This window comes from Rhinolophus hipposideros, assembly GCF_964194185.1.
Source record: "Rhinolophus hipposideros genome assembly, chromosome: X".
Lineage (NCBI taxonomy): Eukaryota > Metazoa > Chordata > Mammalia > Chiroptera > Rhinolophidae > Rhinolophus > Rhinolophus hipposideros.
In genome coordinates this window covers 110,498,267-110,642,445 of record NC_138046.1, presented here as the reverse complement: position 1 = coordinate 110,642,445, position 144,179 = coordinate 110,498,267, and the positions used below count along the sequence as shown (strand labels likewise).

Here is a 144,179-nt window from a genome sequence, read left to right as displayed (position 1 = left end):
AAGTAAAAAGTAAATAGAAAGATGGCAGATTTAAGCCTAAATATATCATACATTATATCAAATACAGAAAATTAAAAGACAAAAACAATGACTACATGCTGCTAACTGACACACCTTAAATATAAGGATACAGAAAGGCTGAAAGTAAAAGGATAAAAAGATAAATGATACAAACCAAAAGTGGCTTCTATACCTATATTAATACCAGACAAAAACAACCAATGCTAAAAGGAGTAATAGAGCTAAAGAGAGATATTTCATAAGTGATTCAATTTATTAAGAAGATATAACAATTCTAAATTGTCATACATCTCATAACATAGCCTCAAAAATGTATCAAGCAAAACTTGATTATAACTAAAGGATAAACAGATCCACAATCTTAGTGGGATGTTTAAACACACTTTTCTTAGTAACTCATAAAGAAAGCAGATCAAAAAATCAGTAAGGAGCTTTGAAAAGCATGGCTAACAAACTTGACCTAATTTACACACGTAGAATCCCAAAATTGCAAATATACGTCCTTCTCGAGCACACTTAGAACATTTAGAAAGCTCGCCATATATCAATGTATGTTCTCTGATCACAATAGACTTAAGCTAGAAATATAAAAATAACTAGAAAATCTTTCATATATTTGGAAATTAAGCAGTACTTAATTAAATGACCCATAGTTCAAAGAAGCAATCATGACAAAAATCAGAAAGTATTTTCTACTGAATGCTAATTTTAAAAAATAAACAATGTACCAAAACCTATGGATGTAACTAAAGCTATGCTTAAGGGGAGAGCCATAGAATTAAATGCATCTATTAGAAAGAAAGCCTGAAAAAGCAATGATCTAAGCATCTTTCTCAAGAAATTAGAAAAAAATAGCAAATGAAAACAAAAAAATAGAGTTAAGAGGAAAAATAAGGGCAGAAATTAGTAATATAGCAATTAAACAACCAACATACTCTTGAAAAACAAGGTGGGAGAACTCACTCTATTGGACATCAAGTTACTCCATAGCTACAGAAATTAAGACATCATGCTATTGGCACAAAGACAAATAGAACAATGAAACAGAACTGAGAGTTCATAAACAAATTTCCACATGTATACAGATACTTAATTCATGACAAAGGTGGTAATGCAGAGCAGAGGAGAAAGGGTGGCATTTTCAATAAATGGTGCTGAGTCAAATTAATATCTACATGGAAAATAAAAGAAACTTGACTCCTATCTCACATAATATACGCAAGTAAATTTAGGAATCTAGGGGACCTAAACATGAAATTTTAAAAAACAAGATAATTTAGGGGATTTTCTTCATGATCTAGGAATAAGGCAACAATAGTTTTAAACCAGACATAAAAATAATAACTGTTAATAAGTTAAATTACATTCAAATTAAAAACAAGTTTTCATCAAAAGATACCAGTAAGAGTGAAAAAGCAAACCTCAGACTGTGAAAAGATATTTGTAACACATAGAACAAACAAAGGGCTCATAGCTAGACTACAAAAAGGATTCCTATGAAGGAATAAGTGAAAGACAGATATGTTAGTTCCAGTCCTCTCAGAAGCAGATGCCAAGATGGGATTAAATGTGCAACACTTTATTAAGGGAAATTCCTTCGAGAGAAATTTACTTTAATCCACGAGAAAGAGTTTCAACACTTTAAATCCCATAAAGGACATAGAAATTTTGTAAAAACCATTTATTTTTGTATACTTTTGCAGAGAATAGACTTCTAACATTATATTAGCATAAAATTCTGTAATGAAGTGGAATGGAATTAGGAGATCATGGAGAAAAGTGAATGTTGTAAAACTCACAGATATTTAATTTTAAATGACATGGAGAAAGAAACTGGAAGGGATAGTTTACTTGGAAGTGACTAGATTACATTTTCTGCTATAAAGAGAGCTCAAGATAGAGACAAATTTCAGTCCCCAGTTTGTGGCCACTGAAAATTTATACTATCTACATGTGTAATTTAGCATTTTTATACTTATATAACATTTAATCAAGATAGAAAAAATCAGTGTATTAGACTATATATTTAAATATATGCTTTGCCTTTTGTAATTAAATTCCTTCAGGAATTACTTTAAAAATTAAATCTTTTATAAATATTATAAATATAATGTAAATAAATATTTTTAATGTTTTTAAGTTATCAATTTATATTCAGGCAGGAGTTTGTACTCCCACAGAATATATTTCATCTTTGTAGCAATTGATACTGAATAAAGGAAAGAATAAGTGAGAAGAGAAATGCAGTATGAGCCCATTTAGGGCTGAGCACGAATGTGAAATGCGAGAGAATAAATAAACGGGTTGTAGAGACAGAATGAAGGGACTCTTCCTTAAGTGGAAATGTAATCATCTCAAGTACTTATAATGCAGTGCACAGATGTTTATTTATACAAGAACATGTAAATATATACATCTGGTTAATTAAAAGCAGATTATAAATCCAGTGCTTTGGAATTGAAATGTACTAAGTACTATTCTAGCTAAGAGTCTCTTAACCACACAAAATGCACTACATAAAATACAGATTTTGGGAGATTTTGTTCTGCTTTGTTTTGTTTTATAGAAACATAAAAGTCGTCTGGAACCATCTTAGTGTATGTGGAATCATGCTACATCCTTCATAATGTTAATCTAGTATATTTGAGGGATGTAGTTTGATGTTATAAAAAAAAAGCAAGGACTTTGGATTCAAAAACAACTGAATTCAGATCATAGCTCTCCAACTTAACAGTTGTGGGGTCTCGGACAAGCCCCTTCCATGGGCCTCAGTTTTTTTCTTCCGTAAAACAGGAGAAGCTAATATCCAATAGGATGTTGCAATAAGACTCTTGCCTAAGGTGTCAGAATAATAGATGTCAGAGCACATGTGAAACCAGCTCCCTTCACCAGCACACTCCTACAGAGTTAAAGAGGAAAGAGGCCATGACTATCAATTAGATTTTTCTGCATAACAGACCACCCCACAACTTTGTGCTTCAAACTACAAGCCTGTCTGTATTATTTCTCACACTTCTGTGAACTATCTTGGCAGTTCTGGTTTGGGCCAGCTTGGGTGGGCTAGATGATCTAGAATAGCCTCACTCACATATCTGATGGGGTAACAGGAAAAGCTGAGCCACACGACCCTCACCCAGCAGGCTAGCCGAAGCTTATCCACACAGCGGTAACCACAAAGTTCCCAAGAGCAGCAAGAGCGGTGGAGCCCTATTGCGCAAGCACTTTTTAAGTCTCCATTTGCATCGTATTTACTATTGTCCCATTGGCCAAACAAGTCACATGGTCAAGCAACTACAACTCTTGAATCCCTCAGAAAGTTAAGAGATGTAAAAAGGGGGTTGAGAACACAGTACCTAGCTTCTAGTCAGAGCTCAGTAAATACATGCTGAAGAAATGAATAAATGAATAAAAGAAAAAAAACTGAGGGCCACCACTCAAACCAAAATACGAGGTTTAGAAAAAGAAGCAGGCTTAGGATTAATAAGAAAAAATGAACTCCATTTAAAACACAGAGAACTTGGAAGTACTCATGAGATGGTCAAATAAAATATCCAATAGACAATTGGACATATATTTCTGGAAAGTTATGAAAGGATTTCCTGGAGCTCTTTTAGAGATTACAAATAAACTTTTTATGTTGGTCTATTATTATCCTTTATTTACAATTGTCGCTTACATGGTGGCAGTAGGTTTGAAATATTAAATTCCCTCAAATTTAAGAAGTATTTTCCACAATTTAACAGTTCAGTTGAGATACCTGTTACATCCATGTGTACATTTAACATGATAGTATCCCTTTCTTTATGAAAAGCTGGTGTTAAATTAATGTCGCATCCTAAAATTGATGGCGTTTTAAAATAGAGGAATTATGATTAACTGTAAACCCTTGACCTTCTGTGTCCAGGAGTAGATTTTAATCCATTAGGTAAGGTTATTTTCAGTCCAGACCCAATCAAGAAGTTTCTCCTGCTCTTTCTGTAAAACCTGTTCCACTTCCATTCTTACCCATCTCCGAAAAAGTCACCACCATCCAACCCCTTGATAAACTTAAAAACCTGACAGACATTCTTGATCCCTTCCTTCTTCCTTAACAACATTTAGTCCATTGTCATATCCCACTGAATCTACCTTCAAAATATGATTCAAGCACATTTCTACTACCACCCACCCCAGATCAAGCAACCGTCATCATGTACCAGGACTATTTTGATAGCCTCTGAGCTGGTCTCCGTGCTTCCACTCAGGCCTTCCTGCTATCCACTTGCAGCCAAAGGATGTTTTTTCCCCTCTTCCATACCCCACCCCACCACCACCACCGGTTCAAGACGTTGTTTCTCAGTCTAGTTGTGTAGGACACAGCTCCCTGACCCTTGCTGGTATTATGAGCCTTGCGCTTCCCCCCCCCCCCCCCCCCCCGGCTGAGGCAGCTGGTCGCCGGTCATTGGTCAGCCGCTCACAGCAGCTCACAGCAGCTCTCACTGGCTGCCGGCTGCTCACGCTGGCCATTGTCCACTCATGACAGCACACGGTAGCCAGCGGCAGCTCACGCCAACCTCCGGCTGCTCACGGCAGCCGAGCTCCAGGGAGAGCTGCTGTTCACAATCTTAGCTGTAGAGGGCGAAGCTCACTAGCCCATGTGGGAATCGAACCGGCGACCTCAGCGTTAGGTGCACGACACTCCATCCACCTGAGCCACTGGGCCGGCCCCAAAAGACATTTTTAATGTAAGCTACATCATATTATTCTTACTTAAAATTTTTCAAGTTCTCATTGCACTTGGAATAAAATCCAAAATGGCATCCACATCCTTCCATGAATTTCATGCCTCTGTCAACATCTTTAACCTCATTTTGCATCCCTCCCCATTAAACTTTTAAAACTCAACTACTTTAAGTTTTCCTAAGATCTCTCCCTCTTCAGACCCTAATCCATGCCATTCTCTCTACCTAGCCTACTCTTCTCCCCTCTCTTCCCCCAGTTCATTCAGACTTATCTCTTAGGTCTCAGCTGAAGTGTCGTGCCTTCAAAGAAATCTTCCTTGGCCTTCCCACCCAAACTAATTTATATTTATCTCCATTATTTCCTCTGACTTCATCCTCTCTTTTTATTTAAAGCAATTATCGACATTTCTAATATATATCTATATATTCACGTATATACCAGGGGCGCCAAAAAAATTTACACAAGTGGACACTGTGGTCAGCATTGCTCAAGCAGTAGTTCTCCATCATCAGAAGTGTCTAGACGCTGATGGTAACCACTTTGAGCACCTCTTGTAATTGCAGAAGTCAAACGTGACTTGTATTCAGCTTTTGTGATCAGTATATATTGAGTATTACAATTTTAATAGTTTCTTCCTTTCTTAAAATGCATATACATTGTTTTGGGCACCCTCTGTATATACATATACATGTATATATGTGTGTTTGTGTGTATATATAGTATACGAAGGTACATCTTTAACAACTCCCCTAGGTGATTCACATGCACACTAAAGTTCGAGAATTCATGTTTCTAGTCCTTAGTACTCTGTCTCTCTGAATGCAGTTAAGACCAAAGTCTACTGTCTGCACATGGCAAAGGGATTATATACTGTGAAGCAGCAGAAGCTACCATGCCACCCTAGTTCTGTCCCAACATTTCACACTGGGCTCAATTCCTAATTGTCACAGCCTGAGGGTGGTAGTGGCTTCCAATTTGTCAACAGCTCACAACCTATCCTCCAATCTGAAAAATGATACAAATGCACAACAGGGACATGCTATGCTCCCTTCTTGACTCTTGAGTTTGAAATGGAAAGCCTGCCATCATCGTAAGAGCTTCCACAGATAATGTCGCCTGAATAAAGTACTGAGCAACCACAGTCACCAGTGTCTATTGTGAATCCTTGCATGGAAAGAACTCTAGATGGAATCCAGCCATTTAACACTCTCTCACTACCCAAAATATGGTTCCTGAACCAGAAAAATCAGCATTATCTCAGAGGTCTTGTTAGAAATACAGAATCTTGAGCCTTACCTGAGACCTAGTGAATCAGAATCTAAATTTTTTTATCAAGATCAACAGATGACACGTATGCACATTTAAGTTTCAGAAACATCACCATAAGAAAACACCGGCTCATACAGGTCTTTTTATTTAACTACTTGCTTTTTCCTATTTTCACTAGAAAAATCCCAAATCTGCAAACACTTTGCTTAAATGTTTTTTAACATTTGAATTACACAGCTTGTAACTTCATCTAGGTGTGCAGTAAATCCTGAAGAAAAAAATGCTAACAATATTCCATGTGCCTCACATAAGAAAAATAGTCAAGTTATATATGAAATTACTCTGTTTTTGTAAAATTCTTCATAAATCTGACTCAGTTTCTAATTCTTGCTATCTTCTACAAGGTCAAGTTCATAAAATTTAAGACAGTTACATTGAAAAGAGTTGTTTCTCTACAGCATTTCGCAAAACCAATGAGATTTTGTAAACACATTTTATTTGCCCAATAGCTATACTCTCACTATATTCAATACCCAATCGATAAAATCAGTTACAATCATTTAATCATAAAATTCAAGAGGCATGTGGTAAAGACCAACGAAATCAAATTCTGCAACTCTTAAAAACTGAAATGATTACAAGAACATATAGTAACTGAAACTTGTGTTGATATAAATTACTAACTATAACAACGTTAGAAGCAATTTCTGAACTGCAAACATAGTTATATTGTTAATTAAAACATAGGTAAAACGAAATCTCTTAGCTAATGCTAAGTCATTAACTGACTTAAAATATTTGTGTTTTGCTCTGTAATTTTCTATGTTAATTTGATATTCGGGACTTGATTAAATTTACATTCCACTTAAGCATAGACATTAAATTCAGCTCCTACATTATATTATGCTTATGAAGAAATGCAACATGCAATAAAATAGATATTTTTAAATAAATTATAATTATTTATTTTTTTTCCTCTATGCATTAACATATACTTTATAAACATTTGTTGTTTTGGTCAGGTTCAAAGATTTCTCAACTTGTAACACCAATTAACTGCATAAACTATATCTTTTAAATGGTTTTGATGTAATCACATAACTAAAGAATTTTGTACTGGATGATGGTGTGCATCACTAAAATCAAGCTTTCTTTTAGATATATGGTTTAAAATAATCAGAATGTTTAATGCAGGTCAGCTCACAACACATGATACCTATTCGTAGACTCAGCCCTTGTAATAAGAATCCTTACAATCCCTGCTCAAGGATCTATGGAGCAGAAATCCTGATAACTACAATAGTTACCACTTATTCATCACAATCTTCTAAGAGTCAAGCACTCTACTCAGTGTCTTATATATGTCATCTCATTTGAATCCTACAAGCCTATGAAGTTGTGTTATGACTCAAAATGTGAGGTACAGTCATTGAAACGCAAAAAGGTTAAGTGATTCGCCCGATTTTTCTCTAAACACAAGGGGCAGAGCCAGAATTTGAACTTAAATTTTCAAACTCTGCCTGTTTACACCCTCCCTGATGCTTCAATGGAATGTTAGAATATACATGTTGAACACTTGTTCTGTGTAAGACACTGTACTCAATTTCAAAGAGGAGTCAGGATGAATGGACACAATCCTTACACTCAAAAAGGTTTTAATCTAATTGAGGTGATAGGAGTAAAAGATATGCATAGTTTTATCACTCACAAGAATTTAGGTTAATTGTGCTTTTGCTAATGCTTTGTTTTAGTCCAGAATGGGAGGTACTCATTATAAATTATAATATATTACAATAGATCTATAATAATTATGTTATTACGGGATCCTTTACAAGACGAATCTCAGATAAGAAATTTAGTACAAGTGTTTATTTGGTAAAATGGACCTCACCAAAATTAAAAATGTTTCCTCTGTTAAGTGAATGAAAAGACAAGCTGCAGACTGTGACAAAATATTTGAAAGCCATGTATCTGGCAAAGGACTAGTATCTAAAATATTTAACGAGCACTAAAAACTCAACAGTAAGCTCAACAGTTCAACTAGAAAACAGGCAAAAGACATGAGTAGATATTTCAATAGAGAGGATAGAGAGATGATAAACACATGAAGATATGTTCAACATCATTATCCATCAGAAAAACGCAAATTAAACCCACAGTAAAATATCACTACATACCTATCATAATGGCTAAAATATAAAATAATGACAGCAGCACAAAATGCAGAAAAGCTGTGGAGAAACGATCACTCATATGTTGCTGGTGGAAGTGTAAAATGGTACATCCACTCTGAAAATTTTTCATGGATTATTTTAAAACTAAACATGTAACCACCGCATGGCTCAATAATTGCAAACCTGGGTATTTATCCCAGAGGAATGAAAATTATGTTTATGCAAAAACCTGTACATGCATGTTCATAGCAGCTTTCTTCATAATAGCCAGAAACTGGAAATAGCCAGAAACTGGACACAGTATCTCAATGGGTGAATGGTTAAACTGTGGTACGTATATGTTATGGAATATCACTCCCTTCCTTCCTTCAATCCTATCCCTCTTTTGAAATGTCCATTTTTAATTCAGTTACCCTTAAACAACCATGAACCACCATAGCAGACTACCTGTATAAGATTCAGCTTGGCAAAACTAATGAAAATTTTTTAAATGTTTATTTATACTGTTACTCCGTTGCCAAATTTACCTCCTCCAAGTGTTCTCTGTAATTTCAAATTTTATTTCAACACAAATAACTGCATGGTCCACCATGGACATTCAGGGAAGAGTCATTTTAAAGCATACACACTGCATAACATTAGGAGAATAGTCTATAAAGGACCCGTGTTTTTCTGCAGAATTTTATCAAATATAAGACAAAAGTCACCAGGAGCCAGGCCTGAAACTGGTGTTTTCTTGCCATTTGAACAGACTACTGTATTAGGAAAAGAATTTTTATCAACACGTTCTTTTATAGATTTGAACTCAGCTGTGTTTTATCCTCTCCAAAGGAAGTAGTATTTCACATACAATTTTTACTTTTCCAGATTTGTTTTTCTAATATGAGAAAAGCGAACATTTGATAAATAACAGTCACTGCAAAGGTGTAACACGTAATCGTCTGCTACCATCTAGTGGAACTACTACATTTTGCACAGAAACAATTGTTTGCTCTAACATCGTCATTCTACTTAATTACCTTCATTTGATTCTTCCTGGTTACATGAATTTGTGGTTGTAAAAGTAAAACTTCCTGATATTTGATCCAAAATTCTCAACATACAAGGACCCAGTGTAAGGGACAAGATAGAAAGAGAGGAAAGGTCTTCTGAAAACATATCACTGCACGTTTTCCACTTTAAAATAGAAAGTTATTTGGATAGTCACCTCTGAACTGATCAGACGGAAGGGTCACAAATCATACTCCACCTAAATTTACGCTCAGAAGACTTGGCTCTTATGCAAATCGACACAGTATCCTCATTCCCAGCTTGCTCCTGTTCTACAGAATACACGACTTATTGCCACTTGTCCTCTGTTGTGCTTATGTCATGCAGAGCATGTCAAATATGTCTGGTCATATTAATTACATTCCTCTTAAACATGGCAAACAAGTCCTGGTGGATCATGAAAACTGAGAAAACAAATTCTGAATGTGCCAAATGGTCACTGATGGGAGGACAAATGTATAGCAAACACTGTTTCCACAGCACTGATGATGTTGTGTTGGCTGCAGGACAGCTATTCTAGAGTACAGGAGGGCTTTGTCAGTGTCCCTGCCTGTGCCCTTAGCTGTCACAATCAGCCAGATGAGCGTCCTACCTAAAGCACATAGGCTGCTCTGCCTGAAAACTCTCTCGGCTAAGGTTTCTTTCCTCAAGTTTACATTTTTAAAGAACATTATATTGGAGGAGTGTATGTGTTTTGAAATGAGCATTCAGTCATGTTTCTGGCCTGAGGAGCTCTTTTCTCAGTCATCATAGCCCTCTTGAGTCTGCCTATATATTACATGGCATCCCCCCATATCATGGGAGTAAGGCAAAGGTTTGTACTAACAAGACAAACTCCCAAAGACATTTCCGTGAGGATTATTTATATTCCAATAGTACAAAAATCCTCTTTGGGGTCATTCTCCATGCCAATTCTCCCACCCCCAAAAACACACCAAAAAAAATGGCAAGAGAGGTCCCTGGAACCATCTTGACCAGAGTCCTATCCCCTCTGGTGCTTTGGAATGGACACCACCTCTGAATAGGTGTGAACTGCACTCATGATATCCCAAGTAGCATGAAGTTTAAATATCCATTAAAATAAGTGGGATATTTAATTAGTCGAGGACAACAGAAAGAAGAAAGGGAAGCCACTATTGTAATGAGATGACCCTTCAGACTTGTCTGTGCTGAGGACATGGATGTCAGCTTACAAAAGGGAGCAGCTCCAATAATTCTCTACTCGAATCCACTCCAAATCTGGTTAGAATACTGTTGGGGAAGCAACCGTCATGTGACCTATTGCCTTCCCTGCAGGGACTGCCCAATAAGTGCCCTGGCCCTGGAACATTCCCTTAAATAAAAGGCAGGTGCTGAGCTGCATTTGGCCCCCGATTCTTCCCAGGAAGAAAACCTTCCCCTGAAGGATTCTCCTGTTTTGGGTAAACCATGAATTTCCTTGTATGTACTGCTTAAGCATGTGTGTTATATGGCCCCTGGCCTGCCCTGCCTGTATACCTGCTCCCCTCCCCTTGCCAGTGAGAAGGAAACAGGGTCTTCGCCTGCAGCAAGAGGGGTGCATGAAGTCCATTGCCCTGTGTCAGTCATCAGGAGGGACCCGCTGGCCTTGGGAAACTGGTGCACACTACAGATGCTGATCTTACTGTGTCTCTTCTCCTTTCTGAGTCAAGTATTATTCCAACCATTGCCTTGTGTGTTGAGTCTTCTTTGGTGACTCAGAACTCATAGAAGATGCAGTGGGCCGAGGGCCGTGGGCTCCTTCTGGTGACGGGCATCATTATGATCTCTCCACCCTCCATACAATGGCAATGCCTAGTTGAGATGGGTAGCCTGGTCTTCCTATTTGACACATACCAAGCCTTTATATAAGGAATAATAAAGCTACCTGAGCAAGAGAAGCCCTGTTTATTTATCAACATTCATACTTCCCTTCTTCTATGGAATTGGAGTTCCACCTTATCTCAAAAACCTACTGGGAATTTTGGGTATATTTAAATTTTTACTAACCCACTAACTGAATTCCCCAAGTTATTCAGTCACGGTTGTTCTTACAGTGTTCCTTGTGGTTAAGAAAACCATGGTCATGGTTTTCTCCACTGTGACACCTCTGTTTGTCCTCATAGCCACCACTTACAGCCCAGGGCCTGACATACAATAGGTGATTAATACATTTTGTTAGAGGAATGTAGCTTGTGCCTGGAAAGCAGCTTGTTTACTTTAAAAAGCTTGGGAATGTGCATAGGTTATTACAAATACAGATTATAAAAACAAATATGATAAAAGCTTTGTAAAAAAAAAAAAAAAAAAGAAGAAGAAGTCTATTATTGGGGCAGCCTGATGGCTCAGTTGGTTAGAGAGCCGAGCTCTTAACAAGGTTGCTGGTTCAATTCCCACATGGGATGATGGGCTGTGCCCCCTGCAACTAAGACTGAAAACGGCGACTGGACTTGGAGCTGAGCTGGAGAAACACACTGTTCCCCAATATTCCCCAATTAAAAAAAAGTTTAAAAAATACAAAAAGTCCTTTTCTATTTTGACACTGTAATACTTATAAAAGGACATCAAAAAGAATGAGGCAAATGGGACAGCTCCTTGTGACCCCTGTTTCACCCACTGAAAAGGACAGGGTAACCAAAGGGGTCAAACGACCTCAATAGAAGTTGTAGGACACCCCCTTGTGGAGGAGCCACTTCTAGAATGCAGCTAAGTGGTTTCCTATTCTGCAGATCTATCCTCAAGTGAAGGCAGGGCAGAAATCCCCATATCTCAACAGACTCTGAGGAGAGAATTCATGACGAATGAAGACTGGAATGGCTGACCCAAGTGCACCATTTCTGAAAGTTTCACTCATATTCCCTGGGCTTAGAATGATACAGGGCCTAATGTCTGACTCATGTAAAAGAAAAACTAGGGTTGGAGCTGCCCTTGCCAGTAGGAAGAAAAGGAGGCATCTTGGGAGAGAATTGTACTCCTGCCAGCTACAGAAGAAAGGACGTCTTTTCCAAGATCGACATGAGAACTCTGAAAGAAACAAAGTGGGCATTTTCTGGAACTTCATGGGGGAGGGACAAAGATTACTTCTCACTATGTCTTTGACCAGGGCAAATGACAGAGAACATCAGAAAACTGAACTTCACGTCTGCTGGAGTTAGGAGGACACAGGGATTAGAATCTGACTCATGCAAAAGAAGTCAAGAATCTAGGGCTGGGTGACGTCATGGGAATGGTGGCAGCGGGGCGCTCTTTTTGAATTCTCCCCGAGATTTTCTGGGACATATAGAATCGGGACATATAGAATACCTGAGGAGTCCTTTGCTCATCACACAGAACAGCAGGGAGAATCGTGAGGAATTACCTGAAGGTACGCGCTGATTGCGAGCAGAGGAGGAGGCAGGACAGCGAAGTGGAAGTGCGCCCCCCCCCACGGCGGAGCTGAGGCCAGACGGCGACCCCCGCGTGGCGCCCAGGACGGAGCAGAGACTCCTGGAAGGTTTGCTTTGGGGTGCGCTAGTTGGGCGAGCGGGGGAGAAGCGAGGAACGCAAGAGGAAACGCTCCACGCTCTCCCCACCCCCCACGGTAGAGCCGCGGCCCTGCAGCGTGCCCACAGCAGCAGCGGCAGGCAGCACCCGGGGCTCTAGAGTCCCACGGGAGCCCAGGGTGCAGCAGAGAACGCAGGGTCCAGGAGGTGGGCTCTTTCCCTGCGTCCCACAGCTGATCGCTCCCGCCGGGGCGGGCAGCTCATGGGCCCTAGGGCAGACAAAGAACTCAGACGCCACACCTGGGCCCCTCACCCCACTTTTCGAATCCTCCCCCGCCCTTCCAGAGACTTAAACTGACCCCTGAACTGAGGAGTAGTGTCAGATTACAGAGGGGCGTCTGTGCTCAGGCGCTGGGAAGGTTGGCAGCCAGCTCTGACCTTCCGAAGAGGCTGGGAGGAGGGGATTTTCACTGGACGAGGAGAGAGAAGACTCCCACACCCCCAGCCACCACCTTTTCGGGCCTGCGGGAGGAGTGTGACGTGGCTGGCCTGGGAGAGAGAAGACCCCTCCATCCCCAGCCCCCACCCTTTCTGGCTGGCCTGGGGTGGGGCAAGGGCAACCGCGGAAGCACTCCCTGAGTTCAGCAGTAAGCGGCAGACGCAGCTCCCGGCTTTCAGCAGCTTAGAGATCTCCCACCAGCCCCTCCCACACACCCACGGAAGGAGGCCCCTAAGACTCAGGAGTACTGGGCACAGGGCTGGTGGAGCTACTCTCAGCGTGCATTTGTGCAGGAAAGGACAGAAACTGCACGGTCTCGCTGAAAACTGTCATCTAGACCCCTCAGCCCCTCGCATTTAAATCTACACTCCCAAATTCACTCTGGGCACCAGCTGACCAGCGCTGCCTGCGCAATAGGCAGGGAACTCTTTGGCACAGCGGAGGACAACCTGGAGATTACTTGGTGGGCTTAAGCCAAGACTGGTGCTGCTTTCTGTTTTGCTTTGCTTCGGATTCCTTTTTTTTTCTTTTTCTTTTTCTGCTTGTTGTGATTTGCTTTGTTCTGTCTTTATTTCTTTGATATCTTTGCCTATGTTGAGTGGGGATTGTCGGTTGTATTTTACATGTGAATGTACTTGATTTGTTTTCTTTGTTGTTGTTGCTGTTGTTGTACTTGGTAACTTGATTTGTGCTGAAACTGCCCTAACAGGGCCCAGCTTAAGAGGCACAAGATTCAACATATCCAGAAGCCAACTCTGGACCAAACCAGAGTACTACCGGGTTTGACCTACAAGTCACACACCCAGAGGAAATTCTCTGAAGGCACAAGAGCCCATAGAGGCCAAACCTCATTTAAGTGGCCAACCCTCACCCAGCAGAACACCCTGCGGTGGGCAGAGCCAAGTTTCACAACTAGACGTCCTAGGAGTTAAACCCACAACTAGACGGCCTAGGAGTTAAACCCACCTACTCACAAGCAAAAAGCAATTAAAGTTCTTCTTGAACAGGACAATATACTAAACACACGAACCACCTGTGGAGCACATGCAGAGGAGAAGAAGGAAGTAGTCCAAGTCAAATATAAAGGACACATACTACATAAGATAACCCAGCAAGAACTAAGAGCTCTAGGGGATCTTCCTAATACATCAAAGCAAACACAGAGAGTCAGTCAGAATGGGGAGACAAAGAAACATGTCCCAAATAAAAGAACAGAAGAAACCTCCGCAACTGGAACCAAATGAAGCAGAGGTAACCAACCTGTCAGAGACAGAGTTCAGAACACTAGTGATAAGAATGTTTAAGGAGCTTAGAGAAGACATAGAGAAGGATATAGAAATCATAAAGAACAACCAGTTAGAACTAAAAAAGGATGTAGAAATCTTAACGAACAACCAGCTAGAACTAAAGAACACAATTACCGAAATTAAGAACTCACTTGAAGGAATGACCAGCAGGTTAGATAAAGCAGAGGATCGAATCAGCGACTTAGAAGACAAGTTAGCAGAGATCACTCAAACAGAATAACAGAAAGAAAAAAGAATAAAAAACAATGAAGATGGGTTAAGAGACCTCTGGGACAACATCAAGCGCAACAACATGCGCATCATAGGAATACCAGAAGGCGAAGAGAAGAAGCAAGGGATTGAGAACATATTTGAGGTAATAATGTCCAAAAACTTCCCTAACCTGATGAAGGAAACCAACATACAAGCCCAGGAAGTGCAGAGAGTTCCAACCAGGATAAACCCAAACAGGCCCACACCAAGACACATTATAGTTAAAATGGCAAAGCTTAAAGACAAAGAGAGAATCTTAAAAGCAGCAAGAGAAAGGCAGAAGGTTACGTACAAGGGAACTCCCATAAGGCTATCAAATGACTTTTCTACAGAAACATTGAAGGCCAGGAGGGAGTGGCAGGAGATACTCAAAGTGATGGAACACAAAGGCCTACAACCTAGATTGCTTTATCCAGCAAGGCTATCATTTAAAGTTGATGGAGAGATAAAGAGCTTCCCAGAAAAGAACAAACTGAAAGAATTTATTACAACCAAGCCAGCATTGCAAGAAATACTAAAAGGACCTCTGTAAATAGAAGAAAGATGAAAACAATTTACTACAAATTTAAAAATGGCAATAACTATGTACCTATCAATAATCACTTTAAATGTAAACGGATTAAATGCTCCAATCAAGAGACATAGGGTGGCTGAGTGGATAAGGAAGCAAGACCCTTGTATATGCTGTATACAAGAGACTCATCTCAGATCAAAAGACACACACAGGCTGAAAGTGAAAGGTTGGAGTAAGATATTTCATGCAAGTGGAAGCGAGAAAAAAGCGGGAGTTGCAATACTTATATCTGACAAAATAGACTTTAAAATGAAGAACAAGTTAAAAGACAAAGATGGGCACTATATAATAATAAAGGGATCAATTCGACAACAGGACATAACCCTAGTAAACATCTATGCACCTAACATAGGAGCACCTAAATATATAAAACAGGTACTGATGGACATAAAGACAGAGATCAACAGCAACACTATCATAGTAGGGGACTTCAACACACCTCTGACAACAAGGGACAGGTCCTCCAGACAGAAATCAATATGGAAACAACAGCCTTCAATGACACATTGGACCACTTGGATTTAATCGATATTTTCAGAGCATTTCACCCCAATGCTGCAGAATACACGTTCTTCTCAAGTGCACATGGAACATTTTCCAAGATAGATCATATGTTAGGACACAAAACAAGCCTTGATAAATTTAAGAAAATTGAAATCATACCAATTGTCTTCTCTGACCACAGTGCTACGAAATTAGAAATGAACTACAGGGGAAAAAAACCAGAAAGACACACCAATTCATGGAAGCTGAATAACATGTTACTAATGAATGGGTCAAGCAGCAGATCAAAGAAGAAATCAAAAGATATCTCGAGACAAATGAGAATGAGAACATGACGACCCAAAATCTATGGGATGCTGCGAAAGCAGTCCTAAGGGGGAAGTTCATAGCACTGCAGGCCTACCTAAAGAAACAAGAAACATCACTAATTGACAGTGTATCTTCACACTTAAGGGATCTGGAAAAAGAACAGCAAAATAAGCCCAAAGGGAGCACAAGGAAGGAGATAATAAGGATCAGAGCAGAAATAAATGAAATAGAAACCAAAAAAACAACACAAAAGATCAATGAATCCAAGAGTTGGTTCTTAGAGAAGATAAACAAAATTGACAAACCTTTAGCCAGACTCATTAAAAAAAGGAGAGAGAGGACCCAAATTAATAAAATCAGAAATGAAAGAGAAGAAGTGACAACAGACACCACAGAAATACAAAAAAATTTTAAGAAATTACTATGAGCAACTATATGCCAACAAATTTGACAATCTGGAAGAAATGGACAATTTTCTAGAGGCGCACAACCTTCCAAGGCTAACTCAAGAAGAAACAGAAAGCCTGAACAGTCTGATTACCACCAGGGAAATTGAATCAGTAATCAATAATCTCCCAACAAACAAAAGCCCTGACCAGATGGCTTTACAGGTGAATTTTTCAAAACGTTCAAAAAAGAATTATCTCCTATTCTCCTCAAGCTCTTCCAAAAAATCCAGAAGGAAGGAAGACTCCCAAACACTTTTTACGAAGCCACTATCACCCTGATCCCAAAAGCAGACAAAGACACCACAAAAAAGAAAACTACAGGCCGATATCTCTAATGAACATAGATGCAAAAATTCTCAACAAAATATTAGCGAACAGAATTCAGCAATACATTAAAAACATCATACACCATGATCAAGTGGGATTCATCCCTGGTATGCAGGGGTGGTTCAACATCCGCAAAACAATTAATGTGATACACCATGTTAACAAAATGAAAAATAAAAATCACATGATCATATCAATAGATGCAGAAAAAGCATTTGATAAAATACAGCAACCTTTTATGATAAAAACCCTTAAGAAAGTGGGAATAGAGGGATCATATCTTAACATAATAAAGGCCATATATGACAAACCCACAGCTAACATCATACTTAATGGGGAAAAGCTAAAACCATTCCCCCTAAGATCAGGAACAAGACAAGGTTGCCCACTTTCTCCACTTCTATTCAACAAAGTGCTGGAAGTGCTAGCCACAGCAATCAGACAAGAGAAAGAAATAAAAGGCATCCAAATTGGTAAGGAGGAAGTAAAATTATCATTATATGCAGATGATATGATACTATATATAGAGAACCCTAAAGACTCCACCAAGAAACTATTAGAACTGATAGATGAATTTAGTAAAGTAGCAGGATATAAAATTAATATTCGGAAATCAGTTGCATTTGTATATACCAATGATAAAATAGCAGAAGGAGAAATTAAAAAAACAATTCCATTTACAATTGCTCCAAAGACTATAAAATATCTGGGAATAAATCTAACCAAAGATGTAAAATATCTGTACTCAGAAAATTATACAACACTGAAGAAAGAAATGAAAGAAGACATAAATAGATGGAAACACATTCCATGTTCATGGATAGGAAGAATTAATATAGTTAAAATGTCCATACTGCCTAAGGCAATATACATATTCAACGCAATTCCTATCAAACTACCAACGACGTTTTTCACAGAAATAGAACATATAATCCTAAAATTTATATGGGACCATAAAAGACCCCGGATAGCCTCAGCAATCTTGAGAAATAAGAACAAAGTGGGAGGTATAACGATACCTGATTTCAAACTATACTACAAGGCTACAGTAATCAAAACAGCATGGTACTGGCATAAAAATAGACACATAGATCAATGGAACAGAATAGAGAGTCCAGAAGTAAATCCATGCCTATATGCCCATCTAATCTACGACAATGGAAGCAAGAATGTACGATGGAGTAAAAACAGCCTGTTCAATAAGTGGTGTTGGGAAACCTGGACAGACACATGCAAGAAAATGAAGCTGGACCACCTCCTTACACCATATACAAAACTAAATTCAAAGCGGCTTAAAGACTTAAATGTAAGATCTGAAACCATAAAATATCTAGAAGAAAATATAGGAAGAAACTTCATGGACATTACCCGGAGTAAGATTTTCACTGATATATCCCCTCGCGCGAGCGAAGTAAGAGAAAAAATAAACATGTGGGATTACATCAAACTAAAAAGTTTTTTCACAGCAAAGGAAACCATCAATAAAACAAAAAGGGATCCTACTGTATGGGAAAAGATATTTACCAATGATATATCTGATAAGGGATTAATATCACAAATCTATAAAAAACTTACTCAACTCAACTCCAAAAAAACAAACAACCCAATTAAAAAATGGGCAGAGGACTTGGGGAGACATTTCTCTAAGAAGGACATACAGAAGGCAAGAAGACATATGAAGAAATGCTCAACCTCACTAACCATCAGAGAAATGCAAATAAAAACCACAATGAGATACCACCTCACTCCAGTCAAAATGGCTATCATCAATAAATCAACAAACAACAAAAGCTGGCGCGGATGTGGAGAAAAGGGAACGCTAGTGCACTGTTGGTGGGACTGCAGATTAGTGCAGCCACTATGGAAAACAGTATGGAGGTATCTCAGGAATCTGAAAATGGAACTACCCTATGATCCAGTAATTCCACTCCTAGGCATCTACCCGGAGAAATCCAAAACTCCAATTCAAAAATCTGTATGCACTCCTATGTTTATTGCAGCACTTTACACAATAGCCAAGATATGGAAACAACCAAAATGCCCATCGGTAGATGACTGGATTAAGAAGCTGTGGTACATTTATACAATGGAGTATTACGCAGCCATAAAGAAGAAAGAAATCTTATCATTTGCAGCAACATGGATGGATCTAGAGAACATTATGTTAAGTGAAATAAGTCAGAAAGAGAAAGACAAGTACCATATGATCTCACTTATATATGGAATCTAAAGAAAAGACTATGTGAATGAACTAATCAGAGTCAGTTTTGGGGACGCAGAGAAAAAACCGAGAGTGGTTAGATGGGTGTGTGGGAGGGGGTTGGGGATAAGGGGAAAGGTGAAGGGATTTGGAAGCAGCTGGTAACCACAAGATGGCCTCAGGGTTTTTCTTTTGAAAATTAATTTGGGGAAGGTATTCTATAATGTTGTAAAGATTTTGTTGGGTATCCGATGGACATGCGTCCTATTTGGGAGACCACCTCAGGGATACTGTGGATACCTGATCATGGCATTGTACATCAGAAGCTAAACATTAATGAATGCCAACTATAATTTTATATATATAATGTGATGGTTCAGTGTGAGGTCGGAGGGATAGTGGATGGGGGAGGGGGGTTCACAGTATGAGGGATATAAATGATGAACGTCTAAGTATTACCTTGTTTTGTACACCTGAAACTAATAAATAAATTAATTAATAAAAAAAAAAAAAAAACTTACTCAACTCAACTCCAAAAAAACAAACAACCCAATTAAAAAATGGGCAGAGGACTGAAGGAGACATTTTTCTAAAAAGGACATACAGAAGGCAAGAAGACATATGAAGAAATGCTCAACCTCACTAACCATCAGAGAAATGCAAATAAAAACCACAATGAGATACCACCTCACTCCAGTCAAAATGGCTATCATCAATAAATCAACAAACAACAAATGCTGGCGCAGATGTGGAGAAAAGGGAACGCTAGGGCACTGTTGGTGGGATTGCAGATTAGTGCAGCCACTATGGAAAACAGTATGGAGGTATCTCAGAATTCTGAAAATGGAACTACCCTATGATCCAATAATTCCACTCCTAGGCATCTACCCGGAGAAATCCAAAACTCCAATTCAAAAATCAGTATGCACTCCTATGTTTATTGCAGCACTTTACACAATAGCCAAGATATGGAAACAACCGAAATGCCCATCGGTAGATGACTGGATTAAGAAGCTGTGGTACATTTATACAATGGAGTATTACGCAGCCATAAAGAAGAAAGAAATCTTATCATTTGCAACAACATGGATGGATCTAGAGAACATTATGTTAAGTGAAATAAGTCAGAAAGAGAAACACAAGTACCATATGATCTCCCTTATATGCGGAATCTAAAGAAAAGAATATGTGAATGAACTAATCAAAGACAGTTTTGAGGACACAAAGAAAAAACCGAGAGTTGTTAGATGGGCGGGGGGCGGGGGGGTTGGGGCTAAGGGGAAAGGTGAAGGGATTAGGAAGCAGCTGGTAACCACAAGATGGCCTCAGGGTTTTTTGAAAATTAATTTGGGGAACTTATTCAATAATGTTGTAAAGATTTTGTTGGGTATCCGATGGGCGTGCGTCCTATTTGGGAGACCACCTCAGAGATAATGTGGATGCCTGATCATGGCATTGTACACCAGAAGCTAAACATTAATGAATGCCAACTATAATTTTATACATATAATGTGATGGCTCGGTGTGAGGTCGGAGGGATAGTGGATGGGGGGAGGGGAGTTCACAGTGTGAGGGATATAAATGATGAACGTCTAAGTATTACCTTGTCTTGTACACCTGAAGCTAATAAATTAAAAAAAGAAGATCTAGGGCTGTACATACATTGACAGAAGATTCCATCGACAGACTGGCTTGTAAGTGAACTGCGTTTCCACCACATGCGAAAAAGTTCTATGTTTTCCATGGCTGATATCAAGTGATGTCAAGAGGCAATATATACAAAGTCTTCTTGGTGAGTATTTGAAAATAAAAATGAGGCTCTTGGGAAATACACAATAGCCCCCTCTTTTTTTTCCTTTTTTCTTTTTAAATTTATTTTTCAGTTACAGTTGACACTGTACTGCACGACCACACAAAAGCATACAGCCTGCACAGACATACAAAAATGGGCACCTGCCAGGCCTGGGCCTGAGCCAGGGCAGGTGCAACCTCAACATGTCACATCAAAATAAGAAAACTGAGTACAAATTTGGAAACTTTTCTTTGCCAAAATGAAGGACTGCCCACACTGGCAGGATTGACTAGATGCATGCATGAGCTACTGTACATTCAAAAACCAACAAACGCCAAATCTTTCTAAGGGGCCTATAAATATATAGAACAGGCTCCCTGAGAAAAACCACAAGCCTAAACACACAAGTGTGACTGTTAAGGGACAAATTCACACTGGAGATGATAAACGACATAAAAATTCCTTCTGAGAACAACCAGAGGGCTTCCAGCCAGGAAAGAGTAGAAGGGAGTCAATACATGGCAGAGTCTGCATGAACCCTGATGATTCATGGAGTGATGGGATGAAGGGACACTGGCTGACCCCCAATATAACATTTTAAAGTGGATAAGAAAATGCACCCACAGTGACTACAATTAAGGGTGCAGTCAGAGAAGATGCTCTGTGTCAAACACATCACTGAAAGCCGACTTGTACATGATTTTGAAAGCAAAATGACTTTGGTGTAAGTGTCTGCAGAAGCTCCAAAGACCAAAATGATCAATACCAAGGACCCCATATTCTAAGGTAAGGTCCTATAACATCTTGCCAAAATCCTTACTAAAACTGGTTCGGCTGACATTAGCCCATTGACTAACTCAGCATATGAAACTGAGGTGGAAAAAGGAAGGGTATTTTGGACAAAGTTAAAAGAGTGGTAGGCATTTTCTACCTGCCTATAATCTGTGCTTCTTCCCTTTCTACTCAACCTTTTAATTATACTTTCTACTTACAGTGGTACCTCGGTTTTTGAACGTAATCCAGAAGACTGTTGGAGTTCTGAAACGTTCAAAAACCGAGGCACGGTTTCCCCATACAAAGTAATGCAAAATGGATTAATCCGTTCCAGACCTTTAAAATCAACCCCTAAAACTGCAAATTTAGCATGAATTTTACTATCTAATGATACAATAGATCCGTAAAACTTACGGCGTTCATAAATCAAAATGTTCATCAACGGAGACGATCAAAAACCAAGGTACCACTGTAAATGGGAAGTACCTGCTGGGGAAATGCCACATTTAGAGCCCAAACTGACTTTCTCAAGTGTGTGCTCCCCTGGGAGCTAACCGTGGCTTGTCTACTTCTCTTAATGTTTTTTCTGTAAGAATCCAATCCATCCTTCAATGGCCCTTGCTGCCTGGAAATGACATGAGGTATGAAATGTCCACCAAATGTCCCATGGAGTTCCCCACTGCTGGGTACCTTTTGCCATAAAGGTGGCACCCTGGTTTGATTAGGTATCATTGGCAAATGCAAATACAAAACACAGTCTAATGAACAATCCTGACTTAGATTCCGCCACTTGATGTTCACGGGTTGTCCAGGCGATACTCATAAAAGGGATTTACCACACTCCATTGCCAGTGGCAACCTTGAGAAGGGGGTACTGTGCCTGGTCTGACACACCGTGTATGAAAACTGAAGACCTCTCTCTATTCGACTGTGTAACTAAGACTCTAGGCACATTTGCCAGGTTTCTTTGGTCTCATGTGCTGGAATCACTACCCTGTTTCCCTGAAAATAAGACCTAGACAGACCATCAGTGCTAACGCGTCTTTTGGAGCAAAAGTTAATATAAGACCTAGTATTATACTGTATTATATTATATTATTATATATTAATTATATTATATTATACCTGGTCCTAATATAAGATCAGGTCTTATATTAATTTTTGCTCCAAAAGACACATTAGAGCTGATGGTCTGGCTAGGTCTTATTTTCAGGAAAACACGGTAGGAACTGTTTTGGGTACAGGGCCTAAATTTAGATGGATTACGATTTTGGGGGCAAAGTTTATCCAGGTGGGCATAGTCTTCACCTGGGCAGTGCAGATACGAGGAGTTTGTTGATTCCATTTACTTTTATCCTCAAAAAGTCCTTATCTCTGCACACCACACGGAAATGAAAAGGAGGTATGCATCTTGTGCCACCCGCGGACCATGTTTGCCTACAGAGGCTGAGACCGGATCATCTGGGCAGCCCCGGCCACACTGTCTGCACCTGGGCCCACACCCAGGAGTCTGTCAAATGAACAATGTGTATTTGAGGGAGGAGTGCGTTCTCAGGCAAGCACTACAGCACCAACCCCACCCACTGAGCCACAGTCCCTTTTTCCCATGACCAGGTGCAAGCAGTGTTCTTTGGAATCCTATCACTTCTGCAGCTCCCTGCACCCCACCTGCCTTTAACGCAGTGGATGTGACCAAGAACCACATGCAGGCATCCTGGGCGTACTGAAGCTGCCAGAAGATAATGAGCTAATACACACATTGCATCTGATACAGCCCCATTTGGAGGGTGCCTGGACACTTTTGCCAGTGCCTCTTAGACTCCATTAATGCCTGGTTTACTTCTTTGTGGATACACCACTTTCACTTTAAAATAAATGTTTCTAGGGCAATAATTACATTGTTTGGGTTCTCATTTGCATCACATCCTATTGCCAAGAATTTCAGTCGTAACAACTTACTCTTGCTTTGTTACCCTCAACTGTATACCCACCTACCCTAAAAAGGCAGCACTGGTCTCTTAAAACGGGATACATCAGGTGGCAGTTTGAAGGAACCACCAGGAGCCAATTCCACAGGGTGCCACTGCCTGGTGGCTGATCATTTTGCACAGGTTCCAGTCTATATAAAAATCAGGCATTGTGACTTTCTCAAAACACACTTTACACAGGTGACTTTGCCGTGTGGAAAGGTGGTCTGTACAGCTGGTTGGAGAGTTTCTCAGGCATGTTGTTGGCCAAATGGCTGCCTATCAAACAATCTTATGTACTGTGCCAAGAAATAACCCCATATGAAGTATGAAGGGCACAGGGCTGAACAAGGTTGTCATATGCACTGCCATATTTCATTGCTAGATATATTAAGGACATCAGTATCACTTGAAAGAGACCAGGATTGTTCTGCGGATATCATCCCACATGTTTTGCTGCAGTTATACATACATGAGAAATCATTGGCAATTGTTATGTTGTCCTGCGGCAAACGATGAAACAAAATCATTGTAATCCAGCCCCGTGGGGTACACCAGCTCTGAATCCATAGATGCAGTGCCATCTGAAGAAAGTATAGCATTTCCACCACCATGGAAAAGGCCTCCAGTCTACAGAATGAATTCTGTGAGGATACTGATATCTGGAAGTTTGGGTTCAAAAAGAAGTACTGCCCACTGAGCCATGACACAGCACACTGAGGCGTCACACACTGTTATCTTTTCATGATCTCACAGGGCGATAGTAGGGTACTATAGGCTTCTTTAAACCTCTCTCCATTAGTTACTTGCTCAGTAGAGAGACACCCTTTCGCCTACATGCTCCCTTCCTCTGACATCCTGGTACGCTACAATGCTTTACTGACATCCACTGGACGGGCGAGAGAAGCCTGGTGGCATCCAGGTTGCCACTCGTCCCACTACCACTATCCTAATCATGGCATTTCCCCCATTGGGAACGGCCTGTACAATCAAAAGAAGAATTACATGCAATACACCTCTTCCCCATATACTCAGCAGTATCAGGTATAATAAATTGTATATGTGTATGGTTGAATGGGCTCATGCATAAAACCACACCTATCTCTTCTAAAGTAAGAGTAACGAACTATAGAAATGATCCCTGAAAGACGTAGATGCCTGATCACTGCGCTGTACACCTGAAGCTGAAGCTGAACAATAATGAATGTCAACTACAAGTTTATATATATATACATACTTACAAGAAATGGAGTACAGCATAAGGAATAGAGACAGTGGAAATGTAATGGCTCTGTGTGATGTCAGAGGGGTAGTGGATAGGGAGGGGGGGTTCACACAGTGTGAGGGATATAAATGATAAACGTCTAAGTATTACATTGTTTTGTACACCTGAAACTAATTTAAAAAATGTTAAAAATAAAATAAATAAAAATAAATAAAGAGTAACTTCCACATCCCGTTAAAAGAAAATTTTGATCATGCCGATTTAGACTCTAGGGCAGCAGACTGGCTTATGACCTGGTGTCTACATGGCTGAAACGCTTCAGCACCTTTGAATGCCAAATCCCCAGCATTCCTTGTCCAGTCCATAAAGTTCTTGATTACTACTAGAGAAGGTGGGGGTCTTGCCCTCTATATTGGACCCCTATGTACTTGCAATATGCAAAGTCTGTTTTAAAAGATGGTGTTGAAGCTTTAGAGAAACAACAGTCCAAATAGCCCAAGATCTCAGAAAGGGCTTCTAGGTCCCCTTCGTCCCCCTCCTGTCATTAGCCAGGTGGTCACGGCCAGACTGACATGGACATGGCTTCTGTCATTAGGCAACTGGGGATCCCCACTCCTTCCCTCCAGCACAACTGGCAGGTCTCCACCTGAGAGCTGAGGAGGAAGCCTCTAGAGTCTCATTATGTTTTTCTCCAAATTGGATTCCTTCCTTCATGCTCATTGTAGGAATGCACATCACATATCTCTGTGCAACAGACAGCTCTTGACCATCAGGGCGTATTTTATGTCCACAAGGGTGCTGGTAAGGAAGCAGTTTCACCTCAGCAACAAAACAGCAGTGTAGAAAATAACCACAGAGTGCTTTTCTTAGATTTATGAAGTTCTTGAATTTTTATTTCTAACTGGACCACTGATACACCTTAGCAGGGGACTCAGAGAAAATACTCAAAGATTACAAGGCTTTTTGTCAACAAACACTTTCCCTAGGAGGTCTGCTGTTGCCTGAGTCCCGGCCCACACCTGGCTACTCGGCTATTGCATCTATCTTGTCAAAATAATGCTAACTATATCATCTCCAGAGGAGGGGGTGAAAAAGCCCATGGAGTCAACCTGTCCAAGCAAGGGGGCAAAGCCCTGCAGTTTAGCTGTTGTTACATTAAGCCAAATGGGTCCACTTTTACAGTGGCTTCTTAGGAGCAATACACATTGGCATGGCATCACAGAATTCTTTAGTAAGTGAAAGTCAGACATTTTTCTTTGACCGCACAAGAGATCTATTAGGTTGGTGCAAAATAGCAGTTTAAAAGATTAAAAATAATTGCAAAAACTGCAATTACTTTTGCACCAACCTAATAGTATGTGAATCCATTTACATTATTTCAGACATCATAATGCCATAAAGACCGTGAAGTGGTTGTTGTTTTTTTTGTTTTTTTGGTGTTTTGGTTTTTTTGGTGATTTGATGTCTCCCTTGCAGGGAGCATCGAGGCCTTTGATGACGCCAATAAACAAGACATTTTTACACAGTGATAACTCTGGACATCAGAGGAATTTGTCTCTGACTATATGAAAATTCACAAATCAAACATGGAACACATTTCACTAACAATTATACATTATTACAGTACATACAATGAATGAACTCACAGGCGTCTCAATAACAAAATTACTTTCAAAATTTTCTATTGACTACAAGTTCTATAGCTGCATTCAGACACTTTTACAGAAATACATACCATGGGTATTTTTACACAGGCAGTAAAATATTAAATTTGCCTTTGAGAATATGAAAGAAAAGGATCTCCCTGAGAACACCAGCCATGGCGAAGAACTTACTGAAGAAAGAAAATAGGGAAACTGCCCTTCTTTCTCCCCACTGTGTACATACTCAGTCACTGCACTGATCACTCTCTGATACCCACTCTTATTGTTTTGGATACTACCTTGTCTGCATAAAGAGCTGACCTTTCCATAGAGAGACTGAGGAATCTAAAATTAATTTATATGTGTCTTCTGAAATGCTTGTATTACCTTCTTGCTTTGACAATAAAAACCATTACCACTTTCAAAGAAACAAAATGAGTCAATCTGTCGAAAAAAGCTGGGGTTCTCACCCCACCCAACTGGCAGACCCACCCAAGCCGCTTCCAGTGGCTTTTCCATACAAACGGCCCGTCCTGGCTCACACCGCAGACTTTCCTAAAATCTGTCAAGGGTCGCAAGCCCCAATCAAGCAGCATCCAGCCTCAGCATACTCTACATCTCTTGTGAAGGAGCCCCAAGCCCGACACTAGCAGGAGGCAGCCTCGGTTCACAGCTTGGCCTCTCCCAGGCACCTCCAAGCCCAGAAGGGGTGGCTGCCATCTGCAAATTGCTTTGAGCTCATGCCAGGTGGCCCTGGGAGGGCACAGGCTGTAAGTGAACTTGGCCTGCAGCGAGTCGCCTCCCATGAGGCCCTGAGCCAGCACGCCCTGGTGGCCAGCTTCAGATCCAGTCAGAGGACCACCCAGCTGTCTCTGTGGGCGTCACACCCCAAGGGCAGACTGGGTAGGTACCAGAGCGCTGCTAAAGCGAATCCTGCTCCACAGGGTCAGCCCCTGCACAACAGCTCCTCCACTGTAGTCACGGCCCATCCTAGCAACCCATCAGCCTGAGGGTCCATCCCTCTCACGGACGTGCAAACAGCAACCAAGTCTCAACAATAAGAGGAGGGCACACACAACCCACACCAGGGACACACCTGGAGCAACTGGCTCTGGTGACCAGAGAGACTGTGCCACTGACCCCCATACCACACCTACTACATAAGGCCACTCTACTAAGACTTGGAGAGATATTATAGCAGCCCTACCTAATACATAGAAACAAACACAGAGAGGCAGCCAAAATGGGGAGACAAATAAACGTGTCCCAAATGAAAGAACAGGAGAAAACTCCAGAAAAAGAACAAAATGGTGACAAGCAATCTACTACTAGGTGCAGAGTTCAAAATGCTGGTTTTAACTATGCTCAGTGAACTTAGGGGAAAGGTAGATGAACTCAGGGAGAACTTTAACAAAGAGATAGGAAACATAAAAATGGAGATAGAAAATATAAAAAAGAACTAGTCATAAATGAAGAATACAATAACTGAAATAAACAATACACTAGAGGGAATGAATAGTAGATTAAATGAAGCAGAGGATCAAATCAGAAATTCAGAAGATAAGGTAGCAGAAAACACCCAATCAGAACAGCAAAAAGAGAAAAGAATCCAAAAAAATCAAGATAGTTTAAGGGGCCTCTGGGTCAACATCAAGCATAACAACATTCACATTACAGGAGTACCAAAAGGCAAAAAGAGCAAGGAACTGAAAATATACTTGAAATTAATGATGGAAAACTTCTCTAACCTGGCTGAGTGGATAAGGACACAAGACCCTTACACATGCTGCCTACAAGAAACTAACTTGAGATTGAAATACACACACAGACTGAAAGGGATGAAAAAAGATATTTCATGCAAATGGAAACAAACAAAATGCTGGGGTAGCAATACTTATACCAGACAAAATAGACTTTAAAACAAAGGCTATAGATGACTGGATTAAGAAACTGTGGTACATTTATACAATGGAGTATTACGCAGCCATAAAGAAAAAAAAATCTTACCATTTGCAACATGGATGGACCTAGAAAACATTATGTTAAGTGAAATAAGTCAGAGAAAGACAAGTACCATGTGATCTCACTTATATGCGGAATCTAAAGAAAACAATAAGTGAATGAACTAATCAGAAACAGTTCTGGAGACAAAGAGGAAAAACGGGGTTGTTAGATGGGCAAGGGGTTGAGGATAAGGGGGAAGGTGAGGGGATTAGAAAACAGTCGGTAACTACAAGATGGCCACGGGGTTTTGAAAATTAATTTGGGGAACGTAATCAATAATGCTGTAAAGATTTTGTAGGGTATCGATGGACACGTGTCCCATTTGGGAGACCACCTCAGGCATGATGTAGATGCCTGATCACGGCACTGTACACCTGAAGCTGAACAATAATGAATGCCAACTATAATTTTATATATATGTATATATATATATATATATATATATATATGTATATACATGTATGTATATACTTACAAGAAGTGGAGTACAGCATTAGGAATAGAGACAGTGTAAATGTAATGGCTCGGTGTGATATTAGAGGGATAGTGGATGGGGGGAGGGGGGTCCACACAGTGTGAGGGATATAAATGATAAATGTCTAAGTATTACTTTGTCTTATGCACCTGAAACTAATAAAAAAATTTAAAAATTTAAAAAAAAAACAAAGCTATAACAAGACACTAAGAAGGACCAATAATCCCACTTCAGGGTATTTATTTGAAGAAACCCAAAACACTACTTCGAAGGGACATGTACATCCGTATGTCCATTGCAGAATTGTTTACAGTGGCCAAGATGTGGACGCAGCTTGGGTATCCATCAATGAATGAATGAATGGCTAAAGAAGAGGCGGTACATATATACAATGGAATATTATTCAGCCATAAAAAAGAAGGAAATCTTGCCATCTGCAACAACATGGATGGACCTAGACGGTATTGTGCTGAGTGGAGTAAGTCAGACAGTGAAAGACAAATGTCATATGATCTCACTCATATGTGGAATCTAAAGAATAAAATAAATAAACACACAACACAGAAACAACTCATAGATACAGAGCATATTTTGATGGCTGCCATCTGGGAAGGGGGGTGGTGGGTGAGTGGAAAAGGGGAAGGGATTAAGAAGTACAATCTGGTAGTTACAAAATAGTCATGGGGATGTGCACAGCATGGGGAATATAGTCTGCAGTATTGTAATAACTACGTATGGGGTCAGATGGGTACTAGATTTATTGGGGTGATCACTTCATAAGTTATATAAATGTCTAATCATTGTGTTTTACACTGGAAACTAATATAATATTGTAAGTCAACTATCATTGAAAAAATTTTTAAATACGTTTTTAAAAAGTGGAGGAAAGAGATGAAGAGAGGAAAGGCAAAAAGAAGTACTATATCCATCCCATACACACATACAAAGATCACTGGAAAGATGACAAAATCCAGGAAGGCACCAGTTTGGTGCAGACAGAAATTTCCCAGTATTCAGGAGCATAGGGTTTTCACTGTTATAGTACACTAGGCTTTGAACTGCATGGAAGTGACCACAGGATGGTTAGGTTGGTTATTTAAGAGTTAAAAGTTGGCTATGGGACCTTCTGGAGATTTCCTCACAGACTAGGGAAGAGCAAATCCCCAAGGCAGTTTTCATGCATAAGTAGAAAGAGACACTATTTACTTTCTCTTTATACTCATCAAAAGATGCTCAATGAACTGCTGATGAAGACCTGGAAGAAAGTCCATCTTTCAGAAAAGTTTCTGCTTTCCCTCCAACAACTATAGGACAACAATGCCAAAAAAGGTTGCGATACATTCTTGGAAAGGGCTGTGCAAATGTGGACAAATAACTTTTTAAAAAGGTCACCGCATCTGTGAAACAAGAGATGATAATGCCCCACTTCACAGCTATGATGCTCAAATGAGAGCATCCAATTTCAGCGGGCAGGATATCACCTGTATTTTCCCAATAGCACATTTTGGCATTAACAGCCTCCATGAGGAAGGAGTTCAAAATCCCATGGGATCAACCTGCCAAAAGCTTCTGAGAGCTCAAGAGTGTGGGCCAGGCGCCAACATGAAGACAGGCCACTCAAGGTGCCTCCCCTGCCATGTGCACAAACATGGGCTCGGGCTTCCTGGCCTGCTGAGGCATAGAGCCTGGAGGACTCACATAATGCTCTACAAATGGCAGAAGGAACATAACTGCAAGAAACTGGTATCCACCAAAATGAAGCACTACCTCCACTGCCAGCCACGTTGACTAGACGCATGAAGCTGCAATGACATCAATGACCAACAAATACTAAGACTTTCTAAGGAGCCTTTAAATTTATAAAACAGGATCCCTGGAGAGAACCCAGAAGACTAAACACCCAGGCTGGAAAGTGCAGAGACAAAAATCACACTGGAGATAATTCAATGCAGAAATTTTCTCTGAGAACAACCAGGAGAATTTTGGCCCAGAGATATATGAAGGTGGTCATATAACTGGGGGAGGGGGCTCTATGCATTCTGACAACTCCTACAAGGATGAGAGAAAGGGACACTAGCCTCCGTCACTTTACCCCAGCACAGCTTCACAGTGTTCTGCTGTACCCCCTCTTTTCTTTTCTTCTCTGCCGTATTCCCTTTTTTCCTTACTTTTCCCCACTTCTCTCTTATTCTTGTTCATTACGCAGAGGGATGTCGATAAGAATGGAATGCTTCTCTGGCTCAGGTCAGAGCCCCAGTCCTACAAGGAGACTTTCTGAGGGGTACCCAGGCATGAAGGTCCTAATGGAATCTGTCTCCCCAATATCATCTTATATACGAGTATATGTTTTCCTAAAGTATTACTATACACACCTACAAAAAACTGTGAGCCTCAATTAGGTTTTCCTCCCTTCCTTTTCATAATCAACTTCTATTTACAAACAATACGACAACTCTTAGAAGGAAAAATGGTTGTAAGTCTTTGCAACCTTGTGTTACACATCAGTTTCTTCAGTATGACACCAATAGCACACACAACTAAAGTAAGTGGAAATCACCAAAATTACAAATGTCTGTATCAAAGAATAGCATCGACAAAGTGACGACAATCCACAAAATGGGAAAATATATTTGCAAATTACACATCTGATAAGGTTGTAGTATCCGGAATATACAAAGAACTCTTAAAACTCCACAACCAAAAGACAACACAATTAAACAATGGGAAAACACATGAACAGACATTTCTCCCAAGAAGATATACAAATGGCCAAAATGCACATGAAAAGATGCTCAACATCATTAGTCATTACGCAAATGCAAATCAAAACCACGAGATACCACTTCATACCCACTAGGATAGCTATGATGAAAAAACAAAGATAGTAATAACTATTGGTGAGGACCTGGAGAAATCAGAACCCTTGCACATTGCTGGCATGCAATGGTGCAGTTGCTGTGGAAAACACGTTGACAGGTACTCAAAAAGTCAAATATAGACTTACCTTATGATCCAGCAATTCCAGTATAAGTATATACCCAAGAGAATTGAACACATGTTCACACAAAAACTTATCCTCAAGTGTTCATAGAAGCATTATTCATAATAACCAAAAAGTAGAAATAACCCAAATCTCCATCAGCTGATAAATGGATAAACAGTGTATCTTCACAATGGAATATTACTCATCCATAAAGAAGAATGAAAGCAGAGCACAAAGAATTTTCAGAGCAGCAAAAATATTATGTATGATATCATAATGATGGATATATGTAGTTATACATTTGTCCAAAGCCATGAAATGTACAACACCAAGAGAGAACCCAAGCGTAAACTATGGACTTTGGGTGACTATGATGTGCCAACGTAGGCTCAGACTTGATTAAAAATGTCCCACTCTGTTTTGGGATATTGACAATGAGGAGGCTATGCCTCTGTGGGGGCAGCGGGTAGATGGGAAGTCTGTGCAAATGGGAAATGACCTTCTTCTCGATTTTGTTATAAACCTAGAGCTGCTCTTAAAAAAATAAATTCTTGTTTTTTTTTAAAAAAGCAATGAATGACTGACTTGTGCTGCAACTTGGATGAACCGTGAAAATGTTATGATATATAACAGAAGTCATTCACAAACCACATATTGTATGGTTCCACTTACAGCAAATGTCCACAATAGATAAATCCATAGAGTCAGAGAGTAATTTAGTGGTTGTCAGATGATAGGTAGTAGGGAGAATTAAGAGTGACTGCTAAGAGGTATAGGGGATATTTGGAGATGATGGAAATGTTCTGGAATGATACAGTGGCAATGGCTACATAACAATGAATGTGCTAAAAACCACTGAACTGTGCACTCTAAAATGGTGAGGTTTATGTATATGAATTGTATTCCCAAAAACACTGCACAATTTAAAAATAATGAACATTTATCAAACTCACTGTTTGTATGGGTCACAAATTCAGGACTTGCTGGATGGTTCTGGCCCAGGGGGTCTCACGAGGCTGCAGCTGAGATGTCACTGGGGCTGCAGTCATCTAATTGGAGCCGCAAGATCAGATTCCCAGGAGGTACAGTCATAAGGCTGGCAAGTTGGTGCTGGCAGTTTATGGGCGGCCTCAGTTTCTTCCCACATGGGCTTCTCCAGGGGCTGCTTGAGTGTCCTCATGACTTGGTAGATGATTTCTCCTAGAATGAGGAAGGGATCAATGTTGCTACCTCAAGCAAATAAAAGTTTCCGAAAGCTCGTGTCTCCTGTATGTTGAGGATAACAGGAACTAGTGTCTGTGTCACACAAGTAAAGTCTAGAGGCTGGGGTTGGAACTGTCGCTGGCAAAGGGACAATAAAATGACAGCTTCAGATGGAAACTGAACTGCCATCAAATGTAGAAAAACCCGTGTTTATGGGAAATAGATGTGGATCCCACAAGAGAGGGTGGGCTGAGATTGTCATTAAAGGGAAAAGCAGCCAAGCAGGCCACCCAGGGAGGCAAAAGGACCTCAACACAGGGGTGAGTCACAAAAGGCCTAGGGACTGAGAGGGAGTCTAAGTGGATATTCAGAGGAAAGACCCTGGATGTGGCAGGGCTGTGCTCTGAGGTCCCTCAAGGAACCAGCCAATGTCTCTGTGACAGTGTGAGACAGGGATCTCCTACATATTGCAGAGCCCCAGGCCATACTGCAACTCTGCCCGCCATGCAAGGGTATGCCATTTTCCCACAGTCGTCACATTCTCTGGGCCCCTATTACAGATCAGAAACAGTGCATGGTCAAATTTACATTTAGACCTTTATGTGACCATTAACTAATGTCTGTGAGTGCCACTGGAATTATAGCATGATAATAGCAGAGACATATCTGTTTTATTACTGCTGCCTCCCAATGACAGTGTCTGGCACACAGTAGATGCTCAAAAAGTATTCCTGATCTCTACCTCACACCACATACAAAAATTAACTCAGAAAGGATCAAATACCTAACTGTAAAAGCTACGACAATACAACTCTTAGAAGGAAACATAGGTGCATATCTTTATGACCTTGGATTAGGCAATGGATTCTTAAATACGACACCAAAAGCACAGGCAACCAAAAAATACAGATAAATTGGACTTCATCAAAATTAAAAGCTTTTGCATCAAAGGACACCATCAAGAAAGTAAAAAGGCAACCCACAGAATGGGAGAAAATAGTATTTGCAAATGATATATCTGATAAGGGTTTAGTATCCACAAGATATAAAGAACCCTTTCAACCCAACAACAGCAAGAAAAACCACCCAATTATAAAATGGGCAAATATAAAATGGTGTAAATATAAATGTAAATATATATTGGTGTAAATATAAAATGGGACAGCTGCTATGGAAACACTTTGGCAGGCCCTCAAAAAGTTAAACAGAGTTACCATACAGCCCAGAAATTTCAGTCTTAGATACATACCCAAGAGCACTGAAAAACAAATGTTCACATAAAAACTTGTACGTGAATGTTCACAGCATCATTATTCATAATAGCCTAAAAGTGTAAACAACCTGAATAGCCATCAATTCATAAATCAGCCATAAAAAGGAAAAGGAGTACCAATAATGTTACAACATGGATGCACCTCAAAACCATTAAGCTTAAGTGAAAGAAGCCAGACACAAAATGACAAATATTGTATGATTCCAGTTATATGAGGTACCTAGAATAGTCAAATCCAGAGGCAGAAAGTACAATGGTAGTTTCCAGGGGCTGGGGGGAGGGGAGAATGGGAGGGGTTACTTTTTAGTGGGTATAGTTTCAGTTTGGGGAGATGGAAAATTCTGGAGAAGGAGAATGATGATAAGTGCACAACAATGTGAATGTACTTCATGCCACTTAAGTATACACTTAAAATGGTATTATGTTACATATATTTTACAACAAAAAAGGAATAAAGTACCAATACATGCTGTAACATAAATGAACCTTGAAAACATTATACTTAAGTGAAAGAGGCCAGGCACAAAGCATCACATATTGTATGATTCTATTCATATGAAATGTCCACAATAGGCAAATCTACAGAAAGACAAAGCAGATTAATTTTTGCCAGGGGCTAGGGGAAAGGAAGGAATTAACTACTCACAGGCATGAGGTTTCTTTTTGGAGGTGATGGAAATGTTCTGGAATTAGACAGTGGAGAGCACAAAGCACAACACTGTGACTATACTAACAACCACAAAATTATACATTTTGAGAGGATAAATTATACATTTTGTAAATTTTATCTCAAAAAAATGAATGAGTAATCTAAGTGCAAGACAGGCAGAAACGATGCTTTTTATGCCTGGCCTCATAAGTCACAAAGCGTCAGAAGTGAGTCCCTCAGTCTGGCTATCGTGTGAGGCAGCCTGCGGGGTCTCTGCTCCCACTCCCCACATAAGAACGCAGGATATGGAGAGGCCAAAAAGGAACACCCACGGGGCCATGGGTAGGGGAGTCATACCACTATAGTCTCACAGGAGACTGGATTCACACGTACGTCCTGCTGTCCACTTTTCTGCCAACCAACTGACCGACTCCCTGTTAACTGCACTCCGCCATGCTAACTGCAATCCTTGCTTGCCAGCCACCATCTCCTTGCTAGCCCCCATTTTCTGCTAGCGCAGCCACGGCAGTTATACTAGTGGCCAATGGCTCACTGGTTACAGCTGAAGGCCAACTAGCCACAGCTGATTGCCATCCAATCACAGTTGACGGCTATTTACTACCTGAGCCAGCACCTTTCTATGTGAGGCCGAGAGCCTGGAAACTGCTCTCTGGGGCTCTGTCCCCACACTGGCTCACATTCCAAGTTAGGTTTTACACTTATATCATGAAACTCGTATCATTTCAGTCTCACAACATGAGGACAGTATTAACATCTCCCATCTGCAGATGAAACTTGGGCTCAGAGAGGTTAAATACATTTTCCAAGGCCACAAGACCAAGAAATAGCAGAGCTCAGATTGGAACCTAGAACAGCTGCCTCCGTAACCTGCGCTCTTAACTTACATCAATGGTGGTTCTTCACCAGACACACCATTTATGAAACCAGAGACATTTGGGACCCACCCCCCAAGGACCTCTTAACTCATCATTTCTGGGGTTTGGTCCATACACTTGAATGTTTTTAAGTTGCCCAGGTGTTTCTCAGATGCATCCTATATTCAAAACCACCCCTCTGTGTCTGATGGTTTTGTATTATTAACATGGGCAACTGACTCCACCTGGATGGTAAGTGCCGGTGGGGTCCTTGCCCCCACCCCAAGCTTCCTTGTGACTGCTGCAGTGACAACACAATATCTGTGTCACTTGGGGAAATATCATTGGACAGAAGGATTCATAGCAACTGCCAATCAGAATGTTGGCTGCCAAGGGGTTCTGGTGGAAGTGAGGGGCACACACAGTTTGTGCCTGGAAGCTGGCCCACCTGGCCACTCTCTTCAGTGGGCAAGAGGTCCACTGGGGCCCACTTGCTGGGCAGCCCCTACTGCCAACTGGGGCATCTCAGTGCAGCCTAGAATAGAGGTGTCAGGAAACAGCGCTCTCCCCAGGCTTCCACTCCCTGTTCCCAAACTTAGAGGCCTAGCATAGAGCCTAGAATTTACTGCAGCTTGGTGGCTGTTCAACAGTCAAGATGGATCACCGAAGCCGATTTCGCGGCACAGGCCTGAGCCGAATCTCTGGGTCTCAGTTCCGAACCTCCAGGGCCCCACTGCCCTTACATGTGGAACAAGAGGCCAGGGAAGGAGAAGAATGGGAGCAGCGAGAGCTCCCTCGTCCAAGAACTCCTAACTACGCGCCCTGTATCTACGAGCCCCCCGAGTGCGAAGAGTTGCCAGACAACCTTATGGGTAAGGAGAAGCTCTTCCCCTCTAGGCAAAAGGGAGGTGGCTTATAGTTTCTTCCTATGCCCACAGGAAACCCAAAGCAAAATATATAATGGGCAGGACTGGGATGAGGGATGAATTTGGGAAGGGCAGGTTTCCTATCTGACTCAAACAGTAGTCACAAGGATCCGTGAAGGAGATAATATGTGAAAGCAACTTGAAACTGAGAGGGACTGTTGGGAACTTTAGGTGGTATTTACAAAATCAAGTGCTTATAATAGCAAATACGATGAGCCAGGTGCCTTGGGAAACAAAGATGAATTTGACATAGATTTCAACCCCAGAGAGCTGACAGCCTAGTAGAGAAAAGACAAACTGTTACGATGTCTTCTGTGGGATTCAGGAAAATGTCAAGAGCTCACAGGAAGCTAGAAGGGGTCCTGGGGGAAGCATAAAAGCTCCTGTCTTTTTGCTGGGTGTTTTGTCTTCTCCCACCCAGTCCTCATGTGCTGTCTTAGCAAATAGGTGAATGATGGGGTAATTGTCAGAAAATGGAACAACACTGTGCTGGAAGAAAGGGGTTTTCTGGGAACTTACCAAGTCTTGATTTTAAACAAGACACACCTTGTAAGTCACCAAACTGCGACTTTTCTGCTGGAAGAGTTCCTTTCCCACTGGAAGAAAATAAATGTTCTGAAGATATTGCTTTTCAGGTTAGACCTTTCTTCTCCAAGTTTTCCCAGGCCTTAAAAGGGTTTCCACAGGAGAAGGGAGTCAGAACACTGTTCACCCAGCTCACTGCAAGGAAAAGAATAAATGTTAAAGGTATAAAATGCAAGCCATTCAGAGACAGAAGGGTTGATTTCAGCATGGGGGGGGTTACAGTAGTGAGGCTTTGTGAGAGAGATGGACATGAAAGGATGAGAGAGTATAAAACAGTGCTGAGTGTGAGAGACCAGTCACCAGCAATGGTAGCGGCCAGTTCCCAGCGAAGCTTTGCGTGATAGGCCTGGAAGAATAAGCAGGGCCTAAACCAATGCCGAGGGAGGACAGAAGAGAGGGCAAGGCAGGAAGGCAGGAGACCACAGTGGACGCCACAAATGCGTCTTCCTCAAGTTGGGCGTCACTTGGCAGCCTGGGCCTGCTCCCAGGGCGCATGCGCGAACACCGGAGGGCGGGAGAGGGGGAAGGAGGGGGGCATATAATGGGCGGGGCATGTAATGGGCGGGGCATATAATGGGCGGGGCATGTAATGGGCGGGGCATGTAATGGGGTCATGTGGTGGGCGGGGCATATGATGGGCGGGGCATATGATGGGCGGGGCAAGTAATGGGCGGCGCATGTAATGGGCGGGGCATATAATGGGGTCATATGGTGGGCGGGGCATATGGTGGGCGGGGCATATGATGGGCGGGGCATATAATGGGCAAGACGGGGGTGAGAAGCAAGTTTGGAAAGGGCAGGTTTTCTATGTACCTGGAAGGGTTGCCATAAGGAGCAAGGATATAATATGTGAAAGCAACTTGAAACTAAGGCTGTTAGGGATATTGGATGTGACAACAAAAATCAAGTGCTCACAATAGCAAATACCATGTGTCAGGTGCCTTGGGAAACAAATATGAATTCGACATCTCCCAGAGAGCTAGCTGACAGTCTAATAGACTTCTGCGGGATTCAGAAAGATGACAAGAGCTCACAGGAATATAGAAGAGATTCTGTCTGGCTCCTTAATGTGATGGGGTAATTGTCAGAAGGTAGAACAACACTGCTCTAGGAGTAAGTCTGGTCTTCTGGGAACTTTTAAAATCTTGATTTAAAAAAACCAAAAAACATTTTGAGACAAGCTGAAGTCACCAAAGTGCCTGTTTGCCCTTGCCTGCTGGAGAATAAATGTTAGACCTTTCTTCTCCAAGTTTCCCAGGACTTAAAAGGGCTGCAACTAGAGGAGGGAATCCTGGCACTGTTCGTACAGATCACTTCAAAGAGAAAACGAGTAACTGTTAGAAGTATAAAATGCAAGCGGTTCAAAAGCAGATATGTTAGTTTGACTTTGTTGGGGTGCTGTGCGGCAGTTAGGCTTTGTGGGAAAAAATGGGAATGGGAGGATGTCTAAAACAGTGCAGAGCACCAGAGCTCGTGAGGCCAGTCACGTGCGATGCGGGCAAGGAGCGTTTGCAGAGTTGGGCTGAGCGCCTGGTCCTGGCCCGCCCCAAGGCGCAGGCGCAAATGCGGGCTGGGGGCGAGCGGGCGGGGCTGACACCCACGTGGCAGGGGGGCGGGGGGCCCGGGAACGGGGAGAGCAGGGGGCGGGGTGGGGGCCGGGGAGTGGGAGGGCGGAGCAGGTCTCGCGAGGCCGCGCCCTGGCTCGCGCGGGCGTCGAGCGCGCGGTTGTAGCTGCCTGGCGGCGGGAAGAGTCGCGCGCGCGCGCGCCAAGGGACTTGTGTCTGCACTCGCGTGGTCATGGAGGCACCGTCGCGGTTGCCAGCCGCGACGACTCCAGTCCCCGGCTGGAGCCGAAGGCTGCTGCTGCCGCTGCTGCTGTTCCTACTGTCGGCTGGGGCACTGCGGGGCTGGGAGGCAGAGGAGAGGCCGCGAACCCGTGAAGAGGAGTGTCACTTCTACGCGGGGGGACAAGTGTACCCGGGAGAGGCGTCCCGAGTTTCGGTATCCGACCACTCCCTGCACCTCAGCAAAGCTAAGAGTAGGTGGTGCCCCGCCAATGGGGTGGGGTGCGGAGGTGACCGGTGGCAGAGGGAGGCGGGAAATGAGGAGGGCCGGCAGACACATGTGCCCTGGTTACAGTGGGTACCCCGGAACCTGGCTTACGCTGCACCCCCTGGGCTGCCGCCGGTCCCTGGGCAGGCCTGGCTTTCTTAGGGAGTGGGGTGGGGGAGTGGTTTCCAGCTGTGAAGAAAGGGATGGTTTTCACTAATCAGATTTTGGAAGAAGTAGTGGTTACCCCAAAAGCCGCAGAAAAGGGAAAGGGTGGCCCTGGTCCTGGTCTTGCAGACATCTGAGGATGTTGTGCAAACTGAAACACTTCCTCAAACATCGCCAAGTGGCTGCAGCACGTCACGTCTGTTTCCAAGTACTATTTCAGGGAAGAATACGTTGATAAGTTGAATAAGGATGCACAAAAAGTTTGATTAAACAGAAAAGTGGCTAAACAGAATGCTCGGGAGAGCAAACGTTTCATCTTTGTTTTTCCTTTTTTCATCTTATAAGGAAGACTATTAAAAGCCCTTCCCCAAAACTTGTATAGTTAATGTGTATTCTTTGTGTCTCTTAGAAATGAACAACTTATTACAGGGTGTACTTTGGAGGCTTTTTGTAAGGAAAGGGGGGAAAAGGAGGTTGGAAGTAATACATCTGAGTTGATGATAAACCTCGTGGCAAATTTGTGTCCTGCCAATTTGGCTTTTCATTATTTGCATTTCTGTCCAGTGTACACAGCTAATGGCCACTTTCAGGAAGGACACGTCAGACTAGTAAGATACTGATAAAGTTGTGGCCTGCTGCATCTGGATGTTAAGATTAGCCAAAAAGAAGCGACCAGAGGTTAAAGGATAAAAACTGTCCCTTGCTTGCTTTAAAGTAACCTGCTTTTCCTACGGATCACTTGGCATTCTGAACATGTGTATTTGGCTTTTGTGGTTCAGTTATAGCATGTTCTATGCCAGCATTCAGTGAAAAAAGTATGCTTTACAGTTATGAATCCTAAGTGTTAAGTGGGATGTTGTTATGACTTAGTGGGAGTGACGGGAAAACTGTTTTGCCTCCTTAAACATTTGCAGTTATTTTCTACTGAAAGTTAACTACTTTTAATTTTTTTTAAACCCGGTCTTGCCCTTTTAAAATCATATTTCCAAGTCCCATTTAGTTTAACTTGCCTGGGAAGATATTTTGAAATATGTCAGCTAGTTAAGTGTTTACTGGCATTACACGTATTTCTCATCAGAAATCCCATCTAAGTCTTCTCATAAGAGCAAAAAAAAAAAAAAAGAATTGTAATAGAGTTTCCTTTACCAGCAAACTTTTTCAAATTTTTCTAGGCTTATCTAGAATTAAAGAGACAAGGACTTTTATTCGTAAAATGGAATATTATGGAGCCATTAAGGTCATACTTACAAATAACTTTCAGTAACATGAAAACCTGTTCATGATTTACTATTTTTTCTTAAAGGGGTGCAACATGATCCAAATTTGTGTATTTAAGAAAGACTGGAAGAAAAGACATCAAAATGTTAACAGTAGTTAAATTAATGAGGTTATGGGAAGAGGAGATTTAAATATGCTTCTTTATACTGCTTTGTTTTTGCCAGAATCTTTTTTATATGATTTATATTCAGGGTTTTAATAGATGCAAGGGGTTGTTTTGGGAATTCCATTTATAGATCTTAGCAAGGTGACTACATTCTTTTTGCTCTATAAATTGATAACAGTTTTTTCTTTGAACTAACACTGCAGTTCTTAAATCAAGAACCCAAAATTTCCAAACTCAGAATTTTGAGAACAAAATTTATTTTTCAGATTTGGTTTTCCCAACATGCTAAAATCATTAAGGAGTGTCATTTTAACAGATTACAATTCTAACCTCACACTTGAGTGGCATTTTCAGTAATGTCTGTAAAGCATATAGAGTTTAGTACCCTTCTGCTATGTAATTCTCCCTCCTGGCCTTAACCTAATCAGATCAGGATATTTATATGCGGTATACTGCTGACTCAAGTAATTACCTTATATATTAACTTCACAGAAAAATTTATCTTAAGTTTGTGTCTGTTTTCAGAGTGACCATAAATGCTGGCTGTTACACAAAATATAATAAATGCTGGCTATTCAAGCCTTACTTTCTAGGAACCTTAGTCAAACTTGGAAGTATTGACTTCAATGTATGTAATGGTTCTGAAAGTTTAAGTGCTGTCTGAATGTGTTAACAGAAGATCAAGGTACATTATTATCGAAGTATGTTGACTAGAATTACAGCATGCCCTTACAAGAGAGCAGCACGAACTATTCAATTTCCATCAGGTCACTTAAAACCTGTTCAAGGAGGTCTCCTCTTTCAGAACCTTCTAGGAAAATAATCCTATCGTCTGGGATTTTATACTTATGGCCTAACGCATTTGCAGATTTCCTTGAGTGTGGCAGAAGGTCCTCTGTGTGTGAGAAACTGGACATTTAAATTAGTACATCTGAAAGACTACCAGTAGAGAAAGAAACATCTAATTATTTGAAATGTAGGAAGTTTAACTTGGAGGGGCTGTATTGAAGTATGCAGTAGAGTTTTAGTGCAGGGATGGAATGTGGAGTGGGGAAATGAGCATGAATAGAAAAAAAAAGTATTTTCACTAACCTCCAGCTGAAATTGAGCATTTCTTTCCATTATAAACGTCAGCAACAAATCATATTTTCTTCAGCAGTACTTGTTTGTACCTGTTGCCAGTAGACCCACAAATATTTTCATGCCACATTATGGTTGTTGCAGTAAATGAAACATCATTTACACTCTTCACTATTTTGGGTAGTTATTAGATCACTGCTAGATGTTGCATTTTTAAAGAGTTAATAAAAGGGTGTTATTAATAAAACACCAACTTGTTTTTAATATTTTGATAATTGCATTTCAATATAATTGGTTTCCTTTGTAATTCTATATATTTTATTTTACATATCCAATGACACTATTCTCGGAAGTCTGTGTCACCAAACTGCTAAAGAGATTCAAAGGTTTAGAAGCCTTGATTTTTAGTGATTTCCTAAAGCTGTCTTTCTGTCATCCCACCAACTTTCTCAGTGTTATAAACATCCTGTATTTTTCTCAGTTTCCAAGCCAGCACCTTATTGGGAAGGAACAGCTGTGATAAATGGAGAATTTAAGGAGCTGAAGTTAACTGATTATCATGGGAAATACCTGGTGTTTTTCTTCTACCCACTTGATTTGTAAGTAATACATAAACATAGCAGCTAGTAAAACCTTAGTTATTATCAGTCATTAATCAAGAACATCAAACAGTTAGAAGTATTTTATTTAGCTCTTGGTTCTCAAAAGGCAAGCTGAGATGAAGTTTTCCAAGAAGGTACCATGTATTTCAGAATCATATCCCATTGATCCCAATACTTTATACTTACATGATTGTGTTATCACAATGTAATCCTTAGAGGAAAAAATACAATTATATTCATTAAGCTCCACTTACTAAGGCAAGAAAATGGAATGACAATATTTTAGAAAGCATTTAATAGCATGACTTATACCACAAATCTAGTAATGTATCCCCATTAAACAGAAAATAAGCCCTTTTCTCTCCTGATGCCATTTAATTATGGTTTTACTATTTTTATTCTTTGCTGCATCTGTTGCTTTGCTGTGATTTGAAAATTCTACTGAATTATTGCATATGCTTAACAAATAATGCTTATTAATATAAATTATGGTTATTATGGGGGGAGGGTTCTCTTTAACTCTATGACAGTGAGTACTTTTATAGTCAGAAAGTTGACTCAAAGTAAATACTCTTGCAGCTTTAATCACATCGAGGATTTAATTTTATTTTGAGTGTTTTTTAAATTCCAAGAAAGTTAAAAGATACTAAAAAGAGTTATCCCAACTTGTATATTTTTTTCTATTTAAATATGTATTTTGGTTAGAAAAAGTTAAGTAAAAGATTCTTCTATCTTTTCCACTGTATATTAAAGTCCTTTTTCTGTTAGTACTGATCTAGAACTATATAAATAAAATTTAAACTTGCAGAAAGGATATACTTAAATTCATCTCTGTAGGTTGTCTCTAGGCCAGGGGTCAGCAAACTTTCTACATACAGGGCCAGATAGTAAATATTTTAGTCTTATGGTGATCTCTTTTCCAACTACTCAACTTCACCACTGTAGCACAGAAACAGCCATGCATAATACATAAACAAATGAGTATTTTATTCCATTGAAAGTTTATTTACAAAAAAATTAAGATAGGCTAGATTTGGCCTATGGACTGAAGTTTGCTGACCCCTCCTCTAATCCAAATAGGAAGAATTCTCATAAAAATTAGTACATTGAGACTACAACAAATCACGAATCTACTTAATACATAATCTTTTAAATTAGTAAGAACTTGTTTCTTTCTAATCAACTTGTACCATGGCTTGACAAGCTGAAATGTATAATATACTTTCATTTCTAATGGAAACAAGAAGTAGAAATTTTAATATCAAAATTATAGGCCTGGTAAATTCATGTTATAAAACCAAAAAGTTTACACATATATAAAATATGACACTAAACCTGGATTTTGAAATTAGTCTACCAGAGCAAACAAATATGCTCTGTTTCTCCGGTGTTATTTCAAATTCCATAATGAATAAGACATAATCTAATTAGAGCATGCTGTTAGTAATGGTCTTCTGGGGGTAAGGAGCTAAGATAGCCTCTTCCTGTTATGTGTATGTAATGCCAGACTGGGTCTGCTTAGAGAAGGAAGAATTCTGGGGCATTTGCCACAGACTGCAAGGATGAAAGCCACAAATGTAACCCTTCAGTTTTTCTCTGTCTTCACTAAGAAGGTGGGCAAATGTGTCTCTAGTTCGCATTTCTTGGGATAAAAGGAAGACAGGGGCTGGCCATTTCTACCTGTTGGGAAATACTAAAAATACATACTACAGCCGAGGTTTCCAGGGATTTAACCTAGATTAGAACTGTCTGCTTGCATATGACAGTCCTCCACTTGAACAACTGAAACATCTGAAAGCCTATATTGGGCTGTGGTATGAACTTGTCCCCTAAATCAACATTTTTCAAACTTTCTTGACCATGACACGTAGTAGGAAATGAATTTTCCATTGCCACCCAATACACTTAAACATTTACAGGGTAACATTCACTTTATATGTACCAGTACAGCCAGGCTGTACTGAAATGCTGAGATGATAAATAGCCATTTCCCAGCCTCCTCCCATGTTGCCCTTCCCACCTGGTCCTTTTCAGAAACCTTAGCGCTAAAGCCAACTTTGAGTTAAGGTTGTTAAATATTTTTCATATCACTCCTGAACACACACATGTGTGTGTGTGTGTGTGTGTGTATGTATATATACATATATGTATACATACCTTGTATATATATAATTTACTATAAATGAAGTATTCTTGCAATTTACTTTTACTATAAATGATGTATTCTCATGTTTTCTATTTCACTTTTTTAAAATGTTGATTGGAACTCAGTAAATTGGCTTAGGTAGTTCCTACCACAGTCTGAAAAATACTACACTGAAGTAACGTTCTCTAAACGTGCCCTTCAGACAACAGGACTGGAATACACGGTAGAAGAGGACCTTACCAAGAAAGGGAGGGAGATGGGAGAGCACTTCATCTTCAAAACATAGATAGATGCATCTAGCCCATAGGGCTGCTATAGGAATTTAAAAAATTAGTGAAGTGATGTAAAATGTGTATAGATCCTTTAAAGGCTGTAAAGCATTATATAAAGTATTAGACTACTCCATCTGGAGAAGGTTTATATGTAAAATAGTTCTTAATGTGTACTTTAATATACTAAAGGTGTTTATAAAAAGTAAGTCATTTGAAACTTCACATACGAGGTGTGATCAAAAGATACAGTGAATGTTTAAATAAAAAAATTATTGCAATAAAAGACACATTGCCATTAATCCCCCTCAAAATACTCCCCCTCACTTCAAACACACTTATCCCATCATTCTTGCCACTTTACTGAAGCAGTTCTGGAAGTCCTCTTTCGTGAGTGTCTTTAGTTCATCCTCCATCATGACAATGCTCTGTGTCACACATTGCTTCTGGTACGGCAATTTCTGTCAAATAAAAACATTGCGGTGTGTCCTCATCCACCTTATTCACCGGATCTGGCACCGTGCGACTTCTGGCTCTTCCCCAAAGTCAAAATGACCATGAAAGGAAAATGTTTTGAATCGATTCAAGACATTGAGGCAGCCACGACAAAACAAGACACGAACGAGGAGAGGAGTTCCAGAACTGCTTCAGAAAGTGGCAAGAATGACAGGGTAAGTATGTTCAAAGCAACGGGGAGTATTTTGAGGGGGATTAATGGCAATGTGTCTTTTACTGTAATTTTTTTTATTTAAACATTCACCATATTGTTTGATCACACCTTGTCGTGTATGCATATTTTGAGAATACTGAATATATATATTTTTTTACTTTCAGCACTTTTGTGTGTCCAACTGAAATTATCGCCTTTGGTGACAGAATTGAAGAATTCAGATCCATAAACACTGAAGTGGTAGCATGCTCCGTTGATTCACAGTTTACCCATTTGGCCTGGTCAGTATCTTACACTTACATTCATAGGGAAAAGAATGGATTTATTCTTAAATTATGGGCAGACAACTCTAAACATAATAGGAATATAGTTATTTATCCTACAATCCAGGAGTAGATCTATCTGAGAGCTGTTAATTCAATAAAGTTATGGTAAAAATGCTTAAGGATTTTATAGGACATTTCAAAATTGGGGAGAAAAAGTTCAATGCAAAAGATGTAATGTCCATAGCAAAAATCACTCAATTGTGTGGTTATTTAATTATGACAAATTGGGTAACAATCTGGAGGAAAAAAATCTTTAAAATACCATTTCTCTGTTATGCAGTTGTCTAGTATTAAGTCAAACTCAAAATAGCCTTTATAATTACTTTTCAAGAAGCAATTATTTTTAAAATTAATTTTAGAAATTTTATTAATTGTTCCACCTAATTAATTGCAAAGAATTGCAAATTAAAATGACAAGAGATGCCATTTTTTTTCCCTGCCTGATTGCCCAAGATTCCAAATATTGAAAAATTTCATCCAGTGATGACAAAGGTGGGAAAAAATGGCACATTCATACAACAAACAGCTGGTTCAGCATTTCTGGAGAGCAGTTAGTGAGAGCAGTTGTATGTTTCAAAATTTGAAATGTGCCTGTTGATGTGAGTTTTTAATCATATCCACAATTTTGTGCACAAAATTTTATGCACAATAAAGACTGTTCAGAATTATATTGATTTTAAAACTTTAATTCATCAAAGTAACAAATTTATTTCTCCATTTACAGTTATACGTACATATATGTACATGTATATGTATATGTAACTAAAATTTAATTGGTTCAGGAGCCACAATTTAAATGTAATTTATATTCCCTTAAGTCATTATCTTAAGTGTTTTAAAATGCTTATATATTTTGTTTGATTTCCTTTAAGTATCTCAGTTTTCAGACACACCTTCCCAAGAACTTAAGTAATTCTTACAAATCTAATAAACAAATAGATACGGTATATCTTAAGTCCTTTTAAAATGTTTCCTTACTGTTTGTAAACTGAATAAAATTTCAAAGTACACATTTTAAATTGGAATTACAAAGTAAATCTGTTGTTCTAATATGAGAAATTCACTTAAGCATTATAAATAACTCAATATACAAATATGTACTGATGATTTCTTAATATAAAAATATTAAAACTATAGGTTTAATTTGCTTCATCACTTCCATAATAATTCTAAATCTTCATAGGATTAAAATTCTTCATAGGATTAAAATCATCCCAAATAATTTGGGATTGCTTTCTCAAGGAATTTTTGGGGATATATTCTCAGCTGGATATGGTTTCATACCATATTTCTATTTGGCTGTCAGAACTGGGGCTGCAGGCATACGAAGCAGTCTTTCCCTGTTTTCTCGCTTCTATCAGTGCCCTACAACTGGGGCACCAGCCCATCTCCCCTGGTGTCCAATTCAAGAATACTTAAATCTGAAGACTGATGCATCTGAGATTAGGTCTAATTTCCTTCACTGCTGCAAGTGGACTTTTCATTGTGTCTGTCAGAATATTATATCATCCAGTTGTATTAATATTCTGCCTCTCTGAAGGCATTGTCTTGTGATCACAATTCTCAGGTTAGGCTTACAACAGTGCATATCCTTTGATCCATCAGTTCCACTTCTGGGAATTAATCGGACAAGTGTACAAAGTTGAGAATACAAGGATGTTTCCAGCAGTGTTTATAAAGCAAAAAATATGTTAAGTTTAAATGTGTCAGTAGAGTAGTAAAATGTAGTATGTCTGTACATTAAAAATGTGATGTATAGCTCCATATTTAGTGTTTAAATGATATGAATGTATTGTTAAGTGGGGAAAACAGGTAAGAAAATAGAAAGTATATGGTTTTTTTTTTAAAGAACATGTGTGTTGTGTGTGTTCATGTGTGTGCATATGCAGAAAAAGAGTGCTGACTGTTTTGATAATATGCTATGTACTTAACTCTGAGAGGTAAATGTTCTGTTTCTTAACAGGATTAATACTCCTCGAAGACAAGGAGGTCTCGGATCAATAAGGATTCCACTTCTTTCAGATCTGACCCATCAAATCTCAAAGGACTATGGCGTGTATCTAGAGGACTCAGGCCACACTCTTAGGTACCTTTCAATGGTTTTACATTAGACAAATCCAAATATATTTGTAATCCTCCTTGAAATGGAGTTAGAAGATACAAGGTTTAATCAAGAAATATTATGTGCTCTATTTGCAAAAATATCATAGATACTGTTTAATTGATGAGCGCCCTATTTAAGCTATGTGAGTGGCATTGACTGATAGAGCTAGAAGACCAATCCTGTCATTTTACAGAGGAACAGATTCCTAGAGTTCCATGAATCTAGCCAGTTATATAATTAGTTAATGGCAGAGCGCAGACTTGAACCCAGGTCCCCAGACTCCTGGTCCATTTCTTGCTCCTCTTCACCAAACTGACTCCAATTATGTTTTTTCTAAATACAAGTTATCATAGTATTTAGCAAACCTGTGTCTTTGGAGTAGGAAAACTTAAGAAAATATTTTACCCAACAGATCTCGCTGAGTTACTTGAGCTAATAAATGCAAATAAAATTCATTGGGAAAAAAGGGCAATTTTAGCTTAAAACAGTTGTAATTTCTTATGTTGTTGATTTGCTGTACATTGCTGATAGTTTCTTTTTTTAATGTTTTATATGAAAATGTCAGCATTTTATAATCCTGTGTTTTAAGAACAGCTTTATTGAACTATATCATTACCATCCAACTCACCCAATATAAAGCATACAATTCAGTATTTTTTAGTATATTCAGAGAGTTGTGCAACCATTACCACAATCAATTTCAGAATATTTTCATTTCTCCAAAAGAAATCCCACACCCATTAGCAGTTACTCGCCCTTTCCCTCAATGTTCTGGCTCCCATGCCTGCCTGCCTTTTTTATTTAATCCCTTGTTTTAGTGAAGCACATCTTTATTGCTTCCCAGTAAAAGGTCATTGGAAGGTAAAATGGTTGAGGCATTCCATGTCAGAAAATGTTTTTATTCTACTTTCATGTTGATTAATGATTTGGCTAGGTACAGAAGTCTAGAGTGAAAGGCATTTTCCTGAAAACATTTGAAAGCATTGCCCTGCTACCTTTAGCTTCTGGGGTTGTTATTGAGATGTCTGTTGCCATTTCATTTTCTGATTTTTTTTATAAGAATGATCTGTCTCTTCTCTATGGAAGACATACATACATATTACACCAAGTATGGCAAATGTTTTAAAGTCTACCAAAGAAGCAGTTCACAAAGTTAAAACAGAAAACAGAAGCTAGAATTTGCTACCAAAGAAAAGGCAGGTTTGTTTATGTGTGATATGTGGATATGATGTATGTTACAGAGGCAAGCTCAAAATTTCAGATCAGACTCACTTCAGAACAGACCTGATCACCACTGATAACAATTTTCAACTGTCAAAGTAGCTACATGAAAGAACACCCAAAGAATAATAATTAACAGTTTTGCCCGAGTTTGGCAACTTGACCTGGCCCAAGGAGAGTGAGCCCTAGTTAGTTCAGACATCAAGTTGTTCATTCAAAAAATGTATTGTAGGATAAGCAGGAATACTTTAGTAATGTTTAAAATGTATGAAATAAGATTTCATTGAATAGATATATAATTGCATATATTTCTATTAAAATATATCTCATCACTATTTATAATACTTGTACGCAAGCAATTATCCCAGAACCTGAGATCTTTTCTAATCCAAATAAGTATTGGGTTGAAATCCATATTGACTTAAATAAAGTCTTTTGGAAATTTTTGTTTATCTCTAGTCTACTTTAACTCTTGCAATGTCACCCCTATCTCAATAACAGGTCTTTTTGGTCAAACTACATTCTTCCCCAAGCCACAGAAGTGATTTAGAGGGAAAGGTAACTTCACTTACATTGGTGACTTTGTCTTTTTCCACCACTAAAAGGAAATACAAAGACATTCTAAACAGCCAGTGACGAGCAAGATGGGTCACTCCTTCACCCAAAAGATTTTGTTGTGTAGTTTTATCTGTTCATTTACAGTGCAGTAAAATCCCAAAGCTAGTACATGTGAAGATTCAACTGTAAATACCACAGTACATTTCATAGACAAAAATAAAACTTTAAAGCTATTATTTAACAATGATAATCCCAAATTATACAGTAGATAAGTGTGGGTATGAGGTAAGTGTGCGTGTACCAGTCAAGTAGGTAGGTACTGTGTTGTTGGGTCTGCATAACAATCCTTCTGTGTGGATGGTACAAGGATTCACATTAACTAGTAGTATTCATCTTAACTGAGAGGAATGGCCTCACCTCTGCCACTCTTGTGTTTTACAGAGGTCTCTTCATTATCGATGACAAAGGAATCCTGAGACAGATTACTCTGAATGACCTTCCTGTGGGTAGGTCAGTGGATGAGACACTTCGTTTGGTTCAAGCATTCCAGTATACCGACAAACACGGAGAAGGTACCCTTTCCTTCTAAACATCATAGCCTTTGGATTTTTCAGTTTGACAGATAGCAGCATAATTAGTTTGATTTCTTATCCTGAAAGTAATTCAGATCGTTCCAAAGTCTTCTGATTGTTTTCAAATTATTCGCCAATCTTTTTAGCAGATCAAATTATTATTTAAAGTACTTTTAACAAAATATCACTAATACATTCTACTTACTGAATAAGATGCAAAAATATTATTTGTGCAGTCCTTATGGATAAGCTCAAAGAGAAAAGTTTCTGCTACTACAATTTTCAAATTATGTTTCTATAAACTTAAAGTGTGCCAGTCTGGGAGTATGTAGTAATGTGGGATTTATTTGCATGTTTACATTATTTGATTTAGATTTTCTCCTTAGGGTAATTCAGTATCACACTAGTAATCTCATCAGTTCATCCTTTCACTCTGGGTTTTCACAGTAGCTAAATGGAGAAGGTCAGATTTTGCTAAAAATAGAACATATGTTTTATATTCCTTTCAAAAATGTAACTCGGGGCAGCTGGATGGCTCAGTTGGTTAGAGCGTGAGCTCTGAACAACAGAGTTGCCAGTTCGATTCCAACATGGGCCAGTGAGCTGTGCCACAACTAGATTGGAAAAAAAAAAAGTTAACTCAGTGCCTGGGTCAAGGTGCATTCCAAATCAATGGGATATCCTACTTTCTGAATAATTTTAAAATCTCTTGACAAACAGCAAACCAGGGCATCAGTGCAAAATTCTGCAGAAAATAGCAAATAAGCTTATTGTAAGTTTATGTCAATTCAGAGAAATTTCTGCCGTGCCCAGACATTTCAGTTCACCAGACTCCCAAACTTTCCAACTTTATTAGAGGAACACTCAGTTTGATTTCTTATATTATAAAGGTAACTAAACATAACTGGCAAAAATCAAAATAGATTAGCTGCCTGCTGATAAGCCCCATGACTAAAATTCCTTGGTGCGAGCAGGCAAGCTAATAGAAGTGTTCAGTGGCCTAGAAATGTTCTCTTTAATATTGGCTGTATTTTCAGTTTCATTTGGAAAAAGTAAAGCCAAGAGTTACTAAGAGAATTGAACTCTGTTTTTAAACTGTCTTTTGCCAATTTTTGTTCCTTTCAGTCTGCCCTGCTGGCTGGAAACCTGGTAGTGAAACAGTAAGTCAAACTAATTTTCCTGTTAAGGGGATAGCTGGGGCCAAAAATGCCAACCTTAAGATAATCCTTCCTTGTAATAGTATTATCTTGATTTTGTAAATGAAGTAAACAAACTTTCTAGGCAAAAATCAGAAAAGCACAGGCATTTTTGAGCTGTAGGGAAAGCAACTGAAACTGGAGAAAGCAGAAGATGGGACTTCATGCTGTGAATTTTAAAGCCACATATCCAGAGAAATATACCATTAAAAACAACAAAAATGGGAATAGTGGAGACTTGGTAGAATAAATTCAGAGGTCTCAAAAATCATATATGGAATTTCTTCCTATACTTTGGCAAAGAAAACAAGTCACAAGCAAAACCTTTCTATATACAGTAAAAAGCTTTGGAGAAAATCTGGCTTCATTAGCACTGAGGCTAATGATTCTCTCCTTATCATTTGAAGGAAGAAAAGATTGAAACAAGGACATTCTTTCACTTAGGGAGGCTGTATAGTTTATAGACAATCGCTGAAGTAGTCTCTGGCCAAAATACAATTTGGAAACTTACTTGAACCTTTTTTAATTAACATCTTTTAAATACCAAGAGTTTACACAAACTGTAGTTATGAAATTGAAAAATACTAGAGCATTTAAAGAAGAAATTACCTTAGGATAAAAGAAAAACAGGCTCCTAAGACTTTCTTCCTCAGCAAACCAGAAAAGAAAAAAAACACCAGAAAACAAAAAACAATAGTTCCATTAGCCATAGACAATGAGAGGTAGAAATTCACTGTGTAACCTCATTCAGATTAGGTAAAGTAGCATTTCACTGGTTTTGAACCAATTTTTGATGGCTTTGCAAAACAACTTTGCCCTTGGGGGTCAGAGTTAATGTTACAGTACAAATTCATTCACCTCTACATAGATCGGATGGCTCTCCAAGGGGATTTGAAGTCAGGCATTAAAGGTACTTTGAGCACTGGGTACTTTCCATTCTAAATTAGTCATTAGGTTAGTTGATAATTATTGAGTGTGAGGCTTACAGATAGAAATATGAATCAGATGCTGCAGGCATCACCTGAGAAGCCTTGAAATGCATTTCTGGATAAGTCTTGAAGCGAGGGGACACTTCCCTGTGGAGCTGTAGCAAGCCACCCGTGCTGCTGAGTAACATCACCATCAGTCACGGGCATGTGCTGAGAGATCAGCAAGAGCTCCCAAGAAGTACAAATTAACTACAAAGGGTATTACAAGGCGAGGACTTTACATTTCCCAAAACATTGACTATCCACTTGGTTAACTGGGGGGCAGGGGGGCAGGGGCACAAACCCCTTTGAGAATCTGATGGAAACCATGGATTCTCCCTCCAGTAAAATGCACATATGTTACCACATACTGTGTTTGGGCATTCATTTTTTTCTTCCCAGCTTTACTGAGGTATAATTGACAACTACAATTGTATATATTTAAAGTGTACAACATGATGATTTGGTATGTGTATATGCTGTGAAATGATTACCACAATCAGCTTCATTAACAAAGCCATTGCCTCACATAGTTCACTTTTCCTGTGTATGGTGGGAAGGCTGAAGATTCACTTTTGGCAAATTTCAAGTGTACAAAACTATTAATTATAGTCACCATGGTATACATTAGCTTCCAGAACTTACTCAGCTTAAAACTGAAGGCTTGTACCCTTTGGCCAGCATCTCCCCATTTCCCCCACCCCCAGCCCCTGGCAACCACCATTTACTCTCTGTTTCTATAGGCATTCTTTCAACAGACATTTCTTGAGCACCTGCTACCGTGTTTCCCCAAAAATAAGACCGGGTCTTATATTAAGTTTTGCTCCAAAAGACTCATTAGGGCTTATGTTCAGGGGATGTCATCCTGCAAAATCATGCTAGGGCTTATTTTCCAGTTAGATCTTATTTTCAGGGAAACACAGTATATGGCAACTATTCGAACTATTAGGATAGCCAGAAGGTATTTACTAGTGAATGCCACAGTCAGGGTTCCTGCCCTCACAGTTACATTCTCCTTTTACTATGGCAAATGCTGTCAGAAACGGGTTGATAGGAGCTGACAGGATAGGAGCTGACCGGGCTAGGGATAAAGCTGTCAGGGAAGACTTGTAAGAAGAGTGAAGAGAGGGAGCCAGGCCTGCAAGAGCTATGCAGAAAGGACAGCAAGGGCGGAGAACCTGAGGCAGGAACCGCTTAACATGTTCAAGGAACAGAAAGGGGGTTGGGGCTGCAGGAATCAAGTGAGCACCGAGGAATCGGAGAGGAATGCCCGTGCCACGTGGCATGGAGAACTGGGATACGATGAACTGTTGGAGCCGTGTGGAGGGAACATAGTGAGGGCAGCAGCTAGTTTGGAGTGGTTTGAGGATGGGAGTGAGGGCAGGAGGATGAAAAGGAGATGAAGTGTGAACTAGTGCCAGAAATGAAGCTGTGAAGGGGAAAGGCCCAAAAGTAGCTGGAAAGGGGGGCTGTAGGATCAAAATAGGTTTTGTAGTGGTGTTTCTTTGAGATAGATGAGCTTTTCGTCTCCATCTCCCTCAGGTCTCCCCGGTATGTTGCCTCCTAAGGTGTCTCCCTGACCTCAGTGTCTCTTCTTCTCCAACACATGTCATTCTCCAGATGAGCAGCTTTTAGCGGCTCTCCCGCACTCACAGGACAAAGTCCAGATGCGGGGCACAGGCATTCTTTACATTCTTTACCTACAGAATAGGTCTCTCCTGGGTCATCTGCCCTCAGATTTACTCGCACTCTGTGCTCCCACCAAATCACATGACTCATTTTTACCCAAAATGAGCCCTGCTTTGTGATTACAAGAGGTTTTTTTGTATGTAGGGCTAGATGTACTTTACCTATAACTATCAAGTAACAGTTAATGTGAGGTCAATTTATATGAAAATTTCAAAAAAAAAAATCTAGTAGGTTTCTAAGGCTGTAATGCCATAATAGGAAGCAATATTCTCATTCGGACTTTTTGTTCAGTCACTAAACAGTTATTGAAAGTAATACTTCATGTTGTATTTGAGTGTTGTTGTTTTTTTTACTTTGCAGTTTCAAATTAAAAGGTTGCATTCTGGAATTCCAAAAAATCCATTTGAACACACTGCCCCCTTTTCAGGTTGTTATGGCATGCCAACATTTCATCAGCAGATGACTTTAGAAATATATTAACATCTGTAGCCATGCTCTCTTAATGTGTTTGGTTTAATTAGATCAAACCTGAAGATACCATGAAAGCCTGGTGGCCGAGAGAAGAGTTGTAAGTAAATTTGGGGGTGCTTGAGTACAGATGTTAATTTATTAACAAATTATATGCCTTGTGGGATAGCTGAGATTACTAGGTAGGACAAATCCCGTTTTTCCTATGTACAGATGATATACTTTGGTACACAAAAAATCTTCTTTAGTTAAGAGATGGGCCACGAATGTCAGATGACCAATGATGTACTTTGGCTTTTAAAATGAGTAATTTGCTTTTTTTTCCTTTTAACAGATAATCCCAGATCCAGCTGGAAAACTGAAGTATTTCGATAAACTGAACTGAAAAATACTTGAGGTTATGATGCTTGAACATCCTCAATAAAGTACACCGTTTACTACTACATTGTGTGACGGGAGTAATTTCTTAGAGAATATAAAAGTCCACATTAGGGCCCGAATATATTTAGTGTTCAAGTTAGACACTGATGCCATAAGAGAGGCAGTTATTCATTGTCTTTCCAAAATACGAAATGTCAAATTGAATCAGACTGGTAACGATGATTAAGATTTACGTAGTATGTGCTATGTGCCCGCTGTTGTACTAGGCAGGTTAGGGACGTTATTTAATCCTTACAGCAACTCTGGGTTATTTATTTTATAGACAAGGAAACTAAAGCTCAGATAAATTACCCAAAGTCACACAGCTAGCTGCAGACTTTGACCCCAGACACGCTCAATGTAGTTTCTGGGTTCTCACCACTCCACTGCGGCTCACCTCTCTACCTTTGAGGGTGGTAGGAAACAACAGGTTGTGAGCAAAGTCATCTTCCCGGTATGTGGCAGGGACAGCTGACCCCAGAGCTCACCGCTCTGTACACCATAAAGCCCTTTGGACACCACCCCTTTTCTCTAAATTCATGTTTTCAATTTGTACCAAATTTATAAGTAACAACTTATATGTTTGTATTTAGTTTAACGAATAAAAGTTAAATCCCTAAATATTCACAAATGACCATATACAAAGCTGAACTCTGGGCAGCCGGTTGGCTCAGGTGGTTAGAGCGCAGCGCTCCTAACACCAAGGTCACCAGTTCGATCCCCACATGGGCCAGTGAGCTGCGCCCTCCACAGCTCAGTTGGAAATGACTTGGCCTGGAGCTGAGCTGCGCCCCCCACAACTAGATTGAGAGCAGCAACTTGACGTGGAGCTGATGGGTCCTGGAAAAACACACTGTTCCCCAATATTCCCCAATTAAAATAATAAAAAAAGCTGAACTCCAGTGCTACTTCAACCCATTTGCCACCCTAATATGGCAATTTGTCGTAATTATCTCCAGATGTGCCATGTACTTACGGAACCTAATACCCAAGAGAATTTGCCTCGTCCTGTCTTCTGTGCTAATCGCCTCTCATCACGCTGGGAGAAGCCATCTAGAAGTGGGGGTATTACTGGCCTCCTGGCTGAAACTCTGAGTTCTGTCATAAACTGGCAGGTGATGAGTGACAGGCATTTGAACATGGACATCGTAATCCAACTGGCATTTATAACCCTTTGCTATAGCAAAGTATGTTCTAAATGCTAGCTCAGAGTTGAAATTGTAGAAGCCAACTTATTAGTAAAGTTGAAGACTGTTAGTACTTTGGTGTTCCAACAGGTTTATGAAAACCTTGTCAATACATCCAATACAACAGGAATCCTAGTCTCAGTTTTCTTTCCAATCTGAAATGTACAAATTGTTTTACTCATGGAATAAGCCTGTATCTTGGTTAATAGTTTCCTTTCTATGGAGCTTTCTAACCTCATGTTCATTTTAGGTATGTTTACAAGGAGGACAACTATTTTTAGATCCATTCGAAAAAGCCAGTCAATATTTCATTCAACATTCAGCAACTTGATCACCCACTCTACACACTTGGCATATATCAGTAACCAAAAACAACTTTCTGCCCTTAAGGAGCTTAATATTTGATTACGGAAACAGGTGTTCATGGCGTAGTAATTTCTGGGGATCTACAAATAAGTGAAAATACATCCTGACTCACCACTTTCATATTAATTGGGTAACGTAAATAGCCATGAATAAAATAGCATTAAATGCACTCCTCCTCAGTGCCTTTTACAAACTACCCCTTCGAACAGCTGATTTCTGAAAGCCTACAGGTCCAAACTTCCATCCTGAAGATGATCTCCTGTGGCCATTTACAGGAGACTGAAAAAGGAGTGTTCAGGAAGGATCATCATCCCGCTGGAAAGGATGGGCCTGGGCCTGACCAGGACGCACCTATAGGAGAACTATTCCTGGAACACGCTGACTTACTGTAATCTAGAGCAGTGCTTCTTACCCGGGGACAATTTGCCCCCAGGGGACATGATGTCTGGAGACGTTTTTGGCTGTCACAACTATGAGAGTGCTGCTTGCATCTAGTGGGTAGAGGCCAAGGGAGCTGCTGAGCATCTCACAATGGACAGGACAGCTTCATAACAAAGACTTAGCTGGCCCAAGATGTCACTACTGCTAAGGTGGAGAAACCCCTCTAGAGACAGCTGCCAACAGATTAAAGAAAGGAGGAGACCACTATAGTTCAGTAGCTGCCTCTGTAGCAGGACAGACCCTGCCGTGATAGTTTATCCAAAATAATATGTCAAGAGGTGACTTGAAGTTTCTATGATATGCACTAGGCAATGTCTTTCGAGTGCACTAGTGTGTATGTATGTGTATGTGTGTGTGTGTGTGTGTGTGTGTGTGTGTAAAACATCTGTAAGCCCATGCTTCTCCCTACAATTTCTGATCCCAGTTAAGCCTTGCCAGTATTCTGAGCTTCCCACTGATTACGGCGGACTGTTCTCCCAGGGATTTCCTAATCCCCAGAATCCCATGCAAGGAATCAGTCCTCTCTCCCATCCTTTCCTCTGACCAAGGGCACATCGAATCCTGTATCCTAAACTTTCCATCTGTCAGTAGACTTCCAGGTTGTACATTCTGTTCTCAAATACATTACCACTATTTTATTACTTAATGATATTTTTGTACCTTAACCCCCCATCTAATGTCATGGAATGCATCCTTGTATTTCATTACCCATGAACTTTCTGACAACACTATGTCACTGAAATATCTTTGAATAGTTATTAATATATGAATGGATAAAAATGTGTATTTCAGGTAAATAGTTCCATAAAAATCTCCATTTCAGGAGCGATAGATATGCTTGTGTGAGTGTATACATATATACATACACACACATACACACACACTTCTATAAATTCTAAAATTTTTACCTAGCTTTTAAAATATTTAGCATAGTTATGATGCAGTTAGTCTTAGCAAAGTAACTTTTACCAATTCCATTAACATAACACACAATTTTGGCATCATGTGAAAACCTAAAAATAGTTTTAAAGATCCACTTTCCTGAGACTTAACCTTACAATTTTTTAATTAATAAATTCAAAAGCCAAGTCAAATACCCAAATTTACCTAAATCATACATTTGTTCATACATACAGTATTTATTACCTATACCATGTGCAAAGTACTTTGCTAGGCAATGCGGATAAAAAGATATTACACAACCTATTCCCTCAAGCAGCCCAGTCCCCCAAATGAAAGCAGCAATACGGTGTAATAAATGCTAAAAACACTGACACCTGTAATGGCTCCAAGGCAAGCATAGGCAACTACAAGGAAAGATAGGGATGAGGGAAAGTGTCACAGAGAAGGGGAGTGTAAGCCCATTTCCTATTCTTCCACTGAAGGCCGTATCACCCACAAGTGCACTGACCTTATATAAAAAGAGTACTTGTGACCCAATCTCAAGAGACATAGAACTGACTGGTTTTCCTCTCATGATAATCTGGGAAATAGCACACGCTTTAGAGTTGATTGGCCAAGGTTAGACAGAAGAATTGAATCTGCAGGTGTGGTTTCAATAACTTCAAGCTCTGGTCCTTCGTACAGCTTAGGACATCAGAAACAGGATTTGCAAGTAATCTATTAAAGGGAGTATGCTGCACTGTAACCCAAAGGCCACGAGATGGCGCCCGAAATCTCTTCGCCACTGGCCTTGTCCTGAGGCCCTCTTCCAGGCTAAACTGAAAGAGCAACAACTAACTCTCAAACATTTTTTTTTTCATTTTTTGTTTGTTTTACAAATCTAATTTAGAAAAACAATGAAGAAAAGAATTACTGAAAAATTCAGACCAATTCAAAACTAAGTACCGCTCAAGTAGACATCTTAATTTGTACTGAGTACACTCCTTCCCTCAAAGACCCTGGCCCAGTTAGAAATACATTTTACATTGTGACGTAGTACACAGGTAAATGTGTTTGTGCACCATGCACATGCAGAACAAATTTCGCACATTACCATCACTATGCATGATGCATTCTGATCTTTTATTTTAGTAACAGTCACAACCACTAAATGGGTCATGACCTATAACTTTATAACTTCTCACAAATATGTAAGATATATATATATATAAACATACATAAAATCAGGATACAATAAGTGCCTGATATATCAATACGTTGTCATCTGTAATCTTCATTTTACTTCCATTATAGTTTTGTTCATTTATTTTAGCCATATTATTCCCTCTACTAAACGTGCACAATTTCTGTGACATAAAAAGCACAATATCTCTACCCTTTCTTTGGTTACTATCATGCAGGGTGTCATGCGGGGTCTCCGGTCCCACTCCCCACATAAGAACGCAGGACATGGTGAGGCCAAAAAGGAACACCCACGGAGCCATAGGTAAGGGAGTCATACCGCTATATTCTCGCTGGCGGCTGGGTTGGAGACACAGGAAGCAGGAGCCACACGATCCGCAACCTGCCGACTGCTTCTCTGCCAACCCACCTCACGTGCTAGTGGCACTCCGCTGTGCTAGCTGCAATCCGCTCTTGCTAGCTCAGCCACCATCTTCTTGCTAGCCCCTATTTGCTGCTAGCGTAGCCACGGCAGTTATATTAGTGGCCAATGGCTCACTGGTTATAGCTGACGGCCAACTAGCCACAGCTGATGGCCATCCGATCACAGTTGATGGCCATTTACTACCTGAGCCAGCACCTTTCCACGTGAGGCCGAGAGCCTGGAAACTGCTCTCTTGGCTCTGTCCCCACAGTTATAATGTTTTCTGTGGGGTATTAATTTCTCAGTGCCTCTAGATTAGTGAATGGTTTTCACAAGGGCCTGTTTTATTCTGAGGCTCTGTTTTGTTTGTTTGTTTATTTAAGCAGACACATCTTAAATAGGATTTTAAGATGATATGCACTATATTCATTAAACTATTTCAATAACGGAACAGCTCAATCAAGTCAAGAAATATAAGCCTAAATCAGGGGACTGTGGAGTGAGAAAAATGCCCCTGCTTTTACGGAGGAAGAAATGGAACCTGAAGTGCTGGATCCCCGACTCCACCCCCTGAATTGGCTGGTTGCAGACGTAGGTATCCCAGGTGCGGGCATGCAGGCCAGCGCCGCTTCTCACACGTCACACTGCCTGCCAGAAACCCACCTGCTAGACTAAAGCACCCCCAAATCCACGTCAGATTGAGCCTCTTAGATCAAAGTAATCTCATGATATGACGGTGTCATCTAGAAGCAATATGATTTATCAAGGACCCTTAAATCCGTTTTGAACTTGCCAAATCCCTATTTTTAATTCTTCTTTCCTGTTACTTATTTTATAGTAGTTCATTATTTGTTGCCAAGAGAGGGGAAGGAAACATTCACAAGACAATTTAGAGAGTCAATCACAAATGTAGCAAAAGTTTTATTCTAAGGGGGAGTTTTTAAATATGCCAAAAATATTTCAACCAACCTCATCTATTATGGTTGACACCTGATTGTATTCTGATAGATTACATACAGTTTCATACATTTACATATATAGTAAATCATTAGTTAACCCTTTATCGTTAGCAGCTGAGAAAATATGTACAAAATGTGGCAAAGGACCAAGATGCTGGCTCGAGCTTGTGCCCACCCCACCTATAAACAGTTACAGGGTGGGCTTTGGGAAGTTACTTTCCCTCTCTAAGCCTCACTTTCCATCATCTGCAAAAGTGACCTCAAAGGGTGACTGTAAGAATTAAATGAGAAAATACATTTTAATGTCATTAGCACAATGCCTGACACATAGTAAGAATCCAGTATAAATAAAAATTCTTATTTTGTGATGATTACATCTTAAACTGATGTTTTTGCCATACCTTACTAACACACAAGTTACCATGGGGTTCTATAACCAAATAAAGAATCCATAAGTACTTCCAAATGCTTTCATTTTAAAGCATAAAGCATTGATTTTTGAACTTGAAGCTCTTGCCCAGAAACAGAAATCAGTAACACCAACTTGTATTCTCTATATTAAAATGGAAGCAAATATCTTATAAACTAACCTTCACCATCCTCCTGCTGCACTTCCTTTTCTCCTCCCTCTTCTCATTTGTAAAGGAGCAAAATGCTAAAATATTCACAATCTGTTGTACAGTTAAATGCATTTTACAAGTTAACACTTTATAAAACATCAACAGTGACAGCAATTATACTCCAAAGCAAGACTGCCAACTCTTGAAAGCTCGAAATGTATGATCTAAAACGTTATCCAAAATTTGGTTTTAAGAAACATAATACTAGTATTTGATTCTTCATAGCAAAAAAGGGCATACAATTTACTCCTTGGACAATACACTATACTGCCTTTTCATGTTACAAAACAGAATATAGAGTATGATCCCAGCTTTGTAAAATTTATAAAAACTCCTAGTGTGTTCAATTTATTCATAGGTCTTAACAAAAAGAAAAAGGTCCATGGTCAAGTGTCACAAAACCTGATTAAACAAAGTTAAACAGGTGTTCTTATGGCCCTACTTTTCAAAGTCTTTTGTAAGCTAACATGCATTATAACCTATCAAGAGGAGGGTTAGCCTAGGCATTTTTCCAATGTTACTCGTCAATAAAATGTTTATAAAAGAGCATCTCACTAGCACCAGTGTCCAAGGAATTCCCCCAGGAAAGAGAGCTGGATGCTGGCAATGACTCAGCCCCTTGCCATCCAGCCTTAGACACCATCGCTTTTTGAAACTGTCTTTTTCTTACCAGAACCTTCCAATCTTCCAACCTGTAGCCTTTCCCCAGTGCTCATCTATATCGGCTTCCATGACACCACTGATCATTCCCTTCACAGAAATGGCTTTGCGAGGCAGGATGACGTAGTTAGGACCTGCGAATGTGGCTGCTCTTAGAACCCTTGAGCCACTAAAGAAATCCAACCAGGCTGAGAGGGGCCTGGCCAGCCCCCACCCATTCCAGACACCCCAGCTGATGTGCCAGATGTTCGTGCCCCAGAGTAGCTCCCAGGTGAGCACAGCTGCCCCCAGCCAATATCAGATAAGGCAGAAGAGCCTCCTCCCAGGTGAACCCAGCCATTCCCACAGAATCAAATATGTCTTTAGAAAGATAAAAGGTCTTTCTCTTGCACAAACTCATCAGAAAGAAAAATAAAACGTAGAACTCCCTGGAGTTAGGACTTGAGTTATTCAGAAATCAAGCTCCTGGCTGTATTCAAGGAGACGAGAGAAAGTGGATCATATCAGAGAGAACACAGGGAACGTGTATTCCAGTAACAGGGTATTTGGATTACCACAAGAAATGGATCCACAGGGTCACATGGGCACACACAACACAGTGCAAAGCGTACTAGTGTGAACTCTTCCAAAGAAACCAGTGCTAAAGATGCCATCCTTGAAGATTGCCCATTGAAGAAATACCTAAGCACAAACTAAGAACTTGGTAGTACGTGCCTGAAGTAAAATTGGGATACCTCGGCACAGACTATTCCAACCACATCCAACCCACATTAGGAAGTTCCACGCTAGACGTGTAGCAGTGCTGGGACTGAAAAATTCACTTTTCCTTAAAGAAGACGTATAGAACACTAAGTATCTAGAACCCACTGTATATCCTTCAGAGTTTTGCTTTAGCTCATCTTCTTAAAGTCCTGTATTAAAAATTAAAACTTCTAGTTCTTATAAAAAAACTTTATTGATAACAAATATGAGGGTTGAGATTCTGATATCCAAAATTACTCAAACAAGTCATTTAACTAAAAAGACAGCAATTCCTTAAAGGTCAATGTCAATAGAATTCAAAGAGAGGCAATAAATGTCAATTTTCACCTATGGAAATGGCAACGATTTTTAAAAGAACAGGATAAAATTTGGCCAAGTTCAGGGAAACTGTGATGAGTACGTGAATGTGTGCCGCTGTTCTGGAAGGTTACGTGAAATACATACTCAGAGCCTTCAACACACATGTATGATTTCGTCCTAGACGTCACTTCTCTACAATTTTCCTAAGGAAACAATGTGAGGCTTAAATGTTTTAGCTACTTAGGATATTTACTGCAACACTGTAATAGCAAGGAAAGTTCGAGAAAAAGCCTCAGTGTACAGCGATAAACGGATATCACCTATACAACAGGATGCAAGTCTCTTAACTTCACTTAGTGTATTCACACAACTTCCCGGGGCCCCTCCCCTCCCGTTGGGCGCCTTAGGGACCCCACCGGGTTATAGGTAGATGTGTAAAATAGTGTGCTGAAGGGCCAAGTGCAGCTCGAGGTGGTAGCAAGCGGTACGTGGGGAAATGAAGCCTGATGCTAGCAAGCCATTAGAGTGCTGCCCAGGCCGAGTTCCGAGAGGCAGAGCAATGGTGTGTGCGCCCTGGACAGACTACGCCAGAACTGCTGGTTCAGCGTCATTGGGATTCCGATAAATACTAACCTCATCGCACTTTCTTTAAAAGCACTCTAGCGAATTCTGAGGTGGAGCCAAGTGTGTGACCACTGATGTAGAAGCCACGCTAAAGACGGCATCCTTCCTGGGGGCACCTTTTCAGAGATGACCCTTTTCTTCTATGCAGCCTGGTCTTTCTCTTCTGAATTTGATCAACTTCCCGTCCCATCCAGGAAGAAACTGTGTCTTGGCTGCTGACTCATGGAATACTTGCCTTTGGCTTCTTAGGTGACACTGTGATACATAGCCCCTTGCTACAGTCCCAGAAAGCAGTAGCGTGCTGGTCACGCAGCCTGGTTCTGAATCCCAGCACCACCGCTTACCAGTGGTGGGACCTTGAGCGAGTTACTTAATATCTCTGTGCTTCAGTTTCCGGAGTAACGTAACCCTATGAGGGGGAGACAGAACCCACCTCATCGTGTTGGCAGAGGAAATAAATGAGCTAATCCATGTCAAGTGTTTAAGACAGTGTCTACCTAGCACATGATAAATGCTCCATAAGCACAAGCAGCTGTTATTATTATTGTTGTTCTTGTATTTTAATGATACATCCTGCCCAGCCCTTAGCGGAGCGTAGTCAAGAGCTGTCTGGCGAGTGAAAGAATGAACACACAGTCCTGTGTTCCCCCATCTAGAACACCTCTGAACAGCTCCGCTGGGTATGGCTTTAGACCTAAAGTTTCCCACAAATCTTTCCGAATGCCACATCTTTCGTCAAATCCCTTCACCTCAACTTTTCAGCTACCCTACGTCAACAAAAGCTGGGAAGTAGAGGCAGGCAAAACAGAAAGAAATCATGTAAGGTTGATGGGCTTTAGACAACGCAGGGGGACCGCAGCAAAGGTCAGGCTTAAAGAATGCCTTCCAAACGCCTTGGTGGAAAGCCATGTATATATTGATAGTTTGCGATACGCATAAGCAAAGAATGGTTCCAACGGTGTAAAAAGGCATCTGCCCTAATTTTTTAACAGACAAGAGAGGAGGCAACATGGTAGGTACACAATATAAACCGTCTTGAAAGTATTTATTATTTAATAGCTCTCTCTCCCTCTGCCCCACCCAGCCACTCTCCTGTTCTGCTTTTCTGATCATCCTAAAAGCTGACTCTATTCTTTTTCACTATGGAGGACGAGAATGAACACTAAAACCAACACAGGTGCTCAGGCCCTCATCAGGCACTTCGTCTCTGAGGGTGCTGGTCTTCAACAAGCGCGGGTTCCCTAGGGCTCCACACGGTATTCCCTTTTCAAGGCCACCGGTACACTAATGGAGTTAAAGTGCCGCTGCCCATCTAAATATAACATGGACTCTGAAACACAAGAGAGAGAAACATGGAGAAACTTGCAGCACCTCAGAAAAGCATGGTACAAACACAAGACTACTCAGAAACATTGGGACAGCAATGAGAACGCAAAACCAGTGCCAGGCAAGCAATACTGGCCCAGGGGGTGTGCAAGGTCCCCGAGGACGGGCCTCGACTCCTGCCCCTTTCCTTTGACTACCAGTGGCTGCTTGCAGCTGGCACTGGCCCTTCAGACAACAGCCAAGGGGGCAGAGCAGCCACAGCTGCCTGCGGGCCGTGAGGCATCCTGACCATCAGGGCTGCAGAACCTCCAAAGCACAATCCCCTAAAGATATGCTCTCCAGCTAACAGGCATCGGTGTACTTCCTACAGCAACTGAAAAGGAGAACAATTTCTTTAAAAGGTCTTCCCTTTGTTAGGGACAGCCATCATTGCTGCTCACCTCCGTATGTTCTGGGGAAAACCAAGGGCACGTCTTTCTCCGACATGAACGTGAAATGAAAGACATTGGTGGTCGTATGCTCTTTACTCTGCAGAGACGACACTTCACTGTGCACTCGGACTTGAATGTATTTGTCTTGGGTAAAGCAAACCTAAGAGATGACACACACAAGAGTGAGTCAATTGCATTGGGAAGGGAGACCAAGGCAGTTATAAGAGAAGCAGTGGCTTTAGAACATAAAAAGTTCTCTTCTAGGCCCTAGTGATTAAAAAAAATGTATTTTATCTCATCGCATACCTACCTGGGAAGAAAGAAACAGCAACGATCCAACATCAACAGGTTTCTGAAACATGATATCGTCCACTGCTACTACAAACGGTCGGGAACAACTGTTGGGGAAGACAGAATTAGGGGTCAACTACAAAATTCAGATGATCTCTATTTTTTCCCTAGCAATCAGCTGAGGCTAAATTTAAATGATCAAAGAATAAACCTAGTAAATGGTAAATAATCGTACCAGTGAGGAATGGTAAGAGATTCCACTAGGACCAAATAAGTGCCAAAATCATTATATGTTTTCCCTTCAACATAGCACCACCTCCTTTTCTCAGGAGCTCTTTACTGGTGTACCTTGGAAATATTGCGGATTCAGTTCCAGACACCGCCACAATAAAGTAAGCATCAAAATAAAGCAAGTCGTAATCTTTTTGCTGGTGGAAGGCCTTGCCTTCAATTTATTAAAAAAGGCAACATCTGTGAAGTGCAACGCAATAAAATGAGGTACGCCCATAACGTACCATGTTCCCCCAAAAATAAGACCTAGCCAGACCAACAAATCTAATGCGTCTTTTGGAGCAAAAATTAATATAAGACCCGGTCTTATTTTAAAATAAGACCGGGTCTTACATAATATAAGACCGGTCTTATATTAATTTTTGCTCCAAAAGACGCATTAGAGCTGATGGTCCAGCTAGGTCTTACTTTCGGGGGAACATGGTACTAACTTAACCTAGTCAGAGCACCAATTTCTAAAATGAAGATCAAACCCAACTGGTATCAGTGTGCTATTTATTTAAAAACAAAACATATTCCCCAACACATCCAGACTGGTCCACAATGTTTCATTTCAGTGGGGCAGTATACATTGCTTCTTAGAAGTGAAGACTACCTTAGATCGAACTCACCCGAAGTTACAAGCAGTAGCCCATCCAAGTTCATACGCTTTCCTCATAAGGAAACCACCAAAGATCCGATTGAAAATGTTCCTCTCCTACACAAAATAAATATTAACAAATACAAGCTCATGGCCACCCTCATATAACAAAGGAATTCACAATGCCATAAAACAGAGGCCAGTTTAAAGGTATCAAATCTTAGATGAGTATCACGAGTACAAGTTACCTATTTAGAAAATTCTTCACTATATCACAGTACCTCAGGGTGGCAAATTTCCAAGCTCTTCAATTTTGAATCCTCCATCCACACTGCATTCGGGGGCAAAATTCGACTGCGAAAACTTATAGTCCTGTGCAAATGGAGATTCAGTAAACCCTGTTAAGGGCATGGTTTCACTGCTGAAAAGCAAAATATTTGCAAACAATTCCCAGTATGTTCAGGCAAGCATAGTTCTGGAGAAGGCCAAGGTTTGAATGCTTTCCCACAGGAAATCTCAGCAGCCTAACTTACTTTGGATCCAGCGTGCTAAGAAACATGTCGTGTATGGTCGTCCTCTCCTTAGCATTGGGAGCCATTTTCAGTAACGACATGGAGCTGAAAGCGACCCTTCTTCCCTTGTTCACTGCAACAAGGGACAATAAAGAGCCACAATCAGGAGGGTCTCACTATGCACTGGGGTTCCTGACCTGGGCTTCCTTGGACTCTACAAGAGCAGTATTTCCAGACTGTAAAAAGCGCACTGGAAATTGTACATAGATCCTACATAAAACTTTCACATGGAAATTGCATTAGCTCAGCATGAAACCACTTATAATCCTCCTGACCTACAGCCCTGACCAGCAGTTATTTCATTAAGATACATATCCCATTTCATTAAAAATGAGAAAACAAGTTACTTCAATTGATAAATATTGGCTGACTGATAATATCATTCAAAGCATGGACTCCGTGGAACAAAAAATAAGGTATTTTTAACTTCAATACATTCTTGGCATGAGTAAGACATTTGACTGGTATAAGGAGTCCATACATACTCTTGAATATTCTCCTCTACAGTACGGTCAATATGCTTTTTAAAGTTTATCTTATTATAAACAAATTAATATACATTCTCCTTGTCTAAAGAGCTCTTCTTCCTCAGGGCCTTCAGGGATGAGTGGATTTACAAAAGCCGGCCTAAAGTGAAGAAAAGAGTACAAGTTTAAAATGTGCCATCACCTAATAAAAATGGAAGATGAACAAATTACCCGCTAGTTTTAAAGTCTTTGCTGTTTGTTTTGGGTAACGCTTACTGACTGCTTCACACAAGAACTCTGGAACAATTAGCCGAGGTTTCTGCTTAGAGACTTATCTGTACTAGAAGTCTCACATTATAAAAAGGACATAGCCACTTGCCAAAATGTTTCACTGGACCATAATCAGGAGATAACAGTCTTAATAGGTTGTAGAACATTCTATAAGACAACTTGCGTGGACTCTTCAAAAATGTTAATGTCTTAAAAGACAGAAAATGGCAGGGGAACTATTGCAAAGAAACATGACAGACAATTGTAGTACACGACCCTTGATCAGATCCTGACTCAGGGGAAGAAGTTATGAAGGACACTTTAGGGACAACTGGCAAAGTCCAAATATGGATGGCATATTAGATAATTGTATCACTGTTAAATTTCTTGTATATTAACAAACGCATTGAGGTTATGTATGAGAATTACCTTATTCTTAAGAGATACACACTGAACTACTCATAGGGAAAATAGTATCAAACTTACTTTCAAATGAATCAGGGGGGAAATGTGTATATGTGTGTATACATATGTATTTAAAAAAGGGGTGGGAAAATAAGGCTGGTGGTAAAATGTTAGTTGGTGAATTTAAATGAAGGGTATATGGGTGTTTGTTACATGATTTTACTTTTCTGTAGGTGTCAAATTTTTAAAAATAAACTGAGCGAAAAGGGCGATGGTATTTCACTATGGTAGAATCCAAAAGATTGATGAAACAATAGAAACAAAAGATCTGAAATGGCAGCTTGGAAAACTGAAATATATCAGCTGGGAGAGGAACTTGAAGTAATGCCCCACCAGTGCTGGCCAAGGAGGCTTAGGCCACCCACCAGGGGCAGCAGGCCCACTGCGGCTAGTGGGAGGAGTTAGACGACCTGGGTGCATTCTGGATCAGAGGCACCAAGGTATTTTTCAGTCTAACACAGTGTTCCACATCCGTTTTCCATGCAGCAGAAAAGATTTCTCACTGCAGACTCCTAACTTGAGTTCCTAACACAAATTAGACTTCTCATTGGCCTCTGGACTCTGTCCTGTACAAACGGCAATCCTGTAACACTCCCTTCCACCCCTACTCCCACACATACAATTAGATTTTCTCAGGTTAAAGGCCTTGGGTGTAACTGCTGTTAGGAACCAAGAATTCAATTTAAGAGACAAAAGATAAAGTATAAAGCCAAATAAGTTACAACCTGTCTGGTTAAACTTGTCTTGGAAATGACAGTATAAACTCATGAGGTTGTTTGCTTTTTGCTTTTCAACATCCAAAACAGGACTAAATTCATCCAAGCTCTGTCCACTGAAAAGGCCTAGACAACATGGCAAACTAGTAACAACATACAGTTCTAGTGCCCAGATTTTGGTCTCTAAATACTGGTTCCCATTAAAAGGAAGCCCAGGACTCCTTGAAAAAATGGCTTGACTCCATGCCTATGGCAGGAAATGTGTAAGATGAGCCCAAGATATCTCATTGCACCAGAGAGCAGGCAGGTATGAAAGACCAATGGGGAAATATCACAGGAGCCAGCTTAAAGAAGCTCCCACTGACCAAAGGCAATGGGCTCTAAGCAGCAAGAACAATGGCTACAATTTATTGAAATATATTTACTACATTAAAATCCAGAAATTCACAATGGGACTTTTTAAAAAAGTCAAACCAGTAGAAAAAGCATGTCACCAAAGCTAGTGAACCAACTCGTTATTCTGCAAATGTGTAAAGAAAGGGCAAGAATAAACATTACTCTTGACTTTCCTTTACAAACCAAATTGCCCTAGGTGATGAGGGGAAAATCTCTGCTTTACAGAATTCCAGCTAATTAACGTGCCAGGAATGACAGAATATGAGAATCACTCTACACCCCCAACAACGGACATTGAGAGCCCTGGAGAAAGGCTGATGGGGAGCTAGCTACACACAGGGTGACAAAGTATAGTCTGGAAACCTGCTGCAGTGCACTCTGCGCTACAGAGCATTACTGATCATAAGCTGATAAACTGAACTCCACAGGAGAAAGATCAGTCCGTCACTACTTGAACTCACACATCAATCTTACCATTACTATGATTGGGACATCCGTACCATCTGGTATGACACACTATGATATACAAGATACATAAATAGCATCACCTACAAAGTGCGCTAGCCAAATATGTTGAACCTGAATCTAATTAAGGCTTTAGATCAAACTCAGGTTTACAGAAAATACTAGGGGTAGAGAAACAAGTCCCCCAAAAAAAGAAAATACCATGAGGAGGCAATGAGACAAATCCAGAAAGCTGAACATTGTATAGAAGAACTGATTCGGCTTTGTGACAAGTTGATACGAAACAATGCGGGGGCAGTGGAGACATACAACTATTCTGGATGAAAACAGCCTTAAAAGACACCACACAATTCTATGAACACACAAAAAGCTATTAAATGGTACACTTTCAATGGGTGAACTGCATGATATGTGAATTATATTTCAATAACGCTATTAACCAAAAAAAAAAAAAAGAACAGACTTAAGAGACAGAAATCAAATGCACTGTGTGTACCTTGTGTGGATCCTAATTTGAACAAATCATTAAAAAGATATTTGGGGACTATTAGAATATATTAAGGATTTACTAGTATTTTTGTTAGGTATTCTAATGATCATGGTAAGAAAATACCTTCATTTTTAAAGAGATGTCGACATTAAAGTATTTAGAGGTAAAATGTCATTTTGTCTGGGATTTGTTTTAAAATACTATAAAGAAAATAGTACACTTTAAAAAAAACAGATGAAGCAAATATGGCAAAAACGTTAAAACTCTTAAGTTCATTCAGGTGATGGGTACATGGACATTCATTATAGTCTTCTCTCCAATTTTATGTATCTTTGAAATTTTTCAAATTAAAGAATTAGGAAAAAACAGCAATTACCCTTTATTTTCAGAATCACGAGCCACCATTACAAATGTTGCATCCAAAACAGGACTAAAGTCATTGTCATGTGACTAAGGAACAAAGGAAAGAAAATGCAGATGTAAAAAACGCATTTCCTGGGAAGACCTACTACAGTTCTAACAGATACCATGCATGCTTTGAGAAAGGCCGAAATTAGAAAAAGAGAAGCGCGTTCATTAACCACCAGCTGCTGAGTTGCCAGGCACAGAACTAGGCTCTGGGTGGGAATGGCAGCATGACCAAGAAGCCTGAGGTCTTCTTGGAGACACCCCAAATCCCAAACATTGCCCAGTGCAAAGTACTGGGGACTCAAACTACGGGCTCAGGAGTAGTGCATGACTGGGACCCAAGGGCAAAGGTCACAGAGGGACCTTCTCCGTCCTCACGTCACTATCCTGCATCGTGCTGAATTGTGGCTTTCTTCAGGCCTACCTGTCCTCACAACAGCGCAGAGCCACGTGGACCTCCCACTGCTCTCACAGACATTAGTCTTTTCAGGGAACTTCACGGTGCCAACTGCCGGCACATATGGATGTTTCCTTAGCCCAGCACAGAGGCTCCAAGAAGGGGCAAGATCGGTGATAATTCTGTGCAGTAAGCTAAATATTTATAACACACAGACTTTGAGGTTTGAAGGTATTTCTTTCTCCCCTAAAGTCTGTACTTCCAGCATGGTCGTATGGTGAAGTCGTATCACAACCTGAGGGTGCATGCACATCCATCCTTGTCACCATTGCCTGTGCAGGCCCTATCACCTTGGCCCTCGACTTTCTTCCAGCATCTGCTCTAAGCCTGTTGCCCGGTATATAACGCCCCCACCACACAGCCCACATTCCGCGCCAGAGGCGCACAAACACTCCCTTCTCCCTTCTCCCCCGCACCCTTCTCCCCAGCCACGCTAGCAATGTGGTGTCCCGAAATGGATCCTGCTGTCGAACACCTCCCCTCCATCTCTGCCTCATGCTTTCCTCTAGCTGCGTTCACCCAAACACTCCTCTCGGCCACTGCCCCTGCCCAACGCCAAGGCAGAGCTCTTCCTTCCCGCCTTTGTTTGCCAGCTAATGGAAACAAAGCCATCTCCTGACAGAGGTTCTCAACACGAGAGACGGGTACCACCCCCGTAGGGGGCATATGGAAACGTGTAGGGCTGGTTTGCGTGGTCACATGGCATGGGGGACATGACTAGCAGGGTGGGGGTTATCAAGGAGCTAACAGCTCACAATGCAGAGGATAGTCCTACAGAGCAATTTTCCCACATACAGTGCCAATACTGTCCCTGCTGAGAAATGCTGTATAATACCGTGTTTCCCCGAAAATAAGCCCTAACCGGAAAATAAGCCCTAGCATGATTTCTCAGGATGACATCCCCTGAACAGAAGACCTAATGCGTCTTTTGGAGCAAAAGTAAATATAAGACCCGGTCTTATTTTCGAGGAAACACGGTACTTAACACACCATATCATAATCACTTATTTATGTGGCTGCCTCCCTACTACACCATGAGTTCCTTGAGGACAAAGACCATTTTCATTTCCATTTGTAGCCCAAGCACTTAGCACAAAGACTGGCAGAGAGCAGGTGCCTAACCAATGACTGCCCGATGTCTGATTGAGCACTACTAGGATGTAAACTCCAGGAGAATGGAACTGTGTTTTGCCCGCGGCTATATACCTAGCACAAATCCTAGGTGAACGTTAAATGAGTGGACTCAGGAAGTGGGCTCGGTGAATCTCATCCAGATCCCATTGGGGAGGAGCACACAGTCTAGTAGAAAACATGTTCACACGCAGCTCTGTGGAGCAGAGTTTAGCAGGTCAGAGAAAGGATACTGAGAAAGGCATCACGGGAAGGAACAAGTACTATGAGGAGGGAGGATGGAGAAGGATTCGAGCAGGGAGTGATCCAGGAGCACAGCTGGAATGTGGACATGCAGGGCCAGAACACAAGGGTTGCAGGCAAAGGGAAAAGTGTAAGCAATGATACGCCTCCACTCCCTTCCTGTTTAAATTATCGTTTCTTATAGTGAACACCTACTAGTGCCAAGGACCAGGAATGATGAGGATTCCTGATGAATGCAAAGATGAATGCCTCCCTGCTCTTGGAATGCTCAAAGTGTCCGGCAGTGAGCTCTAAGAAGGTATATAAATGTGTCGGGGGGAAGGTGGGTTGGAGCTAACTGACGGAGCACCTACGATCCTAACTAGTCAAAGGAGTTTACATTTTCACCCACAGATAACGGCCACTGAAGATTTTTCAGAAGGAGAGTGATGGGATTTAAGATCAGCTTTGGAAGATCTCTTTGCAAAAACATGTAAAATTAACAGAGCGAGAGAACAGGCTAGCGGCAGGCAGACTCAACTAATTAGAAGACAGTTCACACAAGAGGCAGTGAGGGCTTGAATGAAATACAGGGGCCAAGGGGAAGAAGAAAGAACTCTGGCGAGTTGCTGAGGGTGGTGAATTTGCCTGACTTGGCAAGGGCTGCACAGGAAAGGGAAAAATTAAAGCTGTCACAAAGGTTTGGAGCTGGGGAACCAGGAGGCTGGCAAAGAGAAACTGGAGGAAGATTGAGATTGGAAAGGAAGCTGATGAACTCAGTTTGAAACACACTGGACTAGAGGTAGCAAGAGCACACATGGGGGGAATATAACAGGTACTCGGAAAGATAGGTCCAAAGGTCAAGCCCAGAATAGAGATTTGGGCCCATCTCCATAGTAACGATAATAAATGAACATTAGTCCAACATTTGATTAGCGGTTACTGTGTGATGAGCAATGTACCAGCTACCACATATGGGCGGGCTGTTTTTCCTTTCACCCTTACCACACCATCAAAGATGGTACTATTACTGTTTCCATGTTGCACTTCAGAAAACAGAGGCTCAGACAAGGTGATTTACCCAGTCACATGGCTAATAAGCAGCAGGGCTGGGATTCGAACCTACGTGCACCCAAACCAGAGTCAGCACACCTATCGCTAAGCTCCCTCCCTGGAATAGAAAGGATCAGTCGAGTATGAGTTATTAGGCAAAATGGCCAATGAGAAATGCAAATTTAGAACCAAGTTTGTACATGCCTAACGCTGATTTTCACTGGCTCTTTCCTCCCAATAAGTCCTGTGACTCTTTTTCAACCTACTTGTCCAAGATTCAAATTGTCAAGATTCCCTAGAAAGCTGGTCCTATGCCAGAAATCTGCTGTGCACAGCACTGAGCAGGCTAGGAATCAACCATGAAGATCAAAAAAGAATATGGACACATCATAGCAGCATCCCAACAACTGTGTTTTGTTTTAAAAACAGTGTTACTGTCAGTTACAGCAACATGGAAACTAAAGAATCCACCTGCTTACATATAGCACCAAATAAAAAACTACCTATTTTGACAAATAACTTTAATTACTGCAGAGCAAGCTTCAGACTTTTTCCAAAAGACGAAAAGCTTCATAATTCCTTGACAGAAGAAGTGTATCTGAATAATAGGTCTACTGAATATGCTGGCATAACTGAATAAGTCATTCAAGTAAGTTTTCATAATGGTATCTTGGACATACTCTGAATTATTTCTGTGCTATTATCCTCTTTGAGGTACTGTGTCTTGTCAAGTTTCTTCATTTCTTTATAACAGCTATTCTATGTTTTGCTCATTAGCGGGGCTGTTCCTAACTGCTGTAATAGACTAAGTGACTTCTGGGTTGAACTGTGTCCCCCCAAAAGATATGTGGGTCCCAACCTTCAGTACCTATCAACATGACTTTATTTGGAAATAAGATTATTGCAGATATAATCAGTTAAGATGAGGTCATAGTGGAGTAAGGTGGGCTCCAATCCAGTATTATCGATGTCTTTATAAGAAGAGACACAGACACACAAGGGGAAAATGCCATGTGACAATGGTGGCAGAAATTGAAGTGTTACAGCTGCAAGCCAAGGAATGCCAAGGGTTGGCAGCAAACCCTCAGAAGCTAGGAGAGCAAAGAAGGGTTCTCCCCTACAGGTTTTAGAGGGAGCATGATCCCGCCGAGACCTTGATTTTGGACTTCTCACCTCCAAACTGAGACAATTAATTTCTGTTGTTTGAAGCCACCTGCTTTGTGGTACTTTGTTACAGCAGCCCCAGGAAACTAACACAGTGACCCATTCAAGCCTAACATAATTCATAGACTTTTGTGAAATTCTCCGGGGTAAGATCAGAAACAAGCACCTTAACATGAAGCTGTATGTGATTTGAAATTAGTAAGCACTAAACATAAACACCAAATAATGTGTCAGTCTTTGTCCAGGAGGAAGATAGTAATAACCCACCATCTGTATTTTTTTTCTGGAAGGGGTGAGCTATAAACCTGTCTGTGGACAGATAGGTAAATAAGCTTTCTTTCAGCGAGTTATATTGAAACAAGGAGGCAATCTAAGGGCACATACATACCTGGAACATTTGCATCTTCACTTCCATGGATGTCTTCCCAACCCAGCTAACATGGCCACTGAACTTGATGTCCTGTTCTGGGCTTAAGCAACTCTTACACATATCTGCAAAATGGAAAATCAATTTGAGTCCAAACCATACCCCAAATTTTCTGTACTATAAATGGACAATTTTGTTTGAAGTTGTGGCAAATTCTACGACCTTTTTTTTTTTCGTCTTCAAAACTAAAAATGACTTTTTTGACATACGAAAGAAATTTGTGTCTTTTTGAAAAATGGAGACAAGGCATAGACTATAAAAAATAAAACTGGAAGCATGCAAAACCAAAAATAATTATAGTAAATAACTTGGCATATGTCATTCTAGACATTTTCATATGCATATGTGCATAAACACAAAAGGAAAATATTTCCTCTAATCTCAATAATATCTTGTAATCACTAAGAATTCCTAAGTGTGCATACAAAACAGGATCGCTTACCAATCTTGTCCACCAGGGCTGTAACTATCGATAAAGGAGACATATTAGCTGAAGGAATTTTGTTGTGCATGTAGCAAATAAGAACTGTAGGAAAAGAGAACCAAATCAAGGAAAAGCAAAATTATTTCTCAACATTGGTATTTTACTCTCTGTAACCCATAAAAAGTCTTATCTTGTTTTGAAGACCCAACCCCCCATGTTCCTTTAGTGGGCTTATCCTAGGACCCAAGACTTCTATACATTGAAGATATTTGGGAATCCTCTCATCCGACTGCCCGCTCAATTTTGGATTTGGTGAGGAAACCGAAGCCCCAAGTCCAGACCCAGCGGGTGGCTTGTCACCATGCCACAGAGACACAGTGCCTAAATCAGAAAAAGATCCCAACACTGAGTCTGGATGCATCAAACACCTTCAGAAAAGAGAAACAAATCACAGGTGACTCACAGCCACCTGTTTTCCTCCTGAATCCTTCCTAATCGTGCAGCAATTATTTTGCTCAGAGTATCCCTTCCCCGTAGCTTCCCCTGGGCTCCTCCACTACCCTGTGGTCATCTGCACACTTTCCATATTTTCACAAGAATTTGTAGGTGCCAAGCATGTTCTAATGCACCTTACAAATGTCACCTCATTTAAAGCGGTATCACACTTCTGTGTTTAGTGGCTTCCCTGCCTCCCCCATGATTCATTCAGATTGGTATTGTCAACTCTCAGGACCGGGTCTGTGCTCAATAAACATTTGTTGCGTGACAATAAATCCTTCCATCTGTTAAAGGATGTACTACGGGAAAGAGAGGCTAAAGGTAAGCAATTCCACTTAAAAGCCTTTGAGGTACCCCAAAAAGAAACCATATTCATCTGACCTATGGCACTAACAGTAGAAATGAAAAGATCCAAGAGCGAATAAGAAGGGAGACTTGACAAGATTTGACTCATCTCAGGTTTCCAGCTTGCCTGAGTGAAGATGATATACCATTCGCTGAAAAAGAGAATACAGGCAGAGCAGAATGGGCTGTTTTCAACATGCTGAATTCAAGAAGCCTATGGCCCACCCAAATGAAGACACCCAGTAGGCAGGAGGACAAATTGGTCTGGAACTCAGAAAAGCAGGCCGGGCAAAGTACCTTCCTAAATATTCCACATACTGATAGCAACTAAAGTACAGAGAGTACATTAGATTATTTCTAGAGAATATTCAGATAACAAAGATAGGGCAGAAGACAAAACCCTAGGGATAACTGACATTTAAGGGATCAATAGAGAACGAGAAGCCTATACAGGAGACTAGGAAGGAACAACCAGCGACGCGGGAGGAAATGGCACCAAAGCCCAAGAATAAGTCTGACAATACTAGGAGCTGCAAAGGGGCTGGGTACGCCTGGAAAAATCACCCAGTAGATCATACAATATGAGGGCCAATGGAGATCTTGGCAACAGCAGTTCAATGGCACGAGGAGTAGAAGCCAGAACATGGCAGGCTGGGAAATAACAGGTCAGGATACAGAGGCAATAAGAGCAAAATTTTTTTTCTAATTCTTTCCAGAAAGTTAGCTCTGAAGTGAGGGAGAAAGACAGTTGGAGAGTGTTGTTACAAGGGAAGAGGATTTGACCTATGTTTCATTTTAAATGGAAGAGACTTGAATACGCTTATAAGTTGAAGGAAAAGCGAAGTTGAGGAAAGGCCTGAGATGAGTGAGAAAGCATACGTGATAAGGCAAGTTCCTTGAAGAAATGGAAGGAATAGAATTAAGTAAACAGGTGAAAGGGATTGGTGATGAGCAGGAGGTAAACAGGAAAAACGGGGTAGGGACACCTAAATAAACCAAAGTCAAATATTTGTGTGTATGTGTATAATTCTTTTCAAAAGGCCAATAAGAATTTTTAACCAGGTTTATTTAACCTGAAGAGAAAAGTAGCTACTAGGTGTAAGCCTAACAATGGTCTTACGTCTATTTTTAAAGTTTTTAGGAGCCTTTCTTTAAACCCTTTCCCAACAGTTCAGGCCAGAAGTCATTAGGTAGGAGCAAGCAAGGTGGCCCCGAGTGGGCTGCTGAAGTCCACGTGAGATCAGGACGAAATGGAGAGAGGCAAGAAAAGCCACGGCCCAGCATGGTACAGCCTGGGCACAATTAGGGGGTGACCTGCAGAAGGGGACCTGGCATGGGCTCGAACCCCAGTGAGGCGAGGGGAGCGTCCATGAGAGGCTAGGGATGGCGATGTATTAGATGTGGTAAGTAAATGTGTGAAGGAGGAGCCAGCAGAAGAAGGGAATTATAAACAGAAAAGGGGAATAGGTAAGAATGAACCTGAGGTGCGGAACGGGAACTATCAGTGTGAACCCATGGTTTTCACAAACAGACTGATAGATAAGCACAGAGGTAAATGCACGTGTATGTGCATATATTCCCCCAGCTCGTCCACTGAAAGGGCATGGGAGCAGTCATACTCCAGCAGCAATGACCACTTCCAGCAACCTGGTCTTGGTTTCTAACTACCGTTCTCCATTTAAAAGAACCAGGGCCCCTTAAAGATTTGGCTGATTCCAGAACTGGGGCAGTGAAAGTGCAAATGAGCCTAGAACATCTGGCTGTGCCAGAAAGTGAGGAAGTGCTCAAAGAATGATGACACATCAGAAAAAAAAAACACAGGAGCCAGCTTGAAGGGAATGGGACAGTCCTGGGATAATTTGGGCATCAAAATAGATGATAGTAACATATCATAACCCATTCAATAAAATAGGAATCCCTGAGTCCCTGTAGATTTTAAGGTAATAAATTGAAAATCTGATGAGGAATGGGATATTTACAAGGTCTCAAAGTACCTCCCTACAAGGTACTTATTAGTTACAAAGGAGGAACAAGTAACTTTACAGTGAAGAAGCCTGGAAGACACCGCTTTCATCAAGGAATCACAGTAACGGGACACATTAGAATTATGCACCACTTAATAGGATGCAATAAGAACACAGCATTCCTTCTGTGACATTCCTGCTAAAGATGCATGTCCCGAATCTAATATTGGGGGAGCATCAAACAAATCCAAATTGAGAGAAATTCCACAAAAGAACTGGCCTATAGTCTTCAAACGTGTCAAGGACATGAAAGTCAGAGAAAGACTGAGCAACTATTTCTGATACAACAACTAAATGCAATGTATAATTCAGAACTGGATCCTTCTGCTATAAAGGCCCACTGGCCAGAGTTGAATGGGGTCTGAGGGTTAGACAGTCTAATGTACCAGTGCTCATTTCCTGATTTTGATGGTTGTATTGTGGTTATCCAGGAGAATGTCCTTGGTAGTAGGCAACAGACATGAAAATATTTGGGGGTGATGTGCATGTCAGCAACATACTGTCACATGATTCAGGGAAGAACAATTCCTTATGCTTATTTGCAACTTTTCTGTAAATTTAAGACTTCTAAAAAAGTTGTTAAAAAGAAGAATTAATCAGATTATAACTCTGTTAAATAGGAAACTACATTTTTGGGGAAAAAGTATTATGACAATTCAGAGGCAGTGAACACCCTCCTTTTTCTTCTTTCAAAATACCCTCATCTGTGCCGTTAAAGAATAAAGGAGCCCTTTCTAGCCATAGGATTCAATGTATAGCTGTTAAGTATCTATTTAGAAACACTAATACCAGTACCTCCTAAGCTGTCAAGATCCTCAAGAATTCTGCCAAACCTGTGAAATAAAGAAAAGGGGGATTACAAAGAGGATATACAAATGGCAAATAGACATATGAAAAAATGCTCAACATCGCTAATCATCAGAGAAATGCAAATGAAAACCACAATGAGATATCACCTCACCCCAGTCAGAATGGCTTTCATCAACAAAACAAATAGTAACAAGTGTTGGAGAGGCTGTGGAGAAAAAGGAACTCTCATACACTGTTGGTGGGAATGCAGACTGGTGCAGCCGCTATGGAAGGCAGTGTGGAGGTTCCTCAAGAAATTACGAATAGAATTACCATATGACCCAGCAATCGCTCTCCTGGGTATCTACCCCAAAAATATAAAAGCATTTCTCTATAGAGACACGTGTACGCCAATGTTCATTGCAGCTTTGTTTACGGTGGCCAAGACATGGAAATAACCAAAATGTCCTTCGATAGATGAATGGATAAAGAAGTTGTGGTACATATACACAATGGAATACTATTCGGCGTTAAGGAAAGATGATATAGGAGCATTTGTGACAACATGGATGGATCTCGAGAGAATAATGCTAAGTGAAATAAGTCAGACAGAAAAAGCAGAGAACCCTATGATTTCACTGATATGTGGTATATAAACCAAAAAGAACAAGACAAACAAATGAGAAACAAAAACTCATAGACACAGACAATAATTTAGTGGTTACCAGAGGGTAAGGGGGTGGAGGGTGGGTGATGAGGGTAAAGGGGATCAAATATATGGTGATGGAAGGAGAACTGACTCTGGGTGGTGAACACGCAATGGGATTTATAGACGATGTAATACAGAATTGTACACCTGAAATCTATGTAAATTTACTAACAATTGTCACCCCAATAAAATTAATTAAAAAAAAAAAGGAAAAAAAAAGAAAAGGGGATTAAATGAAAAATCATGATGATTGCCCTTTAAAAAGAAATAACACACTTTGGGATAATAAAAATGTTCTAAAATTAATTGAGATGATGGTTGCACAACTCTCTGACTATACTAAAAACCACAGAATTGCACACTTTAAATAGGTGAATGGTACGGTGTATGAATTATATCTCAAAGTTGCACTAAAAAAAGAAGTAAAATAAAAACAAATAACAAATAAAAATAGCGTTGTGTTACCTTATGGTGTTGTGAAAAGTCAAATACTTCTCTCGTAATGCAGGCTGACTACCCAAAGGCAAGAGAACTTCGATATAACTGTCTTTCATTCTCTTAGGTGGCAGTCCTTCCTGTGACTTAGCCAAAAAACTGTGAAGTAATTTTCTTTCTTCCATTGCTTTCACATGGTCTCTGAGAAGAAAGGACGAAAGCTTCATGAAACGTGGGGGCAGTGCTCTCCTTTCATTCCAGTGACATACAGGCCAGTCAGGCACCATCAAAGGAGGAAAGAGAAGGTCTGGACCTACCTCATCTCCTCTTCCTCCCTCCCTTCCCACATGCCATTTGATGAAATTAAAAATGTCTGTTAGAATTTCTTAGGCTAGTAGATAAAAAAACATACTTATAAGTGATATAGATATACCCAAATGAAGCATATATTCACACTCATCAAAAAATGTACTGAAGTAATAGAATATTTGAAATCAAATTAAAAATTTGGCAATAGAACTGTGTGTGTGTGTATCATATTGATCGATCTATCAATATGTAGCTAGATATGATATATACATAATGTGTATATGTGATAAAAAACGAGCTAAACAACAACATGGCCACTGAACTCCATCTTCCCATTTCTCACCTTGACAGTTCTCGTATTCACTGTGCCCAAGCTCTCTCTCTCTCTCTCTCTCTACCTTCAATTTCAGGAGAGACAGAGGAGGAAAAATGGAGTATGTCTAAAAGAAGTATGAAGGTGGAGCAAAAGGTAAAGAGGAAGAAAACATGAGAAGGAGAGAGAAAAGGAAGAAAAGGAAGAGATGATTAAGGTGAATAGAAGAGAGAAACAAGGGGATAGAGAACTAAAATGTTGATAATATCATTAAGATGTCTTTCTAAGCGTCACTTATGAAGTATTTATTGCTGCCAGAAAGGTTTAGCCTACAAAAAACATATGGGAGACAGAAACAAGTTAAATGGCACCAGGTAAATGAAGAAGGTGGACCATTCCATAAGCTCGGCCTCTTTAAAGTCAAGCTCATGGGGATATGATTAATTAATTAATTTAATTAAAAATGTTTTAAAAAGGGAGGGAGGGATAAATGTCTATTATCCTAGATGAGGGGAGACTAAAGAATCATAACCGTCGAATGCAATATGCAATTCTTTATTGGATCCTGGTGTTTTCAAAAAAGCTACAAAAGACATTCAAGGAACAGTTGAGGAACTCTGACTATGGAGGAGTAATATACTATTAGGGAATTCCTGTCAATTTCATTATGTAAGACAATGTCTTGTTTGTTGGAGATAAACGACTGCTGATTTTATTACATAGAAGAATGTACGTACTTATTTATTGGAGATGCAAAAGTGTCATGATACCTACGTATAATTTACTTAGAAATAATCCAGCCAATATATGTATATTGGCAAATCTGGGAAAGTACGTATTAATAAGTATCCAGTCAGGATAGGACATAGGTATTCTTTTTTTCTGTTTTTCAGTAAATTGAAATTTTCATATAAAGAATTAAGAATAAGTCATTAGATAATTTCTATACCAACAATAGATGATTGTATGTCTAGTGATCATTTGTGCTTTTTCTTTTTATCTCATTTTAGCCTCAAAATTCTATGCACCAAGAGGGATATTATCCTATTTTACAGCAGGGAAATACTAAGTGAAAGAGAAAGACTGTGTGGGAACCTGGTTAATTGTGAACTGACAAGAAGCAATAAAGGAGTCAGGCTGCCTGAAACAGAAAAACCAGGAAACTTGGGTTCAAGTCCCAGACCTCGATACTTAATCGTTCAATGTGAGTTTCAGCTACAGCAAACGTAAAAAAGGGCTAGGAACATACGCCATAAGCATGTCACAAGTTTTGTTGAGCATCAGTGAAGTAATATACCTGAATGCACTTTGAAAAATGGAGAGCACGTGTAAATCACATTATTTTATGAGACAATATATCAACTGATGAATATGTTTGAATGTTGATCTTCTCCCTCAATTAAAAAAAAAACCTCTCAACCCATTTCCGAACACAGGGCCGTCCCATCCCTACCATGGGACCATCAACGGAGCCTAAATACAACCGAACATCCCACTTTAGGGATGAAAGAATGAATGACCGCACAAGAGTGCTTACCTCCAGTTTGTGGATGCTCCTACTATCTCCCGCAGCTTGTCTCGAACTGAAACAAAAATAAAGAGGTCATCCCGTGAAAACCAAGAGATGTGAGAACTGGATTACGGCAACGAAATCAAGAACTATGAACAGCGATTCATGCACTCAAAAGCTTTCAAGAGCCATGAATTTCCATGTAATGTCACAAAAACAGCTCAGAGAAGGAAGGGATCAGGCCTCTGCTTCCTGAAAACCTGAAACAACCTTTGTCTCCTTAATGCAGAAAGGAATACCCTGAACCAATCACTAGGGTTTATATAAACAAACAAAAAGGGGATGGGACTGTATCAGTGTCAGTAGGAGTCTTTCTATGACGGAGATACTATGATCGGAATCCTCACCTATCTTCTCATAGGCAGATCAAATTACTTAGTTCAGGGACTAACAATAATATCCAAATCTGAGTATCATTCTATTGATTTATCATATATTTATATTATCCTAATTGTAAGAAAAGCTTAAGCCAGAAAAATGAAGCAAAGACATAAATCAAGGAACAGCAAAGAATGCCATTTAATTTTAGTTAATGCAGACTGGCCGGGTGGCTCAGGGGGTTGGAGCGCCGTGCTCCTAACGCCGAGGTCACCGGTTCGATTCCCACATGGGCCAGTGAGCTGCGTCCTCTACAGCTAAGATTGTGAACAACAGCTCTCCCTGGAGTTGGGCTGCCGTGAGCTGCCGTGGACTGCCACGGGCTGCTGTGGGCTACCGTGTGCCGCCATGGGCAGCTGGCAAGAGCTGGCGTGAGCTGCTGTGAGCGGTCGATTGCCTCGGGGGTGCGGGGGAGCACAAGGCTCATAATACCAGCATGGGCCAGAGAGCTGTGTCCTACACAGCTAGACTGAGAAACAACAGCTTGAACTGGAGCGGGGGAGGCAGAAGAAAGGGGGAGGGAATTTTAGTTAATGCCCACTGCCCAGAAGCAGAAGAATTTAGTGCAAAAAAAAAAAATTTAAACACTTATACTAATTATACTAATTATCCCATGCACTGATTTACGTATATAGGTGAAAGTGCTATGTGGATAAAGGGAAAATAAATTAGATAAGCAGTAGTAATTCAAAACTAAAAAATAAGTCTACAGGGTTTCAAATAATGTGTTGAGTTCATGTGCTTTTTTTCTAGCATTTTAAAATACATATTCCGGTTATAGGATATTAACTATAGCAATCCTTGGTCATTCAATAACCGATCAAAACCAAATATGGTTAGATTAATATGTACATTAAGTTTCATGGAAAAAAAGGTTGACTTTTCTATTAAACCATAAATTTGGTGCAAACTCTAAGTGCAGTTAAATCATAGATAACTACAAAAACAGCCATTAGTAAATTAGTCTTATTTCTGTTTTGTTTTCCTCCTAAGTTCCTTGACTAAAAGAATGGACAGAAAGTACCCAGCACAGTACACAGACCACTGATGCTCACTGACCCAAAATAATTATTACTGGTTTAGTCAGTGTAAGAAGAAAGGACGCTGCTGAGGGCTAAGAGCGAAGAATTCCTAATTATATTTATACATATATAGTTATTGGACCCTTTAAAGAAGCCACCATTTTAATTATAGTAAGTACTCCTAAATTGATAAAGACATTCATAGTTTGCATATCAGAGTAGTAATTGAAATTCACTTCAATTAAGCATGGATTAAACAGGGTCCCTCTAACAAAATTGTAGAGTAGGAGTGTTTAGTTGGTACAACTGAAGCGCCTCTTACTTATGCATTATATTTCTTTTTTCCATGCCTTCCCGTTCAGTACCTACACACAGGAAGCGGAAATCATTTAACTAAAAGAGCTCGGTCCCCAACATTCCCAGGAACCAAAGCTCAAATTCTGAATGTGATCTCTACCCACAGCCATCCGAGTCATTTTATAAATGACAAGTTTACGAAAGATCTACCTTTAGCATGCCTCATTTTCCCTAAACTATTTATTTATACACCCTGCAAATAACACAGGCGTTTTCACCACATGGACCTAAAAAGCAAACATCCATCCTTGCCTTCATAAACATGGAGGACACTCTCTTTCTCGGGATTCTGGGATCCTTGAATCAGTCCTCGGACAGGAATAAGCAGCCCCTTTCTCAAGGAACAGAGCCTACAAAACAAGAAAAAACACACTTAGAGTAGGTTCCATGGCTTCTTCCGTGGCAAGCCCAAAGACCTGTGCCTCCTCCCGGAGCACTTGGCAGTCCCTCATCTTTAGCATGCAGTCATGCCCCGCATGGGAAGTTTCAGTCCACGACAGACCACATATGACAGTGGTATACCATACAGCCTAGGTGTGCAGTAGACCATCGAGGGGTAAGTGCACTCTATGACCTGCACACCATCGACAGAGCACCTAACGATGCATTTCTCAGTATTATCCCCATCAAGTGGCGCATGACTGTACTGTAGTGTAGTCTTGTAGGGGCTGGTATGTGTTTCTCAAGTGTATGCATATTTGCATATGAGGCTACATCATAAATTATCTCTCCAACTCGAGTAAACATTTCTTAAGAGCAGAGACCAATTAGGTAACTAAGTACAAAGTAAATAAAAAATATCAACCAGGTTTAATGGACTTATTCTTGCTCTATCTATTTTATTAGCTTCAGAAGCCCAGAATCGATTTGGTAAACAGCTGAGTAAGTTAATTAGGAACATTTATTTTGTTCTTTATTATCACACCGTATTTCCTCAATTAACAAGTTAAACCCAATTATAAGTTAATCAACTTTGAAAACAGAATTAACCCTTTCCAGACTCAAAGAGAGTATTTATTGGACTGAGGCAGAAATGTCCCAATCCCCAATGAAATGAAAGCTTTTTATCCAAATGTGCTTAACCTATTTTTCCAAAATAAGTTATTTAAGTTGATTTTCATTCACTATTGCTTTAGGTGTTTACTCCTAACCATACACTATCATATCAGGGATAACACACATATAATATCAGGGACTGGCAAACTGACCTGTTGAAAGCACAACTAAAGAAGGCAAGGCACTGAAGAGGTCATGAATCCTAAATACTGTTGAGCATTCCAGCTCAAGTTACTAGTAAATTCTTACTACCTAATACGGGGACAAGTGATGACTACCCCACCCCAAAGTATATTTTTAATTTTCTTTAGAGCCCAACTTTACTATAGCTTTCTCTTCTGAATTATAGCCTTTAGGGAAAGTCTCTCAGTCAAAATATTTGGTAACATCTACATGTAGTCTTCACACTTATGCTGCTAGAACAAACCCTTGTCCTTTCACCAAATCAACAAATCTCACTGCGCAGAACACATAAATATGGGCACATACTCACTGGCCAATTTAACTCCTTCAAGTCGTCACACTGGCTGTGACATTAACCCTGCTGGTCCACGAAGACCAGAATGCTTGCTGGAGTGTTTGGAGTTTCGGGGTTTTGGTTTTGTGTTTATTCTTCAAACATAGCTAACAAGCCTCTACCTTACATATTTTGGATTTATTTTTTTCACTATAAATTTTCCATTTCTGTACTTTTAAATGTATATTAATATTTCAGTCTTCTTGTTCTTGACCTTCTCATTTGCATTTTCTCAAAACTGGATCTGAATTTTCTTTTTTTTTCTATGTCATGTTATATATTTTCTGGAGGTTCAAAGCCCTTACTGAAGGAAATAGGGTATGGAGTTCTTCATTCTGCCATTTAGAAACTAGCATTCTGCAACTGAACATACTGGTTTTAAAAAGCACACTGGAAAAAGGTAATGTTTTCCATTGCTATTATTAGCTGAAAGAGAAAATAAAAATCATGCCCTCAATATATTAATTAGCAATTGCAGTAGATGCTCCCAATATAAGGAATGAGACCTGACTCTGAGTGGCTAAATATTTTGAATACTCATCACAAACTAACAAGAGCTATATAACTTGGGTAAATACACATATATACAAGCATTTCTGTTTTGTTACCCTAAGAAACAGCATTTTCTTAAGAGTGATGAAAACCATCCCATCCTGCCTGAGTGAGAGGCAGTATACTATAGAGGTTAACATTCTGACCATGTTCTTTGCTAGCTGAGTGACCTTGGACAAGTTATCTAACCTCTGAGCTTCAGTTTCTGCATCTGTAAAATGGGGATAATAATAGTACATATCTCATAGGATTGTCATAAGGATAAAGACGTTAACACATGTTAAATAAAGCCTTAGTGGTATGCCTAATTCACTGACAAGTACTCAAGAAACATTAGGTATTACTATTCCAGAAAGTCATGCTTCTTCAAAGTCTTCCCTGAAAGTCAAAAAGTAAGGACCAGAAATTTAGAAAACATAATAAGCTAGGCACTATGATAGACTATCTCTGAATAGAGAATCAAATGGAGATAGTAAAGAAGAGAGTTGATGAATATAGAAAAACACTTGGGCCTGACTATTTGGAAAATTGTGGTCGTGCAGCCTTGTTCTTTGCATACTGCCTTAAGAAATTGAAAAATATATCCTTGTAACACAACAAAGGCATAATTTGAATGCATTTTAAAAATTGTTGACTATACTAATATCTATTGGTATAATAAATTTCTATTACCTTGTGAACATTCAGTTTAGGATAACTTCATTACAACTTGGAATCCTATCTACTGATAATCTGATGAAAACTGTGGACCCTCATACAAGAGGGCGGGGTTCATTTTACTAATGCACAAAACGGCATATACTATTCCAGAAGGTTCATAGACCACTCCCTTTTGACACCCCCATGGGCCCCCATATTTAAAAACTTCTGATTCAAACCAACCTCCTGAAGAAACTGAGGCCCAAAGAAATCAGACTTTTCCCCAGTGCCAGTCAACTAGATAGAGCCCAGTTCTTCTAATCCCACTCCCATACACATACATACACACACACTGCTGCTCTTTTCACAACCTCCACTACTTCCTTTTATATATGCAGCACTGAGGTAGAGAGAGCAGAATGATTGATTTAATCACTACCCAACACCTCAGTACCTCAGACTGGCTGGCTTATTCTCTGATAAGCCCTCAGGAGTTTTACAGAAAAACCCCTAGGCCTTTAGAAGAAACTGTCAAGAGGCTTTTGGGACACTGGGGCCCTAGGACTCCATGATTGAACCTTTCCACTAAAAGGAGCCCAATTTCTCCATGGCGTGCCTAGGGAGTCATAGAAGTCACCTGAATGTGTGAACAGAGTGCTTTAGCTCTGTTCTGGGTCCCAAACTTAGCGTGGGTGTCTGGGAAGAGTTTTCAGTACAATAACAAGCAATGGCATTCATGCCCTCCACTCTGAGGTAATGCCTCAATTTAGAGACTACACAAATTCAGGTGACTCTTTTGTGAGTCGGGGGGGGGGGGGAAGCTACAAAGATTGCCGATCAGTCAAATAACCTAATCATCTCAGACAGTCTGTATTCACTGTCTGAATACAGTGAACTCTTTCACTAGACACTAACAGAGTATCTGCTTAAGGCTTAGTAGGACTCACAAGAAAGGAACGCAAGTTTATGGGAGCTCAGTGTAAAGAAAAGGACTTCCAAATTGGCAGACAGGAGATCAAGAAAGGTTTCCTGGGCCGGCCCAGTGGCTCAGGTGGTTGGAGCTACGTGCTCCTAAAGCCGAGATCGCCAGTTCGATTCCCACATGGGCCAGTGAGCTGCGCCCTATACAGCTAAGATTGAACAGCTCTCCTTAGAGCTGGGCTGCTATGGGCTACCATGTGCCACCGTGAGTGGCAAGCAGCCAGCATGAGTGGCTGGCAGACATTGTGGGTTACTGTGTGCTGCCATGAGCGGCCAGCAGCCAGCGTGAGTGGCCGGCAGCCAGCGAGAGCTGCAGTGAGCGGCCAAACGACTTGGGGGGTGGAGCGCAGGGCTCCTAACACCAGCATGGGCTAGGGAGCTGTGTCCTACACAACTAGAGTGAGAAACATTGGCTTGAACCAGAGTGCGGGGGGAGGTGGAAGAAGTGGGGGAGAAAAGTTTTCCTGGAAAAAGGTACATGGGTGTCTTGCGGGGAGGCCTGCAGGGTGTCAGGCAGGGTCTCTGGTCCCACTCCCCACATAAGAACGCAGGACATGGTGAGGCCAAAAAGGAACATACACGGAGCCATAGGTAGGGGAGTCATACTACTATAGTCTCACTGGAGGCTGGGTTGGAGACACAGGAAGCAGGAGCCACATTGTTCGCAACCCTCACTGCACCGCTTGCAGGCTCAGTCACCATCTTCTTGCTAGCTCCCCATTTGCTGCTAGCGTAGCCACGGCAGTTATATCAGTGGCCAATGGCTCAATGGTTACAGCTGACGGCCAACTAGCCACAGCTGCTGGCCATCCAATCACAGTTGACGGCCATTTACTACCCGAGCCAGCACCTTTCTATGTGAGGCCGAGAGCCTGGAAACTGCTTTCTGGGGGTCTGTCCCCACACTCCACCCCTACAGGGTCTCGCCTCACAATCTACGTGACAAGCGTCTTCCGCAAGGGCCCTGTGCGAGGAGACTGGAGGTGAATGCAGTATCCTGGACACAGCCAGGCTCTCTGGGCACAGCCAGGGTTTCTCAGGGCATCACCAGTGCTTCTGGGCACAGCCGGACTTCCTGGGCTTCTTAGGGTACTACCAGTCTCCCCGGGCACAGCCAGACTTCCTCACATATTCTCTAAGGTGGCTGGTCGAGACACAAAAGCAAACATCCGCCAGTTCCACTACATGGTGGTATGTTCCCAAACAGTCAAGCGTCCATTAAATCAGGGATAGAAGGCAATTCCCCATAGTCTACAGTCATTCGCCAGGGCTGTCCTGGGGGTGAGGGACGACCTTGACCTCACCCTCATCTCCCACAGAGGACTCAGCAAGCGTTTCCTCCTGGGACTACAAGTCCTGCATGTGAGGCTGCCTAAGCAAGAACTTCCCAGCCCACAGGGCCGCAACGACCTTCACTTTCTCCGGCCTTTGCTGGTTGGGGAACCGTCCAGGTCTTCCCACCCCTCCACGGGGGTCCAGCTCTCCAGCAGCTGCTCCTCCTGGTCTTCCTGAGACTGAGTGTTCATACAGAAAATGCTCCACTGACCTTCAGAGAGCTTTGGCCAGCACCGTACCCTGCTTGCTGCGCAATTTGTCCTGTGGGGACTCATGCGGGGTGTCAGGCGGCCTGCGGGGTCTCTGGTCCTGCTCCCCACATAAGAACGCAGGATAAAGTGAGGCCAAAAAGGAACATCCATGGAGCCGTAGGTAGGGGAGTCATACTACTACATTCTCTCTGGCGGCTGGGTTGGAGACACAGAAAGCAGGAGCCACACTGTTCGCAACCCTCACTGCACCACTTGCAGGCCCAGCCACCATCTTCTTGCTGGCCCCCATTTTTCTGCTAGCGTAGTCACAGCAGTTATATTAGTGGCCAATGGCTCACTGGTTACAGCTGACGGCCAACTATCCACAACTGATGGCCATCTGATGACAGTTGATGGCCATTTACTACCTGAGCCAGCACCTTTCCATGTGAGGCCGAGAGCCCGGAAACTGCTCTCTGGGGTTCTGTCCACACAATGGGCAAGGCTGTGCAGCTTGTAGAAGGCCTTTCATGTCATGTCCAATGCACACTAACACCAACTGTGGCCCTTCTTGGAATGAATTTCAACTTGTCTTCAAATAGCCTAACAAAGTTTGTATTTTTATAAGTGCTACATTCAAGAGAGACACACACACAACCTTTTATCAACTGATAGCAAGGTCCACAGGAACAGTGAAAAAGAGATCCAGGACCCCCAAGACAATTAATGCGGATCAGTGTCAGAACCACTGAGGGCCACACCCAGGGGGCTGGATCATCTATAGCGGGATGATTCCAGAAGCTGGAACAGGGGGGAGCCCTCTGGGACCCAACCAGGCAGAAAGAACTCGAAACAGGTGGAGTGCTAGGGTGACCGGGGCTGGAAGAGAGCCAGACATGCCCTGGAATCTAAGGCCTCAGGTCTTAACTGGGCAAACTAGGGTGATGACATATACAAAGTGGCATCCTCGTCATCTAAGTGGCCCAATATAAGCCCCCCACCTTCGCCTTACATGGCCTTGTTGCTCATTAAAGATAAACTTTCAGTCAGCACCAGGGATCCTCAGTCACAGAGTCCTGACAGGTCCTGAGAGTCCAGAAGGTACCCTGCAATCTCTGCCCACATAGCAACACACTTAAATCTGACTCCAAGTTGAGTCAAGCACTTAACCGTAAAAATGCTCTCCAAAGGACAAAGGGCTGGAAAAGTAACCCGTGGAACTCCAAATATTACCTTTCTGACAAGGGGCTACCCCCAAATCACAGCCCTGTTGAACAAAGAGAAAGGAATTTTAGGGAACACCCAACTTCCTCCCTTAAAGTGCCATTTCCCTTTTAATGCCACACTCCATGCCAGACGACGCTAAGGTGAGGAGCGCGGTGCCCCACCCTAGCCCGGCGGACCCATGTCCGGGCGGGATCGCGGTTAGAGGGGCGCCCTGGCCCACCCGGCCCCACTTTCTGCCCAAATGCCAACAGCGTTAGTCTTGCCCCCATCCCGCCGGCGGCTCCGCTCCTTCCGCCCAGTCCCGCTACTTACCTAAGTGCCGCCCACCTCATCGCGCTCTGCAGCCACGCACAAGACCAGAGACCCCGGCTCGGCGCGCAGGTTAGTGGAGGGAAGCAGAGGCAATGGAGAGTGCGAGAGACAGAGAGCGATTGCGCGCCAGCGCCAGACCAGAACTCGCTCGTAAGACCGCACCCTGACTGCTAGGCCGCACCAGGGATGTACCCCCTCCCGCGCCAGACCAGCGCCGCCTGGGGGCGGGGCCTCACTGCCTGAGCAGGGCCACGCTGCGCCTGCAGCCCAGCTCATTGGCGGGAAGCTGGAGTCTGTCTCTGTGGAGCCTTCCACTCAATCACCAGCGTGGGGCACGTTACTAACTGGCGGACCCGCCAGTCCCCGCCATTGTTAATTAACTTCACTACGCAGTAAGCCAGGGTGTGACGTGTAGGCGAGGTGCCGTCAGGTTCTCACAGCTTGTCTCGGTTATCCTTCGCTGAAAAGGCCGCGCGACTTTGACAACCACGCATCGGCTCCCGGTCTGTGGTTTTGGCCCTTAGCTGCATGTTGCAATCTTCCGGGCAGCTTTCCAAATTACTGATGCCTGGGCCTCACTCTCTGGAGATTCTGATTTAGTCAGGGGTGCGGCCTGGTCTTCAGGACGTCTAAAGACGCCCCAGGTGATGTTAAAGTAAGCAAAGGCTGAAAACCAAAGGGGGGAAAAAAACCGTTCCTTTTCTAAATCTCAGCCTGCCCCCTAGTGTTGAAAAGTTGGAAAGATCTTGGCCGCCCCAGAGAAATTCAAGGCCATAGTTAAGATGATTTTACCCTACAACCTCATGCTCCGTTTCATTCAATGAATTATTGAGCTGTTTGCAATCTGCCAGAAGCTTTTGTAGATGCTGGGGACGCAACAAAATACATAAAAATTCCTGCCCTTTGAGGGCCTACCTTACAGAGAAGGAAAACCAGTCAGCAAGCAAGTTAGCAAATAACATTTCAAACGTGGTAAAGCAGTCTAAAGAGGAAATAAAACAAGGTAATGAGGGGGATCTTTCCAGAATATATGCAGGTCTTGCTTTGGCCCTGAAGATGGTCATTTCCTAGAAGACAGGGTCCATATGGTATGCTTTTTCTGATACCCCCTGCTTATTAAAACTTTATCCATTTTAATTAAACTGGCTTTTTAAAATAATCACTTCATAAATTACAAATGAAACATGATCTTTGGCTTTCTCTTTCCTCTCTACCTAATGTTCCTGCTTTTATCAGTCCCACATCCAGAACAATCTCTTTTTGGCCTGCAGGGATCTCTCCTTTATTTTTGTTCATGTACCTTTTCAGTGATAGTTTTGCTTTGTATCAGTTATACTTGTTTATACTCTACCACACCTAACACAATAAATATTTTATTGAATTATACTCTTTGTTTTTCTTGTTTTTACTTGAACTTTTGGTTGAGGCAATGGGAGGATCAGGGAGAACAATTATGTTCAACACAATTTTTCAGGTTACATAGATGATATAATAATGATTTTGAAAATTAATTTGGGGAAGGTATTCTATAATGTTGTAAAGATTTTGTTGGGTATCCGATGGACATGCGTCCTATTTGGGAGACCACCTCAGGGATACTGTGGATACCTGATCATGGCATTGTACATCAGAAGCTAAACATTAATGAATGCCAACTATAATTTTATATATATAATGTGATGGTTCAGTGTGAGGTCGGAGGGATAGTGGATGGGGGGAGGGGGGTTCACAGTATGAGGGATATAAATGATGAACGTCTAAGTATTACCTTGTTTTGTACACCTGAAACTAATAAATAAATTAATTAATAAATTAAAAAAAAAATAATGAGTAGAGAAAGCTTATCATTTTCAGGCAGTCAAGTCACTTTCCACCCAGACACATTCTCATCAGTGTATAAACTATTGATATGGACTGGAACAGACAGAACCACAGGCTCAATGCCATGAAAATGTCTTTTCTCCATTGCTTATCTTTGCTTTCCTTTGCACACTGGCTTCACTCTTTTTTCTCTGTATTATGGCTTTCTCCACATGACAAAAGAAGCTCCTAAACTTCACATCTTACAACCACAGCCACATGCATAGAGACTGACCCAAAAGTCCTGAGAAGAGATTCATTGGCCCAATTGGGATCAGGTACACACCCCTGGATGGTTGACTGTGCAGCAGGGTAAGGTCATATGATTGGCCCATTTGACTCACCACATACTCCTTCACACAGACCTATAGCTAGGTCAGAATCTACTTAACATGGATATTTACGTAAGTTACACTCAGATGGGGATATGGAGCACTTCTAAGAAAAGGAGTACTGAGCAACCAACCGTATAGATTTCCGCTGTAGATGCTCTTTAAAGAGGGATGATCTCATCACTACTTAGCTCACATTCCTTACTGCTACCTCAGGAAACCCCAGCTAAAACCTAGCCAACCCAGAGCCAGCCGGGTGGCTCAGGTGGTTGGAACACCATGCTCCTAATGCTAAGGTCGCCTGTTCCATTCCCACCATGGGCCAGTGAGCTTCGCCCTCTACAGCTAAGATCGTGAACAACAGCTCTCCCTGGAGCTGGGCTGCCGTGAGCAGCCGGAGGATGCTGTGCTGCCATGGGCTACCGTGTGCTGCCGTGAGCGGCCAGCAGACAGCGTGAGCAGCTGGCAGCCTGCCCTGAACTGCTGCGAGCGGCCAACCAACAACTGGCAACCGGCTGGGGGGAGCCTCCGCAAGGCTCATAATACCAACATGGGCCAGGTGGGCCAGGGAGCTGCGTCCTACACAACTAGACTGAGAAAACAACAGCTTGAACCAGAGTGGGGGTGCAGAAGAAAGTGGGGGGGGGGAACCTAGCCAATCCAGCATTCATCCACATGTGTATGATTATCTTAACTAGCAGCTGAGCAACTCCTGATTTCTGTGTGTCGTTGTTGGTGTTATAAAGCATACATGCTATACTAAATTTTGGATAGCAGGGATAGAAGGCAAAGTGGTCACAAAATCAGACCAGGAAACATACAACAGTTGTACAGTGGTGAGAATCACTTTCCTTAAGTAACAGACCTTCCACCCCTCCTTTATTATTTCCTGTTATACTCATTAGTTCTATTCTGATATGGTCTCAAGGTAATAGAGCTGACATCAAATATATTATTAAAATAAAAGGCACTTAATCATACCTTGACAGACACATATTAGCAATGTCATTATTACAAGTAGAAAAATCAAATCAAATAACAAAACCTAACAATACATGTTATCAGTTCAATTTAGTGTTACAAGTGAAAAGTATCGAGTAACTATCTTTCCTTGGGAACCATATATACTTTTGGATATCTAATTCAGGTAGAAAATGTTCTTGGAAAACTGTGTCATCAACTTTCAAACAAATTGATTCATGCTATAATTTCATTAGATAGAGAAACCACTATTAAAGAATTAGCTTATTTCCCAAATTATAGAGATTATACAAAAGGATAGAGAATAAAGTTAGGAGAGGGAGGAGGAAACAATGTAAAGATTTTTCCCCCCTAAATCTTAAAGAAAAAAACTGTAAAGGCTAGTGAGCTGTTATATGAGTCCTTAATGTTTTACCCACTTGCTCCAATAGAAGCAAAACCCAGGCTAGGCGATTTTGGAATGGCAGTGATTTTTATCCCTTTCCCGACCTTTCCTCAGTTCCACTTTTATAACTGCTCCTAAAATCCCAGTGCCAAAAGGTTTATCTTTAGCAATGCTCTTTTTCCTCTAACAATTTCCTCTTGCTTAAAAATGGTAAATATTTAAAACATGTCAAACTATTAGTGACATGGGATCAGACAGAGGGCCTCTTTAGGATAGGACATCTTCATTTCAGAGTGTCATCTTCAATCAAGATTGTCTCTTCCAATACAATAGGGCTTAAATGGTAGAATTTCAGTGGGCATCTCCTCTACCCGTGCCTAACCTTCCGATCGTTCTTTACCCTATCATGCCCACCCTCCCTCCCACTTAATCCACTCTCTCCAACAAATTCGGTTCTCTTTCATTCATTCATCATTCTGCATCCTATTCCTCTCTATTCTCTTGTCCACCCACTTTCCATCATTTTTCTCACACCACCCAAACTGCTACCATCCCAACTGGGAAACAGAGCCTCGGTTCAGACTCCAGGGCAGCCGGTTCAGCATGTATGAACTGACCCTGCCATTCCTCAGCCCAAGGAAAACCAACAAATACCTCGATACAATTACAGCTGTATCAGGATGTATAACCATGGCAGGAACAAAACTGTAAATATACTTCCCCATCTCTGCAAAAGCTTATGTTTCAGAGTGCATGCAAGCTTTAGAAACTTACTTTACAGTGAGGATTTGTATAATTTATAGATGCTAAAATCATGCCGGTTGTTTGAATTTACATAACATGCTTTCAGGTGTAAGTTTGTATTTTGTGCTGTTTGGAGATGGGGCCACACAAAAACAGGATGATGCCATTAGTATTAGTTTATTTTCAGAAATACTGATGTTATTCTAGCTGGTTTATCTTGATGTATGATATTTATGGGATTGTTAGACTGCCTTTTCTGGTTTATGTAGGTGACTCATTAGCACATTCCTCAAGACACCACATATGGCTCCTGAGGAAGGAAAGCCCAGAGGAAGGAAAGATCCTTATTTTACTCCTAAAAAGCCTCTTCAAATTGGCCATTCCTTCCTTGACTTCAGTTCCTACTATTACTCACAATTCCTCCCTCCCCATGTATTGCTCAGCTCCTTCATCTCCCTCACCCTGGCCTTTGCAGTTCCTGTAAAACTTCCCTGAGCAGATAGATGAGATAGAAATACACACACACAGCAATCCACTCTAATGAACTGGAATAAATGTCTCAGGCCAAGCCTGTCACAGCTTGGGTTTGCTATTAAATTGTACATTCAGGGCCCTGCAAGGTACTGAGGTCCAGCGTTGGGAAACTATAGAGAATCACTGTCACTCATAGGAAGCCCAAATTGAATACTTTGGTAATTGGAGCTGCTCGGTCTATGGCTTCCAGTCCGGAACTATAAGGATTGAGAAACACTTTGGGTAGCAGGTGGCGGAGAATGAGAGAGGGGTTCCCTGCTGATGGGGCATATCCAGGAGGCTCAGAATTCTGTCTATTCATTCCTGGACCAAGAGCCCCACCAAGACCAAGCTGTTTGTGGTGCTACCTCTCCATGCCTGCAGCCCACCTGCGTATTCTTGTCATTCCAATCCCAGCCAGCCCACACCGCACAGAGCTAATGTCAACCAGCTTCAGTCCCCACTGGTTCTCGGGCTTCCCCTCCCTAATGCTGATGCTACCACCATTAAGTGTCATCCCTCTGAGCCTCCCCAGTTCCTCCATCACCACAGACACACACATATTCAGTGACATTTGAAAGACTAAGAATACAGAGATAAGGCACAATCCTGTACCAGGAGAAGCAAACAGCCTGAGAGAAAGGAACGTGGAAATAAATCAATATAACTTAATGACATTAATTCTAATAGAGGAATATGCAAAGTACCCCTAATACAGCAAGAGTGAATTGTTGCTGAATAGATTTGCCTCAGTTCTTTCCACTATATTCGTTTCCTCTTGCTGCTGTAACAAATGACCACAAACTTAATGGCTTAAGACAACACAAATGTATTATCTTACAGTTCTGGAGGTCAGAAGTCTGACACGAGTTTCAGTGGGCTAAAATCAAGGTGTCAGCAAGGCTCTGTTCTTTCCTGCAGGCTCTATGGGGGAATCCATTTTCTTGTTCTTTCCAGCTTCTAGAGGCCACCTGCACTCCTCGGCTCATGGCCCCCTTCCACCCTCCTCATCAATGCTGCATCTCTCTGTGCCTTTCTTCACATCTTCCTCTGACTCTCTGACCCTCTCTCTTCCACTTTTAATGACTCATGTGATTACACTGGGCCACCCAGGATAATCTCCCTATTGTAAAGTCAGCTGATTAATAACCTTAATTCCATCTGAACCCTTAATTGCCCTTTGCCATGTAACCTAAGGTTCCTGCGATAAGGATGGGGACATCTTTAAGAGGACTTTATCACACCCACTACAAAAAATCTATAACTATACTAATTATATAAATACACACACAGGGCGGCCAGTTGACTCAGTGGTTAGAGTGCAGTGCTCATTACACCAAGGTCACTGGTTCTATTCCCACATGGGCCAGTGAGCTGCGCCTTCCACAACTAGAATGAAAACAATGACTTGACCTGGAGCTGAGCTTCACCCCCCACAACTTGACTCAAAACAACGACTTGACATGGAGCTGATGGGTCCTGGAAAAACACACTGTTCCCCAATAAAAAATAAACACACACACACCACTCCCTGCCTCTTATGTAGCAGCAGCCTTACCTCCACCTGCTGATTGAGGGCAATTACCCCTGCCAAGATGGTGATTCCTTGGCCACAGGAGTCCAAAGCCCTGGAGTAGCCATACTTGTATGGGACCCTCATTATGTCCCTTGGCAAGAGGATGACCCTTTGTGGAAACACTTTGGGTAGCAGGTGGACCCTTTGAGAACCTCAAACTCTGCAGAGCTCAAAGCTGCAGATTCAGGAAGCATAAAGTCCCCCAGTGGGTCACGTCAAATGAACTCAAATAGAGTCTGGAGGCTTTGGCGAGAAATAAATGATAAAGATTTATTCAGGTCTTAGGGCTTGCAGACCGGAAACACAACTAGGCAAAACCCCAGAAGTGTTCCGAAGAAGAAAGAAAAGTTAGGAGTTCTTACAGGAAAAAGTGCATTCTTGAGAATCAGTTTTGCATTCTTAGCCCTAGGACTTGTCCAAGACGGTTATCAGTCAGCTGTCAGCCGGTCGGGATGATAGATGCCAGATGGGCTGGAGGATGGGTACCAGGAGCTCTGGTCACGTCCACTGCTCTGGATAATGGATGTCAGGTGGTCTGAATACGTGAGTCCTTCAGGGAGAATCAGAGGGTTATCTGGAGGTTTGATGTGTATCCAGGCTTTGATGCAGGACTGAAAAGTTCAAAAGTTTAAGTTCCCAGGCCAGTTCAAACAAGAACTGAATAGTTTCTTCATGCCTCAACCTACTTGATTTTAGTAATTTAGCAGCTTGGCTATAGTGGCTCAATTTCATTTCTTCACTCTATTCCTCAGTCCTTAGTATTAGAGGAGTCTTGGTGAGGAGAAAGGATAGTGACCTAGAAAACCACAGAGAAGAGATGACATTTCAGAGAGTTCTACCCTTTGAGAAAAAGAAACTAAATTATCCAAATTGAATTTTCCATTTTCATAACTAAACACTTTGAAAAGATGCTAAGGAAGTTTTCAAAAAAATTACAGGGGAACATGTTTATTTGCCCTTCTGGCTCACATTATCTTACATACCTGACTAAAATATGTTGTTTTAATTAAAGGCACCCATGGAAGCTGGCCAGTTACCACTGTACCAATGGCCCAGTTGCTCATTTCCTGGAAGGAGAGTTCCCTGAGAGACCTAGCAGTGTCACCCAGATCAATCTTATACTGGAGGCAACTACCATGTTTCCACAAAAATAAGACTGGGTCTTATATTAAACTGTGCTCCAAAACACGCATTAGGGCTTATGTTCAGGGGATGTCCTCGTGAAAAACCACGCTAGGGCTTATTTTCCTGTTAGGTCTTATTTTCAAAGAAACACGGTAGGGCTATGTATCCTCAGCAAAAGTGAGCGAGATAAGCAACACATCCCTTTTTGCTGCATTCTCGGAGGACTCAGTTCCACGCCCTGGGAGAAGTAACGTGCCTCTCTCAGGTTGGTTCTCAGCTGAGCCCCAGGTAGCTGAGGGAGATTCACTGTTTGCTACCATGAAGTCTGTCCCTGGGTAAACAAATCTCCAAACCAACTCCTCCATGTGTCATGTCTGTGAGAGAAAGTCTGCTTGGGGCTGGCGCCAGACTGACAAGAACAGTCCCTGCCTCAGAAGGACATACAGTGGTGTAAAGACAGCCTATTCAATAAATAGTTTGGGGAAACTGGACAGATATGTGAAAAAAATGAAACTGGACCACCTTCTTACACCATATACAAGAATAAACTCAAAATGAATTAAAGACATAAACGTAAGGCCAGAAAACAAACCCTATTAGAAAACATAGGCAGTAAACTCTCTGACATTGCGCTTAGTAGTATTTTTTCTGATATATCTCCTTGGGCAAGAGAAACAAAAGAAAAATAAACATGTAGGACTATATCAAACTTAAAAGTTTTTGCACAGCAAAGAAAACAATCAACAAAACGAAAAGACAACCTACTGAATGGGAGAAGATACTCCCCAATGATACATCTGATAAGAGGTTAATATCCAAAATTTGTGAAAAACTCATAGGACTCAACACAAAAAAAAGAAACAAAAAAAAACAATCCAATTAAAAACTGGGCAGAGGACCTGAATAGACACTTCTCCAGAGAACATACACGTGGCCAATAGACATATGAAAATATGTTCAATGTCACAAATCATCAGAGAAATGCACATAAAAACCACAATGAGATATCACTTCACACCTATCAGAATGGCTATCCTCAATAAATAAATAAATAAATAAATAAATAAATAAATAAATAAATAACAACTGTGGGCGAGGATGTGGAGAAAAGGGAACCCTCATCCACTGTTGATGGGATTGCAAATTGGTGTAGCCACTAGGGAAAATGGTTTGGAGGATTGTCAAAAAATTAAAAAGAGAACTACCTTACGACCCAGCAACTCCACTTCTGGGTATTTATCCGAAGAAATCCAAAACACTAATTCGAAAAGATATGTGTAACCCTATGTTCAGTGCAGCACTATCTACAATAGCCAAGATGTGGAAGCAACCAAAATGCCCATCAACACACAATTGGATAAAGAAATTGTGGTACATACATACAGTGGAATATTACTCGACCATAGAAAAGAATGAAATCTTACGATTTGAACACACACTGTGACATATAGACGATGTATTACAGAACTGTACACCTGAAACCTATGTAATTTTACTAACCATTGTCACCCCAATACATTTTAATAAAAAACAAGTTAAACAAAAATCTTACCATGTGTGACAACATATGAGTAGATGGACCTAGAGAACATTATGCTAAGTGAAATAAGTCAGACAGAGAAAGAAAAATACCATATGATCTCACTTATATGTGGAATCTAAAGAACAAAATAAACAAACAAACCAGAAACAGACTCAGAGATACAGAGAACAAACTGATGGTTGCCAGAGGGGAAGGGTTTGGGAAACTGGGTGAGAAAGGTGAAGGGATTAAGAAGTAGAAATTGGTAGTTACAAAATTGGTACTTTACACGGGGATGTAAAGTACAGCACAGAGAATATAGTCAATAATATTGTAACAACTATATATGGTGCCAGGTGGGTACTAGACTAAATGGGGGATCACTGCATAAATTATGTAAATGTCTAACCACTATGCTGCACACCTGAAACTAATATAAAATAATATTGCATGTCAACTGTAACTGAAAAAAATAATTTAAAATATGGGGATAATAATCATACTCACCACACACACACACCAAAAATCAGTCCCTGACTCAGAGGGGCTCACATTTGGCTTCCTGACTCATTTCCCGGATGAGGAAACTGAGGCTCTGAACTTTCAGGTTTCTTCCTCTGATCTGTTTGTGCTGTAGCATTCCCTTCACTGAGTACCTTCCTCCCGTCATGCACTTGCAGGGCCTAACTGAAGTCCTGCTTCTTCTAGAAGGATTTCTTGACTCCTGTAATCATTAACTTTTACTTTCTCTAAATTTCTATTTCACTAAGTCTGTATCTAACAATTTACCACTTAATTATACTTTGCCTTGTATTATTGCTTCAATTATTTGCCGTGTCCATCATGGTACTCCAATGATATTATAAGCTTCCTGAAGGCAGTAGTCATCTTTTAAATTTTAAGTCTGGGCAACATAGTTAATTCTCAATATGTAGATATGATTTAATTGACTGACTTATGGAAACCAGCTCCTGAGCAGGCTGGTAATGGAGGGAGAGGAATGGTTAGCAACACTCCCATCTACAAAGGCTAGTTTGGTCCTAAGCCAGCCTTCAAAAACCAGCTGGACTGGGTTTAAAGAACCTTCCATAAGAGCATAACATAAAAACAAAAGGATCTACATTATAGATCATATTCATGGTCCAACCAATTAAGATTGGGTCCATTAGAGTGAAAAAAAAGTGATTTATTATATGGGAGAACAATATATTTAGTGATAAATGTCAACCTCAAAAGCTACCCTCCACAGCATCCTAAATTTAATTTAATCAGTCTATTATCCATGCATTAATCTAAACCCTTCGAGATGCTATTAAATTAAAAAAAATAATTGTTTTTCTTATTGCCATAAAAGGTTGTTCTTTCCTCCCAGTCCCACACCTGTTCCTGCGCCTCCTACAAAAGCTTACCAGACTAGGGCATTTAATAGGAAAAGAGCAACTCTTTATAGCATTATAATGCGTGAGAGCACACGGGTGTTGGCAGTGGGAAAAGTCTGATTTTCTGCAGCTTTACCTCTCTGAGGGAGGACAAGAAGAACCTCTTTCTTTTCTTCCCTCTTCCACTTACTTGCAGGATTCAAGCCCAAGGAAATCCTCAATCCTTTTTTACCCCCTAGACTGTCTCATCCAAAAGGTACTGGATGACTGACACCCCGCTGTAGGCTAAGGAGAGGAAGAAGTCCAAAGGGCTGGGTTTTCCCAACGAACTGGGAAAAGACAGTCCCCTACTCTGGGGACAGAGCCCCAGAGTGCAGTTTCCAGGCTCTCGGCCTCACGTGGAAAGGTGCTGGCTCAGGTAGTAAATGGCCATCAACTGTGATTGGATGGCCATCAGCTGTGGTTAGTTGGCCGTCAGCTGTAAAGAGCCATTGGCCACTAATATAACTGCCGTGGCTACGCTAGCAGAAAAAATGGGGGCTAGTGAGAAGATGGTGGCCGAGCCTGCACGCGGAGCAGTGAGGGGTGCGGACAGTGTGGCTCCAGCCTCCAGTGAGACCATAGTGGTGTGACTCCCCTACCTATGGCTCCGTGGGTGTTCCTTTTTGGCCTCACCATGTCCTGCGTTCTTATGTGGGGAGTGGGAGCAGAGACCCCGCACGACACCTACTTTCTTCTGGTCTCTCGTGAGAAGACTGGAGTGACATTTAGGTCTGTGTTGCTTTGTGTCCATGTTCTTTTTTCCTATGATAGCTGAATTTTTCCCCTAGTACTTCAGCAGAACTTTTCCCCTGGTACACTATGTTCTTCTGGCAAGAAAGGAAAAGAGGAAGAGGAAGGGAAAGAGAAAGAGGAAGGGGAAGGGGAGGGAAGGGAAGGGAAGGAAAAGCCCCCATCATGAGCATCTTATCTCCCACCTCCAAAGGCAAAGGCTTTTCACATTTTTATACCCCTTCCATCCTCGTGTTGTAGGAAGGCATCTGACAGCGCTTTTTCCCTGAAGAGAAGATATCATTGAAGAAATCCAAAGAACTGAAAAGGGAGAAGAGACTCCCACTGGGGGAAACAGAAAAGCTTATCCAGAATCTTGAAGGCTCTGTCCTATTTACTGCTGTGGCTCCTATGCCTGGTACACTGCCTGATACACTGTAATTATAGAATAATATGGATTGACCAAACGACTGAATAGCAGTGTAATAACTACCATGTATCAAGTACTTATCTCAGTGCCTAACATGTTGAAAATAAATAATAAGTATCTGTTAAACACACAAAGGAATAGTACTACAAATAGTATTATTTATTGAGCATTTATTGCTCAATTATTTTATTGAATCCTCACAACAAGCATAGGAGATTGACATTCCCATAATTCCCATTTCATAGATAAGGAGGTTAGGATTTAGAGGCCTTCAGTAACTTTCCCCAAAATCAAACTGGCTAGCAAAGTGATGGCTAGCAAGCATTGTCCAAATAGCAATTACCAACGTGCAGTGAGTGTCCTTCTCCACCAGAGGGCATAGTCTTCTACCCCAGACTTAGCCTGAAAAACTGCCGATGTGGGTAGATCCGGGAAAGTAGGCTCATGATCTGAGCCATGCATAAGAGCAATCACTGCTGGAATCGGGATTCTGCAGAGGAAGGGGAACCAAACTAGGAAATGAAATATCATCTAGAAACTTAGTGATCACGGGGCTTCAAATCATAATGCTCAAGTTCTCCTCTCATGTACATATTCAATATTTTCCAGGCCTTTAGCCAATATTTCCCCCTTTCTGGTTTGTTTCCCATGTGGACAAATGTATTCTACAGTCATTTTTACTTTGGTAAATTATAAAGTAATAACACATGGTTCCACCTTAATTAATGGGTTATCCTGAAATGGCTCCCCAACATATAGCAAACAAAAATGTCTTGGAATCTGTCATTTCAGAATCCGATCTCTGAATGCTAATTTTCCTAATGTAGGACTCTTTTCTATCTCAAGTCAGTAAATAAGGAAACTCATTTTCTACTTCTTTCCACTGAGTTTTAGAACTTATTACTATTTCAATGGGTCCTTTCACAGGTGGATCTGAGTCTGTCTCATTTATTGGCTAGATCTTTACCCATATCATCCTTATCCAACCCTTGGTCCTGTCCACCATGGAGGCAGTAAGTGATGGGGGACTGAAGTAAGCATGAAATTCAAAACCAGAATGGTAAGCATGTAAGCTGCTATTAGGGCTACAGATCCCTTATTTTCTGCAACTGGAGTGGACCATTCCTATTGGCTTGTTCTTGGTATGACACTAACATAACGAGACAGTAAGGTCAAAAGTCAAGATTAGGAGAAGTACTTAACAAAAAGATTAGGTAAATACTTACAAAAATAAAAATGTATTAGCCGTGTTTATTTCATTAAAATGGACTTTAAATTTTAAAAACCACTATAAAGAGGCACAAACATGAGAACGTGAAAAATCCACCATGAAAATATAAAAATTCTGAACTTGCTTGTACCCAATAACATAATTTTAGTTCAAAATGGATTGATAAATTTGACTACTTTAAATTGAAAAACTTCCATATGACTAAAGACACTATTTTTTTTTATTGAGGAAGGGTAACAGGACTTTATTGGGGAACAGTGTGTACTTCCAGGACTTTTCCAATTCAAGTTGTCGTCCTTTCGATCCTAGTTGTGGAGGGCACAGCTCAGCTCCGGGTCCAGTTGCCATTGTTAGTTGCAGAGGGCACAGACCGCCATCCCTTGCGAGAGTTGAGGAGCTGAACTGGCAACCTTGTGGTTGAGAGCCTGCGCTCCAACTGAGCCATCTGGCCACCCAGGAGCTGAGCGGCAGCTCATTAACTTCATTCCAGTTGCAGAGGGCACAGCTCGCTGGCCCATGTGGGAATCGAACTGGCAGCCCAGTTGCCCAGAGCTCGCGCTGTAACCAACTGAGCCACCTATCCACCCCTCCAAAGACACTATTAACAAAGAAAAATATCTTAGCCACAGATTTAGTACATGTCTGCAACAAAAGTAACAAAAAAAGAGGGGTGGGGAATTAGAATAATAAATTATATAAAAGGGTTACAACACATGAATAAGAAAAAGGTAAAGAAGCCAATCAAAAATGGACAAAAGCCACTGGCAATTCAAAGAGAAGAAAAAAGCATGAGGGTGGCTGGTTGGCTCAGTTGGTTAGAGCGCAATGCTCATAACACTAAGGTCGCTGGTTCAATTCCCACATGGGCCAGTGAGCTGCACCCTCCACAACTAGATTGAAAAGAACGACTTGACTTGAAGCTGATAGGTCCTAGAAAAACACACTGTTCCCCAATATTCCCCAATAAAAATTTTTTAAAAAGAGAAAAATGCGTGACCAATAAACATATAAAAAGGTCAACATCACATTAATCAAATTCAAACCACAATAAGATACTATGTCATACCCATGAGATAAGCAAAAAACAAAAAGTCTGAAAATACCAACTGTTGTTGGGGACAGACAACATTGAGAATTTTCATTCACTGTTCGTCAGAGTTGTGAATTGGCATAATCACTTTGGAGAGCCATTTGGCTCTATTTCATGAAGTTGAACATGCAAATACCCTTTGACCCAGCACTCCAGTTCTAGGCAAATACCCTATAAATTACTGCTCCTGTACTCAAGGACATATACAGGAATGTTCATAACTGCATTATTTGAAATGGCAGGAAAAAAGAAAGGAAGCAATCTAAATGTCCATCAATACTAGGAAAATTTGTTTAACCTTGAATCCTCTGAGGATGAACTTTAATCCAATTAACTCACAATAATTGCACAAATCACAGGGTTTCAAGGTCAGTACTCCTTTTTCTAGATAATTAAATGCTTACAATTTTGCATTTCCTTCTTGTATCCCTTTCAACAAATGAGTAAGTTTAAACATTCCAAAGAGGGAAAACATGCACTCTTGGGGTATTACCTGGAGAACGCTGTGTGGCTCTGTGTCTCCCACAGTGCCCTCAGAAATCTGATCTGTCACTTCACTAAAAGTGAATCTGTGTCCCTAGCAGGACTCACATCAACCAAGGCACTGACAAATGAAATAAGAATATCAACTTCTTAACTCAGAATGAGATGTGGGGCTGCTTGGGGTCCATGAGAAACGCATTGTTGTCAGAAAATGTACTGTTGAGCATAGTCACTTGCATTCAGGTAAGGTACGGTCACTAGAGGGCACCATAAGGACAAAGATTTTTGTCTGGTTTTCCACTGCTGTAATTACTACAGAGACTACAACACCTGATACAATAAAAATCTACTCAGTAAATGAGATTTTAAATAAATGTTAAATAAGGAGGGACTGTTGTATCCATCTTCACAACATGCAAAGACCCATTTCAAGAGTCACCTACTGGAGTTCTTGCATCAGGCTATTCTTGTTCCAGTACAGGGCCGGACTGAGCGGTGCCAATTTTGGCCTCTGCGATTCTTCTTTTTCTATACTTCCGGGACTGATCCTAGGAGACACCTTTAGTGTGCCTCAAGACATAAAGGGAAGACTTCTGGGGTGTTCTGGGAAAGATGTTGCTTCCCAGATAAAAAGACAGAGCCTCATTAGGAGAGAAAGACTTTTGCTCCTGACCTTTCCTCCCTGCTCGGGATGCTGATGAGAAGACATGATGCTTGGAGCTATCGCAGCCCTGCTATGTTTGTGATATGAGTGGAGAATGGCTGGCAGAGTGGAAGGGTTTTAAAAGTCCAGGTCCTAGTTTATCTTCACACTTAAGGGATCTGGAAAAAGAACAGCAAAATAAGCCCAAAGGGAGCACAAGGAAGGAGATAATAAGGATCAGAGCAGAAATAAATGAAATAGAAACCAGAAAAACAATACAAAAGATCAATGAATCCAAGAGCTGGTTCTTAGAGAAGATAAACAAAATTGACAAACCTTTAGCCAGACTCATTAAAAAAAGGAGAGAGAGGACCCAAATTAATAAAATCAGAAATGCAAGAGGAGAAGTGACAACAGACACCACAGAAATACAAAAAATTTTAAGAAATTACTATGAGCAACTCTATGCCAACAAATTTGGCAATCTGGAAGAAATGGACAATTTTCTAGAGGCGCACAACCTTCCAAGGCTAACTCAAGAAGAAACAGAAAGCCTGAACAGTCTGATTACCACCAGGGAAATTGAATCAGTAATCAATAATCTCCCAACAAACAAAAGCCCTGGACCAGATGGCTTTACAGGTGAATTTTTCAAAACGTTCAAAAAAGAATTATCACCTATTCTCCTCAAGCTCTTCCAAAAAATCCAGAAGGAAGGAAGACTCCCAAACACTTTTTACGAAGCCACTATCACCCTGATCCCAAAAGCAGACAAAGACACCACAAAAAAGAAAACTACAGGCCGATATCTCTAATGAACATAGATGCAAAAATTCTCAACAAAATATTAGCGAACAGAATTCAGCAATACATTAAAAAGATCATACACCATGATCAAGTGGGATTCATCCCTGGTATGCAGGGGTGGTTCAACATCCGCAAATCAATTAATGTGATACACCACATTAACAAAATGAAAAATAAAAATCACATGATCATATCAATAGATGCAGAAAAAGCATTTGATAAAATACAGCAACCTTTTATGATAAAAACCCTTAAGAAAGTGGCAATAGAGGGACCATATCTTAACATAATAAAGGCCATATATGACAAACCCACAGCTAACATCATACTCAATGGGGAAAAGCTAAAACCATTCCCCCTAAGATCAGGAACAAGACAAGGTTGCCCACTTTCTCCACTTCTATTCAACAAAGTGCTGGAAGTGCTAGCCACAGCAATCAGACAAGAGAAAGACAAGAGAAATAAAAGGCATCCAAATTGGTAAGGAGGAAGTAAAATTATCATTATATGCAGATGATATGATACTATATATAGAGAACCCTAAAGACTCCACCAAGAAACTATTAGAACTGATAGATGAATTTAGTAAAGTAGCAGGATATAAAATTAATATTCGGAAATCAGTTGCATTTGTATATACCAATGATAAAATAGCAGAAGGAGAAATTAAAAAAACAATTCCATTTACAATTGCTCCAAAGACTATAAAATATCTGGGAATAAATCTAACCAAAGATGTAAAAGATCTGTACTCAGAAAATTATACGACACTGAAGAAAGAAATGAAAGAAGACATAAATAGATGGAAACACATTCCATGTTCATGGATAGGAAGAATTAATATAGTTAAAATGTCCATACTGCCTAAGGCAATATACATATTCAACGCAATTCCTATCAAACTACCAATGACGTTTTTCACAGAAATAGAACATATAATCCTAAAATTTATATGGGACCATAAAAGACCCCGGATAGCCTCAGCAATCTTGAGAAATAAGAACAAAGTGGGAGGTATAACGATACCTGATTTCAAACTATACTACAAGGCTACAGTAATCAAAACAGCATGGTACTGGCATAAAAATAGACACATAGATCAATGGAACAGAATAGAGAGTCCAGAAGTAAATCCATGCCTATATGCCCATCTAATCTACGACAATGGAAGCAAGAATGTACGATGGAGTAAAGACAGCCTGTTCAATAAGTGGTGTTGGGAAACCTGGACAGACACATGCAAGAAAATGAAGCTGGACCACCTCCTTACACCATATACAAAAATAAATCCAAAATGGCTTAAAGACTTAAATGTAAGATCTGAAACCATAAAATATCTAGAAGAAAATATAGGAAGAAACTTCATGGACATTACCCAGAGTAAGATTTTCACTGATATATCCCCTCGCGCGAGGGAAGTAAGAGAAAAAACAAACATGTGGGATTACATCAAACTAAAAAGTTTTTTCACAGCAAAGGAAACCATCAGTAAAACAAAAAGGGATCCTACTGAATGGGAAAAGATGTTTGCCAATGATATATCTGATAAGGGATTAATATCACATATCTATAAAAAACTTACTCAACTCAACTCCAAAACAAACAAACAACCCAATTAAAAAATGGGCAGAGGACTTGAGGAGACATTTTTCTAAAAAGGACATACAGAAGGCAAGAAGACATATGAAGAAATGCTCAACCTCACTAACCATCAGAGAAATGCAAATAAAAACTACAATGAGATACCACCTCACTCCAGTCAAAATGGCTATCATCAATAAATCAACAAACAACAAATGCTGGCGCGGATGTGGAGGAAAGGGAACGCTAGTGCACTGTTGGTGGGACTGCAGATTAGTGCAGCCACTATGGAAAACAGTATGGAGGTATCTCAGGAATCTGAAAATGGAACTACCCTATGATCCAGTAATTCCACTCCTAGGCATCTACCCGGAGAAATCCAAAACTCCAATTCAAAAATCTGTATGCACTCCTATGTTTATTGCAGCACTTTACACAATAGCCAAGATATGGAAACAACCAAAATGCCCATCGGTAGATGACTGGATTAAGAAGCTGTGGTACATTTATACAATGGAGTATTACGCAGCCATAAAGAAGAAAGAAATCTTATCATTTGCAGCAACATGGATGGATCTAGAGAACATTATGTTAAGTGAAATAAGTCAGAAAGAGAAAGACAAGTACCATATGATCTCACTTATATATGGAATCTAAAGAAAAGACTATGTGAATGAACTAATCAGAGTCAGTTTTGGGGACGCAGAGAAAAAACCGAGAGTGGTTAGATGGGTGTGTGGGAGGGGGTTGGGGATAAGGGGAAAGGTGAAGGGATTTGGAAGCAGCTGGTAACCACAAGATGGCCTCAGGGTTTTTCTTTTGAAAATTAATTTGGGGAAGGTATTCAATAATGTTGTAAAGATTTTGTTGGGTATCCGATGGACATGCGTCCTATTTGGGAGACCACCTCAGGGATACTGTGGATACCTGATCATGGCATTGTACATCAGAAGCTAAACATTAATGAATGCCAACTATAATTTTATATATATAATGTGATGGTTCAGTGTGAGGTCGGAGGGATAGTGGATGGGGGGAGGGGGGTTCACAGTATGAGGGATATAAATGATGAACGTCTAAGTATTACCTTGTTTTGTACACCTGAAACTAATAAATAAATTAATTAATAAAAAAAAAATAAAAAAAAAATAAAAATAAAAAGGACATACAGAAGGCAAGAAGACATATGAAGAAATGCTCAACCTCACTAACCATCAGAGAAATGCAAATAAAAACTACAATGAGATACCACCTCACTCCAGTCAAAATGGCTATCATCAATAAATCAACAAACAACAAATGCTGGCGCGGATGTGGAGAAAAGGGAACACTACTGCACTGTTGGTGGGATTGCAGATTAGTGCAGCCACTATGGAAAACAGTATGGAGGTATCTCAGGAATCTGAAAATGGAACTACCCTATGACCCAGTAATTCCACTCCTAGGCATCTACCCGGAGAAATCCAAAACTCCAATTCAAAAATCAGTATGCACTCCTATGTTTATTGCAGCACTTTACACAATAGCCAAGATGTGGAAACAACCGAAATGCCCATCGGTAGATGACTGGATTAAGAAGCTGTGGTACATTTATACAATGGAGTATTACGCAGCCATAAAGAAGAAAGAAATCTTATCATTTGCAACAACATGGGTGGATCTAGAGAACATTATGTTAAGTGAAATAAGTCAGAAAGAGAAAGACAAGTACCATATGATCTCACTTATATGCGGAATCTAAAGAAAAGAATATGTGAATGAACTAATCAGAAACAGTTTTGGGGACACAAAGAAAAAACCGAGAGTTGTTAGATGGGCGGGGGGGGGGGGTTGGGGAAAAGGGGAAAGGTGAAGGGATTAGGAAGCAGCTGGTAACCACAAGATGGCCTCAGGGTTTTTTGAAAATTAATTTGGGGAACGTATTCAATAATGTTGTAAAGATTTTGTTGGGTATCCGATGGATATGCATCCTATTTGGGAGACCACCTCAGAGATAATGTGGATGCCTGATCATGGCATTGTACACCAGAAGCTAAACATTAATGAATGCCAACTATAATTTTATATATATAATGTGATGGCTCAGTGTGAGGTCGGAGGGACAGTGGATGGGGAGTGGGGGGTTCACAGTGTGAGGGATATAAATGATGAATGTCTACGTATTACCTTGTCTTGTACACCTGAAACTAATAAATTTAAAAAAATTAAAAAAAAAAGTCCAGGTCCTAAAAAGTGAGGGTTGTTAGATGGGCAAGGGGGTAGGGATAAGGGGGAAGGTGAGGGGATTAGAAAACAGTCGGTAACTACAAGATGGCCACGGGGTTTTGAAAATTAATTTGGGGAACGTAATCAATAATGTTGTAAAGATTTTGTAGGGTATCCGATGGACACGTGTCCCATTTGGAGACCACCTCTGGGAAGATGTAGATGCCTGGTCACTGCACTGTACACCTGAAGCTGAACAATAATGAATGCCAACTATAATTTTACACATATATATGTATATATATATATGTATGTATATACTTACAAGAAGTGGAGTACAGCATTAGGAATAGAGACTGGAAATGTAATGGCTCTGTGCGATGTCAGAGGGGTAGTGGATGAGGGGAGAGGGGGTCCACACAGTGTGAGGGATATAAATGATAAACGTCTAAGTATTACTTTGTCTTGTACACCTGAAACTAATAAAAAAAAAAGTAGCATAGGGTAGTAGTTGCTTATTGTTATGTGGAAGAGATGAGAAGTGACTGATAATGGGTTCAAGTTTATTTTAGCAGAGAAGAAAATATTTTAAAATTAGATTTGCCCAAGGATATTCAAAAATCTCTTAACTGTGTACTTTAAATTAGTAAATTTTATGGTATGTGAAAAAAAAAGGTCCAGGTCCTTAAAAAAGAAAAAACACCAAGAAAAGTGCAGGTCCTTGATAACATGATTAATTGCTGAAATAGCCCTGCAAATGGCTACCTCAAGGCTTCCACTGAGGTTTTGTAATTTTTATGGCTCAAGCTACTGGAAGAGGGGGTATTCTGTTAGCTGTAGTCAAAAGCATTCCTAACAGATACAGTGATCACGTTTGTTATAAGATTTACCTTCTCTCTTTAAATATGTTAATGCATCCAGTCAGTGTATTTTCAGCAAATATTAACTGGTGCGGTATACAGTTCGAATATCTCTGCTTGATTTTCAGTTTCACTTTCAGAAGCTATCCTAATGTCACTCATTTCTAATCGCACTGCTCAAATCATGCAACCACCCTAACTGTGACAGCACTTCCTCAGGTCTCCTTTCCCAACACGCCTTTTGCCTGATGTTACCTCTTTTAAATTCTTCCAAGTCATGCCAGGTTGTGAGTATTTCTGAACCAAAATAATCTCTTTTTCTTGATAAACAACTGGTATCAATGCTGAATGAATCAGAATGGAGGTGATATTATCATCAACTAAAGATATTCAATTCCATTTGCGGGAGTCTGGATAGCATGTTTCCTTATTCTTTATCTCGTTTCAATTTTGGGGGGTAAATACAAGATGTTTTAGGTTTTTCCCTTGGTGATTCCTTTCCTGATAGATATATCAGAAACAACAGTAGTCCTACAATTCTGTTTGTCCCATCTGTGTTTTGTTCCTTTTTCCTCTTTTCCTGTCTTGGATTATTTGTTATGAGTCTATTTCACCTGCTCTATTGACTTATTAGTAGCTATACCTGTTGGACTTTTTTTTAGTGGTTGCTCTAAGCTTTACAATATGCACCTTTAACTTATCACAGTCTACCTTGAAACGTTATAGCATTTAACAAGTAATGCAAGAATCTTCTAACAATATACTTCCATCCCATATCCCCCATTCTTTGTGCTGTTGTGCTCATACACTCTAGTTCAACAAATTTATAAATCCCTAATATACTGGTATTATTCTCACTTTAAAGTTAATTATATTGTAAAGACATTAAAAACAAGAAAAATGTCTTTTATACTTACCCACATATTTACCACTTCTGGTACTCTTCATTCTTTTACATAAATTCATGTGTCCATCTGGTATCATTTTCCTTCAGCCTGCAAAACTTCCTTTAGGATTTCTTATAGTACAAGTTCACTAATGATGAATTCTCTTGGCTTTAGCTTATCTGAAATGTCTTTACTTTGCCTTCATCTTTGAAGGAATTCTCACTGGATGTAAAATTCTAGGTGCATTTCTTCTGGTGCTCTAAAGATGTTCCACCATCTTTTGGTTTGCATTGTTTCTGATGAGAAACCAGTAATTGGTCTCATAAGGTTTTCTCTTTATCACTGTTTTTCAGAAGTTTGATTCTGCAGTGCCTTGGTATTCTTCTGTGTGTTTATGCTGCTTGGCGTTCATTGGGATTCTTGGATATTATGGTTTATAGTTTTCAACGAGTTTGGTACATTCTGAAAGTAAGAGAATTACAAAATTGAAAATTGTGTTTTATAGCTATTTATTGCTGAAGGTAAATGAAGAGTTTTTAACCAGTATGCACAACTCTTGAACAGCTTTTTAACCATGGCTTCAGAGACTAGATACTGCAAAAAAGTTAGGGAAATTGTTCTATCTGCTGTCCTGCCTAGATTCTAAGCACTGTAACTGTATTATTTCCCTTCTATGTGGTATAACTATAAAATACTTGCAAAAAAACGGGGAAAAAGTTGTGTGAATTAATATGTTCTGTATAATGGCCTTTTCAACACCTTCTCCTTTTACTACACCTGCTTCTTTAAAAAAAAATCTCCAGGTGTGCTTTATAGTTGAATGTTAATCAGGTCACAGATGAGGTCCACTTCTAAGGTGAGTCAGGGTTGTAAATAATTTGTCCTAGTCATGTGTTCTGGATTGGACCTTGTCCATGTGATGTCTAGCCTGCAGACCGTGCAACAGATATCACAATACTGATTACACAGCCTGATCCTATGTGATGATTCCTGATTCTATGACCACTGAAGCAGGCTTCATTGATTGGAATACATTAACACAATCTTTGCACATTTATTATTCATGAGAAAGGTCAAAGCTTCAAGACAAAGGTCAGTGAATAAAAGAATGATCCTGTGTAGGGCAGGATAAAAATAGGTTTAGGGGAAAATCCTTCTCTCTTCCCATTGGACCATTCACAATTATTCTTCCTAATCCAAAAATTGTTATAATCCTTATATTATCAGGTAGACAAAAAGGAATAAACATTTAGAGGGTACCTACTCTACAAAGGGCTTTACAACAGTATTTAATATTCATAACCCTAAGAGGAGGAAACTGTTAACTCCATTTTACAGATAAGCACACTGAGATTTAAGAACTTTGCCAAAATCACACAGCAGATTCCCAGGCAGTGCTGGGATTTGCCTGGCCTCAAAAAATCCCTGCTTTTGCTTTGTTTACGGTGGCCAAGACATGGAAACAACCAAAATGTCCTTCGATAGATGAATGGATAAAGAAGTTGTGGTACATATACACAATGGAATACTATTCAGCGTTAAGGAAAGATGATATAGGAGCATTTGTGACAACATGGATGGATCTTGAGAGTATAATGCTAAGTGAAATAGGTCAGACAGAAAAAGCAGAGAACCCTATGATTTCACTGATATGTGGTATATAAACCAAAAACAACAAAAGAACAAGACAAACAAATGAGAAAGAAAAACTCATAGACACAGACAATAATTTAGTGGTTACCAGAGGGTAAGGGGGTGGAGGGTGGGAGATGAGGGTAAGGGGGATCAAATATTTGGTGATGGAAGGAGAACTGACTCTGGGTGGTGAACACACAATGGGACTTATAGATGATGTAATACAGAATTGTACACCTGAAATCTATGTAAATTTACTAACAATTGTCACCCCAATAAATTTAATTTAAAAAAAATCCCTGCTTTTGCTGACACACAAGTGCACTCAGCTCCACCTTCCAAAAAGTAATTACTGAGTCAACAGGGTTACCCTATGGCTTCAGGCTAACACATTGGCATTCTCTAAGTCATTTGCTTGGATGGGAAAACCCATTCTTCCTGTCGGATGATGAGTGTGTATGCTATCTCTTGAGAGTAGAACATAAATGAAGAGCTGTGGACCATTTTCAAAGTACTTGGATAGCACTCATCTCAGAAAGAAGGATGGTATCGTGATGTCCCAGATTCAATGACTAGGTGTCCAGAGAAGAATCCTCCATGAGCAGAAAGGCCTATGGCCTCTGGAATTCTCCTGTGAAGCAGTCTGGACGGGGGCAACTCCCTGCAGCCTCGTAGGGTGGCAGGGATCCCCTAGAAAGTCGACTGTTTTCTTGTCTCAGGCTGTAGGCATTCTTGATCCATACTGCCGAGTCCCATCCTTGGGATGGGGGCAAGGGTGCAAGGCAGAAAAGAAATACTTAGGAAAAGGAAGAAATTGGGGAGACGAACTGCCAAGAGCAAGCACTCTGTTACAATTAAAACAAGGCGTGTTCTAGAAAAACTTAATTTGTGAGAAAGGGACCAAATGTATTGAATGTTTACAGTTTGTTTTTTGTTTTTTGCTTGCCTAAGCTCCAGCTTTAGGACAGTATTTGACAGAATGACTTTTAAATTTTTCCATTTTTGCCAGAAGATCTATGAGGGCGATAATTACACACTGGTGTAATAAAAGATCTCTTGCCTAAGAGACAGGAGACCTCAGCTGTATTTCTAACTCTAGCTGTGTGACCTTGGACAAGTACATTACCCTCTCTGGGCTTCAGTTTTCTTAGCTATTAGATGAGGGATTTGGACTAGTAAAGAAACACTAACATTCTATGCTTCTCAGAAGACAGAGATCTCAACAATAGAGATTGGAGGGCTTTGAAGAAAAAAAAACTTATTTTTCCAGGTTATATTCATCCAGGCCAGTTTTATTTATTTATTTATTTATTTATTTATTTATTTATTTATTTATTTATTTATTTAAATTTATTGGGGTGACAATTATTAGTGAAATTACATAGATTTCAGGTGTACAATTCTGTATTACATCATCTATAAATCCCATTGTGTGTTTACCACCCAGAGTCAGTTCTCCTTCCATCAGGCCAGTTTTATTTAAATGGCTGACTTCATTCCCAGTTTTCCCTGCAGCTCTGGAATGGAAATGTATAATCAACCCTCTCTGTAGTGTTGCAACAAATATCTTTTCAATTTAAAAAAATCTAGATGACACAACAGCACATATGTAAAAAAATAAATAATAATACATGGTAATTAAGACTAAATAAAATCACATCTGTAAAATGCCAAAATATAAAAACAGAAAGCAAGGCATGCCACACATAGCACGCACTAAGAAATGCTAGTTGCATATCTCCCTTCCTCCTCTCCTGTAATCTTTCAAGGAGACCTTAAAATTTATTACAGTTCTCTCAGTCCTGTGGTCCTGGGTCCCCTTTTGATCTTCATGTACCCTTCTCCCACCTCCATCATGGGCCCAAAAGGAATGACTCACCCCATATCCTCCACTTCCAGAATGAGCTCTCAGGTTGTCTCCAGCAGAATACACCCAACATCCACTCCCACCAGGGCCAGAATTGTTCCTTGTTCTTCAGGTCACACAAAGGATGCTGGGGGGAGTTCACTCCTCTGCATTTCCTTCTTTGAAGTATCCTCTATTTTCCTGGATTCACTGTTAACATTTAATTGCCAATTTATGAATGGTACAAAGAATGAGAAGCTGGATTCTGAACTTTAAAATATATTGTCGGGGCCAGCCCGGTGGCTCAGGCAGTCAGAGCTCCATGCTCCTAACTCCAAAGGCTGCCAGTTCGATTCCCACATGGGCCAGTGGGCTCTCAACCACAAGACTGCCAGCTCAATTCCTCAAGTCCCGCAAGGGCTGGTGGGCAGCGACCCCTGCAACTAAGATTGAACACAGCACCTTGAGCTGAGCTGCTGGGATGGCTCAGTTGGCTGGAGCGCATCCTCTCAACCACAAGGTTGCCGGTTCCACTCCTGCAAGGGATGGTGGGCTGCGCCCCCTGCAACTAGCAACTAGCAACGGCAACTGGACCTGGAGCTGAGCTGAGCCCTCCACAACTAACACTGAAAGGGGACATCAACTTGAAGCTGAACAGCACCCTCCACAACTAAGACTGAAAGGACAACAACTTGACTTGGAAAAAAAGGCCTGGAAGTACACACTGTTCCCCAATAAAGTCCTGTTCCCCTTCCCCAATAAATAAAGTAAAATAAAATAAAATATATTGTCGTACCCAAAGCCCACAGGGAAAAAAGGGGGTGTCCTATATTTGGTGCACTAACAGGCAATCACTTCCTATGATCTTCTTATTGAGGAACCTCCATACTCAGATTCAAAGGGCTGATATTTTAAGAGGCCTAAGGATGGCTGATTGCACTTTGCAGATTTCCTACATATTTATGAGAAGTTAAGCCTTGTTCCATGAGCTGAGTCTTCCCTTTGGACATGACTTCAGAAGGGGTGAGAGGAGGGCTGCCTGGAGGAGGCAGGTCACACTGAATGAGTCATAAACTGTATCTGCCCCTTAGTTCTGATTCTTCCTGTCCTTTTTCTCCAGGAGGCTAGGTCCCTTCTGATCATGACAAGAACCACAAGGGCCTGTAATGTTGAACAGTAAGTCCCAGGAGGGCAGGGACAACACCATATTTATGTCAGCATTCCCCAAGCACAATGCTTGGCAGGAAACAGACCTTAATAAGTGTTTGTTAAAGGTTGAATAAGCAGCAGGTTTTTACTGCCCTTTAAATGCAGACAGACTCCAAGGTGGCCCCCACAATCCTGCCTCCTGATGTTTATGCCTTTGTGTGATCCTCTCCACTTGACTGTGGGCAGGACCTGTGTATGACTTTCTTTTAACCAACAGAATAGGCTGAAGGTGGCAGTGTGTCACTCCCATGATTATCTTACATGATGTAAAACTTTCTCTTGCCAGGCAACGAAAGGAAAAAATAGACAAATGTGACTACATCCAATTTAAAACCTTTTGCATATCAAAGGAAACAATCAACGGAGTGAAAAGGAAACCTATGGAATGGGAGAAATATTTGCAAATTACATATCTGATGAGATTAATATCCAGAATATAGGAAGAACTCCTACAGCTCAACAACAACAACATAACCTGATTTTAAAATGGGCAGAGGACTTGAATATACATTTCTCCAAAGACATACAGATGGCCAACACGGTGTTCCACATCACTCATCATCAGAGAAATGCAAATCAGAACCACAATGAGACACCACCTCACATGTGTTAAGATGACCACTATCAAAAACAAAACAAACAAACACCCCAGAAAATAAAAAGTTGTGGTGCAGATGTGGAGAAAAGAGAACCCTCGTGCACTATTGGTAGGAATGTAAATTGGTTCAGCCACCATGGAAAACAGTACGGAGGTGCCTCAAAAAATAAAAAATACGCCCGGCCCAGTGGCTCAGGTGGTTGGAGTGCCGTGCACCTAACGCTGAGGTCGCCAGTTCGATTCCCACATGGGCCAGTGGGCTGCGTCCTCTACAGCTAAGATTGTGAACAACGGCTCTCCCTGGAGCTGGGCTGCTGTGAGCAGCTGGAGGTTGGTGTGAGCTGCCATGAGCTGCGGTGTGCTGCCATGGGCTGCTCTGTGCTGACGTGTGCTACCGTGAGTGGCTGGCAGCCATCGTGAGTGGCCGGCAACCAACGAGAGCTGCCGTGAGCTGTTGTGAGCCGCCGACCGACCACTGGCTGGTGGGGGTGGCACAAGGCTCATAACACCAGCATGGGCCAGGGAGCTGTGTCCTACACAACTAGACTGAGAAACAGCGGCTTGAACCGGAGGGGAGGGGGAGGCAGAAAAAAATGAAAAATAGAACTACCACATGGTCAGCAATTCCACTTCTGAGTATTTATCCAAAAGAATTGAAAACAGGATCTTGAAGAGATATTTGCACTCCTATGTTCATTACACCATTATTTGTAATAGCCGAAAGGTAGAAGCAACCTAAATGTCCATCCATGGATGAATGGATAAAGAAATGTGGTACACACACACACACACACACACACACACACACAGAGGAATATTATTCAGCTTTGAAGAGGGAAATGCATGTCATAGGCTATAACATGGATAACTATTAAGGACATTATGCTAAGTGAAATAAGCCAGTCACAAAAAGATACTTGATTCCACTTATATGAGGTAATCTAAAGTACAAAGTCAAACACATAGAGACAGAAAGTAGAATGGTGGTTACTAGGGGCTGGGGGAGGGGAGAATGGGGAGTTATTCAATGCATATACAGAGGACGCCCAAAAAATGTATACACATTTTAAGAAAGGTAAAAACTGTACTAATTGTAATACTCAATATATACCGATAACAAAAGATGAATACAAGTCACATTTGACTTCTGCAATGACAAGAGGTGCTCAAAGTGGTTACCATCAGCGTCCAGACACTTCTGATGACAGCGAACTACTGCTTGAACAACGCTGACTAATGTCCACTTGTATACATTTTTGTGGCACCCCCGGTATATAGTTTCTGTTTTGCAAGATGAAAAAGTTCTAGAGATCTATTACGCAATAACATGCAGATAGTTAACACTACTGTACTGTACACTTAAAAATAGTTAAGATGGTAAATTTTGTTATATGGGTTTTTTTTCACAATAAAAGACTGTCTTGCTAGCAGACTACTCTCCATGCTGGTTTGATGAACTAAACAGCCACATTGCACAAGCCCAGGTGACAAGGAACTGCAGGCAGCTTCTTAGAAATGATGAGTGGCCTTAACCAACAGCAAAAGCCAAGGCAATAAAATTAATTCAAGGAAGTCAGTCAAAGAAATGAATCTTGCCAATGCCAACAACTTGAGCTTGCAATTGGATTCTTCCGTGGTCACACTCCCACGTGAAAACGCAGCCCGGCTGACGCCTTGAGCAGAGGACCCAGCTAAGCCACACCCGGACTCCCGACCTACAGAAACTGTAGTCATAAATGTGTGGAAATTAAGCCACTAAATTTGGTAATTTATGTGGCAATAGATAATTAATACAAAAGGGATGGTATAAGACAACTTGCTGTCAAATAACTGCCTTGCTATTTTGGAACCTTGAAATAAAAAGTGATCATGGTGAAGAGCAACAAAACCAATCTTAAGTCATAAACATTCACAGCCTTGGAATATTCCATGTCTTTGCCTAAAAGCCACTCAGCCTCTCTACATACGGCCTCCAGGGAGCAATCTCTGCAGATTCAGTACAACTGCCAATGGGTGGGCCTCCTTCCACAGAGCATTAGACAGGAAGACACACAATCACATCTTAAACTTCAACCAAAGGGGTCTCTGTGGTCTCTACACCATAATTTTTTATGATCCTCAGTAAGAGCCCCAGTGGAGTGAAACTGTAACAGCCTGGGATAGATTTAGGCTAGCATGGCAAATAGATTTCATCCTATAAATAGACAGGGGTGGCTTGGGACGACTGTCGCAACAGGGGAATGTCTCTGCCCCAGTCTATTGATCTGTATCACTTTTTCACTCTTTGGAAATGAGCAGCACTGGGCACATGCATGGGAATTCAAATATGATCACCCCTATTTCTGCTGCTCTCAAATAGCATTTACCACCCCCAACGTCCATCTCTGGCCACAGAGCTTTTTATCCCCACAAGTTGTTGGGATGAGACTTTCTGACCATTTGGCTCCCTTTTTCCTTACAAGTGTATGCAGTGGTGGTGGTTGGGGGCAGGGGAAGGGGAGTGAGATGGTCAAAAGTAGGCAGCAGTGGTGGCTGGGAGGACACAGGCCATGCCAGCGGTGCCTACACAGAGCCCAAAACTCAAATGTGCTAAGTCTTCCCTGGCAGGTCAAAGCCATTGTCCAAGACCGGCACATTGCCTCAGATGTGCTAGCAAAAAGGAAGGGACTTTCTTGGTGCCAGTGAGAAAAGATTCGGATTGGCATGGCTTGAGTCACAATACTGACCAAGTGGGGTGCATGCTCTGATTGGCAGCCCCCTACCAAGGAGAATACTGTTGGCTGTGGGGGAAAGTGATTTTTAAAAAAGGAGAAAATGCTCTTCTAGGAAACAAATGGCTGTCCGTTATGAGCCTTCCTCTTTTCTCTCGCTCAGTACAGTACGCACTTTAGACTGTACCACAAGGTCCTGCTTCCGGTCATTCCCTTTCAGCCTAAGCGAGAGTTGTAAATGAGGCCTGATTGATACGTTACATGTTACTGACCAGCCTCTTTTAATTGCAGTCTAAAGTAATGTAATACTTTACATTTACAAAAAAGCCTTACACTTTTGATGATCCACCCCTAAAGATAAAACAGCTTTTTGTGTCCTAAAGTATAATTTCTAAAAAAAAAAAAAAAAAAAAAAGGAAAAAAGAAAGGAAGGGAGGGAGGGAGGGAGAAAGGGAGGGAGGGAGGGAGGGAGGGAGGGAGGGAGGGAGGGAGGGAGGGAGGGAAAAAAAGAAAGTAAGGAAGGGAAAGAAAGAAGAAAAAGAAAAATCCTGGTGTTTTCTTAGGGCTGGTTGGTTTTATTGACCAATCTCACCGGCTGTCACCCACATGTAGTAAAACCACCCTCTGAGAAAGATCCAACTTCTAGAGTACCCCAAGTATTGCAACCTATGGAACACAGATATTATCAAAATTTAGACAATTCAAGCTACAGTGAGCACATCCAAAGAGTCACTGAAATCTACACCTGAAATCTACACCAGAGTGTTTCTCTGGCTGCAGATGAACAAAATTACATCTCCGCTCACCTAGTAATTTCACTTCTGGGAATCTACCTGAGGAAACAATCAGAAACCTGGGCCAAAACTTGGGTGGAAAGATGTTCATCAAAGCATTATTTATCGTTGGAAAAAAACCTAAATCTTCAACAATAGAATGATGAAATAAATTGCACACAACGGAACTCCAAGGAGCCATTACATTTTTTTAAAGTTAAATATATTTAATGATATGGGAAAACACACTGTAATGTTAATAGTAGTAACGCTAACAATTATTTTAGCTGCTGTACTGAGCACTTTATATGTATTACCTCATTTAATCCTGTGGGGAGCCATAATTTCTTATTTCTCTGGAAACTTGTGGCCTGGCTTAGTTCATGATTAACTTGTTTCAAGTCCTAAGACATTGTTCTGCTTGTCCCTCCAGGGGGCTTGCAGGCTACTGAGGAATGAAGTGGGAGTGGCCGGTTTTCCCGGATACAGATAACTGATGGCTATCAGGATGATTGGTAGACTTTGTCTTGTTAATTACTTTGGGGAGTTTTGTAGTGATTTTGTAGTTTCTTTGTAAAAGTTGAAAATTTACTTTCTGTGAGGTAATGCACACATGTGATTGTTAAACTGCACGTACCCATAGGGTATATATTGGTGAAGATAATTAAACCGCTTGCTCCAGCATCCCTGGAGACCGGCCGCATTATTTCCTGTGTGTGTCTCTTTTTTCATTCCCGCTCCCCCTTCCAGAAACCGTTCAATCCGTGGCAGCTGGTCTGCCACAAATCCTCAACAATTAACCATATGAAGGACATTATTATTACTTTTTACAGATGAAGAAATGATGACCTAACAAGGTTAAGTAAATTGACCCCATCATACACTATTCTGCAGGATACAAATTATAGATATACGATACCAATTTGTTATTACACTTACACACAGCAGAGGTGATTTTTAAAATATTTTAAAACAGGTACAACAAAGCAGAAGACCAGACAGAATGGACACTACAACCAATCAGAATAGAAGCCAAGTATAAACCACCAAGATGGGCATCAGGTTTCAGTTAGCCTTTGCTGTGTAAGAGACCACCCCCAAATTTAGTGGCTTAAAATAACAGTTTTGGGGGCTCATGATTCTGTGGGTTGATAATGTGGGCTGGGATCAGCTAGTAGGTGGTTCTTCTGCTGGTCTTGCCTTGGATCGCTTGGATGGCTGCAATCACCAACAGCTCAACCGAGGTTGGATGGTCCAAAATGGCCTCTGGCAATTGGTGCTGGCTGTCAGCGGGACACTTCCCTTCATGAGCTCTTTCATCCTTAAGGAGGCCCTGCATGTATTTGTATTATGTTTCTGCACTTTTCTAATTCTCTTCATCAGTATGCATTACCTTAATAAGTCAAAAAATAAATAGGACAACTTCCATAATAGGCATGTTGGGCATCTTTACTTTGGCATGGAAATCAACAGACTTCCTTCTTCCCCAGCTCCACCACTTCCTAGCTTTGGCAATTTTGTGACCCCTCTGAGCTTCTGGTTTTCTCAGTTCTAAAGATGGAGTTAACATTACCCATTCCATAACAGTTTTAAGGATGAAATGAAACAATGAATGTAAAACAGCCAGGGCAGTGCCTTGGCATTTCACTTCCTCCTACTCTTCCCCGATTCAGACCTCCTCAGTTATTGGAATTCTTTATTAAATTCTGTTGTATAAAACTACACATAAATCTCTAAAAGTAAACTGTGTACCCTGAGAACTGGTTTCAAAACTTAGCCTTCCTCTATAACCCGCAAGCGCAAGATTCAATAAATAATTGTTGATTTGTTAACTCATTAACCAAGTAAGTTTTCCAAATGCTAGGCAGTTAATCCCCTTTTTATGCAGTTTTAAATATATATATTCTAGTATCGAGAGGATAATTTTGGTCATCTATTGTATCTATTTATGACAATGGAAAAGCCTAACGCTTCACTGCCATGAAGAAAATTCAAATTTCTTAGCGTTCCAAGCTTTTACATGTGCACAAACACGATCATGAGCTTTTTTTTTTGGCAGTCTGTTTTTCAGAACAGGCTCTTCTTGTCATAAGGGTAAAGCATAAGAGCATAAAACTTAAACTGGAAAAACAGAATAAATAGAAAAAAATATATCATGCTATCATGCATTTTAAAGAAACAATCATTACTCTAAAACACTAAGCAACCCAAATTGAAAATGGCCTTGTTCTTGCTTCAACTAGGCAGCTATCATTAGAGTTTAGTCATGGAAGTTTAATTTGTGGTTGTCAGTAAATTTGTAACAAGCTCTCCTAAGTCCTCCTGCATTAGACCAAAGCAGTGGAGGGAAGAGCCTATGGTTGGTCATCCATGTGTCATGGTGTCAGGAAAGACACCACCTGCAATAGTTTAGACAATTGAGAATCAACACTCTTTTTAAAGATCTTTGAGAAAGACATTCCATAAATTCCCACGGTGACTCACTATGCATGACATCCCCAGAGGGTGAGAAGAGTAATAGAAAACCTACTTTTGCTTTCTTTTCTACATATAGGATGTTCCTAGCAAAGGCAGAGAATCACTTGTAATATTTGGTAGTGGGGGTCATGGGGTGATAGTTCAACCTCTCATTCTACAGTGAGAACACTGCAGGCCCCATTTATGCTTTCTCTTTGACTCATCTGGGAAACCCAGGCAGGGCATCCAAAGCAGACCCCTCCGGAGGAGGGTCTGTCTGGGAAGGTTGGTTGTAGAAGAAAAACTCTTATCTGTAAGAGGCTTGAATACTTGTGCCAATGGATACAATCCAGGAATAGCTTTACTCTAATCCAACTATTCTCAAACATTTTGCTCTCAGGACATTTAAAAATTATTGAAGAATCCAAAAAAAAGCTTAACCTTAGAAAATTCTAGAAAACAATACACAGGCACAAACTCCTTTAATCACCAGAGCAACGATGTCATCGGGCATCCTGTAAATTTATAATTACTTCAAAATAAAAATTTTCTAAAGGGGAAAAAACAGCAAAGATGGAGCAAATAGGGATTACAACAGCTTTTAACCGCACTTGAAGTCAGAAGATAGTCATATATCATCAATATGCTGAAAGAAAATAACTTCCAACCTTAAATTCTATAAGCAATGAAATAAATCAAGAATTCTGAGATGTGTCAGAGGGTAGTAGATGGGGGAAAGGGAGTTATCACTGTGTGAGGGATATAAATGATAAACGTCTAACTATTACATTGTTTTGTACACCTGAAACTAATAAAAAAATTTTTTTTAATCACTAGAGAAAAAAAATTTTTGAGATGAATTAGACATACCGGGAGTGCCAAAAAAGTGTATACACATGACTTGTATTCATCTTTTGTTATCAATATATATTGAGGATTACAACTTTAATACAGTTTTTTCCATTTTAAAATGTGTATACATTTTTTGGCACCCTCTGTATTTAGGGTAAAAGAGGTGTAGGGATTAAGAAATACAATTTGGTAGTTACAAAATAGTCACAGGGATGTGAAGTATAGCACAGAGAATATAGTCAATAATACTGCAACAACTATATATAGTGCCAGGTGGGTATTAGACTAATTGAGGGAATCACTGAAAAAAATATATAAATGTCTAACCATATGCTGTACACTTGAAACTAATATAAAATAATATTTAATGTCAACTGTCACTGAAAAGAATAAATTTTTTAAAACTTTAAAAAAGACATTTAGACAAACAAAACAAAAATTTACAAAGGCAGACCTTCACTAAAAGAAATTATGAAGAGTGTACCTCAGGCAGGAGTGTTTCTTCCACAAGTGAGGTTAGAAATTTAAGTAAGACTAAGAAGGAAAAAAAGTATAAAGGACAACATTCTGTTAACTCTAAAAATTACAAGCACTGCATAGGAGAAAAAATTATTGAGAAACCCAAATAGTAGCTTACCTTAAGAAACTCTAGAAGATACAAAAATATACACCCATTCCCTTAGTCATCTGAGCGATGACGTCACCACACTTCCGGTCTCGTCTGGAAAATTCCTTCCAGCGAGACTGAAAAAGGCAAATGACGTCTCACTATCCTTACGAAACTATAGTTTTGACACAGACGCCTTAAAAGGATCTTGGAACCCCCAAAGGTTCCCCCAGACCACACTTTTAGAACCCCATTGCCCAACGCCAGGTCTCCCGAGATTCTTTCCCCGACGGGACAAGGAGGAAACAGCAGTCACCGGTCGGGGGCCACAAAGGCAACCCACCCTCCTTTTGCAAAGGTGACCGGGGACGCCTAGGTTCCAAGGTCACGCTTCCGGAAAGGCTCCTCGAGAAGCCGCTAGAGGGCGCCGCTACAAGACCGGCGCTCGCCTCGCCGCCCCCGCCCGTACCTCCCGGGTTCAAACAGGCTCGGGAAAAGAGGGCGGCGCCCGGAAGAGCCGGGGACTGGTCGCGGCCCCATTGGACGAGGTGCCACCGCCTCACGGCCCGGGGCGGCGCTTCGTGCTAAAAAGCGGAGCTCCGCAGCGGCTCAAACGCGCAGTTCCAGTTGCAGTCAGCGGAAGTTTTTCTGTTGCTCACCGAGGTTCCCCGGGTCATGGTGCCAGCCTGACTGAGGACAGGACGCTCCCGGGAGACGAATGAAGAACCACCTTCTCCTGCTGTTCAAATACAGGGGCCTGGTCCGCAAAGGGAAGAAAAGCAAAAGACGAAAATGGCTAACTTCGTGATCCGCCCGGCTACCGCTGCCGACTGCAGTGACATCCTGCGGCTGATCAAGGTAGCGGGAAGGCCAGGCTTCTCCAGGGCCGAGGTGCGGGTGGGAGGCGGCTCCGTTTCCGGCCGAGGCCGCCTCGCGCCTCGCCGCAGGTTTTCTCTTCCGCCCGCCTCCCCCAGCCCCGGCCGCGCTGTGCCGCGCCTCTCAGGGCGGGACTCCGGAAACTAATCACCACGCACCCCCACCCGCTCTGTTCCCTCTGGGCTGGCCGGGTCGGGGCCTCACTTAGTTCTGCTTTTCTCCCTTTCTCCTATGTGCATCGCCCCAGGAACTGGCTAAATATGAATACATGGAAGAACAAGTAATATTAACTGAAAAAGGTAACGCAATAGTGGCGGGGTGGGGGACGAGCGGCGGGTGCCTGGCACCTTCACCGAGGCCAACACTGTCTGCCCCTCCCTGCTTCCCTTTGCAGATCTGCTAGAGGATGGTTTCGGAGAACACCCTTTCTACCACTGCCTGGTGGCAGAAGTACCCAAAGAGCACCACACTCCAGAAGGTAACCACCCTCCCGTTCCAGAAGCCAGAGACCTAGTGTTGTGTAAACGTAGTGTCTGCCGTGTAGAACTACTGACCACACAGGCCAAGGTTACTTACTCAGAAGTTAGCCAGAAATAATAGCCAGTGTTCAAACTAATGAGGAAAAAAAATAGATGTGCTGCACTTAATAATAGGGCGGGTTAAAAGAGCTGTTTATGTGTAAGTATCGGAGTGCGGTGGAGACCGGAACAGTTAGGTATAATGTAATTTGTTGTAATTCAGTTTCATAAATGGTTCTTGTTTGACCCTAACGTAACCTTTTTTGTAATTGTGTTAAATCACATTTTTTTCTTTAATTTGTCCCAATCTTCAGGTTACAGTCTCTAGCTTCGCCATGTACATGGCCCTTCCGTGTACATGGATGGGCGGGGAGGTAACTAAAACATCCTTTACACAATAAAGTAGATGATCATGATAAAAATGAGGTAAGGTCCTATTATCGCACACTTAAAACACGGTAGATCAGAAACTGTAATACTCGCTTCCTGTGTTTGCCAAGGACTATAAAATGGCAAAAAAGTTTAATTTGAAACCTTTGCCTCCATTTGGAATTCAAAACACCCAATAAAAAGGAGTTTTTTTAATTTTTTTTTTTTATTTTGCTGGTCCCTGTTGACTGGTCAGAAGACAGAGCTAAAAGGGGAAGTTGTTTGGCTGGGTGCTGAAGTTTTTTTCTGAAGTCTGTTCCCCAAGCTAGAAGAAACGAGCAGAAAACATAAGAGATGAGGTATTTTTTAGAAGTATATGGATGTTACATAATACCTGTTTCGGGATACCTCTGCTGCTTCTGGCTTAAAAACTGGGGAGAGCAAATTGAAAGTGTTTTAATTGGAAGGCAAGTTCTGAAATTAAACATTGTACTTTTGGCCTAAAGTCCTGGCCTTAAGGAAGCAGAGTTTCTAAACGAAAAATATTTACTATTCTGAACTGCCGTGTAAACCTTATTCCCAAGTCAACATACCAGTATATCGATAGGATGTGAATAATGTGTGTGTTTAGTTGAAGACCATAGCAGTTTTGCTCTGGCAAGTAATGAAAGCATTCTCGCTTCCTAAGTGTGAGATGCAGCGGACTGCAGAGTGGTCAGTCCAGTTTTAGCCTGGTGTCAGCCAGCTCTATAATGTGTGCTTTTTTGCAAATACATACTTTGAGAACAGCGAGATAGTCCATCAGTGGCCTGGACTGCACTGGCCTAAAAGTTAGGAGACAGTCCAGTTCATGGCTACTTTATTTTTATAATACATGCATGTATATTTTTTAAAACCTGTGATAGGCTTCCGATTTTGCAGCTACAACTTGAATGGATTGTTTTTGTCCGTAGCTCACATGATATTCTTATTACAGGACACAGCATTGTTGGTTTCGCCATGTACTATTTTACCTATGACCCATGGATTGGCAAACTCTTGTATCTTGAGGATTTCTTCGTGATGAGTGATTATAGAGGTAGGGTTGAGTTTAGGGGGGTGACTCTAAAGAGAAAGCAGGGCTTGAAGTCCTTGAAATGACTGTTTAAATGGTATTTCTCTTTCTTTTAGGCTTTGGGATTGGATCAGAAATTCTGAAGAATCTAAGCCAGGTACGTCTTGGTTTGGGGTTTCTGAGTTTGTAAGGGTTACTGGATTATTTTAATGACAATCAGAACTGGGTCTTGGAAAGCAGGTGAAATGTCGCTGAGTTTGCATTTTCCTCTCCCGTGTGTAACAGGTTGCCATGAAATGCCGCTGCAGCAGCATGCACTTCTTGGTAGCAGAATGGAATGAGTCATCTATCAACTTCTACAAAAGAAGAGGTGCTTCTGATCTGTCCAGTGAGGAGGGATGGAGACTCTTCAAGATTGACAAGGAGTACTTGCTAAAAATGGCAGCAGAGGAGTAAGGAGTGCTGGAGTACACGATGACAGCTTGCATTCTGTTTTAGAAAACATTCTCAACTTATCTTGCTTTCTATCCTGTTTGTAGTGAAATAGTAGGATGAGCACCCATTCCAAAGCTTTATTACCAGTGGCGTTGTTGCATGTTTGAAATGTGGTCTCTTTATGATGGCGATGCAGTTTGGAGTCAGATTTCTCCTTGAACATCTTTTGATTAACAACAGGGTGGTGTGATCTTAATGTATATGAAAAAAACTTCATTCTTGTGAGTCATTTAAATGTGTACAATGTACACACTGGTACTTAGAGTTTCTGTTTTGATTCTTTTTTTAATAAACTACCCTTTGATTTCATCCTTTGGTATAAGCATTTTTTTATTTTAAACATTTTTAATTACTATCAGTGAAACCCTTGTCAACAATTGCAAACATTTCTTAGGAGTCAGTGGACAATACTGAAGACACTCAATGTCAGCAAATACGTTGTTTTGACTGAAAATCAAAATTCACAGTGTAAAAAAAAAATTCACAGTGTAAAAAAAACCATTATTTAAAAGCATGGAAATATATTACATTCAAGTTGTTACACTAAAAGCTGGCCTGGTGTACGCATTTTTTACTAATCCTTTATTTCTTGACATTTTTCTTGCTATTGAGTTTAAAATAAAAATGGCCAAAAACAACATAAAACTTTATACCGTGTTTCCCCGAAAATAAGTTCTAGCCGGACAATCAGCTCTAATACATCTTTTGGATCAAAAATTAATATAAGACCTGGTATTACATTACATTATATAAGACCCAATCTTATAGTAAACTAAAACCGGGTCTTATATTAATTTTTGCTCCAAAAGATGCATTAAAGCTAATTGTCCGGCTAGGTTTTATTTCTGGGGAAACAGTAATTATTTAAATAAATGTGGAAAGAAGCCAGTTGAATTCTAAGGTTTTATATGCAACAAGATGTAAAAGATAACTTTACATTGATGACATTGTACACTTCACCTGCAGAATTTTTAAGAGCTTAGAAACCAAGGCCCACAATAAATAAGCCTATTTGTAATACAAGTAAAAGAGGCAGAGGTGGGATTCTGAAACATTGGAAATTATTGGGGGGGAAATCTCACCCTATATAAAATACTATTCAGAAGGAAAAGTGGATCACTTTGCTATCAGGCAGGAACAAAAATCCTACATTTTTACAGGAAATTGGCAAACAGGTTGGAGTTGGACACAGGTACCAGTAAGGGAAATGAGCATCCTATTTGGAGAACACATTTTTTGGACTGTACCCTGTTTCCCCTAAAATAAGACCTAGCCAGACAATCGGTTCTAATGCATCTTTTGGAGCAAAAATTAATGTAAGACCTGGTTTTATTTTACTATAAGATCAGGTCTTGTGTAATGTAGTGTAATACCAGGTCTTACATTAATTTTTGCTCCAAAAGACACATTAGAGCTGATTGTCTGGCTAGGTCTTATTTTGGGGGAAACACAGTATTAACACAGTGGACTTCTAAGAGGAGTACTTAAAACCACCAGTGGGGAAGAAAAAGTTTTTTCCAGGACTGAAAAACTCAGAAGGGGCATGAGGAAGAGACAGCTTTAGATAATGGGAACTTTTATTGCTCATTTCGTTGATCTAAATTCCTAAACCTACTAATTACCATGATAATGAAAATGGTAGGTGATAAGAACTACTGTACTGATATCCAAGATTCAAAAAGAAGTCATCAGATACCTGAAAAACAATACTCCTTTTTTTCTGTTTTCCAGGAAATAAATCCTGGGCTCCTCAGTTGAACGGGAATTTTGCCTTGTATCGCCTTGTTTCAGTGTCTGTTATGGCTTCTTAAATTAGAAGGCAGCCATATAAACAAGTGTGATCCTGTATTGTATTTAATAAGGAGAGCTTTAGGATTTATGGGTGGTTCAGAGAGCATGCAAAGAAAACAGGCTTACAGAGTCCATTCTCAACCAAGATCCTGCTAGGATGGCAAGTAATCATGGGAGACAGACCCTGGTAAACAAGAGGGGTTAGCTAAACACGAGGCTTTTGGGGAAATAAGACATTTTGAAAATTGTGTTTTGGAAAGTGGGCCTCTGAAGAAAACAACTACATGCTGACTGCTTAAGTATGTGAATAAATTAGACTAACCAAGCAAGTTACAATGTAACTCTTTGTTCTCTCCTTGTGCTTAGAGCTTAGCTTTAAAGGCCCAGTGTTGTCACCACGAAAGTTTTTATGACGTTTTTGTGTCCATTTTAAAGAAATCCCTTAAATTGAAAATTTAGAAGCTGAAACCACAACACATCAGCTCACTGAATGTTCATCTCAATCCCAAAGACAGCTCTTTAAAAACAACTATAAAACAAATCCATAAAGCTTGAAATCAACCAAGTAAGAAAGCATATTCTGGGGAAATTATATGAAAGGAAATAATAAACGAAAAACCTGGAAGAGGGGGAGTCCATGTAAGCAACACCTCCGCAAAGATAACTTTAAAATTACTATTTTACTAAACTATTATGCCTGACATATTCATTTGGGAAGAACAGTATTTCAGGTCTAAGGACTTGTCAATTATAATGTGGATGAAAAAGGGGCCACATACTAAGCCTGACAAGCTCAGGGGAGGCCAGCATGGCAGGCCCTACAAACACAGAGATCGAAATTAACCACGTAGGAGGATCTGAACATAAAACTTCCCAAAAGCAGGTCATGGCCGGTAGTCACATCCTAGGCCTGTAGCTTCCTTGACAAAAGTCAATCTTTACCTTAAGTGAGCCTGTCAATTGTCTTTGCATCTAAGATAACATACCCTTGGAATATCAGCGTAATCCCTTTTTCCAGACACCTCAGGGCTCAACCCAGGGCACCACAGCACAGATCAGAGAACCCATCATTGTTATCTTGTTCCCTGAATACCATCTCTCTGTGCTGTAAATGTTAATTAACTATCCTGTACCCCCAATGCCAATGTAAAAGAAGTACGTGTCTCTCTCCATTTTACTTTTTATCCATCTCAGAGATTTCCCTGCTTTGCTTTCTCCCTCCCCCTTAATCTACCACTGATGGATTTCATGTAATCCTCCTCATGTCTCCTCCTTTGATTCTAACGTATAAAATAAACTGCAAAACTGCCATTCTCTGGAAGATAATCTGTTGAGATTTTGATTCCCAGCAATTGTCAACAGTGTGGCTCAAACTCATTAAAAGTTCTCTACAGATTTGGACATTTCCTACATCGACATTTTCACTTGGCACAGTTGGTGGGATTCCAAAGAAGCCCACCCTGTAGACCCGGATTCAGTGCTAAGTACCAGCAGGGGCCCACTGTGCCCCATGGGCTCCCTGCTTCACATTGGATGAACTTGGGTGAGTTTTTCTTGGAATTCAGGACCTCCCTGTTTTAAGGTAGGAGGCCCTGACTTTATTTGAGCTGTTTTTAAAAATCCTTGAGGTGGCATTAAAGCTTAAGGGTTGAGATAACTCAGGCTAAGAACAAGAATTGAGATAACTCAGGGACAGGAGAAAACAAAAATGGGGGCTGGTTTTTAATTTTGGCTTTTCAATTGGAATTGCTTAGTTAGAGTCTGAACAAAACCTTTTGCCGGATAGTTGAGAGTTTGAACTTGTTGAGTTCTGAAGATAAGGGGCATTTACTCCCTCCAGCTCAAATTTCGGGTACTTAAGTGACTAAGAATCTATGTGAAGGTGTTTGAGGGTACTCCTCAAAACGTGGCCCCATAGGGAATTCTAATACAACTATAATTAAATAATTGACGCGTCTGGGGACGCGCACACAAAGGCTGCTTACCTAGCACTCCAAGTCCTCACGGTTGTACTAGACAGCTGGGGAGAGAAAATGAGGCACATAAGAAGGTTGAAGCAACTTGGGAGGTGACAGCCCCTTGGAGCTCTTATATACAGCACACTTCAACCCTCTACACAATATCACTAGAAAATTTAAACTCTGCAGATCTCAAAAGACAACTGAAATTAACATGGGAAATCGTGCCTCCAAAGCCAACGAGCTCCCAGACCCTAATCCCATTAATACTCCTGCAGATGTACAGTTCCTAGGGAGCCTTTATTTGCAGGAACCTACAGAAATAGGAAGATTTAACTAGAAGTGGTAGCAACTTAAGATGGCCAAAATGGAGGGGGCAGCCGATGGCTCAGTTGGTTAGACCACGAGCTGGTTCAATTCCTGCATGGGATGGTGGGCTGCAACCAAAGAATGAAAACGGCGACTAGAGTTAGATCTGAGCTGCGCCCTCCACAACTAGATTGAAGGACAACTTGGAGCTGATGGGCCCTGGAGAAACACACTGTTCCCCAATATTCCCCAATTAAAAAAAAAAAAAAGAAGGCCAAAATGGAACTCTTTTGACATCTAAATTTTTTCTGTGCACAATTTGAAAAAGCCAGCTCTAAAATCAGACTGAATGAATGGGAAACACCTCAACTGGCAAATACCCTGTTTCCCCAAAAATAAGACCTTGCCGGACCATCAGCTCAAATGCATCTTTTGGAGCAAAAATTAATATAAGACCCAGTCTTATATATTATATTATATAAGACCCGGTCTTATTTTACTATAAGTCATATATAATATAACATATAATAGTAAAAATATACAGTAAAATAAGACCAGGTCTTATATTAATTTTTGCTCCAAAAGATGCATTAGAGCTGATTGGCTGGCTATGGGTTATTTTCGGGGAAACACCGTAGAAGCTTCTGAAATGGAGCCCAGGGAGATGTTCTTCTCTCCAGGAAGTTGGACAAACAGAACTAAGGAATCTAACTAAAGATTCCCCCGACCCTCTCTAGGACCCTAATTAGTTAGCAAAGGAATTTGAATTAACTGTTAGAACACATCATCTTGGCTATTCTGACCTATTCTAATTAATGCACCTACTGGTTTCTGAGAGAGAGCAAAGCGACAGAATTACTAAACAAGGTTTGAGGGGAAACTCCTGTAGAGGAGTCTGCTTTTATTGTAAAAAGTTAGGTCACCTTAAGAAGGATTGTAGAAAACTGAAATGAGATTTAGAAAAAAAAAAAAAACCAGAAGCAAGCATAGGGCTGCTCCAAGGATTATGAGAGGGCATTTCCCCCTTACTAATACTTTTAGGAGAAACTGAAATTACCATAAAAGAGGAAACTACTAAGGCCCTTGTAGATATGGGGGCTACTTTATCTGTTCTTAACCCTAACTGATTAAGTTGCCCTTTCCCTCGGAGGAAAGCTTCTGTATGAATGGTAGGGACATCTAATCAATCAATGTCTGTTTTTAAAGCAGAACCTGTTCCCTTCCAGCTAGGGAATGTTACAGGGCAACATATATTTTACAAGTCAAATCTGCCCGAACTCACCTGATGGGTGAGACTTTCTTGAAACCAATGACGCCCACATATCCTTCTCCCAGAAGGGTGAAATGTATTTTGAACTAAATGAATCAGACACTGAACCAACCAGAAAAACAATGATTTTAAAAAGAAACTCCATGAAAGGACACTAGTCTTGAGACTGAACGTTTATTACAGGATGTTCCAATGCGACGTTGAGCCTCTTCCAGTACAGATATTGACAAGATTAAGTCAGCTGTTCCTATTAAAATAACTATTGATAATACTTTTCCTCTACCTAATATTTGCCAATATCCTTTAAAGCCTCATGCACCAGCTGGAATTAGCCCATTATAAAGATTACTTTTAATGGGGGGGGGGTTATAATTCTATGTACAAGCCCCTGTAATTCTCTTATCTTTCCAGTAAAGAAACCCAAAGGGAAAGGATGGAGATTTACACAGGACCTCAGAGCTATAAAGATATCCTGTGGTTCCAAATCCACATACCTTATTAGCAGTTACTCCTGTATATACTGCCAATATTTTTCAGTGATAGATTTATGTAGTGCCTTTTTCAGCATTCCTGTAAAAAAAAAAAAAAGACAGGAAATACCTCTTTGCTTTTCCACCTGGGAAGATCATGAGTTTACTTGGACAGTAATGTCCCAGGGGTATACAGAGTCCCTTATGTAAGTGTCCCCTATTTCTCTCAGATCCTAATAACTGATTCGAATGATATTGAATTTCCCAGAAATTCCACTCTAATCCAATATGTGAATGATTGACTCTTTTTGTGTGTGAATGATTTACTCTCATGCTCTAGGATATATTAGACTCCCAAGAGGACTAATATATCTATTAATCCTATTACCTAATATATTAGTCCAATTTACCTATTACAGTAGCTAGCCATAAAGGGATATAGGGTCTCAAAGAACAAGCTTCGATTCTGTTTACCCCAAGTAAAATACTTGGTTATCTAGTATCTAAAGATAGGCTACTAATTAACCCTGAAAGATTCAGAGGAATAATATCCTTTCCTCTTCTACAAACAAACACACACAGCTTAGAGTATTCCTGGGTCTGACTGGATACTGTCACAATTGGGTTCCAAATTTTTCATTAATGGCCCAGTCCCTATATGTCTTATTAAAATCAGATCAACCTGATCACATTTAATGGAACCCCGAAAGAAAGAAAGCTGAAGATGCTCTAGAGGAAGTATTATCAAGAGCTCCCACCCTGGGATACCTTAATTATGAACTTTCCTCCTTTTTATACATGAAAATAAAGGAAAAGCTTTAGGAGTTTTAACTCAAAAAACAGAGAGATCATCATAGACCTATAGGATATTGTAGTCAGTGTAAGAGTAGGTTAGCATAAGAAAGGAAGCCCGGGCCTGGGGGCCGGAGCAACAGAAGGCCTTTGACGAACTCAAGGCTGCTCTCTTGAGAGCCCCAGCCTGGCATTGCCAGACCCCCTGAAGCCCTTCACTATGAAGGATCATCGCAGCAGTAGTCCTAATGGTGAATCACCTTTGCCGAACCTACCGCTCTGAATCCAGCCACCCTGCTGCCGACCCCGGATCTGGAAGGCCCCCTGCATGATTGCCAGGAGATCATGGCAGAAGTCACCCAGGTGCGCCCCGACCTCCAGGACGCCGCCCTTCCTAACAGTGAGTTGGCGTGGTACACTGATGGAAGCAGCTTCATTATGGACGGGGTGAGGAGGGCGGGCGCGGCGGTGGTAGACCGGAGCCGGAGCATCATTTGGAGCGCCCCGCTTTCCCCGGGGACCTCCTCCCAGCAGGCCGAACTGATCCTGCTGGCGGAGGCACTAGAACGGGTGAGGGGAGACGAGTGACTGTCTATACCGATAGCTGCTATGCTTTCGGCACTGTCCATGTGCACGGCGATATCTACCGGGAGAGAGGCTTTGTTACAGCGGAAGGAAAGGTTCTGCGCAGTCTCCCAGAGGTACAGAGACTGCTGGCGGCCGTGCAAAAACCTCAGGCAGTTGCAATTGTCCACGTCCCTGGGCACCAGTCTGCCCGGACCCCGGAGGCTGAAGGATAAAGCTGCCAAGACAGCAGCAGTAGCTTCATCAGCTTTGGCACTCACCCTGCCCGCACCCGAGCTCCCGCGCCTGCCCCCGCGACCTGACTACACTCCGGAAGACCTGCGGTGGATTCGGAACCACCACTGCCCAGAGCCTGATCAGCATGGGTGGTGTCGGGATGCAGAGGGAAGATGGATACTGCCGGCGAAACTAGGACTGTTTCTCCTTTCCAACCTGCACCAAGCCACTCACTTAGGAAAAAAGAAGTTGCTGACGATTCTCGAGTCCGCCTGCCTCCGGTTCCCCCGACAAACAGCTCAGATCCAGGAGATCGTGGATCAGTGTGTTGGGTGCCAGGCTATGAAACTCAGTAGGAAGGGACCCCTACATACAGGTACAAGGGTAAGGGGGAGAGCGCCGGGATGGAGTTGGGAGGTGGATTTTACTGAGGTAAAGCCTGGGAGGTATGGGTATAAGTAATGGTTCACACATTTTCAGGCTGGGTGGAAGCCTCCCCCACGAAACGGGAGACTGCCCAGGTTGTTGCTAAGGCGTTGCTTGAGGAAATTATTCCCAGATATGGGATCCCCGAGTTTTTGGGTTCTGGTAACGGCCAGGCTTTCATCAGTAAAGTCCTACAGGGACTGGCCGGAGCAATGGGGACCAATTGGAAGTTACATTGTAAATATAATCCCCAGAGCTCAGGGCAGGTAGAGAGAATGAATCGGACCCTAAAGGAGACTTTGTCTAAATTGGCCATTGAGACTGGCGGGGATTGGGTGACCCTCTTACCCTATGCCATCTTCTGGGTTTGGAACTCACCATGTGTACATGGATTGACACCCTTTGAAATTCTGTATGGGGCACCACCCCCGTTATTGTTCGTACTCTACCAGATCATGACCCCAATGTGGCCCCAAATGATCTGGCCAGTTTGAGGGCCCTGCAGGAGGTCCAGTATGAGATATGGCCCCTAGTGTGTTCCCTTTATGAGACCAAGGACGCACCGGACCCAGAACATGGCATCGTTCCAAGAGATTGGGTATGGGTGAGGAGACACGGGTCCAGGACCCTGGAGGCAAGATGGAAAGGTCATTATGTGGTTCTTCTGGTTACTCCCACTGCCTTGAAGGTTGACGGCATCGGGCCTTGGGTCCATCACTCTCACGTGCGCCAAGCTGATCAGCTGGAGCAGACACAAGCTGGGGAGTGGACCGTGCGGCGACACCCTGATAACCCTCTGAAGCTGCAGCTCTCCCGACCTCGGGGAAGCGCCTCGCCCCCTGCCTCGCTCAACGATGAAGTGGCTGCTAGCCCTGACTCTGTTCAACATCTGGATAAGGAGCCGCACGGGGACCATAACATTGTGGGGGGTCCAATATTCTTTCTGTAAAAAATGGGACTGTGTCACCTGTAATGATGGAGATTAGAAATGGTCGGTATCACAACCTAATTCCCTCAAATTTGCCTTTGTTAACAAGGGGAACTGTATGTCGCATTAGGAAAAGAGTGCTGCTTTTATGCTGACCATACTAGTATAGTAAAAGAATCCATAACAAAGGTGAGAGAAGGGTTAGCCAAGAGAAAACAGAAGAGGGAAGCTCAGGAGAAGTGGTTTGAGGCTTGGTTCACCACCCTAGTTTCTACCTTGGTTGGCCCGTTTGTTTTACTTGTGCTTATTTTAACCTTTGGCCCTTGCATTTTAAACAAGCTTATTAATTTTGTGAAAGATCGTATTAATACCGACCAGTTCCTGGTCCTAAGACAACAGCATGAGAGATAGCCTGCCCCTGAGGGCCTCTACAATCAGCCAGGTGTATGAGCAAGATTCCTCATTATTAACAACAAAAGGGGGGAATGTAAGAGTAGGTTAGCATAAGAAAGGAAGCCATTTTCTGAATGACCTTAACAGGGTGTGGACCAGATGTCCTGTTTGAAAAGAGCTTATCTTGTTAACTGCCGACTGGGTGGGGTACAAGCCAGCTTATCTTGTCAAATCCCCAGAATGTGGAACAAGCCCATGATATGTATACTCTTTGAAGCAATGGAAAATTAATGGATGCTTTAAAGATGCTATATAAACCCTTGGCTTTGAGTGCTCGGGGTCCTTGTTGAAACCCGCTGCGTCGGGCAGATACTCGGACCCCAGCTAGCTGGAAATAAACCTCGCTGTGTGACTTGCATTATCGCGTGTGTCCTCTGTCCAATTGAGGGGTGGTCGATTCTAGACCTTAACATCAGCAGTTACACTCAGTAGCCAAAGGGCCCCCTCCCTGCATGGGTGCCATCTCTGCTACAGCCATGTTATTCAAACAAACAGAAGAAACATCAGTCGACTAGCTTCTTCTTATGAACTATTCATGCTTTCTGCACCTAATATTACTTTAACTTGATGTAACAGTCTTAACCAAGCAATTCTGCTACCTTCTTTGCAGGATGAAGACATCCATGATTGTGTTTTGCTTACTGACCACCTTCTTGTTCCTAGGAATGATTTACAGGAAACTCTTACAAGTATTAATAATGCTGACTTAAGCTGGTTTACAGATAGATCTTATCTGAAAGATAAACAGGGAGATTACTGAGCTGGATATGCAATAACATCCATGGTGAACATAAATTGAAGTTTCTTATTTACCTCAGTAAGAGCTGCCCAACAAGCTGAATTAATTATTCTAACACAAGCTTGTCAATCAGCCAAAGATCAAATAGCCAATACTGATAGTTGCTATAGTGAGCTATCTTTGGTGGAAGTCACAACTTCAGAATATTGTGGAAGCAGTGAGGCTTTGTAACTTCTTCAGAGCAGCCCATAAAGAATGGAAAACAGGTTACAGAGTTATTAGATGTCAAACAGCAACCAAAACAATTGGCAATTATCAAAATTCCAGGACATTCTAAAGCCACCAACATGGAAGCAAAAGGAAATAATTGAACTGGCATTGCAGCTAGACAAGCAGCAATAAACAGCCAAATTATCCAGACTTGAGAATGTTTCTTCTCCCTATTAAATCAATAAAAGACTCTCTTTTACAGTTCCAATGGACAGCTTCAGAAGAAGAAAATATGGCAACAAAAAGGGGGAACCTTTGACCCAAACAGATATGGCTTGGACGCAATCAGAAACAAATCTCTATATACTTCAACGTGTAAATGAACTAACACATTGGGGTCTTGAAAAGATGATTTCATGGAGTAAACAATATTAATGGAAACCTTCTTCCACTTTAGCTCATAAATGGCATAGCAGATGTTCTATCTGTCTAAAATATAACCCTGGAAAATCACTCCATGGGTACCAAGGACATTTCCCACTTCTTTTAGGTACATTTGAGGTATGGTAATTGGATTTTATCCAAATGCCACTATCTCTAGGATACAAATATGTGTTAGTTATAATTGTATGTTGTCTCACTGGGTTGAAGCATTCCCTTGCAGGAGAGCAACAGCCTTAAAGGTAGGTAAATTAGTATTGGAAAAAATAATCCCCAATTGGGGAATTCCCTCTGAATTACATAGTGATCGAGGGACTCATTTCACTGGGCAAAAAATGCAATCCATTTGTAATATTTGGCCTATTCTACAGAATTTTCATTGTACTTATCACCCCAGTCCTCTACATTGGTGGAATGTATAAATGGTATAATTAAAACTCAACTAGGTAAATTTTCAGAAACTTTTAATCTCCTTTGGCCAAAAGCTCTCCTTATAGTGCTTCTCAACCTGAGAGCTACTCCTTTAGGTAAACATAGCCTTTCTCCTCATTAGTCATTGGTCACCCTATGCGTCTGGATGAAGGGACATATGAACCAACCTTACTAAAAAAGATACATTAAGCATTAATATCAAGGACTTATCAACCAGCTTCAAGAAATTGGTAAATTGGGTGGCCAGATGGCTCAGTTGGTTAGAGTGTGAGCTCTGAACAACAGGATTGCTGGTTCGATTCCCACATGGGCCAGTGAGCTGCGCCCTCCATAGCTAAATTGAAAATAACAAGCTGCCGCTGAGCTTCTGGAGGGGTGGCCGGATGGCTCGGTTGGTTAGAGTGCGAGCTCTCAACAAGATTGCCGGTTCAATTCCCACATGGGATGGTGGGCTGTGCCTCTTGCAACTAAAGACTAAGAATGGCAACTGGACTTGGAGCTGAGCTGCTCCCTCCACAACTAGATTGAAGGACAATGACTTAAAGCTGATGGGCCCTGGAGAAACACACTGTTCCTCAATATTCCCCAATAAAATTTATTTTTTAAAAATTGATAAATTAGTTACTGATCCATTTCAGTGTGCTCCTGGGAGACAAAGACTTCAAAGATCCTGACTCACAACCAGGAAATTTTGTCCATTGGAAATCAATTAAAGACTCTCCAACCCCATTGGAAGGGACCTTATCGGGTATTACTAATTAATATATGTGCAGCTAAACTTAAAGGTGTTAACTCAAGGATACACATTTCTCATAATAAAAAGGGGGTGCCTAAATATGATGGACATCTGCCCCTGTGTGACACTCGCTTTCACCTATATAAGACATCAAAGACTCCTTGAGGATGAGAAGCTGCTAACATCAGAGGTAGACAGCTACTTCAAGACATCGAGAAGGCCTGTATACCTACAAATTGATGTTGAATTATAATAAAAAAAAACATTTGTTTGATTGTTTTTACTTGTCTGCTAATGATATTAGTCATAATGATATTTATATTTGTTCTTTGTGCTATTCTCAAACCCTGTTCTTATATAGCCCAACAGTTAATAATTGTTGAAGGTATACGAAGTATGATAATTAAGTTCATGAACTTTCCACCGTGTGCTTACACTGGCAGCACTGTCCAAACATATCGGTAAGATTTCATAACCTTGGTATATAAGTGTCTCACAGCTGTGTTCGTGTCAATGTGTGGCAGTGTCTTCCTGAGTGGCGTTCATTATTATTGTTGCGTGTTTTTCTGTGCTGTCGCGAGAATGTCTGAACTTGAATTAGAGCAATGAACAAACATTAAATTTCTTGTTAAACTTGGCAAGAGTGGAACAAAAGTGAAATCAGGGACATGTCAGTCCAAGTTTATCAGGATAATGCCATGAAGAAAACGGCAGTGTACAAATGGATTAAATGTTTTTCTGAGAGGAGAGAATGCGTCACTGATGAAGAGAGGTCAGGGCAGCCAGTAATGAGCAAACTGATGAAAACATTGCAAAAATTCGTCAAATTGTTCATCAAAATCATCAGCTGACTGTGAGAAGCATAGCAGACCAAGTAAACATCGATAGAGAAACAAGAAAATCTTCACTGAAAATCTTGGCATGAGAAAGGTGTGTGCAAAAATGGTCCTGAAGGAGCACCGATGAACAAAAGGAGAGTTGAAGTTTGCCAAGATCTTTCGGAGAGGCAAGAAGATGTTTTGGGCTGTGTTATCACTGGTAATGAAACATGGGTGTACCAGTATGACCCGGAAACAAAGCATGAAAGTACACAATGAAAGTTAGCCAATTCTCCATGACCAAAAAATTTCCATTAGTCTGAATCAAGAGTCAAAACGATGTTGCTAACTTTTTTTATATCAGAGGATTATTCACTATGAATTTGTACCAACTGGACAAACAGCTAACCAAGTTAACCAAGACTACTAACTATATTAATTCAGATGGAAGCTGAAGTGGTTATTTAAAAAGTGGCCCTCTATAATGGCTACTGAGGCACAGGAAATTTACTTATGAAACTCTTACTGTCTTCCTGGCCTCTTGAAATTTTTTAGATGGTAATTTTTTTAAGTGTGTTTTGCCAGGACCCATCAGCTCCAAGTCAAGTAGTTGTTTCAATCTAGTTGTGGAGGGTGCAGCTCACACTGGCCCATGCAGGGATCGAACCAGTAACCTTATTGTTAAGCGCACCGTGCTCTAACCAACTGAGCTAACCGGCTGTCCCTTAGGCAGTAATTGTAATTTACACTATTGTATTCTTATAGCCTTCGCCCCAATTAAACCTTCATTGGGGCAATTAGGTCTCAATTGCACAACTAGCAGGAATCAGATTAATAATGAATGACACTTGAGTGCTTCCAATGGGGAGTAGATGGACCATATTAAAATAATAATAACAATAACAACAACTTAAATAGTAAATGGGAACCCATCTCATGGACAGATTGTAAAAACTGAAGAGATATATGGTGTGCCCTCAAACTACAAGCAAATATTATACTAGACGCAAAATACAGAAAAGTGAAACAGACAGCAAAACTTGGATCGTAACACCTTGTAGGTTAGAAATGTTACAGTGGTTTTCTTTTCCTTAGTGAAGGCCCATAAAATCTGACTGCCTCCCATTTACCAGCCTTTCCTTTTGAAAAGAAATCAGCCTTGATTGCCATCCAAACTTATGGTCTTGCCCGATCCCCAATGGTCTACCATTTCAGTAATATCAGTGATGACACTAAGACTTCCTAGGAATAAGCCTTTGTCATGCGGGGTGTCCGGCGGGGTCTCTGGTCCCACTCCCCAGATAAAAACGCAGGACACGGTGAGGCCAAAAAGGAACACCCACGGAGCCATAAGTAGGGGAGTCATATCACTATATTCTCGCTGGCGGCTGGGCTGGAGACACAGGAAGCGGGATCTACATAATCTGCAACCCGCCGTCCTAACAGCAGTCCCCGCTTGCCAGCCACCATCTTCTTGCTAGCCCCCATTCTTTCTTTCTGCTAGCGTAGCCACAGCCGTTATATAGTGGCCAATGGCTTACGGGTTACAGCTGACGGCCAACTAGCCACAGCTGCTGGCCATCTGATCACAGTTGATGGCCATTTACTATCCGAGCCAGCACCTTTCTATTGTGAGGCCGAGAGCCTGGAAACTGTTTTTTGGGGCTTTGTCCCCACAGCCTTCTTAGCACCATGGGACACATTATCCAACCAAAAGGTTGGTCATCATCAATGTATCCTTTGGACTGATTTATGACCAACAGAGGGAAAATGGACCAAAAAAAGGGGCCACATACTAAACCTGACAAGCTCAGGGGAGGTCAGCATGGCAGGCCCTAGAAACTTAAAGACCAAAATTAACCACATGTAGGGTCTGAACATAAAACTTCCTAAAAGTGGGTCATGGCCGGTAGTCACATCCTAGGCCTGTAGCTTCCTTGACAAAAGTCAATCTTTACCTTAAGTGAACTTGTCTATTGTCTTCGCATATAAGATGCCCTTGGAATGTCAGCGTAATCCCTTTTTCCAGACACCTCAGGGCTCAACCCAGGGCACCAGAGCACCGATCACAGAACCCATCATTGTTATTTTGTTCCCTGAATATCATCTCTCTGTGCTGTAAATGTTAATTAACTATCCTGTACCCCCAATGCCAATGTAAAAGAAGTACGTGTCTCTCTCCATTTTACTTTTTAACCATCGGAGATTACCATCTGAGATTTTCCTGCTTTGCTCTTTCCCTCCCTGTCATGCAGGGACTCATGAGGGGTCTCAGCTCCTGCTCCCCACATAAGAACACAAGACATGGTAAGACCAAAAAGGAACACCCATGGAGCCATAGGTAGGGGAGTCATACCACTATATTCTCACTGGCGGCTGGGTTGGAGACACAGGAAGCAGGAGCCACACGATCTGCAACCTGCCGTCCGCTTTTCTGCCAACCAACCAACCCCACTTGCTAGCTGCAATCCGCTGTGCTAACTGCAATCCGCGCTTGCTAGCTGAGCCACCACCTTCTTGCTAGCCCCCATTTGCTGCTAACGTAGCCACAGCAGTTATATTAGTGGCCAACGGCTCACTGGTTACATCTGAAGGCCAACTAGCCACAGCTGATGGCCATCCAATCACAGCTGATGGCCATTTACTACCTGAGCCAGCACCTTTCCACATGAGGGCGAGAGCCTGGAAACTGCTCTCCTGGCTCTGTCCCCACACTCCCCCTTAATCTATCACCAATGGTGTCATGAAGGGTCTTTAGGCCCGTCCCCACATAAGAACACAGGACATG

General features: G+C 41.0%; 4 protein-coding genes across 10 annotated transcripts; 3 read left to right on the top strand and 1 right to left on the bottom strand.

Annotated features, from left to right (window-relative positions):
• Positions 1–39,133: 39,133 nt before the first annotated feature.
• PRDX4 (peroxiredoxin 4) lies at positions 39,134–55,422 on the top strand. The gene is made up of 7 exons (XM_081043165.1): positions 39,134–39,548; positions 42,673–42,790; positions 46,043–46,159; positions 48,168–48,290; positions 50,529–50,659; positions 51,785–51,819; positions 55,315–55,422. Exons 1-7 carry the CDS (start codon positions 39,308–39,310, stop codon positions 55,363–55,365), a joined length of 816 nt encoding a protein of 271 aa, XP_080899291.1. The 5' UTR covers positions 39,134–39,307; the 3' UTR covers positions 55,366–55,422.
• Positions 55,423–64,824: 9,402 nt separating this feature from the next.
• Positions 64,825–126,477, bottom strand: ACOT9 (acyl-CoA thioesterase 9). Of its 7 annotated transcripts, XM_081041866.1 has the most exons (18): positions 125,536–125,972; positions 116,332–116,508; positions 112,848–113,279; positions 98,166–98,599; positions 84,855–84,952; positions 82,813–82,858; positions 80,684–80,854; positions 79,516–79,553; positions 75,872–75,955; positions 75,391–75,494; positions 70,944–71,017; positions 67,858–67,925; positions 67,260–67,371; positions 67,008–67,098; positions 66,758–66,843; positions 65,875–65,962; positions 65,574–65,724; positions 64,825–65,137 (listed from the first exon to the last, which is right to left on the bottom strand). In XM_081041866.1, exons 4-18 carry the CDS (start codon positions 98,177–98,179, stop codon positions 65,049–65,051), a joined length of 1,314 nt encoding a protein of 437 aa, XP_080897992.1. In that variant the 5' UTR covers positions 98,180–98,599; positions 112,848–113,279; positions 116,332–116,508; positions 125,536–125,972; the 3' UTR covers positions 64,825–65,048. The 7 variants fall into 7 exon arrangements, with proteins under 7 accessions (XP_080897992.1, XP_080897995.1, XP_080897994.1 ...); XM_081041869.1 differs by lacking the exons at positions 98,166–98,599; positions 125,536–125,972 and adding an exon at positions 126,165–126,477; XM_081041868.1 differs by lacking the exon at positions 98,166–98,599 and having other exon boundaries at positions 125,536–125,641.
• Positions 126,121–129,126, top strand: SAT1 (spermidine/spermine N1-acetyltransferase 1). Its single transcript, XM_081041872.1, has 6 exons — positions 126,121–126,363; positions 126,629–126,680; positions 126,776–126,859; positions 128,245–128,346; positions 128,439–128,479; positions 128,608–129,126. Exons 1-6 carry the CDS (start codon positions 126,298–126,300, stop codon positions 128,776–128,778), a joined length of 516 nt encoding a protein of 171 aa, XP_080897998.1. The 5' UTR covers positions 126,121–126,297; the 3' UTR covers positions 128,779–129,126.
• A 6,683-nt stretch (positions 129,127–135,809) lies between these two features.
• Positions 135,810–138,372, top strand: LOC308494847 (uncharacterized protein). The gene is made up of 2 exons (XM_081042814.1): positions 135,810–136,584; positions 137,323–138,372. The coding sequence occupies exons 1-2, from the start codon at positions 136,017–136,019 to the stop codon at positions 137,325–137,327; spliced, it is 573 nt and encodes a 190-aa protein (XP_080898940.1). The 5' UTR covers positions 135,810–136,016; the 3' UTR covers positions 137,328–138,372.
• Positions 138,373–144,179: the final 5,807 nt, after the last annotated feature.

What these genes read in the sequence shown, in the direction of transcription:
- PRDX4 (XM_081043165.1), top strand. Translation starts at nt 39,308, where the DNA reads ATGGAGGCACCGTCGCGGTTGCCAGCCGCGACGACTCCAGTCCCCGGC. An exon ending in GCACCTCAGCAAAGCTAAGA is followed by an intron (nt 39,549 to 42,672) that starts GTAGGTGGTGCC and finishes TATTTTTCTCAG; the next exon opens with TTTCCAAGCCAGCACCTTAT. An exon ending in TACCGACAAACACGGAGAAG is followed by an intron (nt 50,660 to 51,784) that starts GTACCCTTTCCT and finishes TGTTCCTTTCAG; the next exon opens with TCTGCCCTGCTGGCTGGAAA.
- ACOT9 (XM_081041865.1), bottom strand. Translation starts at nt 91,432, where the DNA reads ATGAGGTGGGCGGCACTTAG. An exon ending in GGAGCATCCACAAACTGGAG is followed by an intron (nt 80,855 to 82,812) that starts GTAAGCACTCTT and finishes CTTTCTTCTCAG; the next exon opens with AGACCATGTGAAAGCAATGG. An exon ending in AGCCCTGGTGGACAAGATTG is followed by an intron (nt 75,495 to 75,871) that starts GTAAGCGATCCT and finishes TCCATTTTGCAG; the next exon opens with ATATGTGTAAGAGTTGCTTA.
- LOC308494847 (XM_081042814.1), top strand. Translation starts at nt 136,017, where the DNA reads ATGCTTTCGGCACTGTCCATGTGCACGGCGATATCTACCGGGAGAGAG.
- SAT1 (XM_081041872.1), top strand. Translation starts at nt 126,298, where the DNA reads ATGGCTAACTTCGTGATCCGCCCGGCTACCGCTGCCGACTGCAGTGAC. An exon ending in ACATCCTGCGGCTGATCAAG is followed by an intron (nt 126,364 to 126,628) that starts GTAGCGGGAAGG and finishes GCATCGCCCCAG; the next exon opens with GAACTGGCTAAATATGAATA. An exon ending in CGTGATGAGTGATTATAGAG is followed by an intron (nt 128,347 to 128,438) that starts GTAGGGTTGAGT and finishes TCTTTCTTTTAG; the next exon opens with GCTTTGGGATTGGATCAGAA.